Source organism: Balaenoptera musculus, chromosome 7, assembly GCF_009873245.2.
Source record: "Balaenoptera musculus isolate JJ_BM4_2016_0621 chromosome 7, mBalMus1.pri.v3, whole genome shotgun sequence".
Classification (NCBI taxonomy): domain Eukaryota; kingdom Metazoa; phylum Chordata; class Mammalia; order Artiodactyla; family Balaenopteridae; genus Balaenoptera; species Balaenoptera musculus.
Genome location: NC_045791.1, coordinates 102,037,044 through 102,181,222, shown reverse-complemented (window position 1 = coordinate 102,181,222; position 144,179 = coordinate 102,037,044). Strand labels below are relative to the sequence as shown.

The following is a 144,179-nucleotide window of genomic DNA, read 5'->3' as shown; positions in this document are numbered from 1 at the left end:
AAATTCAACTAAATCCTTCAATTTCCATTTTTAGGTATTCAATTTTTGTAGTCCCTACCCCCAGCCCCCAATCTATAACTTTATTGTCAGTTTATTCTGGGGACAGTATAAGGAAATAGTGGGCTATGAAGAAGGGTGTAAAACATTGTTGTCAAAATAATGTGGGCATTTGGGGCAATGAAAATCAATCATTTACAAATTTCTTATCCCCAGCTTAGCTCTTCTAGACCATTGGAATTAAACAGGAGGGGAGGAGTGAAAAAATACTGGGGCATTTGGCTGTGTCCACAGACACTATTATTAGAGGTACTGCGCTTGAGTTTCTCTCCCAGGATGACCCAGAAAGATAAGGGGTGAATCTTGAAGGGCAAGGGGAGGCTAAAATTCCCCAAAGCAAATTCTTAAGTGTATTTGGCAGAATGTACATCCCACATCCTGTTCCCTTCTACTTTGCACAAATTGGAATCTTGGCAACACTGTTGTTCCTTTTTGTTTTCTTCATGCATGTCATTTCTCTTTCAGATCTTTCAAAATGATGACAGTCGATCCTTCGTATCTGAGGGGTTCACATCCACAGATTCAACCAACCTCAGAGCGAAAATATTCAAAAAAAATTCCAAAAAGAAAAAATAAAAGATCCCACATGCCATGTGGTGAGGCCAAAAAAAAAAATTCCAAAAAAGTTCCAAAAAGCAAAACCTGAATTTGCCACTCCTTGGTCACTATTAATATAGCATTTACATTGTATTAGATATATAAGTACTCTAGAGATGATTTAAAGCATACAGGAGGATGTTTGTAGGTTCTATGCAAAAGTTATGCCATTTTATATAGGGACTTGAGCATCTGTGGATTTTGGTATCCAAGGGGGTCCTGGAATCAATTCCCTACAGGTACCGAGGGATGGCTGTATAAAGACAGCTGACCTAACCTAAGAATGTTTGTGGGCTTCAGGGCCATTATATAAAATCCATAGTGCTGACAGGCAAACATCTAGCCCTGTGAGCTATACCCACATACAGACAGAGGAATGCTGGCCTGGAGACAATGCAAATGTCTTAAAGGAGGTGATTCAAGAACAGGTTGTAAGTGTTATAACAGGAAAAATGAGGCAGCACACTAATAATTGCAATAAAAGGAGGTAAGTGTCTAAATTTTAATCCTAAAAGACCAAAATGCTTTTGCGATCCTGGAAGGAAAACTTTGCCAAAGAAAATGGTAGAGGAAAAAACACAACCAACTTTGGAGATAGGAATTAATAAAATGTCATAGAGAAAAAGGACAAGTGTGCAGACTTCTAAAAGTTCAACCCAATTAAATGTTCCAGGAAGAAAACTGTGACTTTAGAAAAGCCCTGTGGCATAAGATTAACATATGAAGCTAGTGAAATAGTAAGAATGGGACTGTTCTTCTGGTCACTAACAAAATTAGGTGCTGAGAAAATCCAAAAACTTAACTTCTTCAAGAAGTTGTTGATATAATAGTAGTAATTTATTTTTAATACAAGGAAAAATCAATTCTCTCCAACACAACAGCAGACGTTTCATTAACCTGTGGTAATGGAACTCTGACGTGGTCCTTCCTGTTTGCTGAGGATGGTGGCATTCCATGGTGTGCTTCATTGCTCAATAAAGATTTGTGGCAAGTGTTATCCCATCTGCCCTATAGATGGGAACTTTGAGATTGTGACTGATTGCGGCTGGCTTTTGTGTTCCAATGGAGCAGAGTACAGAACTCCACATTCACCTTGTTAATTCTGGTTTTTTTTTTTTTTTGGCTAACACTCTCCCTTTGTGTAAAGCCTTCTCTTCCAAGACCACAAAGGTAAGCCCAGACAAGCTTGACTTAATCTGCTGGAAGAGGCAGCTGATGAAAGACATCTTTCTAGTTTTTGCTTCAGACATTGGTTTCACCAAATATCAAACCACTCTTGCTTGATCTTAATACGGTAAAATATAGTATGGAAAAATTATTCATTCCAGAGGGAAGAAAAAATGTTACATCAGAACAGAGAGGGCAATAGCAAAACAGCAATTTGTATGAATTCTTATTTCTACTCCTCATTGGGTTTGTTATGGAGAAGGTCTTTACATGAGTCAAATAATGATTTAAATGTCATTGATCTTGTAATTTGCCATAGGTTGGAGAGGGTCTGCAACATATACTCAAAATTATATACCATTAGGTGCAATAATAAAGGCAAAACATCTTCGAAGCAACCTCCAAAACTCTGTTAGTAGCACCAGCAGCAGACAGGAACAGGGGTCCTGGGGGAGGGGAAGAAAAGGGGTCTTCCCCCTTCCTGCATCCCCAGGCCTCACAAACACAGGCGGCTCTCAGTGTAAATGCTCCTTCCCTTTCATCTGAACTTTCAATTTAGGAACCTTTCCAGATTATAATTAAGTGTTTTACCACTGAAAGCCTGACAACTGGTAGATGTCACCAGCAGTATAGTCAAGGATCACTTTGGTATAAGGAACAGCTTTGGGGAATGGGGTGCTTAAACTAGTCAAAGGAGATCTTCTATAAATGTCCACTGAAATAATCTCAAAAACGCACGCTCCACTTCGTATCAGTTGGGGTGACACATGAACATTTATGATACTCACCATTTTAGATGACAATCTTAAATTGGGAACTCATCCCAGGTTCAATCTCTAGGAGTAGACAGCAAGGACAGAGGAAGTAAACAAGCTTGTGGACCAGCCTGAAACGAATAAGAGAAAGAAACTGAGATTATCATGTCCTAACCCAGTAGAAAAAAAAAAAAAAGAGTTCAGGCTTTACATCCTTACAGAACTGGATTCTAAATTCTATGACCCTGGGCAAGCAACATTATCTGTCTCTGAATTTCTGTTTTCTCATCCACCGAATGGAGATAATAGCTACTTTGCAAATTTTTCAAAGGATTAGAGACAAGGCATGGAAAGCAAGTGGTATAAAGAGCTGTCCAAGTAGGAATTAAGTAAAAAAAAAAAAAACGGCAATTACCAGCAGTGTTACTTTTATGAGCTTGTTGATAGCATTTGTTAGGAAGAATTGATTTAGGGTTTTTTTTGGGTTTTGGTTTCTGGGGTTTTTCTGGTTTTTTTTTTTTTTTTTTTTCCACACCTCACGGCTTGCAGGATCTTAGTTCCCCAACTAGGGATTGAACCCAGGCCCATGGCAGCGAAAGCACCAAGTCCTAACCACTGGACCGCCAGGGAATTCCCAGAATTGATTTGGTTTTGATGGAGAATTGCATACTTGGAAGACAAGCTGAACGCTCAGAATCTCAGGAAATGTGGACAGACAGGGACAAGCGGACTGAATTAGGTTGCTAGAAGCCATATTTATAGGCGGTTATTAAAATTAAAGAGGTTTTAGAAGAAGACAAGTCATATTTTACTTGTGGGACTTCCAGGAGATATGTAGGTGGTAGAAGTCTTTTGTGGGCTGAAGAGTGTCAGATATTTATGTGCATGTCTCCTTTAGCCAGTGTAGCCCTGCCATACCACTTTGTACAGCACTAAACCAGGACAGCATGCAGACCTGACACTCAGGTGATCCCTTTCTGGGAAAGCAATCTGGGCAGGGACGCCAGAGTGGTCCTCAGCTTAGGGGTGGAGCACATCAGAAACAGAAGAATCACAGAGTAGAAGCTGAAAATTGCACATAGGAAATTCTAGTACCTCTTCTTGGAAGGGCACTCCAGGATCTCCATGAGAGATGCAGAAAACGCGAAGTACAATAGTTGTAATAAACTCACCTCCTACCTTTGTGAATGGCCATCCTTGTACATACCTCAGGGGGTTGTCTTTGGGAGACCTGGGCCAATGGAGAGCATGAAATGCAGTGTCCCTTGGTCTGCTGCTACAAACTGTGACCATTCCATCAGTAAAACTACTGCTTTGTAAATGTGCAGATTCTTGGGCTTCAAACTTTATCTATTCAATCAGAAGCTATAGAGATAAGACCAGGACCTTTGTATTTTTACCAAGTTCCCCAAGTGAATACAATGCTAAAAGCTACTCATTATAGTCCCGGTAAATGGCCTGTGTGTGAGAGAATCAAAGGATAAGGCCGGCACATAAATGAATCAACTGCGACAGTCACCCAAACATTGGAATAAAGATAGAATTGGAGGAGTGCCCACATCTGAGCATTTGAGAGGCAGGATTCAGGCTCAGAAGCCTCCCAGCAGATCTCAGAGCTGAGGTCGAAGGTCAAAGCCAATAAAATTGCTTCTTACCAAGGAATCCTCTGATGACTGCTAAAAACCTCAGCTCTCCTCTGCAGTCCTGGACCCTGGCCTCTCTGCCCATCCTCCCAAGATCAAAGGTCTGTTGGCTGTTCTGAGCAGATGGTCTTCCTGTCACTTCCTTCTAGCAGAAACACCTGCTCCAGGCACAGTGGACGTGGTCAAGGGTCTGGAGAAATATAGGCTAAGGGAGCCTCTGAACCTCCCCAGAGGTCAGCAATGAGCCCTCCACCCATCCCTAGGCCACTACTCATTGTTTCCGTCCGCCGAGACCAGGGTCTGGACCACTGAACACCCACACACTCATGCAGGCAGGTAAACAGTTGCTAGTTATAAAATGGGAGGAAGGAAAAGGGGGAAGAAGGAAAAAAATTGAACCAAAACTATATTGAGCAGTAACTTTATGCCAGATACCGTGTTGGGTTCCTTCCATGCACAGATCTCAGTTAATCTTCACCAGCCTTACTCTGAAGCCTATATTATGATCCCTACTTTAAAAAATGAGGCAACTGGGGCTCAGTAGATTTTCCATTCATTTAAAAAATATTTATTAAGCCCATACTGTACCAGACCATTTCTTAGGCACTGCGAATAAACTTGCAAATAAAATAACACACTTAATCCCTGATGTCATGGAGTTTACAGCCTAAGGGAGAACTCAGCTATTAATCCAATAGACACAATAATGAATGTAAAATCACCAACTAAGAAATGGCCTCTGTAAAAACCCCAGAATTGGGGTTTTTCCACACAAGTGTGATTAAAACATTTACAGGCAAGGGAATTTAGGGCATTGGTATGATTATTATAGAAATAATAAGGAAAAGAAAGAAAGGAGAAGCCTGGGAGATTGGAAGGAGAATAGAGGTATCTTGATGAAGAATGGTGCAGTGGAACTAGTTGATCGAGTAATAAGCCAGAAGAGATGATTGTAGTCAGAGCCAGATGACCGAATTCTCTAATTCAGGGGGATTAGGGTGTGGACATGAGGATGGACAGCTGAAGTAGAATGAAGAAAGAGTTCTTTGGAAATAAGAAGATCAAGGAACTGGAAAGACAAGATACATTTTCATGTGGCTATTGAAGAACTGCAAGATAATAGCAGGACTTGGGATGAAGAGTTGATGCCAAAGAGGTTGATGACTAAGGAAAAGTGATCAGGAGGTCAACAGATACCAGCAACTAGGAGAAAGTGGTCAAGCTAAATGAGTTACCAAAAAATGAGCTTGTTGGTATTTTCTTAAGGAGGTTGGGAATAACTGTCTGAAGCAGCAATGAGTAGCAAGGATAATATCAGTTACCACATGTTAAAAGCCCAAAATCACAGCTGGAAAAGGATAAAGCTGGTATTTGAATTCAAGAACCTGAACAACCCTGGCAACATTATTGGTCTCCTTATCAATTGGGCAAAATAACTTCCATCTCCCTTCTTCCTCAAGATCATCTTCCTCTATTTCTGCCTGATCCTGGCACCTTTTCCTATTCATCCTCTCCTCTCTTCAAGGAGGCTCTGGTCCTCTCCCATCCCCATCAAGTGGGAGATTATGTTTTTTCTATTAGGTTTATTTCTGATTTTCTCAAGCCAAATTCAGAGGGCAAGAATGCTAGAATTGACAAAAAGATGAGAAAAGACAGAATTTCAGCATCTCCAGGACAGCAGAAATAGTCATAGGTCCATGAGAGACATGGAAAAGAAAAGACAAGAAGTTCAGCTCAAAGTTCAACCTTGGACTTGTGCAAACAACTCATGATCAGAATAGATAGAAATATAATGGACAAAAGAAGAGACTGGGCTTCCAGAAGCACAGAAAAGAGATGACCCCAGTAAGGCTCATCAATGACTCATCAGTTACTTACACAAGAAAGACCTGGAAAACCCCAGAAGCATCCTGCGTAGAAGAGCAACTCCCTACTTTCTGTGAAGTAGAGGTAGATGGAAAGCAGTCACCTCCACTTAATCATTGGCAAATTTTTTTTCATTGTCATTATTGTTCTCTAGTGACATAATCCTGTTTCTGGTTGTCATCGCCACCTACTCTAAGTAAGAGCTTTGTTGATATAAATTGCATCAGTATTTATTTTACCTCAAAGAAGAGGTCAGTTCATCTAATAGGTCCACAAATACGGCATCTTCATGTGGACCCAGCTTGTGAAAGGATAGAGTGGGTGGTGAACAATACAGGGTGACCTGGAAGGTCCATCCCTCCCAAAGCTCTTCTCCTGTTGAGAGCTGGAACCACCCTCATTCTTTTTTCAGGTGAGTATCATCTTTCATGGTGAGCATTATCTCTAACCTCCTTTCAAAGCAAAATTACCAGAGGACTAATCGACTGTCACTAGCAAGTTAGTGTAAATGCATTTATAAAGATAATTTCATCTCTCATGTAGACAGGATTGCTCCAGCTAATACCAGAAGCCAGGTATTTAACAGGTGAGTTCTTTGACACACCACATCTATTTTCAAGCTTTCTTTTATTTCGGAGACCACACACACACACACACCCCTCCACTCCTCAATTCTATTACCCTATTACCTCATGGTCAGCAGGAGAAGTGTGGGAGGGGTCTTGTGATTCAAGGAGAAAAGATAAAGCCCTTTGAGACTCAGCATGGCGGGCAAGGTAGACCTTATCACTGTAAGGCAGTTAACCTCAAAAACAACTTTGAAAGATCCTGTGCTTCCTTGTTTGTTGGCAACTCAACATCATCACGACCATCACCACCACCACCTTCCGGGGGCCCCTCCCTCCTGCATCGAAGAAGCCTGGGAAGACATTGGCCTGGATTCACTTCCCTGTATGGCTGCAGGCCAGTCTGCCCATCGGAGGCACTCCTGTGAGGTTCGGAGAGGGGAAGGTTTTTAAATGACCGGTATTCTCCAAGGCAGTTATCTTTTCTTTTAAGAAAGCTGTACATTTATTGGAAAATTTGGTGCAGATTTTCTTGAACACATTGTCTTTTAAGGTCACCCATTAAGTCACAATGAGTCCTTAATCCTTTGTCATCTCTTTATTTTCTGTTGGTTAACTTCTGCTTTCAATTATTTCCAACTGTATACTTTCCTTACGTTCATCCTGCTATTTTTATTTTTATTTTATTTTCATTGAAGTAACACTGGTTTATAACATTATATTTAATCGCAGTCAAACCTGGTGTAGATTTCCTTCTCAGAAATGCCTTTGCATAAATGTAAGTACCCATTATCTTAAAAATATTTAAATTCAAACTTCCTGAAGCCTGTAAGAATATTCTCTAACATAACCAGAGGGTATAAAAATAAAATACCATTAAACTAAAAAGTGTTAGATATTGGACTTTTAACCCCAGAAATGCAAGTGGAAATTTTCCTATAAATTTAAAGAGTGTTCAGATTATCTGGATCCTGTTAGAACTATTTCATAAAGCACTCCAGTTTTTACCATTTTAACACATTTAACACATAACATTGAATATAAAACTCCTATTGGTTCTGTTTCTCTGGAGAACCCTGACTGATACAATAATCAATCTTATATACTTGGATAGCATTAGTTAATTTATCCAAAAAAGGTTAATGAGCATCTACTTAGGAATATAGCAGACACCAAGATGGATAAAGTCCCTTCTGTTAAACAAGAAGGATTTACTGTATAGCACAGGGAACTATATTCAACATCTTATAATAACCTATAATGGGAAAGAATCTGAAAAAGAATATACATATATGTATATAAACTGAGTCATTAGCTGTACACCTGAAATTAACACATATTATAAATCAACTATACTTCAATTTAAAAAAATCCCTTCCGTTACGGCACTTCTATTTTAGAAGGAATAAACAGATAAAAACGATTAAGCATATTAATATATAACAGGTGGTGACAAAGCAATGCAAGGAAACAGAGGATGACATCAGAAGGGCCATATTGAACAGGGTGGTCTGAGAAGTTGTCTCTGATAAGGGGCATTTGAGCACAGTCTGTACCAAGTGATGGGGCACGGCCTCCAGGTACCTGGAGGAAGGATATTCAAACAAGTGGAAATGAAGACCCAAGGGCCCGTAGGGAGTTGCATGTGACTGGGCTGGGCATTGTCACTGCACACAGTCCCGTAGGTGTTTGATCCTGTGGAAAGTCCCTTCCCAGCAGTCATTTTATCTACTGGTCTCTGATTCCTTCTGGAAAACATGAAGGATTAGGGCCAGATCATTGATTCCTGTCCAAAATACCCACAGTCACCCTGCATTCTACAACCCCCTCCCAGTGGTTTCCAGTTGACAAATAAAGGCTCTGAGGAACATTACAGTAAAGGAACCTGTATAACTTTATTTAACCCAATGTTTCCGAACTTACTTGGTCTCAAAACCCTATTTCCATTATTAATTGAACTTGGGTTCATTGAAAGCACTTTTAGAAATGCGAGCCTCAAAGAGCTAACTCATCTTTCAATTCTAAAGTTGTCTGAATTAGATATCATATGATATCACTTACATGTGGAATCTAAAAAAATGGTACAAATGAACTTATTTACAAAACAGAAATAGAGTCACAGATGTAGAAAACAAACTTATGGTTACCAAGGGGGAAAGGTGCCAGGGAGGGATAAACTGGGAGATTGGGATTGACATATGTACACTACTATATATAAGATAGATAATTAATAAGGGCCTGCCTGCTGTATAGCACAGGGAACTCTACTCAATACTCTGTATGGGAATAGAATCCAAAAAAGAGTGGATATATGTATATGTATAACTGATTCACTTTGCCGTACAGCAGAAACACAACATTGTAAGTCAACTCTACTCCAATAAAAATTAATTTTAAAAAAATTCTTTAAAAATTAAAAAAAATAAAATAAAATTGTCTGAACAATGGGACATAAAATCACACACACTCCCCGCAGAGCCCCAGCTCTCCAGATAACAGGATCTATGACTTTACAAAGAAGGGACTGGAGAGAGTGCAGCTTTTAAAGTTATTTTTAACAGCAGAACCTTTCTTACATATATATTCCAATGTGAAACATCAATAAACAAAACAGTTAAAATCAAAAACGCCTGGGCTGAAGCAGTATAGACTAGTTGGAAATCACTAGGCTCGATTTAGTGTGTGTGCTGTGGTCACACCGCCCTCTAGTGTCTAATCTTCAAAGAAAGTAAAGCTAAAATTACTACAGAAATCTCTTCTTTCAAACTTTCAACCTAAGAGTTGACCAAGATGACTGCCTGCTAAGCAGTGACTCTCAAAGTGAAGTCCCCAAGCAGTAACATCAGCATTACCTGGGAACTTGTTAGAAATGAAAATATTCAGTATGAACCCACATCTCCCTCCCCAAGACCCACTGTGTCAGTTAATGGGGGAGGGACCCAAAAATCAGTATTTAAACACGCCTCCCAGATGAGGAGCAAAATCACAATTCAGCCTATCACTCACAGGTGGACAGCAATTTTTTATACCATGTTGCCTTTAATTAAGAAAAAATGAACTTGGGAACAGCCTGTTGAAAACCCAAAAGCTCATAAACAGAAGTTTCCATACTTAGCATTTGTTCAGCAGTTTTCACTTTATGCCATAAGAGTTACATCTATTCCAACAAATCACTGGACCCAATTTTTTTGTTGCACTGTCATGAATGACAAGAGAACATTCTAGAATGGACCTGATCGACTTTACTTTGAAAGAAAATTTCTGTGGTGATAACACCCATTGTAAAAAAACAGGGTTTGCCTTGTGAAGTAGTGGTGAAAACCCTATAAAGCTGACCTATGATAAAACGAAAAAGGATGGTATTTCCAGCATAAGTTTTTTTTTCTGGCCAGCCATCGTGAATTTATGTTCTGTTCATGACCAGGGAAACCAGATAAAGGTGCATGAATGGATTAAAGCAATTTCACTACAATGACAAGAAAAAAAAGTCTTTCTTCCTTCTTCCTTCCCCCAGAGGCTGCCTGAATACTTAGGATGGATGAGGGCTCCGCTGGCTGAAAGCATGAATTCACTAAATGCTCTGGGAGCACCAGCCTCCCATACAAGAGGCACCTTCACTGCCACCATGGCACACTTGTTTCCAAGACTTGATAACCTGACAAAGACAACAGAGCCAGTAAAAAGCAGAGCAATGGTTATACACATTAGTCTCACAAGCAGAAAATCAGTATAAGATAACTTTACAAGTGGAGTAATGACTAAGCTATAAGTAAATTTATAATTTTTTATATGAAAATTACGGTTTGCTTAAAAAGGCAGGTCACCTAAAAGGGCGAGGCAGTATCATTTCTGCAATTCATATAACATTAAATTTTAAAAACTAACATTTCAGTCTTTTATGAGAATACTTAAGTTTTCAAACAACCATGATATGGGGTGTAACTGATGTTCATTACCTAGCTAAAGATATTTATCCATAGCTGTAAAAACAAACTTGGAAATTTTACTCCACATATAAATAAAGACTCATTTGTCCTATTTATATTTAACAATAATGAAAGTATGTATACACGGAAATCCGGGATAGAGTATATTTAGTGAAAATTTTTTAATGTGAAATACATCTTACATTTTGTCCAAATTATCAAAAATTCAAGAAGCCAAACTATACCTTCCACACTGCTTGGAAATCTCCAAGCAAAATATCCAAGTTCATTGCTTACAAGTTCTATTATACTTTCAACAATAGAACAGAATTCAAACATGTTCTCTGCCATTTTATAACAAAGATCACCTTTCCTCCAGCGTCCAATGACACGGTCCTCCTTTCCATCTAAGACCTCTCCAGAAGCACCTTTACCATGCATATTTCTAACAATATTCTGTTCCTGATGATATATGTATTCTCTAAGACAGTAGACCCTTTCTCTATAGCCCCTCTCTCTTCTTCCAAGGCCTCATCAAGAAATGTCTTTAATGTCCATATTTCTACCAACAATCTCTTTAACGTATTCTAAGTTTCTTCTATCAAGTACCTCAACACTTTTCTAGCCTCTGCCCATTACCCAGTTCCAAAGCCACTTCCACATTTCTAGGTGTTTGTCACAGCAGCCTCCCACTTCCCAGTACCAAAACTGGTATCAACAATTCATCAATCCTTGTGATTTCCTGGGTGCGAAGGAAACATGCTATTGAAATGAGTCCCTACAGCTAGCTCATAGCGTGGGAATAGTGAGATGAGTTAAGTGAGCACTGAAAGTGAACTAGGAGAAAATCTGTCTAATCACCATTAAAAAATGATGAGGCTACATAGTGTGTATTAACCAACACTACTGGTTAAAAAGGGCAACGCAGGGCTTCCCTGGTGGCGCAGTGGTTGAGAATCTGCCTGCCAATGCAGGGGACACGGGTTCGAGCCCCGGTCTGGGAGGATCCCACAGGCTGCAGAGCAACTGGGCCCGTGAGCCACAACTGCTGAGCCTGCGCGTCTGGAGCCTGTGCTCCACAACAAGAGAGGCCGCGATGGTGAGAGGCCCGTGAACCGCGATGAAGAGTGGCCCCCACTTGCCACAACTGGAGAAAGCCCTCGCACAGAAACGAAGACCCAACACAGCCAAAAATAAATAAATAAATAAATAAATAATTCCTATTTGAATTAAAAAAAAAAAAAAAAGGGCAAGGCAGTGTCCAGACGGAGAATGTTGTTATGGAATGCTGATATACGTAATCTGGGTAAAAAATATTTTTAGCACTGAGTCATGATGAGCTGGAATATAGAGATCATTTCCTTTCAATTCTTTGAAAAGTACATACAGTAAATGTTCATTAATTTAGACTATAAGGAGAAGAATCTAAATGAACTAGTAAAACATCTGAATGGAGAAGTATGTGTGTGGACAACATGTATTTTGAGCAGAACCTAACTAAACTGACCAAGTGTTCTTGTAGTGAAAGACCATAAAGGTTTGATTAAAGGGCAGATAAGTATGACTTATGATTTTTTTACGTAAGTTAGTATTTATAAGGGGTTTTCAGACAAGGTAATTCCTTCAAGAAATAGTTTTCCTTGCAACCTTATTTAAACTGTCAATTTACTTTTTCAATCTCTCCTTATTGTCTTAAAATAACCTTGACATTAATTATACATTTTGTACTAATGATCCACAATCCAAATTAGCTGGCTCTGATATTATGAGCTTTTAATGTATTAGCAATTCTTTGGCCCTTGTGATTTCCTGGGTCACTGAGACTAGAGCAGATTCTCAAAGAAAGGCAAGGGAAAGACACTGGTATTTACTGTGTTACGCACTGCTCTGAGTCCTCTCCTGTTGACCTCATTTACTCCTCACAAATAGTAAAGTAGATAATTTTATCTTCTTTTAATCAGTGGGACTCAGAAAGACTAAGGAATTTGAGTAAGTTCAGCCAACTATGATTAAGTACAACAGAAAAAAATATATATGTGGTCTGATGGCCCACATCACATAATAGCTGGGATATTTATTTAATTCCCACCCACTCATGGAGTGAGCCAGCTACGCAACCAGCCAGGGCCCCCAGGTTCCCGGACTCCAGAGCTGCAATGACACTAGGATAGATCAGTGTCCTGAAACAGAAGCCCCTTGCTTTCAGTGCACCCAACTTTGCATTTTAACATAATTAGGAGCATATCAAGGCCTTTGTTTGGTAACATTTTAACTGATTACCAGTAACCTTTGAAGCAACGGGTTAAAAATTAACTAAAAATTATCACCTGCTTGAAATATTAAAAATTATACCACTAAGGCAATCTGGGATTGTAAATTCAGTATCTGGCCTTTTTTAAAGTTACAACTCCACCCCTAATTTTTAAAATTAAAAAAAAAAAAATGCCTTGGAATTAGAAAAAGAGCTTGAAGAAAGGTGTGTTTCATCTTTCAGGTTGAGTTTTTCTGCTCCCTTCAATCTTAGCAGAGACAACAGATCAAGGACTACTGTACTCCTCATGCTTTCAAAGTTCTTCCTAGGGAGCCATTAGGTTTCCGTAGACCATAGGAAAGTCATTCAATTCAGAGGGGCTGTGTAGGCAGAACATCAATAGGTAAAATAAAAACACACCGTGTTTTTGCAATAAATAAAGATAACAGCAGGGGGCAAACTTGGAGCCTGTCCTAACTGGAGTACTGTAGTGGAAATCTCACATTTGAGAGGATTGGCTGTACTATTTCTCCATGCGATCACTTGTTATAGGAGTCTTTTCATGGTGGTGGTAATGGATTCCATAATCTAGTCAAACCAATCCACACATTTTGAGTCCAATATTCTGCTTTTACCAACTGGCTGCCGACATTAGGGGTAGAATCGGAAGTTATTTTCAACATAAAAACCTGAGACATGGTCTCTTTGGAACCAAAGTTCCTGGTCTCAAAAATGACGCTATTTCATCCCTGCCAACAACCGAGGCATAGATTCAGGAGGGGGATTTGAGATTTCCTCTATACAACCTCTATTAGAAACTACCTGATGCTACTCTGAATTTTATTAGTAGTATCCCAAGAATTACTACTCTCTCAAAAACACTTTCAAAAACTCCAGTGGGTCTGACAGTGAGAAATTATGAATTTTTATAAAGTATGCAATTATTCAGTATGTTGCTCTTTAGGGGATTACTTTCTGATGAATAGAAAACTCCCCTGGCTGTTCCCCTTAACTGCCAGCAGGACTGATCTGTGTAAAAACCATCTCAATTGCTAAATTCACTCACTTAAAACCTAACTGTCCCAGGTTCTAGAACCTACCCGCAGATTAAGCATGTCATGCTCCAACAGAAACCAGCACAATGGTGCCAAATGCCACCACTCTCTAGTATTTTCCCTATCCATTGCCACAGAAGTTGGATGTGGATTCTCCAGGTAGAGGCAAGAATCTAGTCCATGTTATGTACCTGCAACAATGATAGGTATTATGCCAGGAAATCTCCCCACAACTACACTTGTGGTGGACATTACAATACACCTGTGCAGGTGAAGAAAACTGAGGTCCCAACACACTAAGAAACTTGTCCAGAGTCACACGACTTGAGAGGGCAGATTAGAGATTTGAATTTGCTCAACCACAAAGCCAATGTCTTCCCACCAGGAAATCCTCTTTTCCTTATTCCAAAACTGCTCTAAGAGTAACCTACATATTTTTGAAAATCAAATGGCATGTAGTTCCCACTCCAGAGAACAACTTTAAATAACTGAACACTTGGAAAACTTCTTGTGCTTATTATTTTGAATTTTTCTGGTCAGTTAGAAACTCCATTTGGTCCAATGGCTGTACTTACAACAACTTTCCAGGAGACCTTCAGTGTGTCAGGTCCTGTGCTAGACTCTGGGTGACAAAGATGAATCCCTGCTCCCGAGGAGCTCCCAGGTTAAGGAGCAGAACTGCACGTCCGCACATCAGTACCTTTCAAAGCCATCAATATTACAGACTGTATAGCTCGTGCTTATGAACTGGCATTGTTCTACCACATACTAATGCATGTAATCCTCACCATATAAGGTAGTTATTATCGTCCTCATTTTACATGTGAGAAATCTGTGCAAAGAGGTCCAGGAACTTGCCTAAGGTCACATGGCTGTATGTAGCAGAGAAGGATTTGGATCTAATTGACTCTAGAGCTCTGTCTTTGACTGCTGTGCCATAATGTCCTGCCCAGGGCTGTAATTGAGATGAGACACAAGAGTAAGGAGGGAGAGAAGCAGGAGAGAGCCAGAAGGCTTCAGAGAGGAAAACCCAGTCAATGACCAAGTGAGTGAGATTTCGCCTGGAGCTGTGTATTGCCTTTCTAAAGGATACCCACGTCTTTCCTTTTTGTCAGCCAACCTTAAGGCTTATCATCCAGCACATAAGTTCTCACTTTTCAGTAGTAGCAACATACATGGAAAAAAATAGGAACAGGGCACAGGCTAAATATCAACTCCCAAAAATACTTCTAAGTGTTGTGTTTTTTTTTTGTTTTTGTTTTTTTTTTAAATTTATTTCTTTATTTATTTATGGTTGTGTTGGGTCTTTGTTTCTGTGCAAGGGCTCTCTCTAGTTGTGGCAAGCGGGGGCCACTCTTCATCGCTGTGCGCGGGCCTCTCACTGTCGCGGCCTCTCTCGTTGCGGAGCACAGGCTCCAGACGCGCAGGCTCAGTAGTCGTGGCTCAGGGGCCTAGCCGCTCTGCGGCACGTGGGATCTTCCCAGACCAGGGCTCGAACCCGTGTCCCCTGCATTGGCAGGCAGATTCTCAACCACTGCGCCACCAGGGAAGCCCCTAAGTGTTGTGTTTTAATTTTACCCATGACATGATATTATCTAGATGGCATGATAATTCTTCTTCTGAAAATATGTATTAAAAACAAATCAAATCACCTCGATGGATGACAGTTGAAATTAATTCAGGCTTCTTACACTAAATAATGTTCACTTTGAGTTTGATACAGTCGGCCCTCAGCATCCGCGGGTTCCACATCCCTGAATTCAACTAACCTCAGATCCATACCGAGGGATGACTGAACTGTACCATTTTATATAAGGGACTTGAGCACCGGTATCCACGTCCCACCCTGCCCCCCACCCCGAACCAATGCCCCAGGGATACCGAGGGATGACTGTACTTAGAAAAAGCAAGGGGTCTAACTGCTTTATAAATCCTTACTTCCCAAAGGCCATTTTATTCACCACTTCTAAATACTCAGTAACATGAATTTCCAGTTTATCAACAGCTACATGTTAGTAAGCTCTTGATGGGGAGGGCACAAAGTAGATGTTTTTGCTTAGCAATTACGTCTGTTGGAAACTCTCTTCTCTACCTAAATTCTACCAATCTTATCTTCTGTCCATGATTTCTGCCTCAGGAGCAATTTCCTGATTGTTTTCTACCATAAAAGACAAAAGGAGGGTGTGACTGACTTACTCAGGCAAAGCTTGAGAGTACTTTTCTATCAGCGACCCCATCATTCCATCTGAGATGAAATTTAATCCCTTACTACAGTGTCTTTCAATAATCATTAGTTTTCCCTTAGATCAAGAAATCCAAAAGAAAAGATTCAAGTTTTGTGTTTTGACCTGTGATACATTCTCACTGTCACAATGGAGCATGGGGAAGAGAATGCAAGTTTTATGAAAAGAAGTCGGTTGGATTGATGACCACTCTTCTTACCTGCTTTTCTCTTCTTTCTGCAGTGGTTTAACCATCCTTGAATTGGTGCCAAACTTCACCAAGCCATTCCTGGGTTTTTCCCCCAATCATTCTCTGCTTATTTGGATTTTTCTCAATGATGACACTATCAGAGCCATTTGTCATATTTTACCTAGCAGGACCAGAAGAAAATATATGCCTCAGTGTGGTAAGTTAGTTACCATGCTGATCTTAGATTTAAGTCTAGTTAGAACCAATGTCTAAAGCCTTGGGTAGGAGCAAAATATCAGTACTTCCTACATCTCAAATGTGAACAAATGGGCCTGAATGATTTTCATGTATTTGTCATGTAAGACTATAAACTCAAGCTACAACAAAAATAGGGTGGGTGCAAAACAACTTTAATCTTTCAGTTATACAAAAATAATACTTGAGGACTTCATTGCTTATTATCATTAACCTAGAATAAAGTCATTCCCAGTTATGAGCGCAAGTCTTAGAAGATAGTGTAAGATTTGGAGGGGAAAAAGTTACTGGAAAACCATGTGAAAAATCCTCTGAAGATTTTCCCCTCTTTATTTGTAAACATTAAGGCAGTTTTAACTGTTAGGTGATAGGATCTAATCTCAAGAAGCCCATTAGTCAGTGAATCTCAAAGTATCGTCCTCGGACCAGTGCATCAACATCATTTGGCAAGTTGTTGGAAATAGAAGTTCTCAGGCCCCACCCAAGATCTGTTGAATCTGAATATCTGTTTTTAGCCATCCCTCCAGGTAAATCTGAGATATGCTAAAATTTGAGAACCACTGCTTTGAACCATTGAGCAATAAAAAGATCAGACAAGGAACTCAATCAGTTCACTTTTCTTTAGGGAAAAAAAAAATCACTACCATCTGATCTACATCCTGGTGGTTCAGCAAATGGGGCATGACAGTTTTATCTCCCTTTGCTTCCTTGCCCTGCCCGGCCACCATCCACATCCCCCCACCCCACACCAAGTAAACCTCGCCCCCTAAACCAATCCACCATTTTTTCCTCACACTAAACACAAGTACATGTCAACCTTGAATGCCGTTAAGTGCAAACTGGTTTAGCTGGGAGATACCCCAGCTAAATTTAGATTCCAGACTTAGACTCCAGACTGTCATAAAAAGCAGATCTGGAATGCAGCTTTTCCCAGGTTGGTAATTAGACCTAAAGGCCAGGAAGAGTAAGAATAATGTTCTACCAAACTTTAAGAACACTTAGATAAAAGTCTACAGGGGAGAGCTTCCCTGGCAGCGCAGTGGTTGAGAATCTGCCTGCCAATGCAGGGGACAGGGGTTCGATTCTGGGAAGATCCCACATGCCGCGGAGCAACTAAGCCCCTGCGCCGCAACTACTGAGCCTGCGCTCTAGAGCCCACGAGCCACAACTACCGAAGCCCGCGCATTTAGAGCCTGTGCTCCGCCACAGGAGAAGCCACCAAAATGAGAAGCCCGTGCACCACAACTAGAGGAAGCCCACGCACAGCAACGAAAACCCAACGCAGCCAAAAATAAATAAATTAAATTAATAAAATAAAAAAAAAAAAAGTCCACCGGGGAAATCAAGAGGTGAGGACACAAGTTCTGTCAAAACAAAGGACATTCTCAGGCTCAGTAAATCAGTGGGTTTATTTCAGAGGTCTGAGAGACACTGAGATTCGAGAGGGTCTACCCCAACCTCCTCTATGTCATCTCCCCTCCACTATACATTACTCTTATTTATGGAAATTGAAATAATCATGTGCTATTGATGGGGGTCAGATAATTTGCTAATACAGCCAGTGTTCTGTGGGAAACTGTGACCCAAATTGACTTAAGCAAGAGAGGTACTAAGCAATTTCTCATGGCTCCTCCATCACAGCCCAATAAAATAAGGCCAAGAATGTGGAACAGCAAGATACACAAACATATTTCTTTCTTTGACTCTCAATCTTGAACTGACCATTTGCTTTATATTTGCGTGATCACCATGATGGTATCTCGATGGTCTGTCCTTGCACACTGATGCAGATCAAAGGTGAAGATGTTCAGGTTCTTCAGGACTGAAACATCCTTTTTACCCTTGTGGTTCTGACTTTGAAGAAGAGTAAACTATTAAGTGCTCACAGGCAACAGTACCTGAGCAGCCCTGAATTGCCCTGGAAATACCATGCAGTGTGAAAGATGAATGTATGCATCGTGGACTCTTTTCCCAGCCTCCATAGCTTATGCAGATCAAATTACATGTTAACATGTAAGAAGCAGATAACAACTAAGAGCAATAGCTGCTCTTTCTTTACACCTGGAGGAATAAATCCACATGTGATGAACATCTATCATCATTGCAGTTTGTTTCCTTGAATTTCAGTTTTCCTTTGTTTTTCATTATACTGTCAGAAATGCATGTGAAGTATCAAAGTGGACCCACTTTGGCAGGGGTCAAGCAATGTGTCCTCGGATTGATACATTCCATCCGGATCATGCATATGTCAGAGAGCCGTGGCGCATTTCTCTTCCTGGGGTTTTGTCCTCACGCCCTGCCCATTTATTCTTATAGATCACAAAAGACGTCTTTCACTTTGTATTCTTACCTGGTGCTGTTCCCCGTGTTTATCCTCACCGATCACGTCCACTACAAGCCAGTCAACATCCTACAAGGGATTAGCTTCATCATTACCTGGCTGCTGCTGTTGTTTGGCCAAGGAGTGAAGACCATGCAGGTTGTAGAGTTCTTCTATGGGATGGTCACTGCCACCAAGGTGGCCTACTATGCCTACATTTACAGCGTGGTCAGCCCAGAGCACTATCAGAAAGTGAGCAGCTACTGCAGGAGTGCCACGCTGGTGGCCTACACAGTGGCCTCAGTGCTGGCCCAACTCTTGGTATCCCTGGCCAACCTATCATACTTTTACCTCAACGTCATATCCTTGGCCTCTGTCTCCATGACCTTCCTTTTCTCACTTTTCCTACCAATGCCTAAGAAGAGCATGTTTTTTCATGCAAAACCCAGCAAAGAAGCTCCTCCAAAGCTACCAGGAAAGGATTCTGTCTTAGAGGAACCTCAAAAGGATCATGAACCAGTCTGCCAAGAACAAATCACTGTTTCAGGGGACCTGGATGATGGCTAGTTGAGCAGCCCAAAGCCGGAAAGTGTAGCTTTGAGAGTTTCTGCAGTAGTTCTAAGATTTGAAGGAGTGCTACTCCTCAACACATATTTTTTACTGGTCCCTATGGTGGGCTTTTTCCACAGCAGGTTTTAACCAGGTTTTAAACTATGTTCAAATCCTGTGAGATTACAAGGCATTGTCCCAGAGTTCCACAATATATAATGGAGCAGTAGAAGCCCTTGCAAACTTTGGGGGTAGCTATAGTTTATCTTTAGGGGTACGTGTAGTTATACCTTATCATTGTGCAAGAAATGTATTCTTTCAAATAGTATTCTTGGATAATCTTGTTGTAGTGATTTCGACATTGAATACCAACTATTTTGAAAAAGAAACGAGTTATTGTCACAAAATTTAAAAGAAACAATATAACAAAAGGCTTTGATGAAGCTATACATGGAAGATAGAGTTTCACTCATCCCTAAAAACAGGGGCTGCAAATTGCTGTCCCACTGGTCAAACATGGTTTGGCCATGGCGAGTTGGGTGGTTCAAGGTCAAACTATCAAAACTCTTTCCTCTCTCTAACCTTTTAGTAACTCTAGTCTTTAAACTGTGATTTGCAAACCATTAATATGAGGTGGGCAAATGATGGCCCATGGGCTACCATAGCTAATAGTTTTTACATTTTTAAAACATTGTAAGGGGGAAAAAAAGAATATATGACAAGGGTTGTAAAAAATAAATAACTAGATCCCGCCAAACAACCAAATAAAAACAAAGAAAGATATGTGGCCCACCAGCCTGAAATATTTACTATCTGGCCCTTTATAACATACAGATCTTGAAATCAACTTAGTGGATTTCTAACCAGAATAGAATAGAGAGCGTATCAGCTTGTAAGGATAAATTCTGTTCTGTGAAAACTAGTTTACACACACATATATATGTACTGGTCAACATATAGAAGATATTTCTTTCTCAAGCTTTAGTCAAAGATGTTTGAAAATTACTGCTCTAGGATCTGTCTTATCACTTCAAAGTTTTCCAGTTGAGACAACTTAAATATCTGTATCTTTCCTTAACTATACATGTGGGGATTTGCCAAAGTTTGTTGCCTTCTATTAAGACTATTTTCCATACCCATTTACCCCATTCCCTACCATATCCAATTATCTGCTAGAATAAAAGTGCATCCAGACTGGATTCTAACAACCCTCCATCCAATCTTCTCTCCACAACCAAGTTACTGCATTATCCCATATAATTTGCTCTCTGGCCTTTCATGCATATAATACTTTCATTCAATTGTCATTAGTAAGAACTGAGGACAGGGGGCTTCCCTGGTGGCGCAGTGGTTGAGAGTCTGCCTGCCGATGCAGGGGACACGGGTTCGAACCCTGGTCCGGGAAGATCCCACATGCCGTGGAGCAACTAAGCCCGTGCGCCACAACTACTGAGCCTGCGCGTCTGGAGCTGTGCTCCGCAACGAGAGGCCGCAACAGTGAGAGGCCCGCGCACCGCGATGAAGAGTGGCCCCCGCTTGCCACAACTGGAGAAAGCCCTCACACAGAAACGAAGAACCAACACAGCCAAAATAAATAAATGAATAAATAAAAATTTAAAAAAAAAAAGAAAGAATGCACTTATGCCAATAGTTCTTTAAAAAAAAAAAAAAAAAAGAACTGAGGACATAGTCACCCTTAACAAATAAACAGTAATCCTTGATTTTGGTGAAAATGGCAGCAGAGGACAAAGAGCCTTCTGGAAAGGGAAAGGCTCTCCGAGAGGATATGGTGTACCTGAGCATTTATGGCTTTTCCGTGAGTTGGCTGGTACGTGTCTGTTTCATCCTTATTTACTACAGATTTCTGATATTGCATCTTGTCCCGTAGGAAGAAGGCAGGGAGACTGAGTGGGCTGGAGAAGCCTTGAGAAGGTCTCTAGGGGATGGAAGGTGTCCAGCTTCTGCTACTGGAATCACCCTTCAACCCTTCCTGGGCTTTCTGTTTTGGCAAAACTTCCCTCCCAGCTGCGAAGCTACAGTTTTTGGGGTTTTTTAGATGCATGTCCAAGCACTCTTCCTTTTTCCCAGAACATATTTTGTGAAATTTGAAACACTTTTCCAAAAGGAGGGGACTGCAGAGAGAGAGGGAAGATGGGCTGATGCAGAAGTTAATACTCTACAGTCAGAAGGCAGAGCCCAGAGCCGTCTTTGAAGTTAGCCCAACAATGTACACGGATCTTCCTGATGAAACAAAGCCTTCACATCAAATAAGACTTTGAAGATACTTATTTTTGAAGTTGGGGTGTTCCACACCCATGTATTTATTGAACATATCAGGGTCCATTGTTGAGCTCATATTCTTCTCGTTTCCCTTTCTGGAAATTCTATTTTGACTCCTAGAAAACTGTTCTAGGAATTTGTTCCCCTTCACTTATTTCCTCTGTAAGTACTTGCTCCTGGGGAGAAGCAGGAAAAATTCCTCTTTTCTCCAGGTAATGTGTAGAAAAGATAAAATTTTCATAAAATGTATTCTTGACAAGCCCTTTAAACACAAATAGTCTTTAGTCTCTTGGTGATAGTGAAGACCTTACTTAGTGTCAAATTTTTAGGCAAAACCATGTAAGGTAGGATTGGGTTGCTGACCTAAGGACTCACGCAAATTAAACTATGTCTTTAAGAAAGAAAGCTGAGGGTAGTAAGAAATCTGACAACTGGCTACTTAGCTCCCAGCACATTGAGGGAACACACTGGAAGTTTGTCTATATTATGCACATTATAAAATGGATTGTCCTGTGGCCACATATGCTCCTAAGCACTCCATTAGTTGGGTCAGGGCTTGGGTCAGGGTTTCTCATCCTCACACTATTGACATTTTGGGCGGGGTAATTCTTTGTCATGGGGCCTGTCCTGTGCATTGTAGGATGTTCAGCAGAATCTCCAGTCTCCAGCCCACTAGATCCCAGTAGCCAGCCCCTCCCCCAGTCATGACAACCAAAAATGTCTTCAAATATTGCCATCTGTCCCCTGGAGGCAAAAACACCCCTGGTGAGAACCACTGGGTTAGGGTTACATTCGATTTGAGTTAGGATCAGAACTTTTACAATCTTTGTCACACTCTGTTAAAACTACAAATTTATTGCCATATTATATCACTTATATGTGGAGTCTAAAATATGACACAAATGAACTTATCTACAAAACAGAAACAAACTCGCAGACACAGAGAACAGACTTGTGGTTGCCAAGGGGGAGGGAAGGTGGGGGAGGGATGGATTGGGGAGTTTGGGATTAGCAGATGCAAACTATTATATATAGAATGGATAAACAACAATGTCCTGCTGTATAGCACAGGGAACTATATTCTATATCCTGTAATAAACCATAATGGAAAAGAATATGAAAAAGAATATTTATATGTATATTTGAGTCACTTTGTTGTACAGCAGAAATTACCACAACATTGTAATTCAACTATACTTCAATAAGACATTTTTCTGTAAAAAACTACAAACTTATTTGTCTCATTTCTTCAGTAGGGTGTATTATTTTCAAGAGCAAGGATCCATAGTTTACTACCATGTTTTCCCACAGAGAAGCTCAAAAATGCTTGGTGGGCAAGTAAGTGAATGAATGACCAAATAAAGAAGGGAATGTACAAACACACAAATGGGGAAGAAGTGTGTAGAGAGGATTCTGGAAAGGAAGTTTGGTATCTGTCAGGGACCTTGAAAAAATTTTTAAACAATGTTACAGAGAAGAAAGAGAAAAACAGAGACAAGGACAAAGAGAGAGGCCGTTCTTACTAGAGCATCCTTACATGGCACAGAGAAAGGGTGTGCTAGAAAGAGCTAGTGTTTGCGTTGAAGAACTTGGTACCTCAGTCGGTCACCAAGGGTTAACAATTGCCCATTTCTTACGTATTGCTTTGTCTTGACCAAACTTTAATCAGGCTCCTCTCTTTCCTACAGGCCTCCACCCCCTGCCTTATCTGTTTCTCCGGGAACTTGGCTGACCACAGAGGGACACTTTCCTGTCAGACTCTATTGGTCACTTCCCCTTGCTTGTCCAACTTCCCCTCCAAAGATCCTGTGTATCTCCGCTTGCCCAATAGCAAAGGATTATCTTTTAAAAGAAAAACCTTTTTCGGTTTGATTTTAAGATACTTTCAGATTTTGGCAATTGCAGCATTCTCCAGATTCCAATCGTTTTTCTTTTTTTTTTTTTTTTTTTTTTTTTTGTTTGTGGAACCCTGTTCCCTGGGAACATGACTGAGGTTTGATTCTGGACACCTTTGTCCTGGGAACATGACTGTGGTTTTTTTTTGTTTTTTTTTAACATCTTTATTGAAGTATAATTGCCTTACAATGGTGTGTTAGCTTCTGCTTTATAACAAAGTGAATCAGTTATACATATACAATATGTTCCCATTTCTCTTCCCTCTTGCATCTCCCTCCCCCCCCCCCCCCCCCATCCCACCCCTCTAGGTGGTCACAAAGCACCGAGCTGATCTTCCTGTGCTATGCGGCTGCTTCCCACTAGCTATCTATTTTACATTTGGTAGTGTATATATGTCCATGACACTCTCTTACCCTGTCACATCTCACCCCACACCCTCCCCATATCCTCAAGTCCATTCTCTAGTAGGTCTGTGTCTTTATTCCCGTCTCGTTTTTCTTTTAAATAAGCCTCTCCCTGTCGAAGTCTGGATTTGCTTTTGTTTGACACCAGGCTTTTTCTGAGCTTGAGTTTTACCTTCTGCAAAGGGAAGAGGAAAGAAAAAGTGACCTCTATGGGTCCTTTCCAGTCTATGATTTATGGAAACCCAAACATAGTTGGTCTATTTCAAACGCTGAGAGAAAAAAGATATGTACAGTTTGCAGAGCTGGATCAAGTGATTTTTCATTCAATCAAAGTTCACAATAAGTCAACCTTATTTACCATAGCCTGGAAATGCTTCAGTGCTTATGCAATGTAGATTTTAGCAAAACAGTACACTACTTTATTATGCATAGAATAACAGGATGATTGGGGTTTCCTCTCTTTTCAGGGGTACATGGCAGTGGGCCATGTAAACGTCAACTAGAATCTTCTGGGAGAGTGGCTTTGGGAATCTTGGCTTTGGGAATCTTCTCTGCAGCTGATGCACGTTCTGTGTTTCTCATGCATCCACAGCTAATAGCTGGGTGTGCTCTGCTGGTCTTTGATATTCAAGTCAAGTTACATGCTTCTTATAACTATAGCAGCTTATGTATGTATCATTTCTTTCTTTAGCCATCTAAATCTCAAGCAACAAAATATGTTTCTTTCTTTATTCTTCCAGTTCCTCTAAATAGCATTTTGCATTGTTATATTTAATGCTTCATATAAGAGACAATGGAACTATATTCCTATTTTAACCAACTTTCTCTTGGGACTTAAAATTAGTAATCAGGCAAAAAAAATCAGACAAAATCTCACAATTAATAAACAGTGATATATTTTTCAGGTTTTGATTTTTTATCTTTTTGGTATTCCATTTATTTATTTAACAGAATCATTTTATTGATTTTTTTCATTCATAGTGCCCCCCTTTTCTTTCTTGGTATGAACACGTAACATGAGATCTATCCTCTTAACAGATTTTTCAGTGTACAATACAGTATGGTTACCTATAGGCACAATGTTGTACCTCTGATCTCTAGAACTTATTCATGTTGCATTACTGAAATATACACAATTATACAGGTTGATTAGCAATTCCTCATTTTCCTCTCTACCCAGCCCTTAGAATCCACCACTATATTCTTTGCTTCTATGAATTTTATATTTTAGATACCTTATAATAATGAATCAGGCAGTATTTGTCCTTCTGGTCAGTGGCTTATTTCACTTAGTGTAATGTCCTCAAGGTTCATCCATGTTGTCCAATATTGCAGAATTTCTTTCTTTTTTAAAGGCTGAATAATATCCCAGTGTATGTATTGTACTACATTTTTTATCCATTAATCCATCAATGGACATTTAGGTTGTTCCCATATTTTGGTTATTGTGAATAGTGCTATAATGAACATGGGAGTGCTAATATCTCTTCAAGATCCAATCTCTGTAAATTCACTCATATCTAATTACTACTCTAACTTCTAGGCAAATTTTAAAATAAACTAACAAGTGTGGGGTAAATGTATCTGTAATGCAAAAGGTTAGTGTTCAGGTTTGGAAGAAATTCTAAAAATTATTGACCATGGTTTCAACCATCATGTGATATAAAAAGTTCACATAAAATGACTGTGATTCTTCTATAAAAATATATTTACTTCCTATTTCTTTTTCATGATACAAAAACTGATAAATTTAATTAAATATTAGACAAAACAGTTGTCTAGTACCAATTACTTATTCTCTGATGGAGTGCAAGCTCTGTGAGGATAGTGTCAAGATTGTTCATGATTATACACCCGGTGTTTACCCTGGTTCTCGCTCCATGGCGAGCACGTGACCAGCCTTTCTAGAGAAAAAAAAAGAATGAATAAAATATTTAAAAAACTTTGGGCTATTGAATTTTTTTTAATTTAACCATTCTATTTTCATATAGGTACAAATTAATGTTCTTTAAGGCTTTAGAAAGTGTTCCTATTACTTTCCTTTAAGTTACAGGGTAAGCTGGTAAATGCCAATCCCATGATTCCATAATACATGGGGCATAAACAATTAAATAAAATTTCAAGGTGGTTCTATCTTTTAAATTATAGACTATCACAAAGGCTCACTTGTATTTAGTGTTAAATGCCTAACAGAAGAACATGAATACAGTTCTTTTTCCAAGAACTTACTAGCTGGGGCCCCGTACTCTGCACGGTAGCTTTATGGCTCCACAGTGAACAAGTGGGTGCCATTGAGAAATGACCCAGCAGGAATTCTGAAATAAGGTCTTAGATAATATGATTGCATGTAATTTCAGGTACCTGGGAAAGTATTTTCTGGGTTTAGACTGAGAAATCTTAGTAGTCAATGCCAGTCTCAGCCTGCCATCAGAATTGTGGTTTCATCCGAAACCACCATGTGCATAGGTCTTATCCAAAACCAAGTCATCACTGACAAGCTGTTTAAGCATCTGTACAAATTAAATCAAGATTCCAGCCTGGAATAATTTACATACTAAATGGGAATCTGCCATTTGATTTAATCTAGGTTTCAAAACATTAATCTAGTATAACATTTGTTCAAGGGAAAAATTTTTAGCTTAACAAGAAATACCTGAAATTATAAGGCTCATTTGGACCACCTGTTCTGTTCTCTTTGTGGGACCCAGGGTTATTTTTGGTTTTAGTTATGTTTAGTTGGTAATTCTTTGCCCTGAAGTAGTGCATTTTCACTGAATCACATAATTTTTAAATGCTTGCATTTGTTGTTTTTTTAAAAATATATATATATATATTTAAACATCTTTATTGGAGTGTAATTGCTTTACAATGGTGTGTTAGTTTCTGCTGTATAACGAAGTGAATCAGCTATATGTATACATATATCCCCATATCCCCTCCCTCTTGCATCTCCCTCCCACCCTCCCTATCCCACCCCTCTAGGTGGTCACAAAGCACCAAGCTGATCTCCCTGTGCTATGCAGCTGCTTCCCATTAGCTATCTATTTTACATTTGGTAGTGTATATATGTCAGTGCTACTCTCTCACTTCGTCTCAGCTTACCCTTCCCCCTCCTCGTGTCCTCAAGTCTGTTCTCTACGTCTACGTCTTTATTCCTGTCCTGCCCCTAGGTTCATCAGAACCATTTTTTTTTTTTTTTTAGATTCCATATATATGCGTTAGCATACACTATTTGTTTTCCTCTTTCTGACTTATTTCACTCTGTATGACAGACTCTAGGTCCATCCACCTCACTACAAATAACTCAATTTTGTTTCTTTTTATGGCTGAGTAATATTCCATTGTATATATGTGCCACATCTTCTTTATCCATTCATCTGTCAATGGACACCTAGGTTTCTTCCATGTCCTGGCTACCTAAAATAACTACCTAAAATAGAACCATAAAGTCATTCCCGTTTAAGTGGTTCCCATTTCCCACAGCTACAGGTTTTTCCTTGCCTTGGCTAAAGTTCATTCTTATTAAAGCTTAGTTCACAAATTCCATAAGCCTACTCAATCTCATGAACAAAATGGTCAATTTTACATATCTCTATAAATACGTAATACAAAACATTTAGAATATTGAGCTATCTTCTTTGACAACAAAAAAAGAAATCATTTCACAAAACACAATTAAATAAAATAACACCAGGATATTTTAAAAATCTATTTTAATCTCCCACTTGTTCAATAGAAGGAAGGATATCTGCATTTAGTAAATATTAAAACTAAGATTCATATAGATTCAATACTTTTTGAGATAATAAAGCAAGCAGTTTTTACTCTCTAAAATTAAATTTGATTTCCCGATTTATTATCTGGCTTGCAATTTTCTCCCCTGTTTTTCAGAAATTATTAAGTGTGTGATGGAGAGAATACAAGCTTGAAATCAGAAAAATATAGGTTTGAATATTCAAGTTTATTAGTAATTATTTTAAAACTTCTAATTTTGGAAAATTTCAAATACACTTTAAAAAGTAGAATAGTGTAGTGAAACTTCACCCAACTTGAACGATTATCATTTTGTGGTCAATCTTGTTTCATCTGTACTCCTCATGCAATTCCTCACCTTTTTTAATGTTTCAGTTTTCTCATCAATAAAATGGAGAATATAACACCTACTTCATGAAGTTTTACAGAGACGAAATACCAGCCTGTTAAACACATGATTTCTGGCCCATAGTGTATTCAATACATGGGTGCATTTCTCTCTTCTTCTAATGGAATAAATATTCACATTAGTCACACTGTTAGGATGTACTTATTTTTTCTAAGGACTTTTACGTTAATCATCTCCAGATAGTTCCTTCTTTTTTACACAAACCCACTGTGTCTTAATTTGAAATGAATATATTCCTATGACTGAAGTAGGCAAAATAGAACTTGAGATGAAAATTATCCATCAATCTGTCTATCCTCCTTCTGTTGCTATTTTGTATAACCTGATTTAAATGTCTGCTTTGCTGGCAAATCATTTTGACCTTTCTGGGGAGTTCATGCAAATATCAAAGACTCAGAAAAAAGTTAAATTTGGCAGAAAAAGTCAAGCTTCATCTTGTTTCCCCTGATAATACAAGATTTTTAATCTTTTTAACTTCTCAACCAAGGGAAATCTAGATTTAAGAAACTTCTCCAAAATCTTTCTTTGTATTTCTATATTTTCTCTTCTAGTTTCTGCCAACATCCTCAGCACTAAGAACAACTTTCATTGAGGTTCTTTCATTGAAAATTGTTTTCAACCTCAGCTCCCAAAGAAAGGACTTGTTTACCCAGATGCCAGAGCAGAGTAAGCAAAAAAACACACAATCCAAAGGCATAACAGAAGATAAATCCTATTTCAATAAAATATTTCCCTAGACAAAAATGTGTTATTGCAAATCCCTGGTTTTGAAAAGCAAACTTCTTCAAAATTGATTTTTGGTAGGAATCTAATTAAATATGCTTGAATTAAACTTCTAAGTGCCAAGACTGTAAAGATATATTGATTAATAACTCCCTAATCTCCATCATAAACGTTCATTTATCATTGATTATGCACTTATGACATCCCATGAGCTCTTTAATGTAATGCCATTTTAAAAGATTGGAATCTAAAAAAATAGAAAGTACAATGTCAGCATTTTCTACATGACACAGAGATTTATCAGAGAGAAGACTGCATTGAAACATCCTAAAGTAATTCTATTTTCTTAGCATTTCTCAAACCGTTATGACAACATAGGCTACTTATGAATTTTGCAATTTAAAAAAAGCCATGAAGAGCTTAGAAAGATGATTCAAGCACATCTTCAAAGATTACTGAAAGGCTAGGGGGAAAAAAGGCCCATGAGAAAAGCTAAAAGAATCTTTTTACCTCATCTAGAAAGAGTTAAGGAGTAATTTAATAATAATCTTTAAATACACAGCCAATTAGGCAAGGAGTGGTAACTATAAAGTCTCTATCTTTACTAAAAGCATAAGAATATGTTGTGATATATAGATGATATAATTTCCTGGGGGGAATCTTATTTTTAAAAGATAGATGAAATTCCTCAGTCTAAAATATGGGGGGTGGGGCACGGGGTGTTAGAGGAAGGGGGTGAATAACCACACAACCTCTCAATAAAGGTTAACTTCTTCAGATAACCCTTTAGTTAAGTAAATGAAGTAATAACACCTCACTAGTTTCACACCAAACACCCAGCTATTGACAAATTGGTTGCCTGTTACTCTATCTCTCCATCTCTCTCTGTCTCTCTCTCTCTCTCTCTCTCTCTCTCACACACACACACACACACACATCCTTCCACCCTCCAACTTGCAAAGATACTCTTTTGAATGGGGAACAGACTGGGTGAACATCCGTTTCTTCTCGATTAAGGGAGTTGACAGTTAGGACCTCCTCCCATTCATGAATCTCATTGCCTTCACCCTCCTCCTCCCTGGATGGTCTGGAGGCTTAAGATATGAAAAGCAACTCTGCAATTTTAGAAGAATATTTTTTCCTCCTACCGTGTTTGGTTCTTAGCTGGGTTTCTGTAACAAAAGACAGATTAACAAGAGAAAAGCATACAAATTTATGTGATCTAAGTTTTATGGGCCACAGGAGCCTTCATAAGGAAATGAAGACCCAGAGAAATATTTAAACCTGTGTGTTTTTATCTTAGATTTGATGAAGACTGGAAAGTCATGAAAAAAATGTGATAGGACAGAAAGGATATGAGCTAAGAGTAGTAAACTGGGGGAAACAGCATAGCCTGTGCATTCAGGTTCCTCTCTGTGTCCCTTTGTCTTTGGAGGTAAGGATGCTCATTTCCTCTGGGTATAGGGAGGGCACCTCTCACATGAGGGTCTAATGACCTGCTTCAGGGGAAGGTCAGAAAGTCCTTCCTGCACCTGCAGTGTCTCAAATTCCCATTAAAAATATTAGAGAAAAACAAATATTGTATATTAACGCATATATGTGGAATCTAGAAAAATGGTACAGATGAACCTATTTGCAAAGCAGAAATAGAGACACAGACATAGAGAACAAACATATGGACACCGAGGGGGGAAAATGGGGGGTGGGATGAATTGGGAGATTGGGATTGACATATATACACTACTATGTATAAAATATATAACTAATGAGAACCTACTAAAAAAAATATTTAGTATGCCAAGATGCATATTTGGGGTTAGCATGTCCTAAACCCCATTACCACCAAGTTTGGGAAGTACACGTGAAAAAGAAAAGAGAAGAGTAGTGGTGTAAAGTGGCCACTTGATGTCATGAAAATCACAGTGCTGTGCTGCTCTGTCTTTCCTGTCCTCCCTGGGGAATGCAAAGTGATCCTTTCTAGCTCTCCTGGCAGAAAGCCATTGCACTCAGCTACTCTAGGACCTGCCAGATGGACCCTGATTACACACTCCATTAGGTTATCTAGCTAGGATAACTGATGCTTTCGTCTACTCTAAATTAAATAAAATTAGGATCATGAAAATGGATTTTTAGTTATAACCCCAAAGGGCTTAGTTAAGGGAGGGACACTCTAAACAGAAAGATTACCTCACAGAAAGTAGAGCAGTGATGCTGTTATTTTAAGTGCATGAAATAGGGATGTGTTCAAATTTGGGGCAGCCTCACACACACCAAAACTGAAAATTTTCAGATGTGTTTAAAGCATGTAATATTTGCCAGCCCAGGTAGCTCAGATGAGTATTTTCACTTCACATCCATTAATCCAAACCTGTGATGTGTACAGTTGCTCAGCCTTAGGCTTCACTATTTCATAAGCTATTTTGGAGTCAACTCAAAGAATAGCTGAAGTTGAAAGCCAGATTTTCAATATCAAACAAAACAACGACTTATATGGATTTTCAACGCGTTTGGGCCCTGATCACTCGGACAACTTTTTTTCTTACCTTTCTATTCTCGTGGAGACGGCCTCAGTGCAGTTATCTTCAGGGGAATAGGATTGAGGGATTGAACTTGAAGGAGAAGAGAGTGATGTTTGACATTTAAACAAATTTCAACAAGTGTTTTTAAAAATATTAAAATAAGAAAGGCTTACTTCCATTAAAGCAACAACAGACTAGATATCAGGAAAATCCTTACACTACAAAACACCTAAAACTTGTGGATATAAATTTAACTTTTTAAAATAAATGTCTGAATTGGTAATAAGTAAGAAAAAATCCTCAGAGGCCAAAGCAGGACAGGAAACCAGATAGACAAGGAAGCACTGAGTCTGTCATGTGCTCAAGGCATCTGCTGATTCCCCCAGTGACCTGGAGTTTGGGCTTCAGTGGCACCCCAAAGGGCTACATCCTCAGTGAGTGGTGAAATAGAATAAAACAGGGGAAAAAAACCCTAACAAAGAAGATTAATCTGGGTGGAATTGGAAGAATTAACTCTAAGAATTTGTCTTCATAAGCCAGCACTCACGTAATTCTAGAACCCAATTCCTGCAAGCTAATTTTTTTTAAGCTGAGAATTTAGTTTAAAGTGGCCCAGATTGGCAATGGTTGCAGGCACATATATGTATTAAAAGCAGATGCTCTCTAGAAGAGTGTCCCTCAACACAAGAATCAAAATATTACCACAGATGAAATTCCACCAAATATGAGTTTATGATTAAAAAATCCAAAATCATATAAGGATATAAAACATCATAAGCAAATCAACTGAAATAATAAACAGCATAATCAGACCAACAAAGGTTTTAAAAGAATTATCAGCATCACTGTGTGGAATTGCTGGATCATGCCAATAATAAAATGCAAACAGAGTTTTAATCAGTTTTATTATTGCTTTTAAATTCTCTACGGACAATTCTCCCCCTTACTGACTGTACCCAGGACAGACAACTCCCACCACCAGCATTCTTATACACCCCTGCTTTGTTTAAGGGTGAATATGTCAAGTGTAACTCCTAAAAAATTAGAAATAGATTACATAATTTATATACAGAAGAGAGGAATACAACATATTATGGAAAAATGATAACACTAAAGAATTCAAGAAAGGAGGGGGGAATTCAGGAGCATGAAAAAATACGAAAAATATAGTAGTAAGAAATAATAAACAAGCTCCTAGACTGAACTACCAATTTACAGAAAATAGAGGAGATACAAGGACTCATCAAATAACATCCAGGGATATCACTCAAAAACACCAGAATCTGGGAAGCTATGGTTCTTTTCAACAAAGAAGATTCAAGGGGATAAGAAAAAGAAGTTGATAGTATCTTAGGGGATCTATCAATCAATTACCATGTGTGAATTTTATTTGAATCCTGATTCATACCAAGAAACTAATCAGGGAAATCTGAACACTGACTAGAGATATTAAAGAATTATTAATGTTTTTAGGTGTGATAGTAGTTTGTGGTTATGCTTTCGTGAGTCCTTATTTTTAAAGATACACACAAATATTTATTAAGTTATATGATACAGGATTCAAATTAATCTATGAGGGGAAAGGGTAAGTGCTTGGGGCATTGATGAGACAAGATTGGCTCTGAGCTGGTAATTGATGAAGCCTGGTGATGGATAAATAGGCATTTGTAAACTATTCTGTCCACTTTTGTGAACGTTCATAATTTTCTAAAAATTAAATTCAAACAATTTTAAGTTAAATTACCCAGTAAAAAAAAGTAAAATACTAAAAGGTATTGCCAGACAGGATTCCAATTATAAATGGAATCATTATAAATGATTCCAAATATATTCTATTTATAGAAAACACATCTAAAATACAAGGACATCTAAAGTTCAAGGGGGAGATGGGGGAAAGAGAAAATTCACACCATACAAACAAAAAAATTTTTAAGTTACTATAGTTAAATTTTTAAAATATAAAATATAATTAAGGCCTCTTGATCTAGACATGTAAAGAGAGTCATTAAAACAATTAAGGGGGCTTGTTGCTGCCACGATTGCCCGGCCAGGGACCCGGGCCGAACAGTCATCGTCAGAATGTCGGGCAAAGACAGAATTGAAATCTTTCCCTCGTGAATGGCACAGACCATCATGAGGGCTCACTTAAAAGGAGCACAGAAGGGTCGAAACCTCCTAAAGAAAAAATCTGACGCCTTAACTCTTCGATTTCGACAGATCCTTAAGAAGATAATAGAGACTAAAATGTTGATGGGTGAAGTGATGAGAGAAGCTGCCTTTTCACTTGCTGAGGCCAAGTTCACAGCAGGGGACTTCAGCACCACAGTAATCCAAAATGTAAATAAAGCCCAAGTGAAGATTAGAGCAAAGAAAGATAATGTAGCAGGTGTTACTTTGCCAGTATTTGAACATTACCATGAAGGAACTGACAGTTATGAACTGACTGGTTTAGCCAGAGGTGGCGAACAGTTGGCTAAACTGAAGAGGAATTATGCCAAAGCAGTGGAACTACTGGTGGAACTAGCTTCGCTGCAGACTTCCTTTGTTACTTTGGATGAAGCTATTAAGATAACCAACAGGTGTGTAAATGCCATTGAACATGTCATCATTCCCCGGATTGAACGTACCCTTGCTTATATCATCACAGAGCTGCATGAGAGAGAGAGAGAAGAGTTCTATAGGTTAAAGAAAATACAGGAGAAGAAAAAGATTCTCAAGGAAAAGTCTGAGAAGGACTTGGAACAATGGAGGGCAGCTGGAGAGGTGATGGAGCCTGCTAATCTTCTGGCTGAAGAGAAGGATGAGGATCTTCTCTTTGAATAATCTTTCCTGCTGATTCTTTCAGAAGGCCTAACATGGCATCATTTTAATTCACGGTGTGTAGGTTTGGTATGTGTGGCTATTTAATTTTTGGCCTAAGAATTTCACCAGTTGTAAAATTCCCTGATGTCCGTTTATGGGATTACCTTTGCAGAATCATAGTTCAGCAACCATTTATCACCAATGAGATTTGTAGAACCTGCCCAGAAACTTATAGAATTTATTCTGCGAAGCGTCACCCTACTGCACTTACACGTCTGTTGCAAGTGATCTGCTTACCAACATATTAAGAAATTCCCCTTAGGAAACAGCAGTGGTCTCAGGCCAACACATGTAGGACAGCTACTGCTGGAACACCCTTTGTTCCTACCTACTTGCACACCATTGTCTGAGATTGCTGCAGCCATCCTTGTGTTAGTTACTGTGGGACTTCTCTCCTCAAGCTTTATGAAAACCTTCACTTATTCTTCCTTGAATGACAGGTCTGTCTTGTCTGTCATGGGAACAGTTCTGCCAATTCAAATGTGACTATGGTAATAAACAGTAAAATGATTAAAAAAAAAAACAATTAAGGGTTCAATTATTTCATTAGAAACATACATTAATTCTAAACTTTTATAGGTCTATTAGTATAATTTCAATGGTTCTAGATGGAAACACTGCAATTTTTTCAAGTGTACTACATTATAGGAAAAGAATAAACTATATATACATATATAGTAAATATGTACTATATCTGTATATATAACTATATAGTTATAGTTTTAGAATATGTATATATTTGGAGAGTTTCAGAAGTATACAAAGTTAAAATTTACTGAATTCATACTATATAGGCACCCTTCTATATGCCTTACATTTAACAACTTATTTAAGCCTCACAACAAGTGTGTGAGTAGGTATTGTTATTATTCTAATTTTACAAATGAGAAAACCGAGACAGAGAATCAGACCTGCGGAAGCTCTCTCAGCTTGTAGTAAAATATCATTATATATATTCAGTGTCAGACTTATGTGACTCATTAATGTCCTTTTCTTTTTCTTTCTTTTTTTTTTTTTTTTTAGTTTTTAGTTTAGGGGAGTTAATTTTCTGTCATTGTTGGACTTTTCCTAATAATAAGCATTTACATAATCTATTCAGCCAAATACAGAAAGGGAAAATGTAGTTCTACTATGGGTCAGAAACTAAACGAATCAGAGGACTCAACTCCTGACAGGAGCCCAGTAACACAGTTTTAGTCTGGTCTCTCCCACCATGGACTCAGAGGACAGGCTTCCTGAATATATATGGTGCTAAAATACATGGTTCTTTAGTGTTTTATCCTAGACTAAGATACCATGAAAGACAGGACCATCATGAACCTCATCAACATCACATTAAAGCCTCAGCTATTGGGCAGTAAACAGGATACAACCAAAAGATGGAGTTGATGAAACTGAAACAAACCATCTGTATGGTCTCGGTGAGCAACTGGGACCCAAAATACTATTTCAATACTTTCAAGTCTGTCCCCAAAATAGCATGGAAATCAGACAACTGGGATCATCCAAGAGCAGAAAGATGAAATATCCTAGAGTGAATGATATATATTAGCTGTCTGTGCCTTACCTCATAAAAGTGTGATTTGTTTTGATTTGGATAATAGATAAAGAAATACATAGCACAGGTCCAATACATATTAAGTGATCAATGTGTGATTATTATTATTATACTAGTATTGTATATAGGCATAGTTCAGAGATATTTCAGGTTTGGTTCTAAACCACTTCAGTAAGGTGAACATCAAAATAAAGTGAGTCACATGAATTTTTTGTTTACCAGTGTGTATAAAATTTATACTGTATTGCACTGTTGGTGGGAATGTAAATTGATACAGCCACTATGGGGAACAGTATGGAAATTCCTTAAAAAACTAAAAATAGAATTACCACATGACCCAGCAATCCCACTACTAAAAAACTAAAAATAGAATTACCACATGACCCAGCATATACCCTGAGAAAACCATAATTCAAAAAGAGTCATGTACCACAATGTTCATTGCAGCACTATTTACAATAGCCAGGACATGGAAACAACATAAGTGTCCATTGACAGATGAATGGATAAAGAAGATGTGGCACATATATACAAGGGAATATTACTCAGCCATAAAAAGAAACGAAATTGAGTTATTTGTAGTGAGGTGGATGGACCCAGAGTCTGTCATACAGAGTGAAGTAAGTCAGAAAGAGGAAAACAAATACCGTATGCTAACACATATATATGGAATCTAAAAAAAAAAAAAAAAAATTGTTTCTGATGAAGCTAGGGGTAGGACAGGAATAAAGATGCAGAAGTAGAGAATGGACTTGAGGACACGGGGAGGGGGAAGGGTAAGCTGAGACGAAGTGAGAGAGTGGCATGGACATATATACACTACCAAATGTAAAATAGCTAGTGGGAAGCAGCCGCATTGCACAGGGAGATCAGCTCTGTGCTTTGTGACCACCTAGAGGGGTGGGATAGGGAGGGTGGGAGGGAGGGAGACACAAGAGGGAGGGGATATAGGGATATATGTATATGTATAGCTGATTCACTTTGTTATACAGCAGAAACTAACACACCATTGTGAAGCAGTTATACTCCAATAAAGATGTTTAAAAAAAGTTATACTGCAGTCTATTAAATGTGCAATAGCATTATATCTTTAAAAAATAACGTACAAAGCTTAACTAAAAAATACACTATTGCTAAAAAATGCTACCATGATTGTGAGAAATACATTTGTGAGGGGAGCCCAGCATTCCTGAAGAACTCTGTGGTTGCTTTTCTCTACAGGTCAGAAATTACAGTAGGAGCTGATACCATTGAAATGAGATACTTAAATGCAATGGAGATAATGGGGTCCTGGGGTAGCAGAGGCCAAGTGCTGTCACTTAATTGCCAAAGACAAGATGGTATGGTTACCACAGTGGAGCCAAAACAGTGATCAGAATAGCCTAACTCACAGAGACCTGTGGTGTTGGCTAGTGAGCATCCCCAGAAAAGAAACAGATGCACAATCTACTAAATTCTTACTTGATCTGTCTAAGCAGAGGTGTTCTAATTAATTTTAAGCAACTCAATATTCACTAAAAGTTCTAATGGAAAACACTGACATTTGCTTTGTGATAATTTGGAGTCTGAGGTTTTTAGTAGAGTGAAAGCTGCCTGGAAACTAATCCACCCAAGGATAAAAGATGCCTGAAATTTAATCCACCCAGGTGTCTTGAATTTAAGTCCAAGGTGAATGAGTTTAGGGGTAGTGGGAAGAAATGCTTGGGCATACGAGGCAGCTCCACTGGGAAAGTTTTCAAAACGTTTCTTCCCAGATTAGATAGAATGTTGAGACTAACGACTTTATTCTCTACTACGGTCCTTGATCTCTCCCTGCTGTGTGCTGAGTAAACACCTCATATCTATTTTACAATTCAGAAATTCTCTCTTTGATGGTGCCCACATTTATTTTGTTGCTTGAGTTTTTATTTCAACTTGCATATTTTTATTCCCAAGATTTCAGATTGGTTGTTTTGATATCAACCTATTCTTATTTCATTTCTACCTGTATTTGCCTTCTAAATTCTTATTCTTTTTTTATGGAAGTCATCCCTTTATTTATCTCCTTGAAAATTCCCAAAAACTTATTACTTAAAAGACATTGTCAAAGAAGAAGTAAAGCTGTCACTGTTTGCAGATGACATGATACTATACATAGAGAGTCCTAAAGATGCTACCAGAAAACTACTAGAGCTAATCAATGAATTTGGTAAATTAGCAGGATACAAAATTAATGCATAGAAATCTCTTGCAGTCCTATACACTAATGATGAAAAATCTGAAAGTGAAATTAAGAAAACACTCCCATTTACCATTGCAACAAAAAGAATAAAATACCTAGGAATAAACCTACCTAAGGAGACAAAAGACCTGTATGCAGAAAACTATAAGACACTGATGAAAGAAATTAAAGATGATACAAATAGATGGAGAGATATACCATGTTCTTGGATTGGAATAATCAACATTGTGAAAATGACTATAGTACCCAAAGCAATCTACAGATTCAATGCAATCCCTATCAAACTACCACTGGCATTTTTCATAGAACTAGAACAAGAAATTTCCCAATTTGTATGGAAACACAAAAGGCCCCGAATAGCCAAAACAATCTTGAGAAAGAAAAATGGAGCTGGAGGAATCAGGCTCCCCGACTTCCAACTATACTACAAAGTTACAGTAATCAAGACAATATGGTACTGGCACAAAAACAGAAATATAGATCAATGGAACAGGATAGAAAGCCCAGAGATAAACCCATGCACATATGGTCACCTTATCTTTGATAAAGGAGGCAAGAATATACATTGGAGAAAAGACACCCTCTTCAATAAGTTGTGCTGGGAAAACTGGACAGCTACATGTAAAAGAATGAAATTAGAACACTCCCTAACACCATACACAAAAATAAACTCAAAATGGATTAAAGACCTAAATGTAAGGCCAGACACTATCAAACTCTTAGAGGAAAACACAGGCAGAACACTCTATGACATATATCACAGCAAAATCCTTTTTGACCCACCTCCTAGAGAAATGGAAACAAAAACAAAAATAAACAAATGGGACCTAATGAAACTTCAAAGCTTTTGCACAGCAAAGGGAACCATAAACAAGACAAAAAGACAACCCTCAGAATGGGAGAAAATATTTGCAAAGGAAGCAACTGACAAAGGATTAATCTCCAAAATTTACAAGTAGCTCATGCAGCTCAATATCAAAAAAACAAACAACCCAATCCAAAAATGGGCAGAAGACCTACATAGTCATTTCTCCAAAGAAGATATACAGATTGCCAACAAACACATGAAAGGATGCTCAACATCACTACTCATTAGAGAAATGCAAATCAAAACTACAATGAGGTATCACCTCACACCAGTCAGAACGGCCATCATCAAAAAATCTATAAACAATAAATGCTGGAGAGGGTGTGGAGAAAAGGGAACCCTCTTGCACTGTTGGTGGGAATGTAAATTGATACAGCCACTATGGAGAACATTATGGAGGTTCCTTAAAAAACTAAAAATAGAACTACCATACGACCCAGCAATCCCACTACTGGGCATATACCTTGAGAAAACCATAATTTAAAAAGAGTCATGTACCACAATGTTCATTGCAGCTCTATTTACAATAGCCAGGACATGGAAACAACCTAAGTGTCCATCGACAGATGAATGGATAAAGAAGATGTGGCACATATATACAATGGAATATTACTCAGCCATAAAAAGAAATGAAATTGAGTTATTTGTAGTGAGGTGGATGGACCTAGAGTCTGTCATACAGAGTGAAATAAATCAGAAAGAGGAAAACAAATACCATATGTTAACACATATATATGGAATTAAAAAAAAATGGTCATGAAAAACCTAGGGGCAAGACGGGAATAAAGACGCAGACTTACTAGAGAATGGACTTGAGGACACGGGGAGGGGGAAGGGTAAGCTGGAAAAAAGTGAGAGAGTGGCATGGGCATATATACACTACCAAACGTAAAATAGATAGCTATTGGTAATTATCCGCATAGCACAGGGAGATCAGCTCGGTGCTTTGTGACCACCTAGAGGAGTGAGATAGGGAGGGTGGGAGGGAGGGAGATGCAAGAGGGAAGAGATATGGGGACATACGTATATGCATAACTGATCCACTTTGTTATAAAGCAGAAACTAACACACTATTGTAAAGCAATTATACTCCAATAAAGATGTTAAAAAAAAAAAAAGACATTGTCAGTTTTATAAAGTCAATTTCATCTGAAATGAATTCACGTCCGAAGTTTTATTTCATTGTTCTTTCTCAACATTAGATGTTTGCAAATGTGCATTAGTTATTTATTACTGCATAACAAATTACTACAACACTTTATGACTTAAAAAGCACATGTTGATTATCTCACAGTTTCTGAGTCAGGAATCTGGGTACAGCTTAACTGGGTCCTCTGCTTCAGAGTCTCTTACAGGCTGCAGTCAAGGTATTGACTGGGCTGTGGTCCTCTCAAGGCCTGCCTGGGGCAGGATCCATTTCAAGTTCATGTGACTGTTGGCATAATTCATTTCTTTGTGGGCCATTGAGCTGAGGCCTTCAATTCTTTGCTGGCTGTTGACTGAAGACCATCCTCAATTCCATGTCACGTGGGTCCCTGCAACATGGCAGGTTGCTTCATCAAAGTGTACAAGCCAGGAAATCAAGAGTCAGCTTGAAGACGGAAGTTACAGACTTTATGACCTAATCAAGGAAGTGACATCCTACCATTTGTGTGGCATTGTGGTCATTAGCCATTAGATCCAACCAATACTCAAGAGAAGGTGATTTCACAAGTGTGTCAACACCAGGAGGCAAGGATCATTGGGCGTCATCTTAGAGGCTCCTACTACAAAGTGTGTTTGAAACTTGTTTGCAGACTTACTTAAAGTGAAAGGTGTTTTGGTTTTGTTTTCATTTCTTTCTCTTCTCACCCCAACTCCCCACACCCTGCTTCTTCCTGTCTAGAAGTTTTGTAGTTATCTTTCCTGCCCCACCCCCAGGCCCCATCCCATAGTAGTCATGGGATATTATAGATTATTCTCAAACCACAGATGATTTAAGTCAATCTGTGGTCTCAGATGTGGCATATATACTAAAACCGGAATGATACAGAGATGATTAGCATGGCCCCTGTGCAAGGATGACATGCAAAGTCATGGAACATTTCATATTTAAAAGAAGAAAGTGGGGGAAGGGGAGGGGAGGGGAAGAGGAGGAGAAGCAGGAGGAAAAGATTTGCCGTCTCGGGACTGTGTCCATCCTCCAGTCTCTCTGGTGGACAATAGTTTAGAAGCCATAGCCCCAGGCAGCAAAGAGCAGTAGATATTTTTCAAGACCCAAGAGGACCCACCCTGGCACCTAACCTTGAAAGTGAGCGTGGCTCTGGTCTCCCATCCCATGTGGGATATCTAGTCTCTGCTATCATATCCCCACTCTCTTAATAGCCCATTTTCAGGCCCAGAACCCAACAAGGCCACGGCTACAGCCTTGCATTCTGCATTCTCATTCTGTGTCTTCTCCATGGGGATATTTATCTTGATTTTGAGCCCAGCTATACTATTAACTTATTTTATTTTTATATGTTATCCACACTAGATCTTTTTTCGCTTTTTTGAACATAAAGGTTGCATCAATGTGAAAATACTGAACCATTGCTACCCAAAATCTCCTCAGCCTACCATCTCTACTCCTTATAAAACAGCAAAATCTCCACAATTGGAGAAAGTTGTAGAGAATAACCATAAAAAGACAAAAGGAAAGGAAAAGGAGGGGAAAGAAGAGGAGAGGGAAAGAAGGGAATAGAAAGGTAAGGAAAAAGAAAAGAAGCGGTTACCCTGTTGCTTTTAATTAAATTGAAAGAGTGGGAGAAAAGACTTTCTCCTGGAAAAAATGCATTGAAAACCCCCTTTCCCCTTGGCTTCCTTTCATCAGGGCTTTATTTCACTTATTACTTTTGCTAAAGATAGCTGAGAAGACAGAGGCATTGGGAGAGTTTGTGGCAATCTAATGTGTTTTATTTTAAAATGTTTCAATATCTTTTATTGAATGTTGCAGTGTACTGAAAAAATTGAAAAGAAAACTTCATACACAAAGAACAGGAAGAGGCGAAGAAAAAAGATTGAATATGCCCGTAAAAGAAACCCCTCAAAAGCCCAAGTGGTCTTAGTCCTGCCACTGAATTCTGCATTTGGGTCCTGAAGGGAATGGCCTTGTTTAGCTTGCGGACCAGCTGCTGATGGGCCATGTCATGTTGCATCAATGAACCAGGGAAGAGGCTACAAGCTTGGGTATAAGGGAGAGAGGAGTCACTGAGGCAAAGTGCTGTTTCACTGGGAGGAGAGATTAGTCCCCCCAGACCTGGCAGGGCTTCCTATCTGACCTTTGCTTGTGAGGCTGCCACTGTGAGGGTTTTAAAGGCTTTGTTCAAAGATAAATTCTCTCTTAAGTTTCAGGACAGACAAACCAGGATTCAGTGTGCTCAGATACAACGAAAACAAAAAGAATGTTTTCTTATGGGCATCTAGTTTTTATTTTATTAGGAAATTTGGACGATATTCTGTGATAACTAAGAACACAAAAGGAAAAAAAGAAAAGAAAACCATGCATGAGGACAGGTAAAAACGGAGCAAAGATGGAGCTGAATGGCAGTCAATTGGATGTATTCATACCCATAAAACCAAACATTAGGAATCATTATACTGTTCAGTTGAGTTTACTAATTTGCACAGTTACTCAGGTGCTGGGCTGCATACATATTTTTTCCATTAGATGTTTCCTATTAGTCTGGAAACTTTGCAGATGGGAAGACTTGAGGTACAAAAGCAAGCCAGGAAGAGAGTCCAGGACCATAGAACGGAGGAAAAACAAGCAGAATGGGAAGGAGGGAAGTCTTACCAACAGAATGGGAACCAGCAGCACCTGCAGACCAGCCCACCTGGCAGCGGCATTGCTTCCGGCAGCAGCTCTCGTGCTGGCAACAGCCCTTCCGCAGCCGCAGCTACACGGGCTGCAGCTCCAGGTGCGGCGATGGCGGCCGACCGCGGGGACGCTGCAGCAGCTCCCAGGGCAGCCGTAGCAGCAGGGGCCGCAGCTGGGGCCGCAGCCGACCCGGGAGCGTCTGCACGGGGCGCAGCTGCCGCCACCCCAGCCGAGGCAGCCACCGCACCTTCCACAGCCACAGCTGCCCACGGCGTCGGGAGAGAGGCCTCGGGGGAGGTGAGGAGGGAGACCCAGGAGGGAGGGAGGTCTAATGCTGCCTTCTACGAAGCCCTTATATACCATCTTGGGAGAAGGGAGAGGAAGCAACCCAAGACTCCTGACCAGTGGTCACTCCCTCGTTGTTGCCATTGCAGTTTCCAAATGGGGTTGTCTGGGGTTATTCCTTGTTTACATTCTTATGGACTATATTTGACCCAATACATTTGCTAATTTTAGCTTTTCTCTTTAAAGTCATTTTAGAAACAAACCAAGAGATGCTAACATGTTGGAAGGGATCTTCATTTTCACAGAAACACAGTTGAATCTTTGAGATTTTGAATTAAGAAGGCACTTGATTACTACCAGCTCCTGTTCTGTTTCTCCTCAATGGTTTTCTCTCCAAATATTCAGTTGAAATCACCCTGCTTTAACAGAAACTTCGAGATGCAGATGAGTAAATATGAATATACAAATTGAACAAGCCATTCTCTTTCAAAATTTTCCCATTTGTTACTACTGTGTGCCTTCCACCTCATTAAATTGGCCATTTTAGTTCTTGTGAAGCTACATGTTCACGGCTATATTTCCAAAATTTTTGGAATGAAATGCAAATAAAATTTTTAAATGAAATGACCCTCTTTTCGTTTTTAACCTCAAAAGTTGTCTATTGAAAGCCTGGATCCAGTGCTCTCCTCTCTCACCCTGCAATCCTTCCCTTAGCGCTCACATCCACACCTATGGTTTCCACTTCCACATGTATGAGCCTGGACTCGTTCCTTCAGTGTGCACGTCCAGCTTGGAATCTTCTCCAGACTCCGAACTTAGCCAACTCGCAGTCTACCTTCTCCCTGCGGGTATTTCAGAGGCACTTCCAGTGTCGACTGCCCCAGACTCAAGTCCTAATCTTCCCTGCCCACCCCCCACAAAAAAGTAAATTTCTCCACTGTTCCTTACCCATCAAATTGGCAATCTATTTCAAAAGTCATCTTTGAATCCTTCCTTTCTCTCAGCCCATATCTAGTCTCTCACCAAATTCTGTTGATTCTGCCTCTTTAAAAGCTCTCACACCTATTCACATATCTCTGCTCCACTGTGCCGCTCACCCCTGTACAAGCACCCCCTGAGCAGCTGAAATGCTCTTTGGTCCGCATACCACAGAAATGGTTTGGGATCATTGATAACACCACAGTCGGCCCTGGGGACGACACAGCATTTCTTCTCACTCAAATTCCTGAAGAACAATCTTACCAGATTGGCAAAATGGGTTCTGAACAGCAAGCCTGTTGCAAATGAAGCTTGGGGGAAAGTCAGCCACCAAACATCCCCACCAAGGTCTCTGAACTCTCAGTGATGGCTAGAGATGCTCCTACACCAGCTTGTGTGATGAATAGCCCACTTGCACTTTCATTTTTCCTACCTTATATTTTTACAGCCTCCGTGTTGGTCACCAACCCTCAAATCTCACCACGATCCACAACTACATGCTTTACCTCATAGCCACAGACTCCTTTTTTTCCCAACTTCCCCTACATCTCTGGCCTCTGCCCCCGCACTCTTCAGGGTAACTGCCCTGCTGTCAGAATCCCCTAAGTCAGGCTACTTAGCAAAGTGTTTCTCTCAGACATCCACTGATGTCGTATCATCAAAGACAAAATTAGTTCCTCATCCAAAGCTAAACATACCAAGAACTACATCATCAAAATTCAGACTCGTCGGAGGATGTATTTCTGTTTTTAAAATAATCATTACAGCCTGGGTGTGAGAAGACAAATCACAATGGTATGCTTCAAATGAAGAGGTAAAGAATAAAAGCTTCTAGTCTCAGCAGTTCCCACTGGTTACAAAGCATGATCAGGGCATCTGGCCTTGGCGGTGGACTTTGACTGTGTTGCCATTTTCACATCCCCATCTCCCAATGTCACTTTATTGCAAACTCTTTGAGGTCAGAGATTATACCTTAAACTTCACTGTACTGACCCCCTTGGAAGCTCACAGACCACCTGGCCTAGGGGCTGTCCAATGATGGGTATGGTCTGCAGACCCCCTGACAGCCCACACACACAGTAATGTTCCCTGGGCAGTGAGGGATGATAAAGAAGTCTGCCCATCCCTGTTGACAGCCTGGTTCCCAGCATGCTTCCCTAGAACTTTTAGGCCTTTTCAAATTGCACTGGAATATAGTTTTATGAAAAAATTAACAAAACTGAAAATGTGATGAAGACAAAGGTATCTAAAAGGGAAGTAATAAGAGATGATGGATTCTTCCATATAAATCAAGCCAAATAGCAACAGGGAAATGGTCATGTGTCTTCCCTCTCCTGTCCGCAGAGTCGGTATATAAGGGCCTCCCCCCACAGAAGGCGGCATCAGACCTCCCTCCCTCCTGTGTCTCCTTCCTCATCTCTCTCGCGTCCTCCCTACTTGACGCCGTGCGCAGCTGTGGCTGTGGAAGGTGCGGTGGCTGCCTCGGCTGGGGTGGCGGCAGCTGCGCCCCGTGCAGACGCTCCCGGGTCGGCTGCGGCCCCAGCTGCGGCCCCTGCTGCTACGGCTGCCCTGGGAGCTGCTGCAGCGTCCCCGCGGTCTGCCGCCATCGCCGCACCTGGAGCTGCAGCCCGTGTAGCTGCGGCTGCGGAAGGGCTGCTGCCAGCACGAGAGCTGCTGCCGGAAGCAAAGCTGCTGCCAGGTGGGCCAGCTCAGCTGCTGGCAGCATTTGCTGGGATTGGGTTTGTCTGTTGGCAAGTCTTTCCTCCAGCCCCACCCCCCACCCCGTCTCTCCTTCTGTGACCTGGAAGTCACTCCTGTGCACTCAAGGGTTGTAATCTCTGCCACATCACAAATTGATAATTTCAAAAGACCCTGCTATTGAGGTGAATAATAACTGTGCAAACAAGACAGCCCAGCCGCTGGAGACAATTCACATATTGAACAAACTTGAAAATCGAATCATAGTTACTTTTTTGCTTTTCTGAAATTCTTTTACACAACTTCAACGCCCGCGCTTGTCTTCACTGTGCCTGTACATTACATGCCATTTCTTCCGTATTCTGCCCAGCAGTGCTGTACTGCTAAAAATGAAATCTTAAAAAGAATAATGCACCATACATTGATGGCTAAAGATCTTTTTTTTTTTTACTTTTATTAATTGTCTTGCTATGAAAGGACCTTCTGTGGTCTCTAAATTCAGGAAAGCTAAATAAAGAAACTCTTGTTGGGAAGGATTTCCCCAGTTGTAAGATTCTTTTCTTTTACGATCATAGTTGCACTGATGCGTTATGGAACAATCACAAGCAGGTCTCAGAGCAGCCTGATTTACCCACATTCCGTCTCCTTATCTCATTGTGACACTCATTTCTTTGAAGTCAATGGGAATGTTATTATTCTTTCCAAAAATTCCTACATCTCACCTTGGTTTGAAAGAACATGAACCCAGCTTGAGTTGTTGCCACTCCAGAATAACAGCTGGCGTTTTACCCCAAATCAGCCTACCCCATCCCTGAAAAGGATATATATATATTTTTTAATCAGTCATCAATTTTATACACATCAGTGTATACATGTCAATCCCAATCGCCCAATTCAGCACACCACCATCCCCACTCCACCGCGGTTTTCCCCCCTTAGTGTCCATACGTTTGTTCTCTGCATCTGTGTCTCAACTTCTGCCCTGCAAACCGGTTCATCTGTACCATTTTTCTAGGTTCCACATATATGCGTTAATATACGATATTTGTTTTTCTCTTTCTGACTTACTTCACTCTGTATGACAGTCTCTAGATCCATCCACGTCTCAACAAATGACTCAATTTCGTTCTGAAAAGGACATTCTTAAGACAAATGTAATACATTTCCAAATCTGCCTTAAATCTTTTCTTTTCAAATCTCAGTTGGATGTATATGGCCTCTGACACAAAACGCTCATCACAGAGAGTGATTTTTGTAAGAGGCCATGACCATGGATGGCCTCTGGCTCCTACATAGCAATGGCTCAGTGCCAGGATGTGTTGCGATGGATTGGGAAGAGGTGTCTGCAGGTGCTATCAAAGTTCACTGACCCAAGGTTAGGCCTGCACCTGAAGATTTAGGTCCTAATTTCTTTGTTTTTACTCTGGTACTACTCTTAGAAATGGTGAAAATGTTTTAATTCTGCATTTGCCAGTTTCTGAGAGAGATTCTCCACCCCATTCTTATGAGAAGAACAAATAAATGAGCAAGACAGATCTAAGATGTTGATCAAGGCCCCACCCCACCTCTATTTATGCACATTAATGTGCAAGAGGATGAAGATTTTTGAAATTTCTGTGTGATACGGGGATAAGGATTACAATGACTCTTAGCCAAGCAATGCCAGGAATATACCATGATTACCTGACTGTCAAGACCCAGGAAAATTCTCCTTATGTGTAACTAAGTGAATGCAAGTCTAACATAGAGAGAAAACGTCTACAAAATTGAAGGATTCAATTACTATACTTAGTAGTTTTAGAAACTGGGAAGAATTCATCTGCAGACTTGTGCCATCTCCTACATTTTTAGAAACTTAATCATTTACCTTTAAACAAGAGACTTTCTCAACAATTCAGAGCAAAGGATGGCCTCTGGCCTATTTTCTTTAGAAGGACTCCAGGTATAGAAAATCCGTGTCCTCCACTGTTGGTCCATCCCAATGCACCCTCACCCTGGTACTTCACATCTTCCAGAGGTACAACTGGAATCTTCCCTGCTTTCATGTTTCCCCTGGTCCACTGTAGACCTAGACGAGAGTCTGTTCATCATAACTCTTTATAGACTTGAGGACAGTCTTCAGTCTTTTTTTTTTCCCCAATAAGCAACAACCTCAAATGTTTAACCTTCAGTAGAGTTAGAATATATTAGTCTATCTCAAAGTGTAGCCCCTGGAGCCAGCAGCATTGGCATCCTGGGAACTTGTTAGAAATGCAAATTCTCAGAGAGTCTGGAGGTGAAGCCAGTAATCTGTGTTCTAACAAGTCCTCCAGGTGATTCTGATGCATGCTTGAATTTGACACCTTTGGACTGTATCAGTATAGGAGAAGAAGCTTTTTTCCATTTAGATTTAGAGAACCATCTCATTATAATAGGCGTCTAGTTAACTATTTCTATCTCATTTTTCCAGTGAAGTTTTTTTTTAATAGAGAAGATAATCTTTGGAAACTAAGGCTAGATGAAGAGTTCTTAGATTTGACACCAAAAACATGAACAGTAAAATAAAAAATTGACAAATTGGACTGCATCAAATTAAAAATGTTTGCTCTGTTAAAGACCTTGTTGAGAGGATGAGAAGACAAGCTATAGACTTGGAGAAAATATTTATATATACCACATATCCGGGAAAGGACTTATATCTAGAATACATGAATAACTCTCAAAACTCCACAGTTAGAAAGCAAGCAACCAATTAGAAAATGGGTGAAAGTCGTGAACAGACAATTCACTGAAGAGGATATACAGATGGCAAATAAGCACATGGAAAGGTGTTCTACATCATTAGCCATTAAAGAATGCAAATTAAAACCACAATGAGATATCACTATATACCTACCAGAATGACCAAAATAAAAAATAGTGACAATCCAAAAGTTGGCAAGGATGCAGAGAAACTGAGTCACTCATACACTGTTAGCAAGAATAAAAAATGGTATAGGCATTCTGGAAAAGTATATGGCAATTTCTTACAAAACCAAATATGTGTTTACAATACAGTTTAGCAATTGTACTCTCAGACATTTATCCCAGAGAAATGAAAACTTAATGTTCACAAAAAACCTATACATAAATGCTTATGGTGGCTTTATTCATAATAGCCCCAAACTGGAAACAGCTCAGAAGTCTTTCAACAGGTGAAGGGTTAAACAAGCTATGGTATATCCATCCCCGGAATACCGCTCAGTCATAAAAAAGGAACGAACTACTGCTACATGCAAAATGTGGATGACCTCAATGGAATGCTGCTGAGGGAAAAGCCCAGCTCAACAGGATACGTAGTGTATAATTCCATGTGTATAACATTCTTGCCATAACAAAAGAACTGAGATGTAGAACAGGTTAGTGGTTACTAGGGGTTAGAGAGGAAGAGAGGGAAGGGAGTGAATGTGACTGGAAAAGGGTGACGGGAGGGGTCCTGGTGACAGATAGTTGTCTTCACTGTGGTGGTCACACACGTCTACACATGCAATAAAATTGCATAGAGGTAAGTACATGCAAATGAGTGCCTGTAAAACTGGTGAAATCCGAACGCGATGTAATGTCAGTTTCTCAGCTGTGATTCTGTACTACAGCTACGCAGGATGTTACTATTGGGAGAAACTGAGTGAAGGGTGTGCAGGACCTCTCTGCATTATTTCTTACAAGTGCATGTGAATCTACAACTATCACCAAATAAAAAGCTTAAAAAAAAATAAGCTGCAAAGAACACATGTAGATCAAAGTGGCACCTAGGCTGAGACCCCCAAAGCCCTGCTTTCCAGCTCTTCTCTGGCGACTCTATTTGCTCATTCTCAGTCTAGACTGTGAAGATTATGATCCTCCCACACTTCCTCCTGTGTCTGGATTGTCCTACCTTCACCATGTATACTGGGTGAATTCCTCTTTCAACAACATCCAATTCTTTCTCCAGTACCACCAACCCCGCTACTAGCCACTGTCTCTTTTCTGAGCTACAGGTGTAATCTCCCAATTACTCTCCACGCTTCACCCTTATCCCTGATGAATTCCCTTTTCCACACAGCAGCTAGAGTTTGGACCACATCATGCCCGAGCTGACAACCCACCAACGGCTTCCCTTCATGCTCTGGGTTTGTCTTAATCTCTTACCCCAGCCCACAAGGCTCTACATGATTGATCCCTCCCCTTCCCTTCATCAGCCCCACCCACCAGCCACACTTGCCTTCTTTCCATTTCTCAAACACATAAAGCATGTTCCAACTTGCACACTTTTGCCCTAGCTGCTTTCTATGCCTGGAAAAAAGTTTTCCAAATCTTTGCACAATTGATTCCTGCTTAACTTTCAGGTCTAAAATTAAATCTCACCTCTGTAGAGTGATCTTTTCTGATCACTCACTCTGAAGTAGCCCTTAGGGTATGGTGTTTGTAAACACCAGAATTTTGCTTCTCCGTTGGCCCTTATTTATTGTTTTTCTCTCTCCCTCCTTGAGAGTTGAGTCCTACCTGCCTATCAGTGCTGTGTGCCTGGTGCCCGCAACAGTGCCAGGTACACCCTCAGTAAACACCCACTCAGAGAAAGAAAGGGAGCTCTGGAGGCTGTCTCTGACCAGCTGTCCTCCTCCCCATCATTCACAGAGTCAATTACTCCCTTACCTGTGCGAGCAGCTGCCTTTTACATGATCTCACTGGTACATCAACACAATCACGCACGTGCTTGTTTACAAGACCTTGCAGTTCTAGAGGACAGGAGCCACATGTTTTGGTTTTGAATTCCCAGGTCCTTTCACAGTATGAGGCATCAATTAATATTTGATGAATGAAGGACCATCCTCTTTCCAGGGGATGACACCAGGTGGTCACGTCCCCAGGAATCCATTTAAAGCCATTTACAAGGCCAGCGAGGATGGGTACTGAACAGTGTCTCACGTGAGGTATAGGGGTCAGACACTGAAGACCTGACACTTCCCTTCTCATTAAAGCACGTAATTCAGCCATGTCCTTAAGCTTCTGGCCAAAGACATTCTTCACAGAAAAGTCACAAAATAAAGGAGCAAAGCTGAAAACCAAAAGCACAATTGCATCTTCTAGAAAGATTTTTAACTGGAATGCTTTTTAAAAAGGTACCTCATCTAAAACAGCAGGGAAAGGAAAGCCCCATAATAGTCATACAACAAATTTCATTCAAAATTAAATCAGTGATTTTCATAAGGGATGCCCAAGTGACCTTGCTTCTGGGAGGTCACCAGGGCAGATAACGGAAACTCAGAGAATAAAGTCATCTTAAAAGCAAGTATTCCTTTTTTAAACCCATAAGATCATGCTAATGCCCTTTTAAAAAGACATTAAGATGATCTCCCAATTCATCTAGAGTTTTTGTTTTTATTGTGGTTTTTGTTGCTTGTTACAAAAAAGTGTAGTAATTAGATAGAAGCAAAACTGAGCTACCAAAAAAAAAAAAACCATATATATATATATATAGGCCCCATAGTTGGACAATAAAAAGAAAACCTTTGGAATGAGGTGCCTAAAATGTCTAATCTATGTGGATTCTTCTTAACACCCTCCATCTAAGTGTCTCAACAGGCCAGAAACTCAGCTTCCAGAGAGAAGACTTACCCCCAGTGCTTCCCACCAGCTCCACACTTGCAGACCGAGCTTCACCCAGCCCCACCTAGCCCCAGGGGCAGGGCCGCGGCTCAGTTCCATCACCAGCCTCTTCATCCTGGGGTAAAAAGACTTGCCAGCAGAACCAAGGCAAGACCAAAGAGATACGCCTAATTCCCTGGGACCCAAGATCTTCAAAATGACTTTTGACTATTTTTCAAGGAGAGTATTCGTGGATATTCTTTTCCCTTTGAGCTATTCTGACACAGGACAGAATAAAGAAATTAGAAACTAAGAACCACTGAAAGGAACAAAAAAGGGGTGTCTGGGACACATCACTAACCCACCAGGAGCCAGCAGATAGGACCAAAATCTTCATCAAACACTTCTCAATGAGATCATAGGATATGGGGCTGAGTATTTTTACCCAGAAATCACCAGCTCTGTAATAATTGTAAGACTCTGGGAATAGAGGGTGGGAGGCTATAATTACCACTGGTGCCTCTACGATGCCTTTTAAACTTGAGGTCAGAAAAGAACCTGAGTGTTGTAAGACTGATGGGCTAGTATGGTCAGGAGGCTGTGAGAGATGGAAGATGTACATTGATTGGGGAGTTCAAATAGGTAATAGAAGGGATAACATAAAGTAAGACCTTAAGGGCAGGTGACCAGTATCACTATTTGTCTTTTTGATAATACAGGAATTGGTGCCTTGGAACAAGTGTTGAGTGGGCATGGCAAGCAGAGCCATCTGGTTTTGTCTGTATCACAGTGCAGCTGTCTGCCTGTCAATAAGTCACTAAACCTCTCTAAACAGCCATTTCTTCCCTTGTAAGCATTGGGCTCAGGCTCTCCCAAGGGTCCGCCCGCTCTTAATTCTTCAGTGAGTTTAATGATAATACAGAATGATCCATTTTAACTAAAAATTATTCTCTAGATATATGCTCATAAAAGGAATTACTGATTTATCTAAAGAGGGCAGAAGTTACTTTTATTTCATCTGGATTGATGGTTTCATTTTTTTTAACTTAATGTATACAACTATGTAATTGTGAAATGATTTCAGTCAAATTTACTTATATGATGAGAGGTTAAGCAGATGATGCTAGAATTGTAATTTAATATAAGCATATAGACCCAAATTTTATTCTTAAAAGTTAGACCAGACCTAAAAGAAATTTAGACTCTGAACAAGTAAAAACTTGAAAACAAAACCCACGATGATAATAATGAAGGTATAATAATAGTCACCACTTACAGAGGGCATACATACATCAATCTAACTTAATTCTGATGATAATCCTGAAAGACCAATATCATGATCTACATTTTACAAAGGGAAAAACTAACGTTCAGGGAAATTAAATAAGCTGCCAAAGGTGCAAGGCTTTCTGAGGTGTGGAGCTGGAATTTTGATCCAGATTTGAGAGTTTTTATAGCCCATGTTCTCAGTTACTGCACTGCCAACACCAGCAGGGTCACAGAAACAGTGGGTTGCTTGATAAACTAAGGCAAATGGTGGGGTAGGGGAGACCAGATGCCTCCATATATTTTAGCAGTAACTACCAGCACTGTTCATTCTCTCTGGATAAGGACAATCAATTTATCAGGAAATATTTGAGGCCAGCTAAATTCTTTCTTGATTTGAGCTGTGTCAGTGCTCTATCACATTAAAAGCAGCAAAGAAACATACAGATATCAGGTTCTTTCCAAGCCGTGGACAGGACGATTTTCCCTTTGTACCTTAGCTAGTCCATCCCTTGCTTTTCTCACTGCCACTTGTAGCTTTTCGCGTCCCATGCCACCTCAACCCAAACGTGACCCAGTAAAAGTCGTCAGATTCTTTCATCACAGACACAACCCACCTGGTGTCTTCATCCATGTTATCAGAGCATCTTATATGAAGTCTGAGAATACTCGTCAATAAAGTGCTGAAACAATCAGTTATGACCAGACTGCTTATCACATCGCTTGAACAAGTGGATAATATTTGGTAAGTGGCTGATGGCAAAAGCCATTCCAGGGGCTTCCCTGGTGGCGCAGTGGTTGAGAGTCTGCCTACCAACGCAGGGAACACGGGTTCGAGCCCTGGTCTGGGAAGATCCCACATGCCACGGAGCAACTGGGCCTGTGAGCCACAACTACTGAGCCTGCGCGTCTGGAGCCTGTGCTCCGCAACGAGAGGCCACGATAGTGAGTGGCCTGCACACCGTGATGAAGAGTGGCCCCCACTCGCCGCAACTAGAGAAAGCCCTCGCACAGAAACGAAGACCCAACACAGCCAAAAATAAATTAATTTAAAAAATTTTTTAAAAAAAGAAAAAAAAAAAAAAAAGCCATTCCAGGAAGGGAAGCAGTGGAACCGCCAGCCACATCATCATTGGGAAATGAGTCACAGGGACCCATTTCATCACCCCTGGGAAATGAGTCAAAGGAATTCAATTTAGGATGACATATGTATTTAGTTCACTTGTTGAACTGCTCCAAAAAAAAGAAGAATGAGAGCCTACTACTTGCTAGCACTGGTTTGGTGCTAGGGATACAGAGGAAGTCCCTATAGTCCAGTTAGGGGAGATTAAATATTTGAATGACTTACCCATGCATACAGTTTTATTTTTGCATTTTTAATTGTGATATCATTCACATACCCTAGTACATTTTTCCTTTTTAAAGTGTACAATTCAGGACTTCCTTAGTGGCGCAGTGGTTAAGAATCCACCTGCCAATACAGGGGACATGGGTTCGAGCCCTGGTCTGCGAAGATCCCACATGCCGTGGCGCAACCAAGTCCGTGCGCCACAACTACTGAGCCTGCGCTCTAGAGCCCGCGAGCCACAACTACTGAAAGCCTGCGTGCCTAGAGCCCGTGCTCCACAAGAGAAGCCACTGCAATGAGAAGCCTGCGCACCGCAACGAAGAGCAGCCCCCGCTTGCCACAACTAGAGAAAGCCCATGCGCAGCAACGAAGACCCAACACAGCCAAAAAAATTAATTTAAAAAACTTTTTAAGAAGTGTACAAATCAATGTTTTTTAGGATATTCACAAAATTCACTATTTTAGAACATTTTTATCACCCCCGAAAGAAACACTGTGCCCATTACCAGTCATTTGCTATTCCTCCATCCCCACAAGCCCTGGAAACCACTCTTCTACTTTCTGTCTCAATGGATTTGCCTGTTTTGAACATTCCATATAAATGGAATCATACATATGTGGTCTTTTGTATCTGGCTTATTTCACTCAGCATGTTTTCAAGGTTCATCCATGTTACAGAATGAATCAGTACTTCATTCCTTTCTATGGCTGAAAATTGTTCCATTGTATGGTAATACCATATTTTATTTATCCATTTACCAGTTGATGGACATTTGGGTTGTTTCCACTTTTTGTCTATTATGAATAACGCTGCAATGGACATTTCGTGTACAACTTTTTGTGTAGACATATGTTTTTATTTCTCTTGGGTATATACCTAGAAGTGGAATTGCTGAATCATATGGTAACTCTATGCTGAACTTCTTGAGGAACTGCCAAACTGTTTTCCAAAGCAACTGCATCATTTCAAATTCACACCAGCAACGTATGAGGGTTCCAACTACATCCTCGTTAACGCTCGTTATTGTCTGTCTTTTTTATTATAGCCATCCCAATAGGTGTAAAGTGATATCTCACTGTGGTTTTGATTTGTATATTGCTAATGACTAATGATGTTGAACATTTTTTATGTGCTTATTGGCCATTTGTATATTTTTTTTGAATAGAAAAATGTCTACTCAGATCCTTTGTGCATTTTTCAGTTGGGTCATTTGTCTTTTTGTTTAGTTAAGAGTTGCTCCAAACAGTTAAAAGTACAGAAAGGAATGTATTACACTTATGTTACACCGAGTTTGAAATACATGTTTAAAACTCATTATTATATGAGCATAATATTTTGTCTTGCAATTTAAATAATTTTTTATGAATATTTAGAAAATTAAGTTCTATCCAGTTATAATAAAAAAGGAAAATATAAGAAGTGCTAAAAGCTCTACCAACTCTTGGACAGCAATAAAAATGTGCCAAATAGGGTGGGAGGGAGACGCAAGAGGGAGGGGATATGGGGATATATGTATACGTATAGCTGATTCACTTTGTTATACAACAGAAACTAACACAACATTGTAAAGCAATTATACTCCAATAAAGATGTTTAAAAAAAGAAAAAAAGTGCCAAATAAATTTAATTTTATTATACAAAAATAATTTCTCTATTTTATATACTATTAAGTCACTATTAATCTCTTCATTTGTAGACTGGCCACATGACTTTTTCCAGTGATAAGAAAAATTATCAATGGTTGCGAGATGTCCATCAATAATTGATTACTGTCTTCATCTAATTTGAACCACAAACTGTTGTTCAAATTCAGTTAACACTTTCTTATCTCAAGATTCCAAGACAAATGTCATGTGTGTCTATATTTCATACCATTAAAATGCCTCATCAGGGATGTGACAATTCCTTTCTAAGAAGATAGAACATCTTCCTCCCATATAATTTTCAACCTTCTAATACTTGAGATATTGTCCTATCTTGGAATCTTAGCAGAAATAATTTCAAAATTTTAAGATGGTACTTTTTTCTCAATCATCTCAAGTAGGGTTAATACCTGTATTTTAGTCTATGGATAATTCTTAATTACCCAAAATGGTTGAGTTTTTCTGCATCGTATCTGCTACCCACCTCCTGGCTCCCAAGTGAGTCCAGATAAGATATAAGGCAGGGGCTGCCCACTGGGGTGAACAGGGAGATTCTTTTCAGGGTCCAGTCAGATGGGAGAGAGGTGGCCCCAAGATTTCTTAGAGATGCACTAAACCAAGGACAACACATCTGGATGGAAGCCAAGATCAAAGCCAAGAAAGAATGCATCGTGTGCCCAACTAAAAGTGGACAGAAAGCCCCTCTCTCACTAGAATAAGTTCCAGGAAGACCGGGGTCTTACTTTTCGTCTACTTCCGTGTGTAGCACAATGTAGGCACATTGTGGATAAACAGTATTTGCTAAATGAATGAATGAACGTCAAGTTAGGAGCCTGGAGTTTGGGGGCGGAGTGTGGGCTGAAAGAACAGACATTTCCCCCCTGTGTGCACTGAGGGTCCAGGGGAGAAGTGGCCAAGAGCCCAGTCCGCGTGTGCTGACATCTGTGGAAGTAGAAACTCCATAATGAGTGGGACATCCACAGTTCATCACTGAACACAAGTCTACATTTGAAAGAACCGCCAGTTCTCCTGCTGTCGACATGTCGTCAACGTTGAGTATGGATCAAATTTCCCTACTTCTTTATATATTTCAGGGGTTGGCAAGCTATGAGCTGCTGGTCAAATCTGGGATGTAGCCTGTTTTAATAAATAAAGTTGTATAGGAATATAGCTATACGCATTGTTTACATATTATCTATGGCTGCTTTTATGCTACAGGGCAGAGTTGGGATGCTTGTTGTCAGCCTCGTGTGTACATAATTCAATCAGATGTTTAAGTACTTTTAAAAATAAGTTTGAGCTGCTCCACATGAAGTCAACTAGAGCCTGTGCTCAGGCCAAGAGCTATAAAAGCAGGAAATTCAGTGTTCCCTTCTTCCAACTGTCAGCTCCTCTCAGTAGGCAGCAGTTTCTACCTGCTATTGGTTGCTCTCCACTGCCTTCAGATAACTGTTTTCAGCATTTTTCCAGAATTCAGTTATTTGTGCGAGGGTTGGTCACACAGGAATTACTGAAAGATGGAAGTTCTCTCATACATTTAATTTACTTCTAAATGCTATGAGTATCCAGACTCAAGTGCATATCTCCAGGTGAGACCTTTCACTTGAATCTCTGTAATAACCTATTGGTTATGTCTGCATATAGGACCCTCAGGAACAAATCTAAAACTGAACTCAACACCTTTTCATCCAACTGTGTCTCTAAATCAACAGATGCCACTCCCATTCATCCAACTACCTGAGCCAGAAGTCATGTGTGATTGTTCTCTTTCTCTTAAACCCTAAAACGTACTCCATCTCCCTATTATGCTGGCTCAAGTCACCATCATTTGTCACATAAACTACTAAAAACCTCGTCTCCCTGCTTCCACTTTCGTCTCTTCAGTAAATCATTCTTCACACTGCCGCCTAAGCCATATTTTTTTTCTTTTTTTAGCATAGGGAAGTCACTTTTACTAAGCCATGTTTCTAAGCAAGTCTGATCATATCATTCATCTCCTTAAATCTCTTAATGCTTAATCACTCTTGTCACCAACTTCTACCCTAAAACAAGTCAAAGCCCCTCAAATGGCATAAGTAAGAAGCCCTTCAAGACCTGGCTTCTGTCTATTCAATCTGATCTCTCACCATTCTGCCCCCAGTCTCTGTATTCCTTATACTTTGAGATTCTCCTCGAGTTTCCCATAGCCCCAGATTTTTGCACTCAGTGATATCAGTGCCTGCATTTCTCTAGGCACTAAACTAGATAACTCTTCCTCACTCTTCAAGTCTCAGCTGGATGTTTATTTTTATAGAAAGCCTTTCTCAAGGCTCTAATTTGAGTTAGGTGTATCTCCTACCTGTATCCATTGCACCTTAGACTTTATCCTAGTTCTTATTTCATTGAGCACTTGTGTCTATAACCCCCACTACACTGTAATTTATATCACACTGTAATTCCAAGTTTCCCTCTAATTTTCAGGACAGGCACTATATGTTATTTACTGTTAATTCCCAGTAGCTACCTTGGTTCCTGGCTTATACTCCATACTTGATATATGTTGATGAAGGTAACAAAATTTTCAAAAAGTATGGAGAGGTATCTTTCTAAAGGATTGTTATCTCAACCAGTGCCAACTCTTATTTTCCCAGAAGTTGATCCAAGCAACATTTATTGAATGTTTAGCACGTGCCCAGCCCAGTGGTGGTTACAGTTATCCAGAGGTAACTGAGACAGAGCTACTGCTAGGGAAGAGTCCACTGCCTAGTGGGGAAGCAAGTGAATAAATGAATTATAGATATCATGCTAAAGCAGAAGCATTCATAAGGTGCATTAGAAACACTGCCGACAGTAATAAAGTGACATTTGGAATGAGCTTTGAAGGATGAATGGTTTCCAAGCAGGAAAAATGTTGCATTTACTAAGCAATTAAGAAACAGGCTAAGGACATCAACAGGCAATCAAAAAAAAAAAAAAAAAAAGGAAGCAGAACAAGCAAATAACACTTGGGGAAAAGTCAGCTTCTCTGGCAATTTAACTACAATTTAGAAAATGAGATACGGTCTTTTGCTTATAATAATGCCTAATTCCTAAAAGTCCCACATCAGTAAGGATCGGTGGGAGTATAAACTTGGTAAAATCTCTTTGGAATGCAATTCAGCAATATGAAATACTTTGAAAAGATCAATCCCAAAAAGCCTACTCCTGGAAATATATCTTTCAAATAGTAACATTAATATATACACACAGATTTATAAGAATTTTTTAAAAATTATTTGTAGTAATGCAAATAGGAAACAAACTAAATGGGGTAATGTTTAATAAATTATTGCATATCTATGTTACAGAACACTACATAGATATTAAAAATCTTGTTTTCACAGTATTTAATGACATATGATTATTTATATAACATTGGTTTGGTTAAGAATTTGAGTAAGAATTCAGAATTAGAAATGATAGAAAATATCGACAGATTTGACTTTATAAAAACATAAAACTTCGAAATATTTGCAAAATACCTAAGTGACATAAAACTTCGAAATATTTGCAAAATACCTAAGTGACTTTACTTAACATCAATATACAAAAAGGTCTAACAAAACAATTTTTAAAAGATGCGCCTACTAGAATAGAGGGATAAATCTCATGAAACAGTAATTTACAAAGCATGAAAAGATGATCAACCTCACTAACAATCCAAGAAAAAAATGAAATATTAGATAACATCTTTGGCTTATCAAGTTGACAGGTTTTTAAAGATAACCAGTGTTATCAATGTTCCAGAGGAATAAACACTAGAAAACTTGTGGCAACTCTAAACTGGAGAACTATAACATGACAAGTTAAAGTTTTGCATGCTCTTTGCCTCAGACATACCCATTCCAGGGATTAATTGATGGAACTACAATTGTGCAAAGATGCTGCAAGTACGGTTCATGATTACACAGAATGCAAACAACCTACAGCCTGCAAGCCTGGTTTTGCAGTTTCACTAGGACAGAACGGAGCCTGCTCATTTACATATCCCTTAGGGCTGCTCTGGTTCTACCAAGGTGGTGTCCAGTAGTTGGGACAGAGACCACATGGCCTGCAAGGTCTTAAATAAATACTATCTGTCATTTAAAGAAAAAGCTTACAAACTCCTAATCTATAGAACTAGCAAAGAAATATACGATCTGTCCAAAAAGAGATATGTATCAGTTACAGCCATTAAAAATGACTTTACACGCCATTTAAAAGGCACTTGTCAATTGTTAAAATTTAAAAGCAGTCAATATACTATTTGCATAAATTGTATACAAAGAGAATTATAGCTAGGAAAAATTCTACACCAAAATTTTGATATTGGTGATCTGAGATAATTGGGGGGGGGGCTGTCTTTAAAAGTTTTCTTCAGTGGAAGAACAAGTTTTCTTCAGTAAACATATCTTTACTTTTGTAAAAATGGAAGAGAATGAGCTGTGAAGTAACTGCTTTCAAAATGGTTAGGGTGTAAGAAAAACAATTTTAAACACCAGTTCTTTAAAATCACCATACACTGGCCCTCTTTGGCCAGCTTCCCACGCCTGGGCCATACCTTGGCCAGCAGGGGATGTGACACGCATGTATCTTTGTCCTCTGAGCCAACCACTCCAAGGTGGACCGGCAAGGTTCAACTACTGCCACCAAGAGATACTTCGGGCGTCCCTGGTGCTTCTGTTCTGTCTGCAGAGCCGCCTCCCCTTTTCCAGTGACTGGTTTCATGGTGACAGTGACACCTGTGCTCCTTGAATTCACCTCTTCACACAAACCTTCTAATGCCTTTATGTGCTATGAGGTCAATACTGGTATGTTTCTTTACTAATCCTTTTTAATAAATAAAATGGCCTCTGCGCTGACTCTTAATTCCTAGAAACACTTAAGACTGAACAGTCTTAAAAGGGAACTTAATTCAAATGTGCTTCTACATAATATCTTTTGATGAGTTTTTCTTAACCTACCTTTTAAAATTCTCTAGGGCAATTTTTGCGTAATAAACTGACACTTATAAAGATTTAAAAAGCTAAATACAAAAATGATTTATCTAATACATAGTACCTAAATCAGTGCTTCTTGATCTTGAATATGCATACAAGTCACCTAAGATTTATTAAAATGCAGATCTTTTTCTCTAAATGAGGTGTTTTTTTTTAATTGACGTAGAGTTGATTTCCAATGTTGTTAATTTCTGTACAGAATGATTGTTATATTTTTTTATATTCTTTTTCCATTATGGTTTATCACAAGATAGTGAATATAGTTCCCTATGTTATACAGTAGGACCTTGTTGTTTATCCATTCTATACAGACTAGCTTGCATAAAATGCAGATTCTGATTACTATCCTGGGATGGGAATTTACGTGGCTAACAAGCTCCCAGGCAACGTCCAGGCTGTAGGTCCTCAGATCACACACTGAGTACCAAGTGGCCATAATCATCTTTAATGCAATAGGTGCAATATATATGCTTTAGAGCAGCAGTCCCCAACCTTTTTGTCACCAGACACGGGTGTCGTGGAGGCCATTTTTTCCACGGACGGGGGTGGGGGGATGGCTCAGGCGGTAATGTGAGCGATGGGGAGCGATGGGGAGCGGCAGGTGAAGCTTTGCTTGCTTGTCCGCCGCTCACCTCCTGCTGTGGGCCCGGTTCTGGTCCACAGCCTGGGGGTTGGGGACCCCTGCTTTAGAGAATTCCAAACTAATACTATTTTACACTAACTTTAAATACAATTATTATTATTGACTCTTACACTGCTTTCCATGTTCTTCATGCCCTAGGAACCCGGAAGTGTTTGCAACAAGTACTCCTACACACACATACCCCATCCTTTATTCAAATGCTGGGAGGACAAATCCGTCCAAAGTGCTGCAAATTGCGGCTTCTCCATTGATACAGAGTTCCCACAACATAAATTCCTCTCTCTCCTGCTCAGCCTTAGCCCTCAGTCTTACATTCTACTATTCTTTCAAGGCGGCTACTCCTTTATATGTCTGCCTTAGGCAGGACTGAGATCCCTCCTACTCTCCAGAGCCCTTTTCCCTGCCCTTGGCTTGCGTGTTTGTATACATCAGCCTTCCCCCATCTAGACGATCAGTTCTTCCGGGGCACTGTGGTGGAGAGGTTCTGAACATCTGCTTGGAGAGTTCTGCCACCTACTTTCCTTGAGCAAGTAAACTGCCATATTAGCCTGTTTCGTCTGGTAAAATAGAAGTCATATAAGGTTGTGAATTACAGGAAATAATGTTTAAAAAACATTTAGCAAAGTGGCACCAAATTAACACCGACTAGATGGAAGCTACTATGACAATGACATGCAGCATTCAGTATAATTTCTTTCACATGAGAAATTCTCAAACGTTACTTAAAAAGTCAAATTTGTTCTGCATTTTAAAAGGTATTATTTCTGAATAGGGGAAACTCAAAATATTGGAAGTCTCTGCATGGCGCACTAGGATTTGCAAGGTCCTCTCATCTAAAATTCCCACAGTTTAGGATGCTGGACATCTTATCTGGAAAGCTTGGTAATTCCTCTCTTCTCTGAGGGAGCTACCCAAATATATTTAGTAACTGGAAAGAACAATAAGGCTTGAAAGGAACTGTACGGTTCTAAAATTGTTAACTACTGTATTCTGTAAGTTTACAGTATTCTTTGGTGATAACCTTATGGAAATTTAGTCTGAATTGTTATTTATAACCATAAACATTTCAATATTTGAAATTCTATGATTCCACAAAATTTTATTTAGTTCCCTCATCAAAAATTCTCTCTCTTAAAAACCTTAAAGGTTTTTAAGAAGAGCATACTGCAGAGATAACATTTGAAGACAGAACAGTCAAGAAACTTGCAGAACTGGTAAAAAGAGCGATCCAGACTCAAGAAGCACATCAAATTCCAAGCACAAAATAAAAATAAACACCCACATACAGACACATCGGAGTGAAACTAATACCCCCCCCCCCCCCGGCCAATAGCCATTTCTAGGTTGCTATGTGTCACAAATACAGGGTAGGGAGAAAAGATGAGCTTCTGAACCTGAATAATGATCAGTTCGACTAGAGTATCTGAATACATTCATCCTTCTCTAACTGGTTTAAAGGGGGAAAAAATTACGGAACTAAAAGGAAATTTCTAGATTTCAAATTCCATTACAGATGACGTTATTCAGCCTGAAAGTTAAATGACATTATTAACAATAGAAAAGTCCTTGATTGTGCCTCTGTAATTTCAAAACAATATAGAATGTAATAAATAAAAATACAGATTTAGGTGATCCAATTAATATTTCCAAGTTAACTTTTAGAACAATTCATAAGTGAGAAAATGCAACTAGTAAACCATGGTAAAATCAACCCCACCAATAAATAAAGATAAAGCATTATTTCATATGCCTTAAATTAGCAATCATTAAAAGGAATTCCCTCTGACAACTGGAGGTTGAAGAAAGAATGGCCCACATGTCTTTTTCGTATTTGTAAATATTAAAATAATCCCTTTAAACAGTAATTTAGTTGAGAGGATAAAATGCTAATCCTTATAAGCCATCAGTGTGATTTTTTTTTCAGAATTTATTCCAAGAAATAACATAAACGAAAGGTTATATACAGCAAGGTACTCAATTAACATTAAACTATGAAAAATGTTAAATGACCATGAGACTACATAGCAATACAGAAAATATCTGAGACATACCCAAGTTCTTAAGATGTACATTCTTCACTCAGCAATTCCATTTCTAAGAAGCACGACGCCAAACCCCAAGTGTGCAAAAGTATAGGTAAAATTTCTGATGTTGAAAAATTGGAAACAATCTAAATGTTTATCATAGGGATGAAACATCACTGTAAGAGAATAGATATTTGAAATTGAAAGAAACCCATGATATATTGAGGAAAATGTTACAAAGTAGTAAGCATAGCATGATTCCATTCTGGAAGAAGTCTTTATATTCACTTATACATGGAACAAAATCCAGAAGTACTTACAATATACCTGCACAGGATTATAGTTTTTTAAAAAATAATTTTCTGTATTTTCAGATTCTTTACAGTGAGCATATATTATTTTTACAATCAGGAAAAATAATAAATGTTGTTCCAATCTGGAAGAAAATTATCTGGGAAAAGTACAATATTAAAAATTAACCAGCTATGATCACAATGCAAAATTTCATATGGGCAAAAAGCAAATACGGAGAGAAAAAAACCAAAATTAGATCACTGGGGATAAGAACTCTGAGTTTGAGTTCCATTAAATGTTTGTGAAAGGTTTTTTGTTTTTTTTTTAAACGCACAGTCTTCTTATTAAAACTGCTGGAACTAAGAGCTTCAAGGGAGGAATACAATCTGAGAGGATGAATCTTAAAGTCAGGCAGACTTCTAGTCCTGCCACTTACTAAACAGCTGTATAATCTCGGCGAAGTAGACACCTAAAAGCCAATTTTCTTGTGACAAATACTGCCTGGAAGTTGTTGTGGCCATTAAATGATATCAATTATATGAGTTTCACCTCACAAAGTTGGTAATTAACAAATAGTGGCCATAACATTAAACTATATGATGTTGTTGATACCTGGTACTTTCAACCTACAAAAACACAAGTTTGTTATGTTCAACCGAACAGCTGTTATTCTGAAATGTCTCATTCCAATTTCCAAAGCTTAACTGTTCTCTAAACATGTATACCAAACGACTGACGTTCTACCATGTTTTACCATTTGGAAGAGATCTCACTTTAAACCTGGGGAACTGGCATCTAACTTACCTGCTTGAATGCCAGTTAATGGCAGAATTTAAGACTGAGACACAGGAAACTTGACTCTGGGCTAGTACTTTTCAGACTCCCAATCCTAAAGTTCAGTTAAAAAAAAAAAAAAACCATTAGCATACTACTTAAGAAAAAAGTAAGAATTTGAATCTTTCCTCATTAAATAAGTGAGACTAAAATAAATATTAGCTTCCCCCTAGGGGGAGGGGAGGGAAGAGTGGTGGTAGTGGTGGTGGAATTACTGATTCTAAGGAAAGTAAATTTTCTTCTGGGTTCTGGTGATGATTAATGAAAATAATTTAAACAACAAAAATGACAGAATAACTGAGACGGATATACAAAAAATAATGGTGACTACTACCAGGAAATAAGATTAGGAGTGTGAAGAACTAAAAATAGTTCACCATTTACCTTTTACATTTCAATAGGTAGTAGAGTAACTAAAATCCAATTACAAAAAATACTGTCTTAAAGCCAAGCTAGACCAACATGGATTTCGAGAACATTGAAATATATGGAAAAATAACCAAGTTAAACAAAGAGAACCAAGTTATAAAACCATACATTTAAAATAAGGGAGGACAGTGAGAGGCATTTAGAGAAAGAGGTATATAAAATAAATGTTAACATTTCTGAAAGACTATACAAAAACACAAGAAACTGTATTTCTCTGGGATGTGGGAATCAAGTCACAGGAAGGAGACGTACTTTTTCACTTTGTATATTGCATACTTTTTAAACATCATAAACATGTATTATTCTATGGTAACATATAAAAAAACCTTTAAAGTCTTTAAAAAACCTGATTGTACCCACAGCATTCTATGAAACACTGTATAACATCAATTCGCAATCCTTTGCTGCCTTTTACTTAATGGTCATTTTGTCAAAATTAGAAGGCTCCTTGGGTTGTTTGCTTTCTCTGTCCCTCCATTCAAGATTGAGGGAAATGTTGAGAATTTAGTTGAAGTTTTAACTCTCATTGCCTAAACTGTAATTAAAGAATTAATCAATGGACATCTGAATCACCAATTAAAATATTTTATCTAGGATCACTTTTCCTTGTTACAAAAGCCTGAATCACTGCACTCTGTTTTCGCTAAACTCTATAGCCCTGTGAGTTGGACAAGCACAGATTTCAAAAATATAGTTAAATATATATTGAATTTTTATCCATTGGCATAAAATCAGCAAAATACATAGAGGTTATCAAGTTTGAAAGGAAATACATTTTTGGCAAGAGTCTTCACCAGAAAATATCATCATAAATTCAAATCCTACAGGACTCCAAAATTAGAACAGTTAAGAGGTGGCATAAGAAGAGCCCTTTTATGTCCACTAATGATTTGCCAATTCAAAGGCCTTAAAACATGTCTGAACGTTTGAGGCTCAGAACACTGTGAGTGGTAGGCTAGTGGCCACCATGAGAGTATGAACACCCTTCAAACTATATAAAATTGGAGTTTTTAAAACACTGTGATGGTCAAACAAAACACAACTGCAGACAGAATTCAGAGTATATGCCATGAATGTGCAACCTTTACATTAGCACAATAACTGGACTTTTTAAAACCAGAATTCACAATACTTGGGTCTTTCCAGATTAAATACTTCAGTGCCCAGTACACTTCTAGAAGTAAACTAGTGTTCAAATGTTTTCTGGATTAACAACATAAAACAAAAGGTTCTTCAAATATTGGATACAATCACCAAATAACCAGCATATTTAATGAACTGGGTTGTGGGATTACACATCAGTGCTGTGCGCTGGAGCTGGCCTGCAAAGAAAGGCTGGTGTGTGTCTCTTTCTAACGCCAACTTTAATATCAGACTGGTAGGTGAAATCAGCCATGGTGAGAGTATTTATAACCACAAATGTCAGTAAACACTACAAAACAGGGCACTTTTTCGTAAGAGAAGAGCATTCACCAGTACAATATATGACCAGTACATCTTGGTCATATTTTCATTTGTTCAAATTTATCACATAAAAAATTTTAATGAATGACACGTTTTAAAATATACAAAGAAAAAATTTTAACTAATGAAGATAAATTCAATACAACAGGCTAATGTAACACAAATGTTAGTAACAGCATCCTTTCAAAAGTAAATTTTACTACTGTGTAGGGCACAGACTTTATCAATAAAGTTGAAATGTTTCAGAAAACAGGAGTCCCTGTGATACTTCAGATGTCTCTTTAGTTTAAAACCTGATCCACTAATTATCCCATTAATTTACTTGTGAAGTTTAAATAAAACCCTAGAGAATAAACCGTACTGATTTCAGCAAATTATGAAGAGAACCCAAATTAAAAATGATTAAGCTTATTTAGGTATATAGGATATAGAAAGCAATTCTCTCAGAATTTCCTAAGATTTTGTAAAAAATCTACTTACACGTAAATGTAGACAGCATTTTAATCCAACAATAAAATATTTGCTCCCCAGAGCAAAAGCTCTGTCGTTAGCCTGTGCCTTGCTTCTTTCATCCTTAAAGTATGAGTGCACTTTAAGGACTGTATGAGATAATACATGAAAAGCATTTAGCAAGTTTCTGATACATTGAAAGGGCTTAATAAGCCACACTCTGTAATACCACCACCAGGTTCTTTTCAAGTCATTATTTTTGAAGAAATATATCTTTATAAAGTCCCCTAGAGATTAATTTTCTGATATAAGTCTGAGACTACAAGTGGAGGCCAAACATGAGGTGAGTCACTCTGAACGTGAGTTCAGCAGAGGAACACAAATATATGGACAAAGAGGCCCCAGAAGGAAGGTTCAGGCCGGCCTGGGGACGGCAGGCAGCGTGTTCTGCGGTGTGCCAACAGCAGCAGCAACAGAGCCAGAGCTTATTGTGGTGACTATGTACCTACCGTAAACTACCTTTTACAAAGTCACTCTGTCTTCAAAAGAATTTTAAAACATTCTGTTTAAATGAGAAGCAACAAGTGCTCTCTCTAAAAATGGACAAGGTATAAAAAAACCACTGGGGAGAAAACCATAGCAAACCTCTTTCTTAAGAAGTAAACACATTCCTTTAATTGTAGCCGACTTCCTGGAGGGTAGTGATTTCTGTTAGAGAAATCCAATTTTCATTTAAAACATATATATACATATACAAACAAAGCTAAAATTCTTTGTTAACTATAAGCATAGGAGAGAGAAGAAATTATTCTTCATTTTGAACTTTCTTTAGCAAGGTGTTTTAATTTTTAAATAGCTATTTGATACTCCCCCGAAACAATTAAACAATTTCAAAGTGGTCAGAATAGTAAATAATTCCCAAATAAACACTCATAACCAGGAGTCAGAACTTGTAATATCCCTTTTAAAAAGGAGCTATTCACTAATTTCAGCATTATTGAAATACAGTCAAATAAAAATAAAAGAAAACCCAGAAAACAGTTTAAAAAGTTTACAATTTCAACTGAAATTTCAATTCTTCCCACCAAGCCAACAAAAACACTTAGAAGTTCAGGGAGTAGTATATTTACCCTGAAACTAAACATTGTTGTTCCAGAAAATACAAACGTAAAGTGTAGTGTGGTCTCAGGACCCTTGAGGGTCCCCCCCAAAACGCAAGGTCAAAACTATTTTCATAATACTAAAATGTTACATGTCTGCTTCACTCATGGTTTCACAAGTGCACAGTGGAGTTTTCCAGTGCCCACATGCCATGTCATATAAAAAGAACTGTCATGCAGAAGTAGTATGAGAATCCCACTGCTTCTATTGGGCCAGATATTAAAGAGATGTGCAAAATGTAAAACAATGGTCTTCTAAATAACTGTTTGTGGAAAACAGTAATTTGTCATCAAAAAAGGTATTTATGTTAACATGTAATGGGTTTATTATCGTTATATTTAAATGAATAAACATGTTTTAAAAATATCTCAGTATTAATTTCTAACACAACAAATTCTGAGCGATATAAGTTACATAAACAAGAGCTCTTTGGGGATCTTCAATAACTTAAGAGTTAATAACCGTCCTGAGACCAAAGTGTTTCAGAACTCTTGGTACTGTGACAGGAAAGCAGCCAGTTACTGCTTCCATTTTACCAATTTACAGGAACTGCACCAACGAGGATGTGTACTGGGAGCAGGGGCAACGCCCAAGTAAAGAAAGCACTGATGTGCTTCTTCAAATTTACAGAAAGAATTATTCTACAGAAGAAAGTGATTACCTAATCTCTATTTTCACAAAAATGAGAGTAAAATATGCCTTTAAACTTATCAATAAAGTTTGTCACCCTAAAAGAAAAGAAAATTTTCTTTCCTCAGCAAACAGAGAAGACCTGATTCAACTGGTAAGTCAGGAAACTCGAGTCTTCATCCTTGCCACCTCTGAGTATTTTCTCCTCTTCAGTTCTCAACACAATTCTGACGGTCTGTGCAAAACCAGAAGCAAATCTGAATATGAAAGTCTAACTGAAGATTTTAATCCACATCAAATCTGGATCACTTCTTACACTAAGCATTTCAATTTCACAAGTTTTCATTTAAAGTCAACAAGAGTTCCCACTTAATTACAAACCTCAAGATTTACCCAGAAAAAAATAGTCTTTAAAATTATTTTATTAACAACTGTTTAATTTACTTGTTTCTTAGATGGAAAGCCTGGTAGGTTAATTGAATAATGGCCTACAATTTTATAGCATAACTTTGTACATGAGTTGATTGGGACCCAATACAATCTAAAACATAGGAATTCAAAGACATTTCTTAAGAATTCCCTCCATGAGAAGGGGTCTGGAAGGACACCCCAAAAAAATGCAGACATTTCAAGTATACACCAACACACACCCAGACCTTTGCAGCATTCATTTAATTCTAAGAGGCATACTGCTCAGAAAAGGGGCAGCGATTTCCCAACTTTCTTATCAAAATAGTTCAGATAACCATACATTCAGCTAGATATGCACTGGACAGCAATGTTTCAAGAAGTCTGGAACTCTACACAGATTTTAATATAGTATGAAAACAACTCCTGTAGTCACCATTCGAAAAGGTATTCAACATGAATAAATAATGTTTGAGGAAACTGATGTTCACCTCTTTTAATACCAAGCTTTAAAAACAATTTAAATCATTACAAGAAAGTTTTTCAAACATGTATCACATATTTATATACGTAATCTCACCTTTTCTTGATGACACAGAGTCACAGTAATAGACAATTATCAGAAGAAGATGTAATATACTGATGCCCTCTAAGCTGGGCTGGCTGTTCCTACACTAACTGGTCTTTGACAATATATGCTCTTTTGGTCTGGGAAATCTATTAATCAAAACTTCACATAAAGACAAATGCATGAGCTCTAACGTATAGACATTGTGACTTATATGGGCTGCTCAAAGGCATTTTTTAAAAAAACTATTACAAGTTTCTCAGTTGTGTTCTGTTTTGATGAGATTGCCAGATTATTACTGGATGAATGAGGCATTATATAAATATTTAAACAAGTTCATTTGAATATTAACATAAAGCTATAACTAAACATTAGTATTGTTGCCTTTTTAAAACAAAGTATTCTATAACTTTAAGGTAACACTGGGTTCCAGTTTCTTTCCCCCTAGAAATGAACATAAACAAATGTCCTATTAATATCAGTTTGTCCAAACAAAGAAAAAAAAACTGAGGTGCAATCATGTCACAGTTAATGCATGTCTGCTTCCAATACATTCAAAGACAGTATTAAAAAAAAAAAAAATCAATAGTTAAAATAAGCCTTTTGCAGTCTGAGAATTCAAGATACTTTAAAAATTTTGTAAATACACATACATGCAAATTCTTCATATATACAAATTTTCACAAAATTAAGAAGTTGCAAAGAAATCAGAAGGATTACGGTGAATCTAACAAGCTACATTTAAATGCTTTACCACTGACATATTCCTGAACATAGCAGTTTTAATAAATTTTCTACATGGCCTTTTTATAAAATTTTCTCTTTTAGACATAAAAGTTAGTCACTAGAAGTCTTCTGAAATTCTAATTTAAGAATTCAAGATGTTCTCAATTCACTACTGATATTTAAGGCCACTTTGGTAAAGGCATTGCAGCAAGAACACAAAAACAATAGCATATTTTCTAGTATTTATTTTTTTTCACCTGCAAACTGTAGCAAAACATGATCAGCTTTATTATGCAGACAGGTATCCCTCTACATTTTTAAAGAATTTAGGCATGTATAAATAGAAGAGCTCTTTAGAAAGGAAAAATTCAAGAATGAATAAAACCTTCCAATTTTGACTCTTTCCAGAAGCAATGGTTAAAGTGATTTTAGGTCATTCATTCCAAGATATATGACAGCACCTTAAAAGTGGCTGATCCATTTCCCCAGTAACATTTCTCACATAACAATGTGTTAAAGTTACAAATACTGATATGCACAAATAGCTAATTTCTAAGAAAAATATGTACAGTACTGCAGCATAATGAATGTGGTATCTGCAATAACTTAACATTAGCCAATTTTTAATATACATGATACCGCTACTTTTTTTGCCAATTCACAGGTTAAAAGTTGTTACTGGAGCCCTCTGTTTCGCACATATTTCCTGGTGTTTAATACACAATGCAGGCTTTTTAAAGACTTCTCTTGTTTAAAGCTAAGATCAGTGAAACAAGACAACAGTGCAAGAGGCAGAGAGATGTAATATGTGACCATGTAAAAGTTCGTTCCAGTAAAGTGTCTATGTAAGGCTATAAGAAAGGATTGGTTGATGAGCTTCCTGTTGGAAATTGTCCTGTCGGTGCACCAGTCTAAAGGAAAACATAAGACAAAATAAATAAACAAACAAATAAGAGTGTGTGGAGAAAATATGAAAATATTTAATGTTATTTAATTAAACTAGATTTAATTAAATAGTATTTAGATTAGGAATTGTTTCATAATTATTGGCAATCATATTTATTCATTATTGTTATTAGCAATATACTGTAATAAAGCGATAGGTTATCAGGTACTGTGTTGTGCCTCTTATATCCATTATTTCATATAATTCTCATAATAGATTCTAAGAAGGGACCTGGCCCTAAAAAAATGCATTTATGATTGAAACCAAACCCGGCACCAGGATTCCTTTTTCACATTGTTCACTAAATCTACAGCCTCTCATAAAGCATTATTTTGACAAGAAAGCAGACAAGTTTCATGTCTAAAGTAGTTTATTTACTGTCAGTGCTTTGATTTGCAACTGATTAATGTGTTTTCTGGGGGTTTTTTTTTGAATTTTATTTTTTTAATACAGCAGGTTCTTATTAGTTATCCATTTTATACATATTAGTGTGTATATGTCAATCCCAATCTCCCAACCAATTCATCACACCACGCCCCCAGCCCGCCACTTCCCCCCTTTAATGTGTTTTCTTAAATCAAAAAGAGATCGTGCACAATGGCTGCCTCGATTTGTATAATCTTGCAGAATACCAAAGAGCATCTAGGTGGAATCTCATCCTGCTTTTCCCAATTTGAAAACAATGCAACAACTTATAAAGTGCTTAAAATTGAATTGCATCTCACTTACCATAAAAGGATTACTAGATACTCCAGCAGCTGCAACTTGACCAAAAGGGGTTACCACTGGCTTTGTTTGTCCAAATGCTGCAAAACCTGCACCTTGTTAAAAAAACCCACCAATTATAACCATACCTTTGAGACAATCTGATGCTCATAAAGCTTCATAATGAGTTTCAGAAAAATTCCTACCAGAGTAACAATAATAAAAAAATCAATGTTAAACTGTTGAGTCTCATGCTCTTTCAAATAGCAGTTAAACTTCCACTGGCATGTCTTAAAGAGCTTACATTGACTCTCCGGAAATGGTTAATTCCAGTTTGTCTCAGCTACGTGAATTGCTGACAAAGGATTTAATCAAGAGATAAGCTTGTGACTATTTGAGAGGGGCTGTGATCCAGGGATTTTAAACTTTAGCAAATGAGTGAAATGGGCTCCCCCCCACAAAAAAAAACCAAACAAAAAAAACCCTAAAAACAAAAACTGGTCTCTAGTGAATCTTCCTGAAAACAAGTAACAAACTCCAACCACAACAGTTACCTATTTAGAAAATGAGTTTATGTCACAAAAAAACCCCCAAAACTACAACAACAAAAAACGTACACAAAATGGAACAAAAACAGTTCTTCCAATGCAAAACAAACAAAAACACTCTAGGTCTATAAAGTTTCCTTTTAAAAGCAAGAGGCATATTAGAACACAGAAGATATAAGAAAGACACTGGAGATTCTGAGAAAGAAGAGGTACTCTTTAGTTCCTGATTTCTCCTAAACCTATAACCTGGTCACAAAAACTTACTAAATCACTCAATTTTCTGTGGCCCAAATCACCAAAGGCTTCTATATTTGCGTAGTAAACATTCAGCAGATAATGCTACAGCATTCTCCAGATAAGTCTTTTTGTCCAAACATTCACATTATGATACATAAAGGATACCTGCAGTGGACCTACAGCTAGCCAAATGTTAGATCTTACCATTGGGCTGCTGAGAAAAAGCTGTCTGTTGAGGGAAAGCTGCTTGGGCTGGGAAGGCCGGCTGCTGGAAGCTGCCGCTGAAGCTGGTGGGAAGACTGTAGGGAGCAGGAGTCCCGAACCCCGCAGGCATGCTCATGGATGCGGTGCCAAAGGTCGCCGCTGGCAGGAGAAAAGGCAGGCTGATCACTTACAAACGAAGGATAGGTTTTCGTATACCCATACTCAACATTATGAAACAGACATCATTTACCTTAAAAACAGCACGATGTATTTTAAATTCCAAAACTCCCAACAAACTTAATAGTAAGTTTTAGCTCCAGTTTAACATAATCTATATCTGTTCTCCTGAAACCAATGACCAGAATGAAACTAATAAAGCTATCATTTGAAATCACAAGAAAACTTCTCAGAGTAATTATATAGTTTGAGTCTAAACAGCAGTCTACTTTTAAAGTCCATCATCATGCAATTCACATGTATACTAGTATATACACTTTTTAAGTTTTGTTTTGCTATATGCAGTAAAATAGTCAAACATTTAACTGTATCCAGTGAATTGTCTGCTATAAGGTAATATATGTGTTCCTGGAAAAACATTTAAAAACTCTGCAAAACAGTTCACTATAAATAAAACTGACAGGAGAAATGGGGTCACAGGCAGGCCACTCAAAACCTATGCAGCTTTCTAACCCAAGGCAAAAAAAGGGGTGGGGCGGGGGGCGGTCCTAATAAAAACACTAACACAATTAAACTGAAAACATATGGACTCCCATTCCTTTTTTTGGAAAGTAAATGAACACTGCTTTGGATAAGGGGTATAAGGAAGGTTAGGTTAGGACTGATGAGTTACAGAAACTGGGGCAGAGTACATAAAAATTGAACAGAAAGTGAAATAAGCATTCTTACAAGAGACAAAGAATGTAAGGTGAATGACACTGTGTCCAATAACTTCTCCATGGCTTGCCATGTCCAGCCACCATAACTTGATGTTTATTCCAAGTTCATTCACAAGTTGGGGAAATTCGTGTGTGAACTACAGCTCTATATATACATGGTATGCTGCCATCACTCCCCCCATTTACAAATTACTTATGAACTAATTCACATTATTACATTATCATATTATTATATTATTTATATAAACACACATAGTAGCAGAACAGTATATTACTTTTTGCTAGTGAAGATTCAAAACAGAACCTTCCAACTATATGTTGTAGGAAAGGCCTCAGTGAAATAAGAGCCGATAATGGTGCTTTTAATACAGAACACCAGTAATTACATAGTGAAATATTTTCAGCATGATGCTATCAAAAAACATAATTCACTGAATTTCCTGATTTTAAGAAAAAATTACCAACTTGATTGCTGATTTAAGGCACAAGAAATTAATACTAAAAGTGCTACACAGAATTATCTTTTTTTAAAAAAAAAACTAAAAATCATGTTACAGATGTTGTCCAAAGTAATTCTCATAATCCTAATTTTTACAACAGTGCAATTCTCTGCAATGGACCTAATCAGATTTTCCAATTTTAAATATTACTTTTTATTACTGGTAAGAAAAAAGGGGAACTAAGCCACTGGGAAGCAAGTGAATTAAAGAATAATAAGCACACTGCAAGGGAAACAGGAGGGTTTCAGAACAGACAACAATGCACTGACATAACTTTGACAAATCACTTTTAAGAAAGCAGTATAAAGCAAAAGTTGGATACAGTTAAGCAAAACCAAACTCCATGGAATAATGTGGTAAAATGGTTTGGTACATCGAAAAGGTGTGTCACTCAAAGTACTATGAATTCAAACTTAAGAAAAATAATTGAGAAAGCTATTAACATTCTAATGTGACCATGGAGGTAAGCAATATGCTTTTCAGTATTAAAACGCCACAGAAGATTTTCATGTAACTTTAAATATAATGTATTCCCAATGCCACACATCCATGACCACTCCATTTTAAAACATGGAAAAAACTTAATTCCACATGCAGGGATCCAGAACACCAGCAGAAGCCTCCACAAGCAGGTAGACAAATTGCCACACAAATCTAGATATTAGTTGTGGCCACCTACCAAAATGAGCGTGAGGAAACACTTGAGAATGCATTGCTCCAGAAAGGCCTTATGGAAAGCCATAAAGAGACCAATGTCAATTAACTTATGAATAACTACTGGCAAAATAAAAGTAAATTTGTTTCATTAAAATGTTCTAAAATTAGAATATACTGTTACAAAGTAGGTAGCATCAGAATACATAATAAAGACACATCCAACAGTCTTTTTATTTCAACTATATTCATGACAGTGGTATTTACACTGTTTGAAATAAAGGGGAGATTAGAATAATACCAGAAAAACAAATATCAAATGAAGAAACATTTACGAAATCCATCTTTTAGACAAATAACATTTTTTTCATGTGAAGATACAATAATATCCATAAAAAGACTTTCTAGGCCTCACCACTTACACCCAAAAATGCTATTCATAGGATCATCTAAAATGATCTAGCATCTACCTTTAGCATCTAAAAAGTCAAATCTAAAAAAATAAAATAAAATAAAAACTCAAATCTTGGAGAAAGCACTTGAATAATGTTTGATTGTTTTATTTATGACTCCATACATTAACTAGAAAAGCCTAACGATAACTCAAGTGAACTAATTAAATATTACGTAGGGAAAATTATTCAATGTAGTTCATTAGAAAGGCGAGCAGCACTTTCAGTTTAAAATATGATGGCTAAAAAGAGAGAGAAAAGAAAAATACATCTTGTGCAGATCTTACCTGGCATGACTGAGGTCAGACAGGTTACATATAAACAAATGTAATTAACAGAAAACAAATTTAGGTTGTTAAGTACCAGAACCGCTGTTTTAACCATCTGGAGTGGGGTTGTTTCTAAAATATATGGCCATGCATTTTAAATTAACATACTTAACACCAACTAAATTTGGGGAAACAAAGCGATTGAGAGATTAGAGTGGTTCTGTCTTGGTTCTGTAGTATTCTAATTACAGGATACCACAACTTCTTTAAGCCTCAGTTTCCTCATTTGCAAACAGGGGGTGGAGGGACAGGGATAGTATAATACGTATCTACTTTACAAAGCTGCTGTGATTAAAAGTGCTACAGAGTAAATATCCAAGGAGTGTTATTTTCTCTTGCTAACTTAAAAAGATGTTTACAGTGTGTTCTAAATTCAACAAAAGGTTGATTGAGGGGGAAGGGTTCTGAAACAAGTTTGGTCACTTTATGTTTATCTCCTTTCCTAGAGCACTTTATAAGCTCTGAGAAATCCTGCATTAATAATACTGGTTAAATTTTGTTTAACTCAGCATTTCCCATATATATTTGGGCATAGAATCCCTTTCCACGAAGCACTGATAACACCATCTCAGGACACATGTTCTACAAAATAGGCTTTGGCAAAAACTGACTTTTAGTCAACAGTGATTGTTAACCAGTATTAATTTCTGTACCTCAATCTGCAACAATGATGCCTAGTCCTGGGCTGCTATAAAAATATTTTAGCCTTGTTTTAACAAGCTTTTTGATATATAATTCACATATCATACAATTTGTCCACTTAAAGGGTAGAATTCAGTGTTTTTTTTTTTAACATATTCACCAGGTGTACAACCATCATCACAATCTAATTTTAGAACATTTCATACCCCCCTCACTAAAAGAAATTCCATACCTATCAGCTCTCCATTTTGCCCCACCTACTTTCATAGATTTGCCCATTCTGGACAGATTATAAATGGAATCATACATTATATGTCACTCTGTGACTAACTTCCTTTATTTAGCCTAATGTTTTCTAGGTTCATCTATGTTGTACCATGTATCAGTACACGTCGTTACTTTTTATTATCAAACAAATTCCACTGTACGGCTATACCACATTTGGTTTATTCATCCATCAGTGGATGGACACCTGGGTTGCTTCCACTTTTTGGCTATTAGGAATGATGCTGCTGTGAGCATCTGTATACAGGTTTTTGTGTGGATATACGTTTCATTTACCTTCCTATGAGTGGAATGAGCAGAACCAGTGGAAACAGTGCTGGTTTATAAGCACTCTGGGTACTAATACTAGATTAGTCATTGATTAATTGTGGACCCTTAAGGCAAATCCATCAAATTGGTTTCCACCTAAGTAATAAAACAAAGACACCTGGCTAAATGCTACCATGATTCTTTCAGCTCTACATTTCTACAAGTTTATCTCCTTGTGGGGGGAGGGGGGGGGAATCTTTTAAAATCATTTTTTCATTAAATGAATGTTAGAAAATAAAGGTACTCATTCAGGGACAAAGGAGAGATTTAAGAGTTATAAGAGAATTTCCTAATATTATATTAACTTTATTAATTAGATTTAAGGGCTCAAGTGCTCTGGAAAAAGAATGCTAAATATTATAGAATCCTAAAATAAAAAAGGTCTTAGGCCACAATGGCTAGTTTACTGAAGGTTTCTATATAACATGGTAAAAGAAAGCCCAAAAGCTTTGTAAATGCAGGAAAAAAGTTATTATTAAAATGTGCATTTTAAGAATGAAATACATCAGTAAAACTTTTTAAATAGTTCACATTGAACTATTATCAATACCCTCTTTCAAAAGCTACCTCAAATGGAATTTAACAATACTAATATATTTGAGAACAACACAAAATATTTCCTAAAGAACTAATATTAATTTTGATGGTATAAAAACACTGGAAATACCTAAGCACAGTGTATTTGTCAGTGTTGTTTATATTTCAGCTTCAACAGAAACATGTTATATAGTTAACATTTACTTTGACTTAGTCAATTCAATAATAACCTAGTAAAGATGATCAATGTGATAAATCAAAATGGTTTATAAGGGGAAAAAATTTTTTACCTTGAAATAAAAATTTGTGGACACAGTAGATTTACCTTTCAAAAAATTTTGCTTAGGCTAATATTAAAATTACTTTATATCATCTGAACATACTTTGTACACTTTATATTATTTCACATCCCATGCAGAACCTTAACTTTAAAGGACTTTCATACTCCAAATAATTAGGGTGGGGGGGCCCTTGGCTCTAATAACAGAACCAGTCTGGAGGTACAGTCATGAAAGGAAAATAATAGGAATGATTTACCAAGTATACACAATAATGCAAAGACCATGCATGGTGATTTACATCACCTAATTCTCAAAACATCCCTGCCAGAGAATAGTGTTCACATTTTACAGAAAAGGACAACAATAAGGTTCTGAGGAGTTACATCAACATAACCTTGGTCAAGGTATAACTTGAGTTTCCATCCTTCAGTTGTCAAATGGGGTTATAATAGCTATAAACATCTCAACAGTATCTTGCAGATAATATATCTTCCTATCACTTTTCCTCCATTCATTAAAAAAATAATATACAGAAAGCATTTTTAGGATTACCTAGCAAGTAAATCTAAATCAGGATTTGAACACAAATCTGGCTGTACCCAAAACATATGCACTTAACTTTTCTGAGCCTCAGTTACCTCAGCTGTCAAAGAGTGATTAAAACATTTATTAGATGAGAGTTAAGAGGACTAAATGAGAAAATGTAGAAAACCCTGTGTCATGAGACATTTTATAAATTCATTCCACGAAGTCAAAATAATATGCTTAGAAACAGAAATATTACATATATCACAAGTGATGTATAAATATTTTGTCCAAAACACAACAGAAATTTGAAACAATCGCTGATTATGTATATTTGAATTAAAATAAACCATTTTTAAAAATCAAATTATGTGCAAAATTCAAATAGTTATTAAACATCTATTATGTGAGATATCAACAGATTATGACTGAATACATTTATATGAAAAGGAAAGTTATGGTTCAAACTCCCAATATCACATATTCTCAACCTAGTAATTACCAATTCTTACTGGTGCAAATTTATTGTGATGTTACAAACACCTTAATCTCTCAAAATACCACATCAACAAAGGCTATAACTGAAGTTCAAGGCTTTAGTTCTAAAATTATCTAAATCTAAAAACAAAACTGACAAATTCAGTTTAATGGGTATTGGGCCATACCACATGCACTTGCTAATATTCCAAGGTACTGGCAAATAACTCTGGTGTTCAGGGTAATAAGACAAAAATCAGAGAGGTACAACACAAGAAATATGTAGCTGGCTTACACTGTGAACCAAAAAGAAAAAAGGGGGGAGCGATAAAGAGGATTTTAAAAAAATTATCAGAAGAGAAAATATTCAAATGTTATACCACAAATTAAACCAGTTTCCCACAACCTAAAAAAATGTGAACACCTAAAAGAAATATGTACTAGAAAAAGACCTCATTATTAAGATCTCATGTAATAATGCCCATCCATTCCTTGCAATCCCATGAAAAGGAAAAAAGCAAAAAAACTTACACATTTTTTCTATTAAGATTGAGTTATAACCAATAATTGTGAAACCAGACCAACAAATAAGCCAGAATTACAATGTTCAAGAACCATCTCTGTAATATATTGGCTGTGGGCTTTAAGGCTTTAACTCTCATCTCCATGCTAGGGCTTCCGCACCTGAAAAACGAAAGCTTTGAGTGGTGGGTGCTAGATAACTTCTCCGGTCCATTTTCAAATATTAAATTCAAGGATTCTATAAACTTTCAGGTACTATATGTCTTTACGGACAAAACTAATCCACTTTACAGTCACTTCAGTAAGAAAGGAACCTGATTTTCTGATGTTCTTCACATGATGTCTTTGCAATATATACCTTTTCCAAAGCTTACTGTTCTATAATTTATATTTATTTCTTACCTGTTGCTCCTCTGGCATTGGTCTGAAATGGATTTGTAGAAGATGCCACAGAAGGACCAGCAGCAGCAACAAATGGATTTGTGGAAGGTGTAGCTTTAAAAAATTATAAAATACACTATAAAATCCTAATGCATTTGTATTCAATTATTTAAAGTATTTGTTCATATATTTATGAAGATAGAAAACTAGAGCTTTCTGATAATAAACTGGTGCTTTGATTGTCTTCTGGTATCCCTAAGAAAATGCGATACAATATGTATTAGGGTTCTTTATAAAAACCAGTATATATATACCAGAAACACGTACCTCCAAATGAAGCAGGCACACTTGAAGAAGCAGGCTGTGTCTGTGCAGAAGCACCCACTGGCACTGTTCCAAAAACATTACTGAAAACAAGTATTGAAAGAGTTCATGTTTTGAGGGGGAAAAAAAGCAACGGTAATCTATCTACAAGGTTGCCATAAAATATGGAAACAAATAATATTGAACATATCATGTATCACATCAGTTCTCAAACTTTAAGTCTCAGAACTCATTCACATTCTAAAAAATTACTGAGAACCCCAAAGAAGTTTAAGTTGCTATATTTACCAATATATATTGTACATCAATTAAAACAAATTTAAATAATTTTATTCATTTAAAAATAACAATAAAGCCATTACATGCTAACCTAAGTAGCATTTTTATAAGTAAATATATTTTCTAAAACAAAAGGAACCTAATGAGAAGAGTAACACTGTTTGATACTTTTACAAATCTCTTTAATGGCTGGCTTAATATAAGATCAACCTGTTGTGATATGTTGTTTAGGTTGATGCATATGAAGAAAAACTGGCCTCACATGGTAACATAGTTGAACAAAACAGGAGAATTTTAACACCTTTTCCAGATAACTGTGGATATTTTCCTTGACATCATACAAAAAACACCAGGGATCGTTTCCTAAAGGTTAGTTGCAATATGGAAGTTGAAACCGTATCAATGGACTTCTTATGTAAAGTAACATACACTAGTCTATCTTACACTTTAAATGAATCTTTTACTAACTTTATATCATTTGGAAAATACTTGATGCCAATCTTCAAAATGTCAACATATATCCCTATGCAAAATAAAAAATTACAATCATTAATATCACCATCCATCTCATCAGAAAAGTAATGGGAAGCTTAATTTTAAGCCCACGGTGGCCCCTAAATTTTCCAAAACTCTACTATTTGCTTGAGAGTATGTATTTTAAGTAGTTGTTTTCCTTAAAGTGACAGACTTAAAATTTCATTTTTGAGAAAATGTCTACCAAATATCCAAATCTGAATAACCATGGTTTGTCTATCAATCATACTTTCAAGGAAAAATGGTGTTCCATAAAACAAGTGGCTGGTTCATTCCACAACTCAAACAACCACACAAACTGATTTTTTACTCAAGACAGCTTTATATTTCAGTATATAGCAGAACTACCTGATGCATACCTTACTTCAACACACAGAAAATTAAGAAGACATATTTAAGGGTCAAGACTTAAATTCCTTTACTGCTTCATAAAGCATATTCATAATAAAAACTGCATCAAAAATATTCCTAAGTAAAACTGAATGTGTGGTGGTAAGGAATATAATGACTATTAGATGACTGTACGGCTTGGTGCCAAAGCTGTAAATCAATGCTAAGGCACCAGCAAGTTTTACCTGTCATAGTTTTTGCACCATCAATACAAATGTCAATTACTGAAAACACAAATAACCCCTCAGAATTATTATGAATTTAGGTTTTAACCTCACAGACCTTTTGAATGGGTCTCAGGTACTTCAAACATTCCATGGGTTACACTCTGGGGACCACTTATGATTATAATGTAATACCAATAAACCATTTCATTACATATACCTGTCTATGCTTCCAGACTTTACGACCACCTTGCTATAGTCCACTATTATATATGTGTAATGTAGACAACATTAATAAAGCAAAAAATATATAAATACTCTAAATTTTATTCTTTGGATTCAATTTTTCCCATCTGCCATACAGAAAATTTGTTACTGGAGAGTGAGCCAAACTAGTTAATGTTACAATCCTACCATTTCTCTCTGGAAAAGGTGCTAAAGGGAAATAAAAAGCTACTCAGATAACAAAAAAAGAAGAGACAATCTGCAGGAATGGAAAACTAAGAGATGGGTAAGACACTGTACAGGTAAGTCACCTGTACTTCTAGGTCTGCTTCCTTGACCCAAAGATGAAGAAGTCAAAAGTAGAAGAGTTTTTAAAGACTGAACACTGTTAAAATGCAGTAGACTTTCTGCTGCCAAGAATTTCTTACACCAGATCTATCTGAACACAGTAACAGATATGTCTATTTATAAATACCAGTATGACAAAAGAGATATAGAATTGGTCTTGGGTTCTGGTGCAAACATTTCTAAAACTGCTTATTTACAACTAAGGCTATAACATGCTACTTTCAGTGTTTAATCTTCATGACTGAGAACTGTACATTAAAAGCAAATAATTTTGTAAATGGATTCTCTGCTGAGTACAATTAAATGTGTATATGACTATCCATTTCAAGATGTGTATATACTCTGAATTACATTTTAGTGTTCAAAGGAAAAAAGTAACAAAGCCTTCGATTAAATAAAAAAATAAAACTATGGCACTTACTCAAGGATTATATTTTAATTAGAAAATTTAAACAGTTTCCTCAAACTTACAAAAATATTCAGGAATCTTTAAGCCCCAAATGATCATTACTTAACAGCATTATTATTCAGAGTTGAAAAAAAGTTTAAAAGATAAAACACAAAGCAGGAACACAGACTAAGACAAGCTACCTGCTAGCATTACTTGTGGAAGAATATGCGTTACTGGAGGTGGCCGCGGAGCTGAAAACGCTGTCCAGCTCTGCCAGGGCTGCATACTTGTCTGAAGATGCACTTGACTGACTGGGAACTGAAACCACAGAACCAACAGGAGCTTTACCTGTGGTCCCAAACCCACTACCCTGATCACCACCTGTGAACAAACAAAAACATATTACATCAAAAATTTTAACTTATGCTTAACTTACGCTTTCAACTTACAACCACATTTGCCATGAAACACATGTAAATTTAAAACCGATCTGGAGCTTAGCAAATAAATGGACATGATTCTAGAGTCTTATCCAATAAATAATCCAGAAAATATTGGACAAGATTAGTGCTATACATACCACTCTGATAAAGACAAAATACTGTTTCTGTAACAAAAACTAAGATCCAGTACCAATAGCATGTCTAGATTATACATAAAGAAGAAATTCTCAAAGTGCTACATTAAATCTGCAACATGGGGACATCTCATTCAAATGAACATATACACTCATAAAATGCTTGAACTATGTGAACAGTCTATTAATAATATCATTTTCCCAGGGTTGTTCATGAAAAAATTAGAGATAGTAGTAAGAGGAAACATTCACAGAGCACTTAACGATGTGCCAGGCACTGTTCTAAATGCCTCGCATGCAATAACACATATAATACAACTTTTTAAGTTCAATGCTATTACTACTGCCCTCGTTTCGGAGGGTGGATGAGAAATCAGGCTCAGAGATCAGGATGCAGAACCCAGTCTGAAAGGAGACCCCCTGCTGTTCCCCCACTACGCTACGCACTTTGAGAGGCAAAAAAACTAGCCTTAAGACCAAAACTAGGTATAAAAACACACTGTAAATATCTTGTTTTTTTTAATAAATACTAAAATATTAATAGAACATAGTTCAAAACAAATATATCACAGAAACTACCAAATAATCCTCTAGTCGTCTCTATTAATAGGATTTCTTGGCCCTTTATGGCCTTAGAACAATAAAGCAAGCTTTCTAAGACAAAATTAAATTTTTGTCAATTATTTTCTTTTAAATCTAGACGTTTACAAATTAGTTTCTAGGCCTTCCATTGTGTAGTTATTTCAGATCCAAAATGTGCCAAATAGTCATGAACATTTAGTGTAAACTAAACGGCTATACAACTAAGGAAAGCACATCCTCAGATTTTAATAAATACAACCAAATTTAGAGGACTGTTTAATATACAAATTTGTATTCGTTTGTTTAAAGCTTGATACCTTGCCCGGCACTGAAGATATTGTCTAAATTAGCAAGTGCCGCATATTTGTCTGTAGTCTGTAGACCAGCTTTGTTCGCTGAAACTTTACTAACAGCTGATGCTGTCTGATGACTCTGGGAAGTATTGAACGTTCCAAAATCAGCACTGGAGGATTTGGGGAAGTTATCAAAATGAGCAAAATTAGCATTTACTGATCCAGCACTTCCACCTGTAACAGAATAGACAGAAAACTTGAAATTGCTAGACTTTTCCCAATATCCTTTGATAAAGATTATATGATCATTTCTTCCTAAATTAAGTGTTCTAGAAGCAATCCTAAATTCCTAAAATTAAAAACTGGCAAGTGGCATTCAACTTTAATTATCTACACGTGACTTTTCATAATTTACAAAACTAGATTTTCAAAGGCCCTGGCAACATATAGGGCAACAAGTTTCTGTGTGTAATTTTCTACCCTGGAATGAAGAAAATAATTCACAGGAGAGTGTCTCCATGCTACCTAATTTGAAACTCAGTTACTTCATAGAACATTCAGCTATGTATACTATGACTTTTTACCAATTCTCCCTAAACAAACTCTGTAGGCAAGATGCAAAATATCTTACACTACAGAAGTTTTTGTAGTTACAATGGAGACCTGGTTGAAACAAATCCCAGGGTAGAGATTTAAAATGTTTACAATGTACTATTTTGATCCAAATTTCTTAAAAGGTGGTTTTTGAGCTTTAGACTTATTTTTACTTGAAGAGCTATTACTTAATGCCACATAATAATTTAATGTACACACAACACCACAATGTCTTCAGTAAAATTATGCCCTAATATATAGTTCAAGGAAAAAATTATAGCACATAATATATAAATAATATAAATATTACATCAACTTTATCCTGCTAAGATTTTAAAGACTGTTCTGTATTCTAGAGTACTCCCTAAGGTACTACTAAAATACTAAGACCAGTATATATTCATTCTACACTTTTGGTGCTACACTTTTGATGTTGGTTCTTTATGCCTAAACATTAGTCTCAGCAATCAAGATAGTAGGTATAGATATAGATATTTATATATTAAAGTGAGAGCAAAGCACACTTATAGGTATTTCAGAAACAGAAAGGTTACACCCTATTTTTTAAAAAACCACAAACACTTTCCATCAATCAGTTTTTTATGCATTCTAAAACAAATATATTTCTTTCAGGAATTAAACTCTAGTTGTTTTCGATTAAAACTAAGTAATGTTTGTATTTAAAAGACTGTGATCTGTTACAAGGAGCTGATGAACAAAGTACATACTGAGCTTTCAAAATCTGTATGAAGAAATTTATTTCAAATTAATAAAAACTGAATTATTAAATCAACTAACTCTGTTATGGTATACTACTGTGTTCTCTGAGTTTAGCAATAGTGGAGAGAGTAAAAGTGAGAATTTCTGAAGGCTTATCGTTAAAAGATGATTAACATTCTATAATTGAAAAACCTATAAAATATAGCACAAAACATACAAATTAGTAAAAGATGCCTACTTGACAACAGAACTTACTGTTGGAAGCCTGGAGAGGAAAAGCTGAAGTAAATTCACCAAAACTGCAGCTAGATGAAAGCATTCTAAATGCTGGACAGCCAGATATTATGTAAATGATGAAATTTAAAGGAAAAAAAAAAAAAGAAAATTGAAAGAAAAGGCTTTAAGACAACACAGAGTTAAAAGTTGAACGAAAAATAATCAGCCAAAAGATCTAAACAAAGGTTCAATGAGTTTCTGAAAACAATACAGTTTATGGGAGAGTATTCAATGTTTAAAGACCAATTCCTGCACAGAAAACTATTTAAAGTTTATTGAAGTGACTGTTAAATAATCTACTCAACTAATAATATTTATTTTCTGAAGCCTGTCGCCCTGAAAATTACTTAACGTTTTTAGTTCTATGGAAACAATCAACTAGCTTCCTTTATTCAGAGCCTAAATCGTAACGTGTTTTGTGAACCTAAAAAACTTTTAGTACCTTAATACCTCTGTGCCTAAGAAATTTAAGGAAGATTCATGTGCAGGAAAAGGAGAACAGATGTGAATTAGACAAAATACTAGCGTTCAGAAAAACGAACAAAGAAAAATATAAAGATTTCAGGTTTCCCCAGAGCTTTGTAAGACAGAACTATTTTAGAACCAGATAATCGCAGAATTTAAGTTTAGAGTAAATTTCCAAAACTACCTCTAGAGAGTTTTTTATTTTTTGAAGTAAACATTTAAGCATAATGCTGGAGAGCTCTACCTGTAGATTGGGGCTGAAAAGAAGAGTGGCTTGCTGTGGGGAAACCTCCAAAATTACTCGAACCACTAGACTGTCCAAATGCATCAAAGTTTGCAAAATCTGCATTTGCAGAATTCTGAGCTGTAAATGGTAAGGAACAATATATGTTAATGGATATGAAAATTATAAATGAAAAATATGATAAATGAATTTAAGAATTTTATGAAAGTTTCTATGTCTCACAACTTACTTTAAAGAAAATTCATTTAGAAATCAGATTTTAAATTCTACCAGTGTTTATTTCACCCAACTTCAAGCAATTTATTAAAGGGTATCCAGGAATTTCCAAAAACGCTTTGTACAATGATAAATTTGTACACAATAGCCTTTGAGTGACCTCAGGAATAGTACTGTAAAGTGCCTCTATTAAAGGAAACTCTGAATTAAGAGCACTAAATATTTAGTTACAGTAAAGCAGATAGAGATGCAGGATACAGGATACATTTGGAAAATTCAGATTTAAAATAGTGATAAGTGATTCATCAGTTATGTGAATCTAAAATAATGATACAAAGATGGCTTAATTACATTAAATCTTTTGGTTGCTTTTTAAGTTTATAACTATGTCACACCATAGCATATTTAAAAAAAGAAAACTCGAGTGTATAAAAAGAAGGACATGATCACCAAATAAATTGAAGATACTCATATTTTATTAGGAGCCTGCCATTTTAAAAAACATAGTAAAACTTAAGAAACGATAGAAACATAAAAATCATAGCATAAATGCACCTCATACCCAGTGAAAAAGACCAACTGGTATTTCCCAACTGGTCACCAACCTAAGAGCAAAATTCTAGGCTTCCCTAAAGTTAAAATATGTAAGTAAAACGAAATAACTCAAAAGACTTTTTTTAAGGCCAAAACAGATCAGATGCTGGGTAAGATTTTTATAGAGGATAAGATAAGAAGAAGAAGTGGTTGGTATGCAGGAAAGGGAATGCTAAGTGGTAAGAACGAAAAGCATGTCCAAAAGATGGAGAAAGGTTATATGTCACCAACAAAGTGAGTGAGCCACTTAAACCCTCTGCAGGCAATTCTACTTCTAGGTAGTTTTTGTAAAGAGAGAATATTGCAAATGAGCATGGCTGAATCTAACAGCTAAACAATGTGTTTTTTATAATAATGAAAAACTTAGAAACTCAAATGCCCAACAAGAGATCACTTAAATATATTATGGAACATCATACAATGGAATATAATGCAGCCATTTAAAAAAATTCATGTAAAAGAATATTTAGCCCTATACAAAAATACTTACAGCAAAGTAAATAAGATAAACAGATTAATAAATTCCAGATACATTTTCATCTGCTAATTTCATTAAACATGGCATCATGTGCATAGAAAATCTGCATTTTAGTTAAATCGAAGTAGTGAGATTTCATGTAGGTATCATTTCCTTCTTTGTTTGCCTGAGTTCACCAAGCTTTTTCAATGAATATGTACTCTACTTGTAAACAAACCAAAAGAAGCCACTAAGCAAAAAAATTTTCCATTAACAAAGTAAAACATTATTCTAGGAAGAAAATCAGGAAAACTTAACAGTATTTCATGTAATTGCTGTTTTATCTATCTAAATGGATAAGATGGGGGCGGCTGGGGGGAATGTACCTAGAGTAACCCCCTTTTCCTACACACCTGTGCCACTTCCCTTCTAGTGTCTTCGAACCCACCACTTCTGACGAGTGGAGTGCTATCCCCACATGTCATTGCTCACACTGCGTTCTTGAAAACTTTTTTGAAACACATCTGACCTGGCCCTTAAGCACTATACAAAAGAACCTAAATTAAAAGGCTGCTTACTGCTTAACAATATAAATTCTGTATTCTGGACTCCCTACAATATTTTGTCTGTTTTTACTTAATATGATAAAATTCAACTTCTTTACAGGCTGAAATTTTACTTTCCCCAAAAGAAATATAATGGAAGAAATACTAATAGATAAATAATAAATTTAAAAAATTAATTTCCTAAAAAATATTTTGAAAGGAATATCTATACCAGTTTAAATATAAGCTTAAATACAGTTACCATTTAGCATTGCTGAGAACACCAGTAAGCAAGTACAGTTTAGTGAAAAGGGAATCTAAGATAAGAATCAGGGAACTCCATCCTAACATAAGTAACTGTAAACTGTTGGACGAGTCCCTCAATTGTTCTGGCTCTACCAATATTCTCACTAACAAAATGAGAAGATTTGCTAGATGGTCTCTACTAGCAAACCAACAAACACTATGATTCTACAACTTATGAAACAACAGAAATAAATTTCTTAAGAGCTTTGAAATACTAAGCCAAAGAGAAGAAAATTCTACTAAAAGACAAAATGAGTTTAAGGCCAAAATAGATAATAAATAGATAATATATACAACTATAAACCAAATGAATAGAGAACATGATATAGGAAATTCTCAAATTTAGAGTGGATTATATTCCAAAACGCAAGTTTCCAAGTTTTTTGAACACTTAGCTGTACAGTTGAGAACAACAAATGAAACATCTGTCCCTTGCAGAAACAAGAACTGGATCCCTAAGCTAGTTTGTGGCTTATAACCTCGAACATATATGTAGCCTATAATAATAACATACTCTACATTTAACTTATATTTAGAACATCATATGGGAAAATTTTGCATTTAACATGTTTCAAACATCATCAGGGAAAAAAATCAGTTCAATGCAATCCATTTTGTTGGGCCAGCCTATTTCGTCACATTTATATTTTCCCAGTGTTTTCCAACCAGAGCACCACACACACTCCTCAAGTACCTACTCACTACAGCAAGATAGGGCTTTGTAATGCTACTATCCGTTTTTATTTGTAGACACTGAATTTACTGTCTTCAACAACTGATTATAGTAACTTTCTAAATTTTTAAAGTGTTGTGGAATGAAAGTTTGATAAACACAACTTTGGAAATTAAACACTAATAAATTCAATAAACAAAAATTACTATCTGGAACCTCAATCAATCTCTACACAAAGAAATCCAAACTAAAAAGAATGTGACAAAATAATAAAGATGCTTTTTACATAGTCTTATTCAAAAAGTACAAAGGAGTCAACTCAGAATTTAGAATTTAAGGCACCAAGTTCATGAGCCTCAATCTTGCCAAGAGTTGTCTTTACTCTTCGTTGAGCAACAGATACTCATGAGAAAGGAAAAAAAAATTGTAGAGACCAGAGGATGGAAACAGGCAACCCTCATCAAATTCAGCTAACCAACAGACTTTGTTTCACCTATATGATAGTTTATTTTCATTAATTCCTAACATTTAAAAAGAGAGCATTTCACATTACATAACAAGTTTTCGTACTTCTCTTAAAAGAAAATCGGTGTATTTAGTAATCCTGAGCCTGTATTTTCATGTGGCAACAGGAGATTATAGACCATCCCCCTTTGAAAGGGGCACTGCATTATATTATTCATTTGTGTTAACTGGGTGGCAAGGCAATTGAGTTTGACATCCCTCATATAAGGTGTGGCCAAAATCAATTACAGTTTACAGTTCACAGGTTTTGTGATACGTTTATTACCAGGCAAAATAACTATTACATGCTGTAGTAAATTATGTTTCTAACTGCACGCCTATTTCTGTAGAAGATGACTTTTCCTGAACGTAATACTGACCTCACCACTGACACATATCCACACACACACCAACTCAGCCAGAATGTTCAAATAAAGAGGGGTCAAGACTTCTGGCTTTTAACCCATTGAACTATCTGCAAAAGAACAGTTTTCCCTTTAAAACAATGCCAGCCAGATTGGCGTATCTGAATAATTACTGTTTGCTATTTAAAGTTCCATTTGTCACATCAATGTGCTCAGGAGAAAATTTTCACCCAATGTGTTTTTTTTTAAAAAATGATAATTTCAGGGCAAAAACTCAGCTATCAATGACTTTGTATCTATGAACCATGTATGGAAAAGTAAAAATTCAGAGTGCTTGCAAAGGCTCCGGAAAAAGACATTTCAGATTGAACCGTGACAACGATTTAAAACTTACTTAAGGTAAAATGTGAAAGATGGTATCAACTATACTAGAAGGAAAATAAATGGGTAATTTTATTAGCTTGTTCTTGCAATATCCATATATACTTTATGCTTCTGGGATCAATCAAATGAAGTAAGAAAAGAGTGATGTGAGTAGTCATCTGTAAATACAAAAGAACTTCAGGCTAAAAAACTATTACTCTCAGGCAACCTGACCTAATCTACATGGTTATTCAACTACTTCCTCACAGACGCATCTGTCCTACCATTTCTGCCACATGTGGAAAAGAGACAAAATAGTTAAGATATACTACCTTCTATCAATCTGATAAAATCATACATTTCTCTCTTTTAACATTTTCTACAATCAAATAATGACAATTATTTTCAAAAAGCATTTTAAGGGAGTTATTGAAAGTATGAGGGTAATCACGGTACAAATTAGCCTGTGGAGCTGCACTGTCTTGTCTATTTTTGGCTAATATGATTACACAGAAAAGTGTAACATCAATTCCCTGACTTGCAAATATTCACAAATTGCATTTAGAGACAAAACAAAAACACACATACACACACACACACAAGGGAAACATGAAATAAGTCATGAAATAAGCTGAAAATTTACAAAAGAGTTTGGCAGTTACTTTTCCATCATTTCAAATTACATTTCCATAAACCTAAAACTGAGATAAATGCAGAATACTCATAAATTACAGAAGGTTCACTCTCTATTCACTGAGTCTTCCACCAACTCTTTTGGCCACCATTCGAAAAACAAGAGGGGAAACAGAGAGCAAGAGCTCCTGTCTGCTCAGAGAGGGAACTGGCTTCCCACCTACAGTATGAAGGGAAAAGAGTCTCCTCAGTCTCCTTCTGGACTTCTGGGCTCAGCTAATGTAAAGCAGATGGAAACCTACCACAGCCCTAACAGCGTGAGCCTCCCGATTTTTACCCTTCTCAGTATAATCTCTCCTGAAATTCTCATCCTAGAATCCCTTTTGAAAAAGCAAACACACACACACACACAAACATACATAAGTCGCACCACAACTTCCTTCTGTAGCATATTCTTACAGAATGTTTCCACTGGTATTTAAAACAAAAAATTCCTTCAATGTTTGATAGAAAGAAATGTGGCTGAAGAGCAGGTTTTCTATAATTTTCCAAACTATCTCAAAAGGCACATTTCTGGATGCATATATACATGACATACTTTGTACCATTATTATCCAACTATAAAGCCAGGACATGAAATTGAAAGGAAAAAAAAAGTGGGATAGCATCACAATTTCATAGGTGAATAAAAGAAGGTAAAATAAATCCCAAAATACAAATAGGAAATCAATTCAGTAAGCACTGGCTTCTGTTATGCTTATAAAACAGTGAAATATATACACGCAAAAAACATAAAGCAAAGTTTCAAATTATCAAATAAAACTGCTTCAAAATGACCAAATCAATTCTTAAATTAGTGTACAACATTTAATGTGATGATTATTCACTCACTCTGGCAAAAGCTGCTGGGAAAAAACTTACCTGCATGACTGTTGAAATGTGCAAAGTTTGCAAAATTGGCTGTAGCTGTTGACTGTGGTGCTGGAGCAGCAAAGATGTCTGAGCCAAGATCACTTAAAAGGTCAAACTGCTTCTTTTCCTGCTGCTGCCCTTGAGAGCGACCTACAACAGGGGACTATAAACCACATATTAGCTATAAAGAGCTTCCAGTCAGATCTGCTGAATTTTTATAACACTATTTCCAATTCACCAAGCTTAAAACACAGTTTAAAGATTACATAATCTTCTATTTGTAGAGTTCTTTGATGTTTTTTGAAAAGCACAAATTTTCAACATCTATTCCCATATTATCTTTCAATGTTAAGTACAGAGTCAAAAGCAATGAAATACAATTACAACAGTTGTTACACCTCATGACACGAGACAGACTTACTGCTAAGACAGTATGATGATAAGGCTTTCACAGAACAAATCTTTTATCCATGGGAAGAGTTACAATATACTGACTTTACCCTTCTCTTCATTTTCTACTCAAACCTTTGATGAAAGTGGAGCAACTTATGTAGATGCCCTAGTATACGCATTATTAAAAAAGGTGGAATTTAATTCAAATAGTACCATGCCTCAGAATCATTCTTGTGTGTGACAGACATTGTAACGCCACACAGTAACAGATCTGTCACAGCTCCCTGACTATCATGAAGTACATACAGAAGCATAAACTCTAGACACAAACTGCTGAAAAGACTTCAGTTTTTTAGAATAAGCTATGTAATGCAAAGCCACCTGCGTTTCAACGATAAACATGCTTCACAATCAGGATGGAGAAAAAATTCTATGCTTGAGAAATCCTTTCCTGTAAAAGAATATCACAGAGGCCATACTGTTCTAACTCTGATGGTCACCACAGATTCATGTTTTACCACTGTATGTTATATGATACATATGATACATATATGTTGATAGATAGCTATAACAATGTTTCTGTACAGCTTTACAAACTCGTATTCGCAATAGCATTCGCAACAGCAAAAAGAACAAACATAGACACATTCTAACCACTTAACCAAGTACCTTTTAATGTATTACAAACCATTAGGACATAATGCTACTGGTATACAAGGTTATGCAACTGTCTTAATGAATTCCCAAATTCATGGTACTCAATCCTCCTTAAATAGAAGCCTCTGCAAAGACTTAAAAACTACTCACCTGACTAGGTGTGCCCTTATTTAAATGCAGTGCTGGTGCTGAATCTCCTAAAAGAGATTTCAGTGGTTTGACCTCAGGTGTGCTGCTTGTGCTACTGGCAGAGGACCCTGAAATAGATGCATGAACTGATGCCACCACTTTGGCTTGTTCTGGTGGGACATACCTAAAACATACGCAAAGTTGAACAGGCAGTTAACTAAGGAAGATGTAGGGAACACTAAGCTCAAAATGATAAGCTTAGTTCTAATTTTGTACAAGACTGTTTTGATATTAATCTTATTTCAAAACCATCTTAGAATTGATAGCTTAAGACTACACTTAATTAAAATATTCAGAGAAAGGGTAATAAAGACTAAACACAAAACTTGTTTCGATTATTTACGTACAGTTTTTCTAATAAATACAATATATTAAATAACTGCTTTTTTAAAAAAAGAGAGGACTCGTAGTTAATCATGATGATAGTTAATAACTCTAATTTTTAAAAACCAAAGTACCGTAAGCTCATAAATAACGTTTGAAAACAGAGCAGAAGGAAGGAGAAACATTTATTATATTACAGTTAGTAGCCCAAAATATAAAGGTCTATTACAAATCTGTAAGATTAACAACCCAATTTTTAAATGGACAGAAGCAATTCACCAAGGGAGACAAAGAAATGAAAATACTTGTAACCGAATAAAAATGTAAATTAAAATGACAGTCGCATTTGATCTGAGTATAAACTTTACAAACTGTGTCACTCTCTATTACAATACATAAATAGGTATACTCTGTGCCCCAGAAGTACCATTTCCAGTAACTTATCCTTAGGAAATAACTGACTAAGTGTACACAAATAAATGTATACGTAGGTTATCACAGCACTCTTTAAAATTTCAAAAAATTGGACAATAAACCAAAATCCACCAGGAGAAAAATGCTTAAAAGGATTATACTAACATCTATATAATAGAATAATACAGAGCTACTCTGTCTTGACATGGAAAGATGTCCGTAAGACTTTACAGGTCTTTCACATTTGATCTCAGTCATGTAAGAATTCATGGGATCAAGGGAGTAAAGGAAGGAAAGAGAGGTAGTAAGAATATAATGCCCAAATATTGGCAACACTAATCTCCAGAGCTGGGATTATGTGAGAGTTTTTGCTCTCTGTATTTCTGGGTTTTGTTCTACCTACCCTCCTTCCCCATATCACACAGGTGGGAGAAGTAGAAAAACAGAGTTTTTCTACTCTGTTCTAGAATCTGAGTTCAAATCCCAGCTCCATCACTCGATAGCTATGAAACGCAGGGCAGACTACTTCAACTCTCTGTGCATCCAAATTTTCTTCTAAAACACTGACATATGGTTGCTATGAGGTATAAACAAGTTAACATTTATGGCACTTAGAACCGTTTTCTGGTACAGGTGTTAGCTACACAAGTGTTGGCTATTATCAAATTATATAATAATCACGAACAGTAAAACTGCTTTGTTTTTTCCAGTATATGGGAGAAAACAGTAAGTCACACTTTCCCATAATTTGGTCTATCAGTGATAATGCCAATTTCTGAGTATAGCCAAGTCTTATTAAAGGATAAAATCAGATAATAGTCTTTGGCTCAAAGTCTTGCTTAACTAAAAGTAAAACAGCTAAGCATGTATAGCATAGGAATTGAGGCTGAAAACTGGTTAAAAGAACAATTTCAAAATCCCTTTAGATGATGGCAACAGGCTCAATGTTTTAAGTGTAGTTGCCCATAGTGAGGGTTTTTAGGGAGACGGCATTTGGATAGTGCTTATGTCCCGTTAAAAACCCACTGCACCACTCTAGTTACATGTCACAGGTATGCAGGTATGCAGGAGCGTGAGTTTAAAATGCACAGGTCCCAGCCTAGCTGAATGTTGGTCACTCCCTCTCGCCTACCCACCAACTGAAGTTTGTATTTGTATTACTCTTATTAACTATCCTGTTTCTCAGGACAGAAAAGATAACACAAATTATAATTATTGGAGGTTTACAATTATTTGAGATTTACAATTATTTGCTTACTGTTTGAATGAATAATTTTTATTATTATTTTTATTTTGTTGTCATTATTATTCATGTGGGGGGGGGGTTCCTGGTTTTAATTCTATAAACCTTATTCACACACACTTTTCTCTTACTAGTTGAAGCCAAACTATCTGAAATCCCAGCTAAGTCCTATTCAAACTAACTCTGAGCTGGTAAAAGTAAAACTGTTGGGAAAATCAAAAATTAGGCCAAGGCTATCAAGCAGAAAGGTCTTAACTACAGGAAAGGGTCTAGGAAAAGGTCTAGGAAATTAAGAACTAAAATGATAAAAAGATAATTACACACTTCATTTTAAGAGAATCATTTATGGCACCATGTTTTTACTATCACCGCATCTTCTAAGTTTTTTCTTTCCTGAACTAAAATCTTACTGATATGTTTTCTTCTATATTCATACTTAATGTTTCTAGTAATGCTGAATATATAGCCCTGGCAAAAATTAGTCTCCTCTAGGGAACAGCAAGAATACAAAGTTCACAGAACATACAAATCAGAGCCACTTCTTTCTACTATGCTCACCTAATGAAGGTAGAGATACCTCACTCATAACCACGGCAAGTATTCCCTCAACCAAAACAAGCTCTTGAAGATATTCTCTGGGTTCAAATACAGCTCCTCGGGGAAACAAGAGGCCATGTACTTCCTCATTACCTAGTCCTTCTATTTGTGACTCTCTCTCTCATCTTCTTAACGTCCCAAGAAGGAAAATATACACTACTGAATATTGATAAAGAAACAACCAAGAATTCATCATTAATGAGTCTTAGTAAACTGACTTAAATTGTACTCATACAGGTAAAAATGAAGAGCTCAAAGTAACTGAACACTACTAGTTCTACAAATATACCCCCTGCTCTGCTTTAAAAGGCTTACTAGCCAATATATACCTGTTTTAATTCCTTTTTAAAAATTAACATCTGACAGATTTAGTTAAAAAGGTATAAAATCTTCCTTCTTAAACAGGTAATAAAATGACTTCTTGGTTGGGCAGTGAGTGATATTTTGAGCAAAGAATTACTACAACATGCAATTAAGTGAATGAATAGATTGCTTCATGAGTGCTTTAGCATAGTGCCTAGTATATAAAAGATACTAAATAAACACTTGCTAAATGAAGGAAGATTTTAAGAAAGGAGACTTTATAAGACTAAAATGTCCAGAGAAGCTAACAGGGATAGAGAAGGTTTAGAAGGAAGAATCCCTAACTTCCCAAAAAAGGGTAGGAGGCCTGATGATAAGAAACAGGCTACTGCTAGGCACAGACGAGTTAAGATAAAGCAGAAGTAAAGGTCTGTGGAAACCAAATTCAATACAAAGCCAAAGTATAATGAGTATCTACCTATTTCCTTATTCCCTATCTACCTACCTACCTATTTCCTTCCTTCCTTCCTTCCTGTTATACTAATCTTACCCATAATTAATGCAATTTGGGGCAGCTTTGCTCTAAATACAAACTATTCACTCACCATCTTTTCTTTTCATATTTTTCTTGTAGGAACTCTTTCACTTTTTGTGGATCCCTGAAGTCTGGAATTGCTGAAGATCTATCATCAAATAATCCTAGCCAAATCTGTTTACAGACCTTTGGAAAGAATTAAAAAAACAGAAGTGTTAAATTCGACACCTTAACTTAATGAAATTTTAAGAGATAATTAAGATTCTCTCAGAAAGATAACCTACTTAATTTTAATAATGTTGCTTTCAATGAGGATATTTATCACAATGAGCAATGAAGAAGCAACAAATGACGGAACTGAATTGATGTTAATGTTACAGCAGTAAAATCTTACCAACAGCATCACAAAGAGCAGCCCCTCACAGGGGAACAAACAGTGAGATGGCATTTAAGAGGACCTCAGATTGCTTGGTCTTAAAATAATCATACACTGTAAACAATGAGCAAAGTCATGCAACCTTTATGAACCTCAGTTCCTTCACCCCATAAAACAGAGGAATTAGACCAGTGAGTGGCAATTTCCTGAATCCTTGACAAGTTTAAAAATCAACCAAAAAGGGAACAAATAAAAAGTACTAGAATCATAAGTAATTTGCTATTAAAATATAACATAACACAAATACAACGCAGATACAACTCTAGCTTTATAATTACTTCCTATGCTTTTTTTCCCTAATGGCTAAAAAATGAGAATCTGAGATTTAAGTTTTCAGTAAAATCAAAGAAATGAAATGATGCAGAACTCAAATAAGACACAAAGCATAAAGAGAACTGTAAAGAAAAAATTTATAAGGTGGGCTTCATCAAAATTTAAAAATGTTGCTCTTCAAAAAAATTAAATGAAAAGGCAAGCCACCAACTGAAAAAAGGTAGTTACAAAATGTATAAAACCTTGAATTCTTAAAACTCAGTGATAAAACAGACCCCAAATCAGTATTTTTTTCAAAGAGTGGGCAGAAAAGTTGGCCACTTCACCAAAGAAGATATACAAATGGCAAATAAGCATCCCAACATCATTAGTCATGTAGAAAATGCAAATTTAAAAAACACTGAGACCCCACTACACAGACACCCATACATACCACTAGAATGGCCAAAAACAAAAAGACTAAAGGAAGGCAAAGCAAGGATTTTTTCATGAACTATGTTAATCAAAAATGCAATGGAGAAAATGCTTCATTAGAATTTCCCCTAGAATAATTTTCCTTCTCTCCTCTATAGACCATTAACTCTCTTGTGCCATTTGTAAGTTTTTTTGATACATAAGAACTTTTAGAAGTTCTTATGAATGAAATAAATGTATGATTATTGAGATACTTGGTGTTTTGACAAATATTTATTACAGTCATCCAGAAATAACTATTCTAACCACCTCAAGTTACATTGGATGGTTATTTCTGAAATAATAACGGTTCTAGCCAGGAAAAGAAAAAAAGACTGACCATATCATATGTTGGTGAGAATGTGGAACAACTAGAACTCTCAAGAATGTAAAAATGGTACAACCAGTTTGGAAGACAGTTGGTAGTTTCTTAAAAGTTAAACATATACCTACGATATGACCCAGCCATCCTACTTCTAAGTATTTACTCAAGAAATATAAAGGCACATGTCCATACTCAGATTTGTACACAAATGTTCACAGCAGCTTTACTGCTAGTAACTCCAAACGGAAAACAACCCAAATGTCTATCAACAGGTAAATGGATTAATTGTGGAATATCCAAGTAAGATACTACCCAGCAATAAAAATGAACAAATTTATTGACACAAGAAACTACATGTATAAACCTCAAGACAATTATGCTGATTGAGAGACCTCAGAACCACCCTCTACAAAGTACATACTATGTAATTCCATTCATTTAAAATCTTAGAAAATGTAAACTTATCTATGGTGATGGAAAGCAGATCAGGAGAAGCATTACAAAGGGGCACAAAAAACTCTTGGGGATGATGAAAATGTATGTTATCTTGTTACTGTAATGACGGTTTAACATATGTCAAAACTCAAATTGTACACTTCAAATATACACAATTTATTATAATTATTCCTCAGTAATGCTATAAAAACACATCCACAAGTTTCCAAAATTATATTACTTTAAAGAATAACCAGTTGTAACACTGTGAAAAGAAGGCAGTATCTAACTTCAAAAGCCTGACAAAGATTTGAGAAATCAGAGACAGAAAGGTAGCACCCTTCTCAAGCTTACCTCCTCACTGAAGTGGGTAAGAGAAATAAAGATAGGAAAAAAGGATTCACCCTTTTCCTCTCTTATTATGTACCCCAAGCATGTTTCAAAACAGCATTTCTTGTGGTTCCTTCCTACTCCAGGCTCAGTACAGATACTACAAACTCATTAAGGCAGTACAAGTGACACAAGTGAGGCCTAGGTGAAGGCACAATCTCATCATAAAAACATTTCAGTGGCAAAGCCCAAGAAGTTCAGATACCCAGGAATGGTAATGCAACTTATGCTAGAAATACTATATAAACCCTGTAGAGGGCCAGCTTCTCCAATAAATATTTAGCTACTTTTAAAAAACCACATGATCCAAAAGGATACATGCACCCCAATGTTCACTGCAGCACTATTTACAATAGCTAAGATATGGAAGCAACCTAAATGTCCATCAACAGAGGAATGGATCAAGATGTGGTATATATATATATACAATGGAATACTATTCAGCCATAAAAAAAGAATGAAATAATGCCATTTGCAGCAACATGGATGGACCTAGAGATTATCATACTAAGTGAAGTCAGACAGAGAAAGACAAATATCATATGATATCACTCATATGTGGAATCTAATTTTTTTAAATATGCAAATGAAGTTATTTACAAAACAGAAACAGACTTACAAATATTGAAAACAAACTTATGGTTAAAGGGGAGAGGGGGGATAAATCAGGAGCTTGGGATAAACAGACACACACTACTATATATAAGATAGATAACCAACAAGGACCTACCGTACGGCACAGGGAACTCTACTCAATATTCTATGATAACCTATATGAGAAAAGAATCTAAAAAAGAATGAATATACGCATATGTATAACTGAATCACTTTGCTGTACACCTGAAACTAACACAACATTGTAAATCAACTATACTCCAATAAAATTAAAATATTTAAAAAAAAAACCAAACCCCACATGAGACTCTCCTCAGGAAAAGATTCTGTGGCTTTACAATTACATTCATAAAGCGAGAACTGGTAGTTTCTAATTCTTTTATTTTAAAAATTCCCAAGTGAGAAAACAAGAGAAATTTGCTCAAAGACTTATTAACTGTAATTGACAGAATTAGTTTAGGACAGACATTTAGTCCTTCATGACATTTAGTCTTTGCATTCCAAAACCCCTATTAACTAACATATACAATTTTTTTAACTAAAAACAATTAATGAATAGTAAATAATAAACATATTGATACAAACAAATAAAAAGGAGATAGGTTAAAGACAGATCATAAAGTTACTGTCTTGGCACTCATCATGGGAACACAAAGCAAAGATGGAGTGCTGGATGATACATTTTATAGCTATCCGACATTAGCAGCCTGGACGAGTCACTCAAAATTCTGTACTAACTGCTGGCGGTTCTGATCCTTCTCTCTGACAGCTCAAACTGCTGGGGAAAATCATTAAAACTCACTGCTTGGGTCCACTACAAATTCCTGCTACCCTACTATCAAAGTTCCATGCTGTTGTTAGCCAGCTCTTATTTCTTCTGACTATGCTATCCCACAATAGCTATTTGCTATATTGCTCAGAATCCTAACTCTACCTGCCACTCTTGGCAGCTGAATTCTTACTCAAGTGAAGTGACTCTCAAAATGGGATTCCCCAATTTCCTGGACTGGTGGCATCAGTGTCACCTAAAAACGTGTTGTAAATGCAAATTTTTAGGAGCCACCCAAGACCTGTGAAATCAGAACCTCTGGAGGTGCTACCCAGCAATCAAGCCCTTCAGGTGACTGTGAAATAGGCCAAAGTTTGAAAACCAATGCTTTAGTAAAATCTAGGCCAGCAAATGGAAACTTCCTTTCCATATAAATACTATACATAGTTTTCTGCACTTCTCCAATTTACTTAGCCACTAAACCTCTTCTTGAGCAAGATTCATTAAATAAAGACAGTGTTCCAGAGATACATCTGGGAAAACGTCACAGTCTCTATCTCTTTTGATTCATTCACATTTTAGTCCCTGAAAAGTTGGCTTCTGCTCCCACCATTCTCCTGAAACGGCTCTTTCAGGTTTGTAGATCTGCTGATAGGAAAGGATAAAGTTCTCTTTTCTCCATGTTTGTTTTAGGTTTTTTTTTTTTCTTTTAAAGTAAAATAATAAATACCACCAACTGAAAAGGGAGGGTTTTTCAGAGCTGAAGAAAAATGGGAGAGTGAACCAACTAAAACTGCAGGCAGCACTAAGGTTTTGAGGTCACGAGTATTTAAAGTCAAACTAGTCAAGACAGTGGTGTGTTTTCCACCAGTCTCATCTGGTTGTTTAGGTACAAAGTAGGTAGAGTATTGGCTTTAATCAGGTAAAATACAACAGGAGTTAAAGTGAGTGGATATAACAACAGACCACAGAATCAAAGTTAGGTTAAGAAAAATGACAACACAGTAAGGATGCTACACAAGAAAGAAATTCAGCGTCAGAGGACTGGAGGCCTCCTGTGGTTGACCCAGAGCTGCTGGAGTAAGAAATCAGAGGTAACGAGCTGGGAGGAGAGAAGCAGTGATGGTCAGAGAACAGGATGCTTACACCTGAAATCTGAGAAGTAATACAGTTACTGCTAAATAAAGTCTAAAACAGAAGGAAGGATTACTGGACATAAGAAGTCAAAGAATTCCAGAGGCTGAGTTATCTGTGTAGACACTGGGATTGGCAGAAATGATTAACACTACTGGAAGAAAGACACTCACTACGTGAAGTGCTGAAATCTATACTGAATGAGGGGGGCTAACTGGTATGACTGCAACAGATGACAGAGCAAGTCTGCAAGAGGAACACCGGGCTGCGGGCCTTGAAACATCACCGAGGAGCAAGGAGGACGCCTAAAAAGCCAGCATTTGAAAGGGCTGCATATGTGATGGATTCGTTTTGATGATCTCTCTGGAGAGGTGGATAATTAGTTTTAATTAGAGAATAATATTGTAGGTATGGTAGTTATGAGCCTAGACTAGGAAATCAGACTGCCTTAATGTGAATTCCAACTCAGGTAAGAGAACCTGCTGCATTGAGATGTTGGAAGGGTTAAATGAGTTAATATGTTGTCTACTCAGAACAGGTATATGTAAGTGAATTTTAAACAGTATTAGTTATTATTACTTTGGGGCCTGGTATCTTATGTGGTTTGCATTGGTGTGTTATGGGGTGATGAAGTAAGCAAGGACTGGGAAATAGAGGCCTTACCAGAAACACAGGAAACTGTAGGTCTCTCTTCAGTCCTGCTGCAGATGGAATCAAAGTGGTCTTAATGGAACAATCACCCTCTCTGAACTACTATAGCACTTTGTAATTCTCACATGAAACTCACCACAAACTGCTTTTTATTAGAATTACTGAGCATGTGTCTCACCTACTTCTGAATTCCCCACAATACTGAAAACAATGGGCTGTGCCATATTAAGTGTTCAGTAACTAGGCCGATACTACTCAAAACCAGATCTTATGGAGGAATTAAAAATAAAATCACACATCAACCAACAGAATAAATTCATGAAATTGTCAGAATAATTTTTTCCCTTATTCTAGTGTTAATCCACTTTAGAATTGCAATCACAATAACCACTGACAGAATCTAAAATACTTTAAAGTATATTTATCAGTCAGGGTTGCCTTAGGAAACAGATGGCACACTCAATTTGGGTAATTTGAGAAGTTTAATAGAGACTGTTTAAAGCATAGGTAGGCTGTAAGGAAATCACAAGTGAGAGTATAGTGTCCCAGGGTTAGCAACAGGAGGACCTGCCACCACCCGCTGGCAGTGAAGGTAGAGAGGAAGTGGTTGGCAACCTTAAAACTAAGAGGGCTACTTGATGGGAGTTTTGACCTTCAATGAAAGGAGGCAGCCAGGCTACAGAAATCCCACATGAAAGAAGTTTAGAAAGTAAATATCTTAACCTTTCCCTCCTTCCTTTCTTTGATCTGCTGACAACATTCTCCCATCAGCGGAACCCCCCCCTCCCAGAAGCCAGGAGGCAAGAAAGCCCATTCGCGTATCCAGACAAACCAGGTGCTTGGAGACAGAGCAGGATAAAAGCTAGAGTTAGAAGGGCAGCTGAAAGCTATGCAGCACTGAACCTAAATCATGATAGTAAATACATGCAGTGCAAGCAATTTAACAAACTCAATTATGAACACCAAAAATAGGGAACATCCATACTAATTCTCAATTACTCACATATAAAAGGAAGAGTAAGAAAACAGTGTTGCATCAGACAAATAGATATGAATAGAGATAACATGTTATAGTTTTATAATCCTCTCAGGGACAACAAAATAGAGTGGTGGAAACTTGCTGGAATAGATACTTACCTTTAAGATTCAGACAACCCCTTATTTTCATAAAAGAGATACAAAGAATAAACAATGTGACATGACCCTGCTTGCAACATCTAGGTCCAAAGATATAAAAATAAGGAAAGGACAGAAAGATGCTCTGGAAGTAGAGAAACTTTTTTCATTAAGCCAATCTATACACATCAACTAGAGTTCAGACTCTTTTCTGTCCTTTCTCTCCTCAGTAGACAGATGGAGTGCCTTTTTTGGTAAGATATAATTACAGCAGTTAACAGTACTGCCCATAAAATATAGGAACAAATAGGAGACTTAAAGAACTGAAAAATTCATGAGCAAGTAACTAACATCCACTTTTTGGAAGCAGAAAGAAAAATTTAACAGAAATAAATATTAACATTAGAAGCTCTCTGGAGAGTTATGATAGACCTACACAAATTCTATCAGCAACATAACATTTTTTCCTAAAAGGGAAAACAAGGTTGTTTTTTTTTTTTTTTTCCCTATTTTGTCCTAAAAACTAACAATCAGAAACAATATCTCATATATATGTCATGATTTAAGTTAAATACTGAAAAAACAAGTACATTATTAAAATTTTCTACACTCACCAAAGTCTACATGAGCATGACTATGCTAGTATTTCTAGGTCAACAGCTGGCAGGTTATTTCTCAGTGATGACCTATCTATAAAGGATTTATACTCATTAATAATGCTTAAAGAAATAACACTATCCATGTGCCTTATGCAAAGAAACAGTCTTGCAATTATTTACATCTTTTTAGGACTGTATGGTATATTCCATCTTAAAATTTGGTTTTAAAAAATGTTTTAGCAAGAATTAGAACATATGCAACTGAGTCATTGAAAACAGGCATGCACAAGCTGTATGTGCAGACCACTGAGACACCAGAGCCTTTGTGAACCAGACAGATAATTTGGGTATGTGAGGGAGTATCAGATTTATGAGACATCAAATCCAATTTATTTAATCCTAGTTTGCTGTTGTTGTTTTTTAATTTAAGCACGAACTACCTTATAATTGCTTCCTTAGCCTAAGAATCAAATTCTTCATCACCACCTGTTTAGGCCCCATAGGATCTTACGCCTGATTAACTCTCCAAACTCATCTTACATCATCGCTCTTTCCAGCCACAAAGGCCCCCTCATAAAGTCTTCCCTGACCACCCATTCTAAAGGGGTAACATTCCCCACACCAAAACTCATATACACGTTATCACAATGTATTATTTATTTTCACAGACCTTTATCTCACAACTTCTAAATGTAAATTTCACGTGGCAGGAACCTTCTCTCCGATTCGCCACTATCTGTATTCTCAGTGCCTGCCAAACATAGAGCAGACACTAAATAAATATCTGGTGCATGAAGCAACTTCCTAACAGCCCTGAAATATATGTACAGTAGAAATTATCTTTTTTCCCCCTTCGTTCCATCTAAAATATACATGCTGACCTAGAACATTCAGCTTACCAACTTACGCAGAAGTAATAAATTCACTGATCCAAATTCTCAAATCAAATTTAGGCCAGAGGTTAGCAAATTATACCTCCCAGGCTAAATCTGGCCTACAGCCTGTGTTTATAGCTGAAGTTTCATTGGAACACAGCCATGTCCGCTTGTTTATCTATTGTCTAGGGCTGCTTTGCTAGGTAGTTGCAACAGAGACTGTATGATACAAAAGCCTAATATTTACTATCTGGCTCTTTATAGAAAACGCTTGCCGATGCCTGAATTACGTGCAACGTGGACTTACTATGATACCATCCCAGCATCCAAGAATAATAATGATTTAAATAGTATAATAAATAAAGGCCTGTTTTTGAGGTGTGTGTTATAATGTGCATGGGGAATAACAACAGAGAGATGAACATAAAATGAAAGAAGCCTTTCCCTGCAGGAAGAACTTTCCAAGAGTGAGGACTATCTAAGGGCCAATTTATAATACATACCCATTCACTTGAGAATAAAGGAGAAAAGTACCAGAGTTTAAGTTTCAGGGAGAGAGTAACACTTTTCAAAATAACTGATAATTACAAAGAAATAGAAAAGATAAAAGAAGAAAATATTTAGGATACTAGAGAGAAATTAAATGAAGTGGAAATAGCAATAAATCTTAATTTCAAGTGTTTGTGAGTTGTGAAGGAGACCAGCAGATCTAATTCAGACACCTACCGTAAAAGTCAGTATATACGACTCACAGCACACTCCCATGCCTTGTTTCATTTAATGTCTCTAATGTCAGAATTGCATTCCAGGTAGGCTGCAAAGAACCAAAACTCAGCCACATTTGATCAGATAAAACAAGTCTATGCAAAGTGAACAGTAACACTTAAAACACGGGAACCTGCGCTGCAAACAGGAAGCCATCTGGGACCTAGGCAGTCTGATAACCTGTTTCCAAAGCCCTTCTCCACAACCCACCCCCTGCAAACACATAGTTTATCGCTTTTGCTTCTCATACTATGTCTAATTCCTGCTCTTGCTTATCTTAGTACAATTTGTTTTTTCCTGTTTACTTGTTAAGACTGCACATGGCCCAACTACATACTGCCTTTTCGGTTAAGTGATTCATCTTTTCAGTCCAGCCTCTGTGAACCTTAATTCAATTTCGTAAAAGAGAGAGGATCTGATTAGTCCCTGGCCCCTAGGGTTAGGCATCCATTCTTACTCCAAACAGCTGTGTGTTTTGTGTGTTGTGTGTGTGTTTTGTGGTTTTCCCAGGAGAGGGGGCCTTCCCCCCTTTCTTCAGTAAGGAGCATGAGCTTGGTAAGCTGCCCCCCACCTCCTAAACACACGTTTATTCATGAATGTGCTTTATAAATTATAAACAGCTTTATAAATGTAAGATTTAGTATATTAGCAAAGGGGCAAGTAGTTTGGAGAAAGATTATCAACTGCCCTATTTTATCAAACTAAGATGACATATGTAAATTACCCTGTACCCTGTATTGCTCTTTCAATTTTGTATGCTATGTCTTTAATAAGTTTCCATGTTTTAGCTAAATTTGCCAATTTTTACTTTTGTGATTTCTTCCATTGCTTTTAGTCTATAAAGTCTCCACACATTTAAATGTTAAATATGTAGTCAGCTAACCTTAAACATTACCATTTAGTTTTGCCTGCCTTTTAGTTATGAAATAATCTGTTTTACAGAAAAGTTGCGATTGTAGTGGAAAGAAGTCCCATGTACTGTTTACCTAGAGTCTCTAAGATTAACATTTGCTTTATCATTCTCTCTCCAAAAAAAGTTTTGGAACCATTTAAATTACACACATGAACCTTTTACCTCTAAATGTGTATCTCCTAAAAATGAGGACATTCTTTCCTATAACCGTAACACAATTATCAAAATCAGGAAATTAATACTTTATACTACTACTATCTAATCTACAGACTAACCATTATCTTAACAGTATCCTTAGCAGCAAATGGAAAAAGTTCTCCTGGTACAGTATCCATAACTGTCTTGTCTCCTTTAATCGGGAACCGTTCCTTAGTCTGTTTTTGTCTTTAATGACCTTGACATCTCTGAAGAGTACAAGTCAGTTATTTTATAGTATGTTCCTTAATTTAGGTTTCCTCATAATTAAATTTGTTATGCATTTTGGGAAGGAATACCACATAAGTGATGTTGTATCCTTCCCAGTGCATCATATCAGGAAGCACATGATGTCAGTTTGTCCCATTCCTGGTGATGTTAACTTTAATCACTTGGTTAAAACAATACAGGCCAGATTTCTCCACAGTAAAGTCACTATTTTTCCCCTTAAGATTAATAAGTATCTTGTAGGGAAATACTTTGAGACTATTTTCTATATTTTTATGGCTTCCTAACTCTAAAATTTTTCTGAAATTTATTTTGGCATACCATGTCAGTTAACATTCTAATTGACTCTCCATTTATTGAATAACAAATTCCTTCCACAGCAGACTGCTGAACTTAATTTATAATAACTTCATATACATATTTAATATACATAAGGATTATAGTATATCTCAGGATCTATTCTACAGATCTAGTCTACTAGGCCCTGCACTAGCTTCAGATTACTGTAATTAATTACTTCAAGTTTGCATTGCAAATTATTGCCTATAAACATAGAGACACATTTAGTATCTACTAGAGCCAATCCTATTTACTCTGCTTTATAAATTCTTTCCAGCTAGTTTTACTTTTTTTGAGCTTTTGGATAAACTTTAGAACCATTTTCTAAAATGGTATTAAAAAAAAAATTCCCACCACCGTTTTGGTTCCATTTGTTCTAAACTTAATTTGTGAAGTCTCTTAAAGCAAAGCATTCTCATTCCCTAAGACAGTATGAATCTGATAAGCAAGATTGCCAAGAAGGAAAAATTACCAAAGGTTTACGTTTCTCTCCCTACAGGGCAAGTTTTACATTTTTTACATTTTTCAGAATATAACAAGAATAAACACAGAGGTGAGAAAGGGAGGAGAATGGGCAAGTTGGTCTGATACTTCATTTAGAACTGAATATTAAGAAGTTTTATTTACTTGTCTTTATATGAAGTAAGAACTGTTCGTGGATTATCAATGTTTAGGGATAGCATCAATACCAGAGCACCACCTCCAGCATGAACACTACTCATCCACTGTTTAGCTTCATCTAAGGCTCAATAATAGTGATTGATTTGGACTGACACTCTATTGTCTGGTTGTCCTGGTGACTGAAGGCATGCATTTGCCAGGCAGTTGACTAAGGTTGGGAATGTAGCCCTTGGCAAAGGAACAGAGAGATTAACTGGCCCAAATGCAAAACAAGTCTCTGAAGTAAACGTGATCTGTACCATATTCTACATAAATCAATCATGAGAAGAAACATTTAGTTTTCTTTGAATATTTGCAAATAGACAGATGGCTCACAGGTTAATATAAAAAGAGGAAAAGGAATATTTAGGGAAAGCTCTTCTAAGTAAAAATGAGATTTGCAGAAGTGGTAAGTTATAGTAGGTTTCCAAAACAGATTATCTAACTGTCCAAAGGGAACAACTGAACATCAACAAGAATAACTGCTACTGACTGAAATAAGTCAAATACACAATTTCACAATGATATATATATGACCAACTTATTGTATACACACACACACACCCTGATTGGTCACTGTGGGAGATGCTACAGAACTAACTCATTTTGAAAACAGTTAAATGTTGAGGATCATAAATGGCTTTGTTTATGTGCACTCTATCTACTGATATTTATGAAAAACAGTTTTAATGTACTTTTTTTTGACTTTTTAGAAGATTTATTGAGATATAATTTGTATAACATATAATTCACCTATTTAAAGTGTACAATTTAATGTTTTTAGTATATTCAAGAGTTGTGCCACCAGCACAGCTCAATTTTAGAACATTTTTATTATAGTCTAAAGAAATCCCATATCCATTAGCAGTCGCTCTACATTACCCCTACTCCCACATCCTAGGCAATATTAATGTACTTTTAACACAATAAAACTATTGTATGTTAATGTAACTAACTTTTAATCGTAAAAATAGCTATATTTTCTAAAGCAAAAATTAGTGAGAAGGGTGGCACTGCTTTAGATTTTTGCAAATTTCATTAATACCTGTTTAAATAGAAGACAGCTGATTTCTGATCAGCTTCTGCATTATGTTATGTAGCTTCTGGAAAACTCCACTGTATACTCATGAGACTGGGAGTAAATACAGCAAATCAAGTCTTAGAATTATTATTAAAAATTTTTTTGACCTCAGAGAACCCCTGTAAAGGCCTTAAGGATCCCCGTACAGGTTCCCAGACTAAGTTATCACCCTTTTACAATCCCTACTAATGGACGTAGGCACAGAGTATTAGCCGCCCCCTCTCAACACAGACAGAAACACGAAAATGTGTTTCTCCACAAAAGAACACACCACCCACCCTATGAAACACTCAGTCTTCCCTCTTCCCTCAATTAAATGTGAATCTTAGGAAGCTACTAGATCCGACTATCAATTTATAGGGAACTGAGATGACAGAGGAACACTGACACTGCATGGATGGAATCAGCAAAATCGTGATAGTGGGACACTACTGAAAAATGACTGAGCTGAGAGAGGGAAAAAGGGAGGGGGAGAGAGAATAGGAGTAAATAACTGAAGGGGAAACTTATAGAATAAAAAAAACTTAAAAGACAAGCAGAGCAGGTTCCACTTCCAGTAACGTCAGTACAGCTCAAATTAAAACCCAGCTCCCAGAAATTAACAACTATAAACTCAGCACACATTATAAGAATTATCGGAAGACACTAGAAAGCAACCACAAGGTAAACAGATTCTGGGGAAGAGTCAACACCTGTAAGAAAGAAACAGCACTAAGTACCTACTCTTTTTTTAAGGATCATCATTTGAAAGCAGACCTCTGCCAAGCAGAGCTGCCAAAACTCAAGGAGAAATCCACAAACCTAAAAGCTTAAAGACAGAGTTCACAACCACAGCAACTGGAAAGTGAAGGGTATGTCCAAGAAGGGAGAGCTGCAAAACTTGCATAACAACTTTGCACAAATCTCTGGCTCACCCTTGATCGAGGCGTGTACAGGGACAATTCAAAGCAGTTCAATTAAGGACTAAAAGAACTGAACAGAGATTTCACCTGGCTCCCACCAGGAGAGGCAGAGTTTGCTAAAGTAAAAAGTGAACAAAACAAACAAACAAAATCAATACTTTCTGGACAAACAAAACAGAACCCAGAGGCTCTACAACCTACCATTTGCCGATGCTCTAGATATAATCCAAAATCACTAGATACACAAAAAGAAACAAGAGAGAGTGATCCATAATCAAAAGAAAAGGCAATCTGTAGGTCCTTGTTATCTATTTTATATATTGCAGTGTGTATGTGTTAATCCCAAGCTCCTAATTTATCCTTCCCCCTCACCTTTCCCCTTTGGTAACCATAAATTTGTTTTCTGTTTCTGCTTTGTAAGTAAATTCATTTGTAACATTTTTTTAGATTCTACATATACTTGACATCATACGATAAGTCTTCTGACTTACTTCACGTAGTACAATAATCTCTAGGTCCCCCATGTTTGCTGTAAATGGCATTATTTCATTCCTTTTTATGGCTGAGTAGTATTCCATTGTGTATATGTACCACATCTTTATTCATTCATCTGCTGATGGACACTTACGTTGTTTTCATGTCTTTGCTATTGTGAATAGTGCTTCTATGAACATAGAGATGCATCTATCTTTCTGAATTATAGTCTTGTCCCAATATATGTCGAGGAGAGGAATTGCTGGATCATAGGGCAACTCTATTTTTAGTTTTTTGAGGAACCTCCATACTGTTTTCCATAGTAGCTGCACCAATTTACCTTTCCACCAAGAGTGTAGGAGGGGTCCCTTTTCTCCATACCCTTTCCAGTATTTGTTATTTGTAGAACAAAAAAAGCACATTCTTAATTATTTTCTTTATACGAGTATGAATAAAAATCAAAACAGTGGTTGCCTCTGGAAAGGGGAGGGACTGAACAGGAAGAGATGTTAGGGGGACTCTGGGGGAATGATGGTCATGTTCTGTATCTTTATAGGACTCTGGGTTACCAAACTGGATACATTTATCAAAACTCTTCCACAGGTACACTTAAGACTTTTACATTCACTGTGCATAAATTACACCTCAAAAAAATCTTAACAAATATCGAATTCTAATTAATGATATACAAAAGATTTTAGGGGTGATATGAACTAATGTTTGCAAATTACTTTGAAATGCAAGAAAAATATAAGGTGGATGATCAAATGCAGACACACACAGATATTTGCTAGTGCAAATACAGCACCGTGTTTAATGTACCTGCATAATTTTTTAAGTTTTATGTATTTCTCATAATAAAATGTTGAGAGGTGGGGGGCAGAAGACAGCCAAATATGGCCATTGTGCTGTGGCTTTGAGCAGCCTCCGCCGGGGACAAGATCTTGCTATGGCCATCCATGAGAGGAGGGTAGAGACAACTTAGCAGATAACCCAACCAGGCCCGTCTCAAGTAGAGCAGCTACAGCACTCACACTACCAGGAGACCTTGCTCACCTTCAGTAAGACTTATGGCACCATACTGCAGTTAGGTGGCACAAAGCAGGACAGGTTCTGGTGCCAGAAGATGACTGCTCACAGCCACCCCATCCTTGGAAAAATCCTAGCATCACAGGCCAGTAAGAGATCATCCCTGGCGAACTGGTGGAGCCCATCGTCTAGGAGAAAACTGACAAAAGATACCATCTAAATCTCTAAGAAGTTCCTGCCAGGCATGGCCTATGGCTACTACTACCCAAAGATGATCTTGCCTGTGCAGGATGGCTTGAATTTCATGAAACAGAACCAAAAAACCTTCGATATCATCACCAATTCCTCAAAAATCTATGGCCCCAGAGCTTGTCTTAAGTTCCTTCTTACCAGATCATAAAGCACCCTGCATCCAGATGGCATCTTCTGTTGCCAAGATGAATGCCAGTTGTTGGTTGTTGGTTGGTCCTAGCAACCAACTAGCATTCCTGCTCTATAATAAGAACCCAACATTGATTTTCAGCAGCCTAGTAGCAGGTGATGCTGGAGCAATGGAAGACACACGTGAAAGACTACAACTCAGATATGTACCGGGGGAACTTGTACTACGAGTTTCACTGCAAAGCTTGGAATTCACCTCAACTGCTATGTTTCCCAGGGACTTGAGCTGGCAGGGCCCCCAGTTACAGGTTATCCAGCCCCAGAGTAACCACCTGGTCTGAGGCCCCCACTGTCCTGGCACAAACCTGACTCTATCCCATAGACCAAGTGGTACAGGCCCCAGGAAGTTGCCTGGTCCCAGCCAGGCCTAGGCAGGCCAAAGTCTGACCCATCTAGCCTCCAATCCTTTGTCAGAGTTTCAAAACCCATATTAACCACTCATAACATGTGAGCCTTGCTTGCATCTCTATTCAAACATATGCTTAAGGGAAGAGAAAAAAGGAAATTTATGAAATAAAAGGAAACTTGAACACTAGCTATGTAATTAGATTACTATTAATTTCTATGGATATGAAAATGATACGGAGTTATATATTCTTTTAGAGTCCTTTTTTAAAGATAACATCTAGTTCCTGAATTTACAGAGGAAAATTGTATGTCTCAGATCTGCTTCACATAATAAAAAAGGGACAGGAGTTTGGTACATTATTCTGTCTACTGTGTAGATATATGAGCTGCTCCACAACAAAAAGTTTTAAAAAGAACAAAAAGAATGAATAATTTTATTTTTAATTAGATTCAAGTAAGATTTTTTTTTTTTTAAAGAAAAGATAACATACTTAATGGCAAGAAAGAAAGAAACAAAAGCTGACAGATAAGAGGAAGCTAGCTAGAATGGCTGAAGCAAGGAGTTAGAAGGAAATAAATAATGTGACCTGGGATACAAATGCAATAAAAAGTTAAATAAATGCTCAGAGTAGTTACAAACTACCTTCCAGCTCCTTCTACAATACTCTTGAGTTTTCAGTCATCATTCAGAAAGATCCACATGCTACAATATGTACAAAACAAAGATAACATTTCCAACATTCTTTTTGTTAATTAGTATTATTAGATATTTCTCTGAAAGCCAACAACTAATATCAAAGAATGCACTCTGAATATTTTAAAGATTACTATGTCATTACTGATTTGATTCAGCAGAATTTTTAGAAACTCTTAACACCTCGCCTTTCTTTCAAAATAGAGGCCAGACTTTAAAGTATGTGTTTCTTCATAAATACGCATAAGTTGAACAAATAGCCTCTTTAATACAGAACATGCTTCGATATTTTAGCTAGATGGTTTTAAACCTCAAATATCTCACTAGGAAGCTAGTCTCTCAAATAATTACATATTTTTAGTTAAAATTTTTTGAAATGTTACTATTATTATTGAATTAACTTTTCATACTGATTAATACCATCATATTGACTGTAATTCTGCAAAAATCTCCCTAAACTAAATTCAGTTCAAAGCACACCATTTTCCTATATGATACTTTTTTTCCCCCTGAGCTTAGAAGTCAATGAAAAAGTACATCTGCACTTAAAACTGACATCTTACATCTACATAATACATCAGTTTTCAAAATGTTTTCACATATACTACCTTCAAATCAACCTCATCAAATAGAGGCAGGACAGGTACTTCCCATAGAGTACAAAGGAAAATGAAGCTCAGGGAAAAGTAGTTTCCCCAAGGTAACAAGGCTTATCAGTTAGTGGTGCCGAAACTAGACCACAGATTATTTTGAGTCTAGACTGGATGGAGCCTTTAGTTACTACACTGGTTCTCTCAAAAGGTGGTCTGTAGCCATCAGCAACAGAATCACATGGGGCTTCTGGCTGAAAATGCAGACAGACACTCCTCTGCCTCACCCCACACCCAAGGTCAGAATCTCTGAGGAGTAAAGCCCAGGAATTTTTACAAATATAATAATAATAAAATAAAATAAAATAAAACAAATAAACTAAAATTTAAAATAAAATAAATACACACACATTTACATATACGTATATGTACACACACACACAAACACAAACACACACATTCATCATTCTCACTGCTCTAGGTATAATGAAGAAGTATATAAGATTATGCCTTGGAAATGTCTATAATGTTTTGAGGGTAATAAGACCAATACAGAAGAAACTATGAGAGCAATAAAAAAAATCTGTGTAAAATCTTAGTCAATGCTATATTAAAAAAAAAAAAAGTTTAAAGTATGGGGGGGGCGGTGTTAGTCCCTGTGGGCTAAAATACTCCTGGAAAGACTTGATGGAAGGGTAAAAACTTTGATAGGTCTTGAAAAAAAGATTCAGGATAAATGATTCAGCTTGAGCAAAATGGCAAGAAAAGTGGGATACAGACAGCATATATAGAAAACAAACCAGAAACCACTGGCGTTCAAACATTTCTATTGGTAATGAAGCAAGAAAAAGATTAACTAGGAAAAGAAGCAAGGTTATAAAAGAATTTATATTGAGAACTGAAAACTTTGGAATTCCATAGACCAGGAGTCTATAACCAACCACCTGCAGATCAAATTTGGGTCACTGGCCTATTTTTGTACTGCCCCTGATCATTTGGTTTATGCATATTTAAAGGGTTACTTTTTTTAAGATTTTTTCTAACAAGAATATACAACAGAGACTGTACGTAGGTGGCCTTCAATATTCACCATCTGGCCATTTACAGAAACAGTTTTGCCAACCTCTGTACAGACAGCAAGGTAACTGTGGACCCTGGAGTAATGAGTATGTAACTTAACTCTGCCACTCAATAATGACATTTAATATGCTGTTACTAAAATAACTGCCAAATTTTACTAATATTATTTAAGCTCAGCATATAATTAAAATGCTCCAAGAGTTTAAATACATAACCTAAATATTAATGTAAATGATGCTACTGTAGTCTAAGAAAAGTGAAAAATTCCCCTAATGAAACCACTCTGAGCAAAAAGTCAAAAAAAAAATAATATTGATAATCCTTCTATACCTTCTACTATCTTAGATTCTGATTCAACAAAAATCTGAATATCTATATTATTCTATAAGAAATATGCTGGGAACTTTCACAGGTTGCTTGCGCTCAAATTATTCTAGCCTTTCTATGTTAAGATACTGTTATTATTTTACACTTATAGAAACTGAGGCTCAGAGGCATCTTGTCCATCGTTCTCAACCTGCCAAGTCCAAATCCAATCCTTTCTGCACAAGACCACTGCACTTCAAGGACTCTTTTAATAGGCCCAGCCCAAATTTTATCAATTTCCCTACAGAGCTGCAGTTTGGGTTAGATTGTTTAGTTTTTAATCAAACTTAGAAGAAATGAATACAACACTTTGAAACTCCCTGACAGTTCCATGCCCTGATTCAGGATTAATTCAAAAGCTCATTGTCTTTACTATGATAATGGCCTACGGGCTCTTTCTGATATTGGCCTTCTATTTTACAGAGTCCACTGTTGTGTACTGAGAATGACCATCACTTATTATAGTTTATAAGACAGGATGATTTAGGAAATAACCACTAGTGTCCTGTTTAACAGCATAATAGATTGAGTATAACATATCATAAAATGATACCTGAATATTCCAGCAAAACTGTCACAGCATGTGGATTTGGAATTTTAAATTTTTTAGATATCAAAATATTTTTCTTTGTGGCGATGCTTGTTTCTGATTATAAAATAGCTCTAATCTTCCCAAAGATGCAATTTAACTACACAAAAGGCCTAAAGAGCTGTCTCGTAAAATAAAGCCTATTTAAGCCATAAGTATAACTTCTTGAAAAAAACTATCTGCATAATCCCAAGCATTTACAACTCTGAACTGAAGCCCTTTCTCACTCTTATACCAAAATGGAACTGAAAAAAATGATTTTTACTGTCTCTCTCCCCTACTAGACTGTAAGCTTTACCTGAGGGCACGAATCATGGACAGTATCCCTAGCACCCAAGGACAATCCCTGGCACATGGTAGATGATTAATAAATCTCTGCTTCAGGAATGAAGAATGAATCAATCATGAATGTTAACCAGGGAAAAGCACACCTTACCTTATGGGTCTACTGTTTAAGAAGGATTTTTTTAAAGCTTTAGCTTCTGGGTTGGGGCTTATTTTTTTTCATCTAGCATAAAGATGATCAAATACTGTCAATCAATGCATGATTTTATTTCTACATGTAGATTTTATGCCTGTGGAGCATCAGCAGTAACCCTTTTACTCTCAGTCCTGAAACATAATTAGGAAGATTAATTTATTACTAGAAAAGAGAAACTGTATGGTTCAAAATAAAATTACTTCTACATTTTCCTTTTACTGAATTATCTATAGCACTGTTAGCCAGCCTTCCTTCCATTAAGTTTGATAATGAGAAGTTAACCCAATAGTGAAATTCCTTCAACTAGAGGACCATGGTTGACCCACAACATCATAAAAGAGGACATATGGAGCAAACCACTAAAGATTTTTTTAAAGTAACATCATGATACAAAAGAAAGCATTACAAGATAAATACGTGAAAATTTTTTGTGAAATATTTGACTTTTGGAAAAAATGTCAACACCAATAAACACAAAGTGCTTTGCTATAAAATATTTTACTAACATCTGGCAGGTATGTTCTAAAACCTGATAATGTACATATCTCCTCCAATGAACACACTGTAGGAGTCTAAGAATTCTAAAGTAATATTCAAGTAACTTATAAACTATATCTGTAGATACTAATGATATGTTATAAACATCAAGGGTGTCCGTGATACATATTTATAAATACTAATAACATCATCTGCTTACCACAGCTACCAACTCAGACCAATTCAGATGTACTTTATTAATGACTCAAATATCGTGAGTAGTGCTGCCATCAGTTTTGTGACTTGCCTAAAACAGTGAACAATTCTTAGTAAAGTTCTCAATGAAAAGTGAAATCTTTCCCAGATATACAAATGTGTCAAGTCACTGCATCAACGGTCTCAATTAATGGCTTCCTGTATCCAAGCCCTCTGCCCTGTAACTTGGTAGTCCCCTCCCACACTTGATTCTGGACTTGGCAGCATGACTTCTGGCAATAAGTTGTTCACGACTATTAATGAAAGCATATAAAACAGATTTAAGTTATACATGCAGACCGACTGTAAGAAGGTTTTTCCCACTTATAAAGGTCTGGAGGAACATCCAAAGCATGTGGAATATAGGTTAACTCTATTCAACACCTTGTGAATCATCCAGCAACCATGGTGCTTGCCTGCTTAAGCCAGCAACATTTCCTAATCGTGACAACCAAACATGCCCCTCACAACGTTAAAACTTCCTCATGGGGGTAGAAGATCCAAGACTTCTGCCAGTTAATATACTTTTTGATCTTTTAACTTCAGGCATGAACCCATTCATGCACAAGATGTATGACAGTACCTTCTTTTTAATCCAAAATTTATATGATTGAGTATGGTCCCTTCCAGACTACTGAGAGATAACACACAGTGCAAATATGCCAACATAATTTGAAACAAAAAATAAAGATCTGTATTTTTTCTCTATGCACGTTATACTTAAGATTTAAATGTTTAAATAAGATAAACTGATAATAAAGCACTTGCACTTCAAGTCTATAGTTTTTTATTAAGTTGTACCAATCATCCTGCATTTCATGATATCAATCCTCACCTTCTATACATCTCTTGAAATTTTAAGAACACAGATGTTGCTAATATTGTAAAGAATCAAATATACCTAGTCCAATATTTTGGTTCTAAGATGTCCTTAGGGACACAAGAAAGTATGTTTTTCTCCCTTAACAAGTAATTAAATGGTTGGTACACTTTCTAGCAGTAAGAACCATTGCAAATTTCTCTTTTTCTTTGTGCACTGTGTTTGCTCTGCCTGCAATATCTATTCCTGCCAGCCTAAGTCCTAGTCACCCTCAAAAGCCAGCAAATGTTCAGCCCCCTCTGTGAGATTTTCCCAATCCTCTCCTTTTCACCAACAGATTGAGTCCCTCCTTCCACATTACTTCTGAAACTTCTTATTCTTTATCATTAATTATCTAACACACTGTTGTAATTATTTGTTACATAACCTGTCTCCCTAACTAGACCATGAGCTCTATGTCAGCTAAGCCTATGTGACATTTCTATAACTGTATCCAAGTACCTAGGTACAGTGACTGCCATGGTGAGGGCTTTAAATGGCCTATTAATTTGCATGACTCCTTTTAGGATTTAAGATTCATAAATCCATTCCAGTCATCTCTATTGTTTGTATTTTGTTTCTACTATTTGATATAATGAGTTACCTAAAATTTCTTTTCATATATTCTAAATTTATTTTGATATTACAGTCTTAATAACTGTTCCTTCAGAAATCCTGTCATATGCAACAGCATGGCTGAACCTTGAGAACATTATGCCAAGTGAAATAAGCCAGTCACAGAAGAACAGTACTACGTGACTCCACTTAAATGAGGCAACTAAAACAGTCAAACTCACAGAAGCAGAAAATAGAATGGTGGTTGCTATTCAATGTATATAAAGTTTAGTTATGCAAGATGAGTAAGTTCTAAAGATCCATTTACAACACTTTGCCTATAGTTAACAATACTACATTTTACACTTAAAAATTTTTTAAGAGAGTAAATCTCATGTCAACTGTACTTCCCACAATTTCAGGAAAAAAAGGTCCTTCAATCGTATTCGGGAACCAGTCTCCACCTAATCTTATCTACTGACAGGTTTGAATGTTTTTTACTTACTTCTCCAATGCATTGTTTGTTACCTTTCCAGTTCTACTACTCTGACTTTATCTACTGTCAATAGATTTTTAATCTAAGAACAGATAATATTTTTTCATTTCTGACTCCATTCTGATGTCCAAAATTTTGTATAGAAGGCCAAAATTCTAAGAAAGTAATTTAAAATATGCACTGCTAGGCTAATCCCAAACTTTATACAAATAGTTCAAATTGTCCTTTAATCCAAAAATACATTTCTACACTCACTGTCATTACACACCTTCTGCCCTTTCATCTTGCTTTAGATTTTCCTGTAATGTACCTACATCAGTCTGGAACTTGATTACTCAAGATAATTTTTTATCGGCAAAATCTGGAAACTTCAAAGTGTGTGCTCAATTCTCTAAATCATGTATTTAAAAATATTTCATAATCTTAAATTTACACTTCTTTACTACTTTAGAACCATATACACACATGAATCACAAGTAGACAAGCAAGTTCAAGACGCTACTATCAAAGTGTTAGGGGAAAAAAGAGGAAGAGTACAAAACACTTGCACATATCTTCTGAGGGTGAAAAAGAAGATTGAAATTAATAAAATCTTAAGACTTAAATTCTTTTCTGTGTCATATCAAAAACATGCAAAAAAAAACCCAAAAACAAAAACATGCAACCACTGTAGTACAACTAAAGTAATATTTCCTTTCTAGGAAGTGATTAAAGTGTCTATTAAATAATGGCTATTACTGATCAATTGGGTTGACTGGCTCATCCTTGCCCCAAGATTATAAAATATAAAACATGCTTGCTTTCGCTGTTAATTTTATAGATTTTTAAAAAAATAGTAGACCACCACTTTTACTAATAAAAAAACATGGAACTAAAATAAGAAAGCAAACAAACAGAATGGAATTCCTGGAAGCCCATTAAAGCAGAGTAGAAAGAAAAGGCTCCCCTGCAAATCTTTACTCTGCTGAGTTCCTCATGACGCTAGGCTGCCCCCTCAGAACTACTAACCTCCTCCCTACTGAGCACCTGCTCAATATTAAACATCACACATACATCTAAAGTTTAAAACATAAAAAGGAAACAGGGGTCCTTAAGTGAAAGCTGATCATGCAACAGCCTAACAAAAGTTTACTACAATACCATAATGTTAATTCCCTTTCTCCCTCTTTTTTTTGTCTTTTAAAGCAAAAACTAACAGTTACTCCAATACTAGATGTCCTCCAAAAATGCCTTTTACATTCAATACTGACAAAGTTTACACACAGGTTTCATCTCAGGTTTAAGGCAAAGTATTTATGTAGTAGACATTAATTCTAAACACATTATTAAATGAGTACTTTCTACAACATCTAAATATACAATACAAAAATAACTTTTTAGACAGTGAAAATTCACCATTCTAAACAACTTATTAAATCTTATTAAAATGACTACCAACAGAAAAGTTGAAAATTGTAAAAAACACTTACTTCATTTCCATGTTTTTGAAGGAATTCAATTTCCTGTTGTGTGAATGTTGTCATGGAGATGGATTTCACCCTGTGTGGTGGATTTAACCCTCGCCTGAAAGATAAAATATTTTACAGATTTACTATTACAAACTATAGTATTTTAAAAATTATGGGGCTTCCCTGGTGGCGCAGTGGTTGAGAGTCTGCCTGCCAATGCAGGGGACACGGGTTTGAGCCCTGGTCTGGGAAGATCCCGCATGCCGCGGAGCGGCTGGGCCCGTGAGCCGCAATTGCTGAGCTTGCGCGTCTGGAGCCTGTGCTCCGCAACGGGAGAGGCCGCGATGGTGAGAGGCCTGCGCACCGTGATGAAGAGTGGCCCCCGCTCGCCGCAACTGGAGAAAGCCCTCGCGCAGAGACGGAGACCCAACACAGCCAAAAATAAATAAATAAATAAAATTTAAAAAAAAAAAAAAAAAAAAATTATGTATCAGATAATTCAAAACATTTTTAATTAGCACATTTAAACTTGGAACAGTGTTTTCATTCCATAAACTACAAATATTTAAAAATTATCTTAAACTATTAATCCCCACAATAGATATGTCAATGTAAATTTAGTCAGACCCACACTAAATAATATATTTAAAGATAAATTCAAGTAACCACCTAGTTAGAAGCAAACAGTACCTGTAACACATGAGCTTCTTGGAAACACAAATATTGCTTTAGTGTATGTCTGATGGAAGGAGAATAATATATATATGACAGGCTAAATGGTAAAGAATTCAGTTATTAATTATTAAATATTTTCATATTTCCTAAGAAAATGACAATGCTATGTCAGGTTTGGACGTTATCTGTTTCACATTTCGAAGTAGAGAAACGTTAAGTTAGGTTTTGTTGTTTTGCTTGAAGTTTTAAACTAATAAATTACTTTCCTTCCAGCTCTAGGTAAGTCATAAAATACAGAAATGAAGATTGCACAGTAGGAAAAACTGAACACAGCAATTTCATCCTAGTAAAACTTCCAAACTTAACTATGAAGAAACAACTACCATATGAATTACTTTCAAGTACCTTTACAACTAGAAAGCACAAATTAAGGCTTTAACGATATCATCTAAATTTCCAAAAGTGAAAATTTAGCAAAGTCATTATTATTCCTTTAAAGCAGGACATTTTGTTTTACAAATTCATCTGTATTATGAGAATAAGACTAAATTCATCATATTCACAGCTTATTCATTTATGATATTTATCCTAACAAGTCCTATCTTGTTCCAAAACAATTTAAAAAGGAATTGACTTATTATTGTTCTCTCAAATTCCTCTGCTCCCTCCCTCAGTTAGCATCTTTGTCTCTCCTTATTCCCTAATACTGCCTCCTTGTTCCAGCCAACCCTCTACCCTTTCATCTCCCTTATAGTATCCTTTCAATAAAAAAAGGAAAGTAATAACTTTCTAACAAGGTAATGTCAAACACTGCTACAAGGGTGTATGTTTTGAATAAGAAAGTTGGAGCAATGAATTATATCCCTCTACTTCTCAAATCATCAAATGAGGGAACCCCCTGACTCTTAAAAGTTACATACAGATGTAATCTCATGAAAGCACTGAACTGTATAGCTTATTCTCTCATACATCTCAAGGCCCTACCATACCACAATGTCCATTTTTGCATAAAGAAGGTATTCATATTACTTAAATAAGTGAACAAAATTTCTCACTTATGAAACAAACAAAACCATAACATACTCATAACCAAAATATGACAGGACATTTTCCCACTTAACAAGAAGACCTATTACAGAGCTTCTTTAAATGCGCTCTCTCAGTGCATTTAAAATAAGATTCAATTTACAAAACTGGTAGACACAATTTTGCAAGGCCAGATTACTTACATAAATTGAGTAACTCCAAGGAAATTTTACATTTGTTCATATTGGTTTCTCTAGTTACTTTTATATTCCATTAATTCTGATAGATTAACTGTATTTTCAGTGCAAAAATTTTTCCTTTTTTAGCTTCCAAAAGCTTTTTATGTGGATATAACATGACTATAAAATAGTTTGGTGGGCTTCCCTGGTGGTGCAGCAGTTGAGAATCTGCCTGCCAATGCAGGGGACATGGGTTCAAGCCCTGGTCTGGGAAGATCCCACATGCCGTGCAGCAACTAGGCCCGTGAGCCACAACTACTGAGCCTGCGCATCTGGAGCCTGTGCTCCGCAACAAGAGAGGCCACGATAGTGAGAGGCCCGCGCACCGCAATGAAGAGTGGCCCCCGCGTGCCGCAACTAGAGAAAGCCCTCGCACAGAAACGAAGACCCAACACAGCCAAAAATAAATAAATTAATTAATTAAAAAAAAATAGTTTGGTAAAAAAATAGAAGGCTGACTCTATCAATTTCTTAAGAAGAATGCAGACTGATGAGGCTGTAGTAAAAAATGTAGTCTCATACACTGATGACAGTAGGATAAATTCACCAACATTTGAATAATCCTATTCATGCGTTTTGACCCAGTAATAACATTTTAGGAATCTATTCTAAAGGAGGAATCTGAAACTTAACTATGTACAAGATGTTCATCAAACATCACTCATACTAAAAAAAAATAAATAACATAAACACTTCATTATGAAAGGGGAAGTGGTTAAGTGACAATAAAACTGTACAACTATGCATACTTACGCTTGTTTTTTTTAAGACGAAAATTATATAGTATTCTCAAAGCTATATTAAAAATATCTTCAAAGAAAACAGACAAACTAAATACCCCAAAATGTTAACAGTCTTTGCTTATAGATTATGGAACTGATTGATTTTTTTTTCTATTTATAATTTTCTATTCTCTCCAAGTTTTCCACAATGAAAACTTGTTACTTATTCTGTTACTTATTCTGTAATAGAAAAAAAAAAACTGCAAGAAATAATAAACAATTCAATTAACTAGTAGTAGTCAAAAAATTTGGACTTTTAGTCCTGGCTTTATGGATGTGAATGTCTGTGCTGAAGAATTACAGAAAGAAAATGAAAGAACAGTTCTTAAGGCTTTCTTTCAGTTTTTCTAAAAAACCTGGTAAACTTTCCTCCCAAATATAGCCACCAGCATCAACAACTTATCTTTACCTCATTTCTCTAAATCAGGCACTACTGACATATTGGGCCAGAGAATTCTTTACCATGAGGGGGTTGTCCTGTGCACTGCAGGAGATAGGGCAGCATCCCTGGCCTCTACCCACTGAATGCCAGAAGCATGCCCAACCCAGTAGGAATAATGAAAAATGCTTCAAGATACTGATAAATGTCCCTCAGGGGTGTGGGGTGGGACAGCAGAGACCTTCTACTTGAGAACCACTGCTCTAAATATACCAAATATGTTAACTACCAAGTGAAGAAAGAAGCAGAATTCCTTTGGATCACTACTGAGATATAAATTCTACCTAGGTTCAATCTTCTACAGAACATTCTACACATTTACCTCATATACAACAAAAAACTTAAATTTTCCCATAAATTTACTATTTCCAGAATAAAAGAAAATAGAAACCCTTAGAAGAGATTAAGGAAAGTGTCCACAAAAAGTAACCATATGATGTCAAGCACACTTATACAAATTGGTAGACAAAATATAATTTAATAAGACAGAAAGAAATTAATATTTGTAAAGTAACCTAGACTGGCACTTTGCATATCTAATCTCATTAATTTCTACTTACAATAGTATAGCAGACTAGATATTTTGAAAGGTTCCTCTGCTAAAACATGATACCCCATAAATTATTTAAAAGAAAAAAAAAACCCTAATTGTTAACATTTCTAGAAAGTAAGGGGGCTCTCAAAGAATTCCCCCTTCCCAAAAAAAAAAAAAAAGACCAAAAAAAAAAAAAGAGTGAGCTGAAACCAGAAGAGTGGCCCATGTCATACAAGAAAATTCAGTGTTGCTCAGAAGGCAAATACCAACAATAACTAAGACAAGATGAGAGGTAAACCTGAGATATCCCTGTTAAACCCAAGACCCTGGATGGAGAATTAAGTAGCTTCAGGGTGGTAGTATCCCTAGATCGCAGAAGAATATACAAATCCTCTCAAGAGAAATGCATTTCTAATTTATAAATTATGCTATCAGGATTTGGAAATATTAATTTCAATAAAAGATGAGATTATAATAAAAATCATCACACAACAACCAAACAAATCACTGAACTTGAGTCAGTAGAAACAAAAGCTTTATGCCACCTCTTCCCAAGACTTTAGCCATTGGATTTATCAAATACAAAATACAAAGTAAATATAGCATGTAGGAAACGTTAAAACAAACAAAAGATGGAATAAAAATGAAGAGGAAATGTGTAATTATCAGAATAACCATTAAATTTAAAAGTCAGAACTTTCACAAATGAAAAATTATAAATGTGGAAATTAAAAATTCAACCAATTAGTTAAAGAGCAGATAAGACACACCAAAAGAGAGATTTGGTGAATTAGAAAACAGAAATAAGAAATAACCCAGAAGGCAGCACAGACACTTAAGGAGACAGAAAAAGCAAGCGTTTTTAGAAAAGGAAAAAAAAACGGGGGTGGGGGGGCTATTCTTGCTTTTGAGAGACAGAATTGACAGAATGAAGGAGAGGCAATATTTGAAGAGCTAATGGCTGAGATTTTTTAAAATCCAATGAAAGTCATGCGTCTACAGATATAGGAAGCACAGCTTATCAAAATCAGGACAAATAAAATTCACACTTAAAACATTTGGGTGAAACTTCAAAGATAAACAGCACATCTTAAAAGCACTCAGAAAGAAAAGACAAAGGAAACAAAATCTGACTGAAAGATTTTTCAATGGAAACCAGAAAATAGTGGAATATTATTATCTTTAAGTAGTTAAAAAAAAAAAGTTGTGAACTCAGCAAAAATATCTTTGAAGTCTAAGATCAAAATGACATTTCCAGATAAACAAAAACCAGAGTTTACCCCAGGAGATCTTCACGAAAGAAACATACAGTTGGCTCTCTGTGTCCCTGGGTTCTACATCCAGGAATTCAACCAACTGCAGATCAGAACCACGGGGGGAAAAAAATTCCAGAAAGTTCCAGAAAGCAAAATTGGAATTTGCCATGTGCCCAGCAACTATTTACACAGTATTCACATTGTATTTACACCTATTTACATAGCATTTACATTGTACTTACGACCATTTACATAGCGTTTACATTTTATTAGGTATTATAAGTAATTAGGCATCTTATATAAAGGACTTGAGCATCGTCAGATTTTGGTATCTGTGGGGCATCCTGGAACCAATCCCCCATGGATACTAAGGGATGACTGTATACACTTTAAGAAGAAAAATAACCCCAAGAAGGTCGTGGGATGCAAAGGGGTGAGCAAAACAACTGGGAAACACATTGGCAAATCTAAACAAATAGCATCTGATTTCAAAATGTCCTATGTATGGTGGAGGGGAGGGGGCAAATTTAACATTTTACCAAAAATAACACTTAAGTGAGAGTACTTTGTATTTTTAAAGACTTTGTATTATTAGGGGAAGGTTAAAATACTGATTAACGGGCTTCCCTGGTGGCGCAGTGGTTGAGAATCCGCCTGCCAGTGCAGGGAACACGGGTTCGATTCCTGGTCCGGGAAGATCCCACATGCCACGCAGCAACTAAGCTCCTGCTGCCACAACTACTGAGCCTGTGTTCTAGAGCCCGTGAGCCACAACTACTGAGACCACATGCTGCAACTACTGAAGCCCACGTGCCTAGAGCCCGTGCTCTGCAGCAAGAGAAGCCACCGCAATGAGAAGCCCGCGCACTGCAATGAAGAGTAGCCCCCGCTTGCCGCAATTAGAGAAAGCCCGCGCGCAGCAACACAGACCCAACACAGCCAAAATAAATAAATAAAATAAACAAATGAATTTAAAAAAAAAAAAATACTGATTAACTCTAGAATGTTAGGATGGATAATAAAATTTCAACAGTGAACATAAAATAACATAGAATTTACAGCTTCCTAACCAGTATAAAGGGGAAATCAAATCAAAACAAACAAAAACAGTCTTTTTTTAAAAAAAAATTAAACATACACTTACCATAAGACCTAACAATTCTACTCCTAGATATTTACCCAGGTGAAATGAAAACTTGTGTTCACCAAAAAATCTGTATATAAATATCTGTATGAAACAACTGGGTTGTTTCATATGTATCAAAAACTGGAAACAACCCAAGTGTCCCTCAAATGAGGAATGGGTAAACTCCCAAGCAATGACATACTACTCAGCAATAAGGAGAAATTGACTACTGGAATATGTATTGGGTGGGCCAAAAAGTGCCTTCAGTTTTTTAAGTAAAAATAGAAGACACATTTTTCATTTTCACCAAGAACTTTATTGAACAACGTATTCACCCTTTTGTTCCACTACCTTCTGCCATTTTTCAGGCAACTTCGTAATTCCATCTTCCCAGAACTTTTTATCTTTTTGAGCAAAGAACTGTTCCAGGTGCCTTTTACAGTCTTCCAAGGAATTGAAATATTTTCCATTAAGATAATTTTGTAAAGACCGAAATAAATGGAAATCCAAAGGTGCAATGTCTGCTGAATACGATGGATGAATCAGAACTTCCCAGCCAAGCTAGAACAGTTTTTGCCTGGTCATCAAAGAAACATGCGGTCTTGTGTCATCCTGATGAACGATTACGCGTTTTCTGTTGACTAATTCTGGACGCCTTTTGTCGAGTGCCGCTTTCAGTTGGTCTAACTGGGAGCAGTACTTGTTGGAATTAACCGTTTGGTTTTCCAGAAGGAGCTCATAACAGAGGACTCCCTTCCAATCCCACCGTATACACAACGTCACCTTCTCTGGAATGAAGACCGGCCTTCAGTGTGGTTGGTGGTGGTTCATTTCGCTTGCCTCACGATCTCTTCCATTCCACATTGTTGTACAGTATCCAATTTTCATCACCAGTCACAATGTGTTTTAAAAACGGAATGTTTTCGTTACATTTCAGTAGAGAATCGCATGCGGAAATACGGTCAAGAAGGTTTTTTACACTTAACTTATGTGCAACCAAAACATCAAAGTGATTCACATAACCAAGGCTGGTGCATATGATTTTCAACGCTTGATGTGGATATTTTGAGTATGTCAGCCATCTCCTGCATGGTATAACGTAGACTGTTCTCATTTATTGTTTTGATTTGATCACTATCAACTTCAACTGGTCTACCTGACCATGGAGCATCATCCAACGGAGAAATCTCCAGCATGAAACTTTGCAAACCACTTTTGACACGTTCGATCAGTCACAGCACCTTCTCCATACACTGCACAAATCTTTTCGTGTGTTTCAGTTGCATTTTTATCATTCTCAAAATAATAAAGCATAATATGCCGAAAATGTTGCTTTTTTTTCTTCCATCTTCAATATTAAAATGGCCAATTTTGGTAAGTCTTTTTAAATGCATGCTGATATGACAGCTGCCACATACAACCTAACAAAATTGTTTCAAATGAAGTTAAAGACAACTAAGTGCTACTAAAGCCATCTTACAGAAAAAATGGAACAAACCTTTTGGCCCATCCAATAACAACTAACCTGAATTAATCTTAAAGGTATTATGCTGAGTGAAGAAGGCAATCTAAAAAGGTTATATACTGTATAAATGACATTCTCAGAAAGAAAAACTATAGTTGTTGGAGAATAGATCAGTAGAGGCCAGGGGTTAAGGAAAGACAAGGGTTAGAGAGTCTTGAGGGGTAACTGAACAGGTCCATTCCATGTTCTGATTGTGGTAGTAGTTACATGAATCTATACAGATGTTAAGACTCCGAAAGCTACACAACAAAAAAGTTGGTTTTAATGTATGTCAACTTAAGAGTCCATGTTACTATCTATAGAACCACAATTTTTACACAAACTAAATTCTTTTCATTGGCAGACTACCTCCTCCATCTACCAAATTTGATCACTTAAATGAATGAAATCCTCAATCAAAACTGAATTATTCATTTATCTAGTTATTTTCAAGATATATTCCTGGAAGCTGGTGCCACTTCCCCTTTTTTGCTAAGCCAAGTTTAGCTATCATGTGAATCCAGTGTTTATAAAACACTTTACTGTAATGACATTAGTCATAACTATTGGATGAAAGTGTTAGGCAAGTAAACCGCATCATTTTTACTGTGCCAATATTGAAGTACCACCCATTCTGGATCCTAAAATACACGTTTTAAGTCTCCAGTTTAGTGCAAAAAAAATTTTTTTTAATGACTCATTTAATAACAGCAGTATTAATATTTTGAAAGCATGTTTGTCACTTAATTGGTTTCAAGAAGTTCCAAAGTTATCTACTGGTGGAGCCCAATATGCTTCTGCAGTATAATTAAGTCATATGCAGATTCCCAGGAGTTTTAGTTTTAACGACCACCACCCAGGTATGACTGCAACCAGATGGTGTGACTCATTCCATATGTCCACCAGTATGCTACTCTTAACTACGCCTCAAACAATCTTCCAAATAGCCATTTGTTCAACTCAAATTACAATGTGTGCTAGATGAATAGGTAAGAAAGCTTATTTAGCTAGTTTTATTAATTGTTTTTCTCCTGCTGAGGGAAAAGCTGGTTAAAATATTTTACTAGGCTGTGGAAATTTAGGTGGTTGTTAATGCTGGCATAAAGTAATAAAGCTAATCTGACATTTAAATCTATTCCAATCTTAGTTATTTAGTAAAAATATTACATACAATGTTTCATATTATAAAAATTATACATTTAAAATCTACAACAAATGGAAGACGCCTTTAACAGGTTATCAAAAATCTACAGACTTTTGATACCAAGATATGTATGTATTAGATAGTCCAGAATATTAGTTTATCCAGAACCCAACTTTAAAACACTGAAAATACACACACACACACACACACACACACACACACACACCCATGGTGCAAACTATAATTGTTATTTCGGGTTTTTGTTTTTCAAAGCCAGAAACACTACACTGTAAGGTCCTTGTAACATTTAGGGCAAGCACCTAAAAAATAATACCAAGCAACAATTTAAACCTAATTAAGGTATTCTTGCTAAAAGTGGACAAAACCCAAGAATGTCTTTACTACCTCTCTAAACTCTACTGAAATGATAGCAAAGTAATAAAAAGGCATTAACCCACAAAGAGAAGAACAGACAACAAAGAAGGAACCCAAAGGCATACCAAAATCTAGAAAATTACCAGCAGTAACTGACTGTGCAAACTAAAGAAAGCCAAAACAGATGCTCCTGTAGAGGTGGGAGAAGCCAACTAAAGATGATTCCCACCACAGAACCCCTGGAAGATTCATGAAAGGAATCAAGCCACAAGTTGGGGGATTTACATAGGGTCAAAAATAGATTCCCAGTTTCCCTACTTCCATAAGACTACCCCTAAGAAGTCCTAGGCAGAAGTCTGAAGGAAAATCTGATCTGGAGAGGCTAAACCAAACAGACTCTGGACTCAGGCACAGCTGAGGATCACTACTGGGTACTATGCTAAAAAATGGAGGCTTATCTGAGACTCTACACACTGAATGATAATAGGTTCTATGCCCCCAGTTCCCTCCCTCAACTTGCGCCTAGAAGAATGACAGCCAGGTTTTTTTTATTCCCCAGTAAGAAGACTGGAGAAAAAATACCTATAAACTAGCCAAGCGTAAGTTTCCAATCCGACAAGTCCAAAATAAAGCCCAAGACATTGAACAAAAAGACCTATACCAAAATACTTCAATATAGGTTCAGAATAGCAGGGATAAAAAGATCATATATACTCCCAAAGAGGGAGTGGAAAATAGGGCACAAAGAATGAGGAATAAGAATAGAATCAAACTTCTCAATAGCAGTACTGAAGGATTAAAGACAATTAAGCGGGACTTCCCTGCTAAGAGCAGTGGTTAACAATCCGCCTGCCAATGCAGGGGACACAGGTTCGAGTCCTGGTCCGGGAAGATCCCACAGGCCGCGGAGCAACTAAGCCCGTGCGCCACAGCTACTGAGCCTGCGCTCTAGAGCCTGTGCTCCACAACAAGAGAAGCCACCGCAATGAGAAGCCTGCGCACCGCAACAAAGACCCAACGCAGCCAAAAATCAATTAATTAATTAATTAAAGACAATTAAGCGATGCCTTAAAAATTCCAAGGGTAAAGTATTTTCACCTTTGTGAATGTGAGGGCAGAATAAGACATTTTCAGCCATGTAGCTCTCAAAACTGATCTCGCATTAACCTTGAATCAGGAGGCTGATGGAAATGCGGGGGTCCTGGAAAAAGAGGTTTCAACACAGGTTAGGCATGAAGGGAATTTCCACAATGAAGGCAGGAGAAAGTCCCAGGATGACAGCTGCGGAGCAGGCCTAGAGAGCAGCATTTCCAGACCAGAGGATGACAGAAGTACCCAGGGAAAAAAGAAAAAGTACCTGACATATCTGGTCATATTGAAAACAGTTATATACCTCAGCCAGAGATAATTTATCTGGGGATATATTAATGATACACACATGGAAAACAATGCAAGCGAAGAAACCTAGACAATTACAAACTTCAGGGGGAAAAGGCAGTACAAGAAAGAAAATGCAGTAGTAATATACTGTACGACTTAGCTGAGAACAGTATGTACATAATGCAATAAGGTAAATACTAAACAGTGATTTAACCAAAAATTGTGATGTTATACTGAAGGAGTAGATGCAGAGTATAGGTGGAGAGTGAGAGTGAGAGGAGTGTTAAGAGGGCCAAAGCCTTATCTTCCCTCTTGTACAGTAGAGAAGTCAACAGATAAAAGCAAAAATTGAAAAATCAAAAAATAGCTGTAAGCATGTTAGCTAGAAATACCAAGGTAAATAAAGAACAAAAGAACCGACTGTCTATGGTAATCAGAAACAGAGAAAGGGAAGAGGCGACTGCTGCTGCTCGCTGTAAGTCCTGGCCTTTTTAAACTACGTGCATATATTCTTCTGATAAAAATTAAAATTCAATTGAAAACTAAACATAGGGGCTTCCCTGGTGGCGCAGTGGTTGAGAATCTGCCTGCCAATGCAGGGGACACGGGTTCGAGCCCTGGTCTGGGAGGATCCCACATGCCGCGGAGCAGCTGGGCCCGTGAGCCACAATTACTGAGCCTGCGCGTCTGGAGCCTGTGCTCCGCAACAAGAGAGGCCGCGATAGTGAGAGGCCCGCGCACCGCGATGAAGAGTGGCCCCCACTTGCCGCAACTAGAGAAAGCCCTCGCACAGAAACGAAGACCCAACACAGCCAAAAATAAATAAATAAATAAATAAATAAAATTAAAAAAAAAAAACTAAACATAAAAAAGAATGGAAAATAAATGGTTCTTTCCCTTCAAAATCAAATTTAACTGACATATAGGTAGGCTGGTTTCTTTGATGAAAAAACATTCCTAGAAAACATGAGGAATTTTTAAAATTTTAAATCCCTCCTATTTCAAAAATATCAGGTCTCTTTACTAGACACTAGCCATCTTTTTATAGAAGTACCTACTGAACACAACTGTTCCAAGTTAGAGCCACCAAGATTCACAGAGTAAGAGATAAAGGTTAGAAGAGAGAAATGAGGAAGTTTTCACATCTTCCCACATTATTAGTTCTGCTGATTTTCATACTTCCCCCATCAAAGATCTTGCAAAATTTAACCAAAAAATGGGGGAAGAACAAGAATTTTTAGAATCTGACACTACAAGGAAAATTCCTCTTCCTTTTCTAAACATGTATGTTTCTCTGTAACTTCCATACCTGGTCTTGTATCTCCCCCTACAGAATAAACCTATTACCTTTTCCACATAAAGGCCTTAATTTACCCAAAGACAGTGACTACATGAACAGCGCCCCACCCTCACTCTCTAGTTTTTTCTTCTTTAAGCTAATAACACTTCTGGTCCCTGCAAATATTCCTCTCATACAGAATTTCAAATCTCCTTATCCTAATCAACTTCCTTACACCATACTCCAGTTTGTTAATTCATCTCTTAAAATAAGCAACTAGAATAAAAGCAAAGTGTAACTATGACTTCCCTCCCTCTAAAAAGCAGTTATGGTACCAATCAAAAAGAGACCATGTCTTACTCAGGAGTCTTTGGAAAAATATGTTCTAACTTAAAAACAAACAAAAACTCATTCCCCATACATAGAACAATTCAAATAAGGTTCCTATCCCTCCTATAAGTTAATAAATTTCATTCTAATCATGTCCAATCAGGTGTCTTTAGGGCAACAGCTCTAATGTGTGAGGCTGTAAAGAATGTCACGAGGAACCTATCAACAAAGTACCCAAAGTTATGAATGATTTACTTTTTTAATATACATTAGAAGAATCCAAGGTTTATAGTCCTAGATAATCATCGATTTGACCATGTAGATTGGGAAATGCATTACTGAGTGGAGGAAAACACAGGAAGGGTAATGGCACCTAGTCCTGAATATCTCCACAGAAGCTTCTCAAGAATGTAAGCATTATGCATGTTGCATAGAAAAGACTGAAAATTATCAGTCTGGGGATTTGCTTATTTTCCAAAGAGTGTACTGAAATTAGATACAGAGGTTTCTAAAGAGGCAATAAATTTTAAATTGAGGTCCAGAGATCAGCAAGTTCCTTAAAAGAATGTTTTAATTCTTTTTATTTGTAATCCAACTCACAAAATTTTAATATAGATTTAATCTAGATAAATTGTACAACCACTACTTTGAAACTGACTAAAGGTCAAAGTGTTTACAATCACACTGATCCAAATTCACAGACAAATGAGAGAAGAACAGATACAAATTTGATATAAAAGTGCCTTGGTACCTATGTGCCAAACTCAAAACACTCAGTATCAGAACCAGGCAGCACCATATCCCATTACACTCACAATACACAGCAACAGTTTCTAAATAAGTCAATGAACAGACATTTGAAGCTAACTAAAACTATTTAAAGAAAAGCATGACCTAACTATAAAACAAAAATGCATGATACATCCGTAAAGTACCTGTTCTGCCTTTTAAAATCCAATGAAGTAAAATCCACCATTTAAATCCCTCAAATATAGAATTCACAACAATTTACATCAAGCTGTAAGTTCTTTAAATTTAAAGAACATTTAAATCAACTGTAAGTTCTTTTACATTAAGAGTGTAAGCTACATTTTACAATTTAAAGTTGTGGAGAATAACAGTACTTTCCTTATATGATTGTTACTAGAATAATGCCTGACACAGAGTGAGCACTCAGTAATTCTAACTAGTAGTTATTATTATCTTATTTTTCATTTCTTTAATTTTTGTATCCCCAACACATGTACTGGTGCCTGGACTTAATGAATATTTGTTTAAAAAAGAAAAAAAACCTCTGCCCTTCACAACTGAAAAAGTATCAGTTTTCCCACTCACACTAAATGGAAGTTGTCAAAATATCTCACTGAATGTAGCCAGGTTAGAGTACTAAAAAAAGTGAAAAGGGAATTAAGGATATAAATCACCGCCAACTGTGAGCTCATGTGGTACTGAATATTATAAACAGAGTTCCAAAAGGGTATTTGATTGCAATCCACTCAAATGCTAATGAGTGTATAAAAACAAATGCCTCTTTTCATCTGTCCAACTTTAAAGTCAAAATTCTTATAAGATTCACCAAAAGACTCAAAATGCACACAAAATTAATAGAGTATAAGTTACTATCAGTCTACATTTATCCTCCTGTGAAATTCCAAGTTTAAACGCACTGTTCACATAAAAGGGCTGGTATTAAGTGGGACACGGTGTTTCTCAAATTTTTTATTTTTATCTAAACTCTCTCTGAAAAGTTTATGAATCATTTTTAAAGGATAGAACAATTCTCATATTATTTACTGATTACACAAATGCTAAAACTCTCCACAAAATAAATAATTTGGTCTAAACGTAGTCTTTAAATCAACTGTAAGTTCTTTAACATGAAGGTAATATTTTATGTTGGCTGTAACAGAATGCCATTCATAATTCTAAATATTTCTGTAGACAGAAGCAGAAAGACTGACAAATCAATCTGTTAGAACAACCCCATTCTACCTCAGTGACAAACAGTTTAATACATCTATCTCAAGTCTATTTTAAAGTTTCACAATCGGAATTCAGTTACATATTCTAAATAAGCATCATACAAGCAAAGAGTGCAGTCATCTGAAAAAAAAGAACAGGAAATAAAAGATCAGCTGAGTCTAGTAACATTAACAATAAGATACTTCTTCGATTTATTTAAACAAAGATACTGCTAAATAAATGATAAAAGGCATGTGACTATCCTAAAATTTTAAATTCATGATAGTAGATACTCTTTACTGTGTATCAGCATTTTTTAGGCACATCAAGGTTTCTGACCGGCAGCTAACATGACTCAGTTCATATATGTATATCCACTGCTCAGCCCCATACTCAAAAATAATATATGTTCAATAAATATTCAATGAATTGTACCATTTAATCCTCAGAACAACCTTAAGCTATATATTATCATCTTTTATCACAAATAAAGAAACTGAGGCTGAGAGGATGGGTCCAGGCCAACCTACACATAGTGGCCTTAATACTTTGCCCTAAGTCACAAAGCTAGTGGCAGTGTCAAAATGTGGCTTCAAAATTCATATTCTTTCAATTATACCATGTCATCTAAATAGCAAAGACGTTATTATTAAATCCAATAGTTTTATTATTCTTAAAGTATTTTCCTGTATTATTGCTTTCCAAAGAAAAAACTCCTCAGGAATTACTGTCCTTTCAATATTTCTGCAACAGACATTTGATCCAGGATCCATTCTTTCCTTCACAAGGATCCCAGATTTCTGATTTGGGAACTCTATTTGGAGATTCTTGTTGTTCCAATAACGTCATCATAGAACGCATCCAATGAGGGCACTGGTTCTACTTAGCCATATGACCTAAGCTAACCCAGACGGAATCACAACTTCTGGAAAAGTTGTAACAATGAAATAAATTAAGGCAGTACGTAGCCCCAGGAGCTGGGAGCAGCCATCTTTGGATGAGGAAAATCGAGGCAACATCATTAACCGCTGGATAAAGTCTTATTTAAAAACAAACAATAAATTCCCCTCATATTTTTAAAGACTTTTTGATGTGGACCATTTTTTAAAGTCTTTATTGAATCTGCTACAATATTGCTTCCGCTTTTTGGTTTTTTGGCCTGGAGGCATGTGGGATCTTAGCTCCCTGAGCAGCGATGGAACCTGCACCCGCTACACCGGAAGGCGAAGTCTTAACCACTGGACCGCCAGGGAAGTCCCTCCGCTCATATTTTTAAACCAACTTGAGTCAGGTTTTGAGTTACATCTAAAGAATCCAAACGGATAGATTTTTTTATAAAGCTGCTTCTCATTTCAGCATCTTTCACATACTGTTCCCTACTCATGGAATATCCTGTCCCCCTTGTTAATAATGCCCCTCATATACTGGGGAGCTATTGATATTATATATCCCAGGCATCATGTGAGATGTCAAACATACAATATCTCTAATATTGAAAACTAATCTACATCCCAAATGTATAAGGTAAACCTTATCCTCACCTTTTCATAGATGAGAAACTTGAAACTCAAAGAGACTAACATTCTCAGTACCACACAGTTAATAACTGGAGCCAGGATTCAAAACGAGGTTTATCTAACTCATAAGTACTTGTTCTTTCAACTACATGAAGCCACCTGCCATGTGGATGTTGTCTTTAAAGGTCTTTGCTCAGGCATCAAATCTTCTGTGAAGCTTTCCCTATACATTTACGTATTTCAGGGATAACTCAAAGATATGAAATATTACAGTGTATCATAACTATGTTTACATACTTAGAATGCAAGCTCCTTAAGGATAGCGGGATCCAAGGAGGACCAGTGCCTCCCACAGTACATGACAGACGCCAAGTGAGCAATAAATATTTGTAGAATCACCACTAAACAGAGATATGGAGTCCTATCTGTTACAGATTAAATTCCAATAAAATAAACAATTGTCATGTATAACGAGATATCCTTTCATATATAATGTTTCGGAAATGTGACCTCTAGGAAGAAATTTGTAAATATTTTTCATATTACACATTTGCTGCAATAAAGTAAATTTATACTTGCAAATAGCTACACAGAAATGTCAGAAATCCAGAAGAGTAAATATATACATACTTTTCAAACTAAATACTTTAAATGTATCAAAGGACCTTGTGTAAAAACACTGGCATACTTATTATGCACATAATAAAAGTATACTCAAAACAAACTGGACTACTGGCTTCATTTTAAAACCAAAAGTTACCCACAAACTAAGTCTTTATTTGTAAATTAAAAGAATGAACCAGACTATCTCCTAAATACCACCTAGCTCTAGGATTGTGTTGTACTTCAATAACATCACTAATTATCAACTTCTCAGAGTGCTTTCTTGACTCTACAATCTAAAAGTAACCTCTGCGGCTTCCCTGGTGGCCCAGTGGTTAAGAATCCACCTGCCAATGCAGGAGAAACAGGTTCAAGCCCTGGTCCGGGAAGATCCCACATGCCGCGGAGCAACTAAGCCCGTGCACCACAACTACTGAGCCTGTGCTCTAGAGCCTGCGAGCCACTACTGAGCCCGCGTGCCACAACTACTGAAGCCCGCAGGCCTAGAGCCCGTGCTCCGCAACAAGAGAAGCCACCGCAATGAGAAGCCCACGAACTGCAACCAAGAGTAGACCCCGCTCGCCGCAACTAAAGAAAGCCCGCGTGCAGCAACGAAGACCCAACGCAGCCAAAAATAATATGAAATAAATTTAAAATATATATATATATATAAAATAAAAGTGACCTCCCTGAGAAGGTCTCTCCTATCATACTATTTTAGTGCATACTTGCCCCTGACATTTTTCTCATTTGATTACTTATTATGTGTTCCCATCTCCTCCACTCGAACGTAAGCACCAAGAGAACAAGGATTTTGCTCTAATCATCAGCACAGCCCAAGGCTTTACAGAGAACCTAGTAGGCACCCAATAAATGTCTGTTGAAGAAATAGTAGTCATGGAAGAGTAATAATGCTTCTTTGCCCAACTTAAGAAGAAAACAAAACAAAAACAAATCGTACACTACTAGGCATACCTTGCATTTTCCAAGAATGAGTTTTCTCATATATCCATTGCCTCAGTATTACTCTTACAAAGTTTTTTGGGGGAGAGGTGGGGTACCAAATTACTTTATTTCAAAGAATGGTACAAGTGAAAGAACTTAAGTAGATGTTTGGTAAACCAAAGGTTTTACGAACATTTAGTAACTACCACTTCATCAATAACTTAATACAGAATAATTCAGCATATAAAAGCAACTTATTCGGTTCCAAAATCATCTGCAAACTCTCCAAAAGAAACCTTCAATCACAGCAACAAAAGTCTTATGAAAACGCAGCTTAATGGAGCAAAGAGGAAGAAATACAAACCATCCCAGTAATTCAAGACGGTGGTCTCCCTTTTTCTGAAACAATGCGTCTTTCCATCTCTCCTCATTTCTGTACACAGCCAGGACACTTAGCTATTGACAGAGAAATCTTACAGATACCACCACCATATTTACAATGACACAGCTCCGAGTCAATACCTTATTTCCACTAGAACTTCCCCCGAACTCCTCAAGACTCTCTTTGGACCATAAAGCTAAAGCCCCGCAACCTCACGTCTGCTTTCTCTGCCTCCCTCTCCCGCAATTAATCTTAGCTAACTTTTCCCTTGGGAATCACATCTCTGCCATCAAGACATTTTAATCCCGCTACTATTCCTAAGTGCCGGCTTCCTCGCACTGACCTAGGTACTCTCGACCCGAGGGAAAAAAGCCCAAGCTAAGTGTCCCTGCTCTCTCCCACCCCAGCTTCGCTCCCCACCCCGCAACGGCGCCCGGCAGGTGTATCGCTCGGGACCGCCGCGCCCCGGCGGAGAGGCGGGGCACACAAAGGACCCGCACGGCCCTCCCCAGCCTCCTCCCGTCTTTCCCCTGCAGCCCCGTCGGGTCAGCGCCCGGGAGAACCGAGGCCCGAGGGAGGCAGCGCCGGCTCCGCGGGGACCAGAGATGCTCACGCCGGGCGCCCCCTCCGGACCCCAACCCCGCCCACGCCCCACCCACAAAGGCTGCCCCGGGCCTGGACCCTCGCCCGGCGAAATCGAAAGCGCATCCCCAGCCCGGCGGCCCGGGCCCAGCGCATCCCGGCCGCTGGCCTCAACCGCCCCGCCCCGCGAGCCCGCGCCCCAACCGCCGCCGCCGGCCGGACCCCCGCAGGACCCCCAGCCAGCCGCCCGCTCCCCACGCCCGGGGAAGGGCCCCCCGCCCGCCCGGCGGCCCCGCACTCACAGGCTGCCGGAACAGGAGGTACAGACGAAGGAGCCGACCGTCATGTTCACGTAGGTGGGGCCGCGCTGGTCGCAGTCGAAGCACTTTCGGTTGTGCGGGAGGCCGGTCATGTCCCGCAGCATCTTCAGGTGCTTCTCCTCCTGCTTCCGCTTCGCGCTGGCCGCCATGGCTGCGGCGCCGAGAGAGGAGGCCGGCAGGGCCGGGAGCCGGGCGGCGCTGCGCCGGGGACCCGCGGTCCCACCGGCCGCCCTGGCCGCGGCCGCCGCCCTCCGTCAGCGCGCGCCGCCCGCGCCGGACCCGGCCGCCGCGGCGGGACTCGACTGGGCTGGGCGCGGCGCGGACGCTGCGGAGCGTGGGCTGACGGGCCACACCAACCGGCCCGGCTGGGACAACCGCCGCCGCCGCCGCCGCCGCCGCCACCTTCCCGACTTCTCCTGAGGGGAAAAGACGAGGAAGGAGGACGGCAAGAGAAAGCCCTCCCCGGGCGGCCGGAGGCCAAGTGTCGGCCGGCGCCCTCTGCTGGCCAGGAGGAGTTACTGCGGCCACGCTTACAGGGCTAAGCGCATTACTTGGGTCGCCTTCCCCCGCTGCCTAAAGCTCTCCAAGGGCTGCCCACTGCTTTGGGGATAATTCCAAGTTCCTCACCGTGTGCCCTAAACAGCACTCCATCATCTAGCCCAGCCTACCTCTCTCACTTCATCCTGGTTTATTCAGCCTCAATGGATTTCCATATGTATCCCGAACACAGCAAGCTCCCTCCTGACTCAGGACCCTTGATCCTTGCTGTTCTCTCTACAGCGGGGTTTCTCAACCATGCCACTGTTGACGTTTTGGACTAGTTAATTTTTTGGTGTGGAGGCTATCCTGTGCGGTGTTAGGATATTGAGCGTCATCCCTGGCCTTTATCCACTAGATGCCAGAACGACCTCCCCATCCCTCCCACAGCTGTGGCAACCAAAAATCCCCTGACGTTGCTGTATGTGGAGCGATGATAGAGGGAAGTGAAATCAACGGGGCTGAGGACCACTGCTACACGTGGAAGGCCACGGCATTCATGCATCCATGCAGCCTGGAAAGTGCAGTATTTCCATGTGAATATTTCCACGTTCCTGGAAAGTCACTCTCCATGAAATGGCTGTGTTGTATTGTCTTCATAGTTCTAGCTGTTTAAAATCCTACTCCTTTAGTGTTTACTATGTTTTATCTGGGATCTCCCTTTAGGCTCCAAAAACAGCCTGCACCCCAGTGTTTTCTTCACGACTCCACCCTCTGCCCCTCCCAGAGCTGGAGGCTAGGTGCTCAGTATTTATGGAATGAATGCATTATCTCATTTAATCTTCACAAGATCTCTTCGAGGTAAGCATTATTGTTCTTTCCATTTTACAAATCTGGAAGCCAAAGCTCTGGAGGATTAAGTAAATTTACCCTAGGATACACGTGGGTTGGCCCAGACAGTCAGACTGCCGGACTCAAATCTCTTAATCACTCCAAGAATCCACAACCAGCAGGACGTTAAAAATCATCCCTGCCCCTCATTTCCCAAAAGAATACAGGGAGACCCAGTGAGTCCAAAGTCATTCAGCCGGTGAATGACTGAAAGTAAGATTAGAATCCAGGTTTCCTAATTGCCAAGGCCAGCCTCCAGATCTGCCATGAAAGTGACTGGATAAATCAACCAAATGAGACTTCATATTAATATGATACTGAGAAATGGAATATTGCCTGCCATATCAGTAAACAAAGGATGTCACTGTCATCAGTGATTGCAGCCACAGCCGATGGTGGGCTGGCGACCCCTGAGGAAACTCAGGAAGGAAAGAATACCTGCCATCTAGCAGCCATCAGACTGCAGCCACTCCCTACAGGGAGCCCTGAGGAAACTCAGGCTGTGACAACACGGGATATCGGCCCCAGAGAGCTGAGGTGCCTATCAAAGGAATGATTTCAGTGAGCCCGGACTCTTGCCTCTTCCCATACATAGAAAAGCACTAAATTCCTTAACTTGGGATATCTGGTATTCTTTAACAATAATTTTTGATGTTCAGACTACCTGCCCTTTGTTGCAAAACTCCTATATACCCTGGCTTCCCCCCTCGCCTCCTCGGAGCAGTTCTCTCAGGGTTACTTGAGATGCTGCCTCCCAGACTTGAAGTCCTAAAACTTCCCACCGAATAAAACATAACTCTCAATTTTTAGGTTGTGAATTTTTTTTCAAGTCAACAATACTATTAATAATAATCTTTTTAATATTAAAAGAAAGGGATCGACAGATTTTGGATTGGCCAATGGATTTTTAACTTAACCACAATACCATTAACACACCTAAAAAATTAACAATAATTCCTTAAAACCATCAAATATCCCATCAGAGTTGAAGTTTCCGATTATCAATGTTTAAAAAAGGTTTTTACTGTTTGTTTGAATCCCCACCTTGCAACTGGGTAATATGTCTCTTAAAATCTCTTTTAGTCTACGGTTGCCCCTCCGTCTCCTTTTTCCTTGCAATTCGTTTTGTTTTTAGGAACTGGACCCTTCATCATGTCATTTCCCACAGTCTCTGTCATTTAACATTTTTCTCTGTCCTCTCTGTTTCCTAAGAATATGTTATTGGATCCAGTCCACGTGTATCCAGTTCGATTTTTTTGCTGTTGTTTTTTGGCCAAATTTTATCTTTGTGTTCTTCCATCAGGAGTCGCATAACGGGGCGGGGTGGGGGGGTATCTTTCTATCTTTTTATGACATTGGCAGCCATTGATGATTCATGTCTAGAGTCATTAATTCATTAAGGGTTCAAAAATGGTGATATTCTAACTCTGTTGTTCCTTCTTCATGTATCAGCTGAAAGAAAAGTTTTCCTGTAAAGAAAAACTCTCCCTCAGCTGCCCTTTGGCACAGTTCACATCAGAAAGGCAGGGTGCATATTTGATTCCTTTCATTTATTCACAAATTTTCAAAATAATATATTGGTTTCCTAACACCTTGCAATGGTGATCAATATTTTTTCAGTGTCGTTACAAACTCAAGAATTTGAAAACATATTTGATATATTTCACATCCTTGGCACTCACATCGTCTCAATATCAGATAGGGGGAGCCTCTTAAAGTTGACTCCCGAGTCTTTTTGACAAAACCCTTGAGTTAAGGTCAACTGGAGTGTCATTGCCCCAGGATCCCTGGCTGTTTAGGAGAGGAGAGTACTGAAATGTTCAATCCTGGACTGATCAAAACAAGGCTTACTCAGCCCCCCTCTGACTAAACGTGACACCCAGCAGCCTCTTTTTCATCACCAACAAATGCACTCAACCCACAACCAATGGCTTTCTAGTTTCTATGTTTATAACGCTCACTTGCCATTTGTATGTTTTCTGTTTGTTCACCTGTGCATGGTCTATCGTCTGATAAATGCCAAAATCAGAAGGCGCGACCATAGCCCCGGTACAAACAGTTTAATACATGGTTGTTGTATTATTGTGTTGTTGTTTAGAGTCAGGAGAAGGTACTTCCAGACTGTCGTTCTGTAGGAAGGTGAAGTTCAGGTGAAGTCCAAAATGTTTTCTCCAAATAAAGCCGAAAGTGGTTATGACCTGCTGAATTTTAGCTTTCTTATACCCCATATAATATCAAAGTAGGCTTCTACTTTCTCAGATCCCAAGGAGAGTTTGCAACGTGTCAAACAAAACTATTTTCTTTAATTTTCTTAACCCTCACAACAATGCAGAAGGAGGTATTATTATCCCCATTTTATATACGAGGAAACTGAGGCTCTGAAATGCTGGCTTGCCCAAGGCCTCGCCATAAGTGAAGTATGAAGCTGGAATTCAAACCCAGATCCGGCTGCAAGGCGCCACCTTCTTCTTCCAATAACTGAATACCGATCCTGCATATTGGATTTGCAAAGCAGAAGTTACCTTCAGAGAAGTTAGCTCTGCAGCCAGAGTGATCTTTCCAAATGCAAATATGATTCAGGCATCCTCAGTCTCCTCCCCCTGCCTTTCAGAGACTTCGCATTGCTGATAGGAAGATAGAGACCCTAGGAGACCCAGAGGCCCTGTGGTCCAACCCAAGTTCCTGTGCCCGATGCACAGTGAGGCCAAACAAACTGAAACGTTGAAGTCTGGAGCAGAGAAAAGTTTATTGCAAGGGACACGCAAGGAGAATGGGTGGGTCATGCCCGAAAGACCTGAACTCTTTTTTTTTTTTATAGATTTATTTATTTATTTTTAGCTGCGTTGGGTCTTTGTTGCTGTGTGCGGGCTTTCTCTAGTTGTGGCAAGAGGGGGCTACTCTTCGTTGCGGTGCGTGGGCTTCTCACGCGGTGGCTTCTCTTGTTGCGGAGCACGAGCTCTAGGCGTGCGGGCTTCAGTAGTTGTGGCACGTGGGCTCAGTAGTTGTGGCTCGCGGGCTCTAGAGCGCAGGCTCAGTAGTTGTGGCACACTGGCTTAGTTGCTCCGCGGCATGTGGGATCTTCCCAGACCAGGGCTCGAACCTGTGTCCCCTGCATTGGCAGGCGGATTCTCAACCACTGCACCACCAGGGAAGTCCAAGACCTGAACTCTTAATGGTTTACAGGGAAAAGTTTTTATAGGCAAAATTTGGGGGGAGGTCTGCAGGGTGCATGATCTTCCTCTGACTGGTTGGTGGAGAGGTAACACAGTGGTGTTCCAGAACTCTCAATCATCAGCCTTCTGGTTCCTACCAGTCTGGGGTCCATGTGCTTGTGTTCAGCCTGAAGTTACCATCCTCCACGTGGGTGGTGGCCTTAGTTCCTGTAGAAGAACTCAGAGATTCGTATCAGATTGTTGTGTATATCCCTTAAGGAGGAACTAGGACCCTGCCCCATCATTGCAGTATTGTTTCTTGACTGCCTTTCCCTTGTTTCTGCATTCCCTCACGCCTCTAATTAGTAACAGCATGAATTTGCCCTTTGGAACTCAGGAAAGCTCTAGGAGGCTGAAACCTTTTTCCTACAAACAAGGAATAGGGGACAAGCAAAGGCTTTTGTGCCCAGTAGGGCCCCATAAGGTCTTGCTCGGTTTCAGCCCTGCACAGGCAGCCTCCTTCCTGCTACCCATGCTGGTCTCCCCGACCCTGCCCCAGCTCCACCCTAAGTCTCCACCAGTCTGCTCCAACCCCCCTGCCTTCTCAGTTTTTTATATTCTCTTCTCTCCCACTGCAGGGCCTTTGCAAATGCCATTGATGCGTCCCAAAACAGCCTTCCCTCTCCTCTTTCCCTTCTCATTTCTCAGATCCAGCTCAATATCTGTTTTTCAGAGATCCTTCCCTGTCCTGCCCAATCAAGTCAGACCCCATAATATGTGCTCATGGTACTGAAACAGGCGGGAAGGGGGCAGGGCACAACCTCTAAAAGAATGACATAGCCCTTGAGGATACGACATAAACTGGTTAGAACCCACTAGGTCCAAGATGTCGGAAGATTCCACTTCCAGTGGACCTTGAGCCTCATTATGCGCTCACTGTTATACATTAGCATCTAAATTACATGCCTACAGGTGCCATGACAGTTCCTAGGCTAACCATAAAAGGTCAAAAACCATAAAACTGGGCAGTAGCCCAGTTCCTGGAAATCTCCGGCCCTTCCCCAAAATACTTGGAATAATCCTCCCACTCGTTAGCCTATGAAATTACCCAGCCCATAAAAACTGCCCATCCCATGTTTCGGGGCCTCTTGCCTTCTGAGTGGCCCACACTCTGTCTGTGGAGAGTGTTTCTCCCAGGACCGCTCTTGTGTTTTTAGACAGACTACATTCTCTCTATGGAACGTGTATCTCTCTAAATAAATCCACTTCTTACCTATCATTATGCCTCTCGCTGAATTCCTTCTGTGCTGAGACATAAAGAACCTGAGCTTCATTTAGTCCTGAGACTAGGTGTGCGATTTTAATTAAAAGACAGTGGGTTTGGGCTTCACTGGTGGCAAAGTGGTTAAGAATCCACCTGCCAATGCAGGGGACACGGGTTCGAGCCCTGGTCCGGGAAGATCCCACATGCCACGGAGCAACTAAGCCCGTGCACCACAACTACTGAGCCTGCATGCCACAACTACTGAAGACCACGTGCCTAGAGCCCGTGCTCTGCAACAAGAGAAGCCACCGCAATGAGAAGCCCGCGCACCGCAACAAAGAGTAGCAGCCCCTGCTCACCGCAACTAGAGAAAGCCCACGCAGCAACGAAGACCCAGTGCAGCCAAAAATAAATAAATG

The 144,179-nt window shown here is 37.7% G+C and overlaps 3 protein-coding genes, 1 non-coding gene and 1 pseudogene across 15 annotated transcripts; 4 read left to right on the top strand and 1 right to left on the bottom strand.

The window, feature by feature from the left end:
* The first annotated feature begins 18,789 nt into the window (after positions 1 to 18,789).
* LOC118897993 lies at positions 18,790 to 19,831 on the top strand (annotated as a pseudogene).
* Positions 19,832 to 33,430: 13,599 nt separating this feature from the next.
* Positions 33,431 to 34,777, top strand: LOC118898094 (V-type proton ATPase subunit D-like). The gene has a single exon (XM_036858037.1). The coding sequence runs from the start codon at positions 33,522 to 33,524 to the stop codon at positions 34,224 to 34,226; it is 705 nt and encodes a 234-aa protein (XP_036713932.1). The 5' UTR covers positions 33,431 to 33,521; the 3' UTR covers positions 34,227 to 34,777.
* Positions 34,778 to 40,903: 6,126 nt separating this feature from the next.
* Positions 40,904 to 41,007, top strand: LOC118898649. The gene has a single exon (XR_005020790.1). It is a non-coding gene; the product is annotated as a U6 spliceosomal RNA (small nuclear RNA).
* Positions 41,008 to 42,630: 1,623 nt separating this feature from the next.
* LOC118897992 (testis-specific gene A8 protein-like) lies at positions 42,631 to 45,813 on the top strand. The gene is made up of 2 exons (XM_036857674.1): positions 42,631 to 43,047; positions 45,358 to 45,813. The coding sequence occupies exons 1-2, from the start codon at positions 42,631 to 42,633 to the stop codon at positions 45,811 to 45,813; spliced, it is 873 nt and encodes a 290-aa protein (XP_036713569.1).
* A 23,538-nt stretch (positions 45,814 to 69,351) lies between these two features.
* On the bottom strand, positions 69,352 to 138,939 carry AGFG1 (ArfGAP with FG repeats 1). Of its 12 annotated transcripts, none has more exons than XM_036857716.1 (15): positions 137,959 to 138,869; positions 119,597 to 119,690; positions 104,106 to 104,186; positions 96,310 to 96,425; positions 92,785 to 92,947; positions 91,594 to 91,747; positions 86,017 to 86,136; positions 83,742 to 83,951; positions 82,466 to 82,646; positions 79,938 to 80,017; positions 79,632 to 79,724; positions 74,896 to 74,943; positions 72,821 to 72,979; positions 71,856 to 71,947; positions 69,352 to 71,091 (listed from the first exon to the last, which is right to left on the bottom strand). In XM_036857716.1, exons 1-15 carry the CDS (start codon positions 138,123 to 138,125, stop codon positions 71,032 to 71,034), a joined length of 1,818 nt encoding a protein of 605 aa, XP_036713611.1. In that variant the 5' UTR covers positions 138,126 to 138,869; the 3' UTR covers positions 69,352 to 71,031. The 12 variants fall into 12 exon arrangements, with proteins under 12 accessions (XP_036713611.1, XP_036713610.1, XP_036713612.1 ...); XM_036857715.1 differs by lacking the exon at positions 74,896 to 74,943 and adding an exon at positions 85,287 to 85,358 and having other exon boundaries at positions 137,959 to 138,867; XM_036857717.1 differs by lacking the exon at positions 104,106 to 104,186 and adding an exon at positions 85,287 to 85,358 and having other exon boundaries at positions 137,959 to 138,867.
* Positions 138,940 to 144,179: the final 5,240 nt, after the last annotated feature.

What these genes read in the sequence shown, in the direction of transcription:
- AGFG1 (XM_036857715.1), bottom strand. Translation starts at nt 138,125, where the DNA reads ATGGCGGCCAGCGCGAAGCGGAAGCAGGAGGAGAAGCACCTGAAGATG. An exon ending in TTCAAAAACATGGAAATGAA is followed by an intron (nt 104,187 to 119,596) that starts GTAAGTGTTTTT and finishes TATGTTTGGCAG; the next exon opens with GCACTGAGAATACAGATAGT. An exon ending in TATCTTCAGTGCCGGGCAAG is followed by an intron (nt 82,647 to 83,741) that starts GTATCAAGCTTT and finishes GTTTGTTCACAG; the next exon opens with GTGGTGATCAGGGTAGTGGG.
- LOC118898094 (XM_036858037.1), top strand. Translation starts at nt 33,522, where the DNA reads ATGGCACAGACCATCATGAGGGCTCACTTAAAAGGAGCACAGAAGGGT.
- LOC118897992 (XM_036857674.1), top strand. Translation starts at nt 42,631, where the DNA reads ATGGGAAGACTTGAGGTACAAAAGCAAGCCAGGAAGAGAGTCCAGGAC. An exon ending in GGAGAGAGGCCTCGGGGGAG is followed by an intron (nt 43,048 to 45,357) that starts GTGAGGAGGGAG and finishes TCCTGTCCGCAG; the next exon opens with AGTCGGTATATAAGGGCCTC.